Here is a 136,751-nt window from a genome sequence, read left to right as displayed (position 1 = left end):
AGCCTCCCTGTCCCTGTCTCTCTCTCTCTCTTCTCTATCTCTCTCTCTCTCTCTCTCTCTCTGAGGTATCACCAACATTTTACCAAGGTGGTGTGAATGACATCGATGTCCTTCACCGCAACCCTGATAGCGGAAAACAGATGAATGGGAGAGGAGGAGAGATGGGGGAGAGGGGGCATGCAGGCAGAGGAGGAGAGATGGGGGAGAGAGGGGGGAGAGGGGGGGGAGCGGGCATGCTGAGAGGAGCAGAGATGGGGGAGAGATGGGGAGAGGGGGCATGCAGGCAGAGGAGGAGAGATGGGGAGAGATGGGGAGAGGGGGCATGCAGGGAGAGAGAGAGATGGGGGAGAGGGGGCATGCAGGGATAGAGAGAGATGGGGGAGAGGGGGCATGCATGGAGAGAGAGAGAGGGGGGAGAGGGGGCATGCAGGGAGAGAGAGAGAGATGGGGGAGAGGGGGCATGCATGGAGAGAGAGAGAGGGGGAGAGGGGGCATGCAGGGAGAGAGAGAGAGATGGGGGAGAGGGGGCAGGCAGAGGAAGAGAGATGGGGGAGAGAGGGCATGCAGGGAGAGGAGGAGAGATGGGGGAGAGAGGGGGAGAGGGGGCATGCACGGAGAGAGAGAGATGGGGGAGAGAGGGGGGAGAGGGGGCATGCAGGGAGAGAGAGAGAGATGGGGGAGAGGGGGCATGCAGGGAGAGAGAGAGAGAGAGAGAGGGGGGAGAGGGGGAGAGGGGGCATGCACTGAGAGAGAGAGAAGGGGGAGAGGGGGCATGCAGGGAGAGAGAGATGGGGGAGAGGGGGCATGCAGGCAGAGGAGGAGAGATGGGGGAGAGAGGGGGGAGAGGGGGCATGCCGGGAGAGAGAGAGATGGGGGAGAGGGGGCATGCAGGGAGAGAGAGAGAGATGGGGGAGAGGTGGCATGCAGGGAGAGAGAGAGAGAGAGGGGGGAGAGGGGGCATGCAGGGGAGGAGGAGAGATGGGGGAGAGGGGGCATGCAGGGAGAGAGAGATGGGGGAGAGGGGCATGCAGGGAGAGGAGGAGAGATGGGGAGAGGGGGCATGCCGGGAGAGAGAGAGATGGGGTAGAGGGGGCATGCAGGGAGAGAGAGAGAGATGGGGGAGAGGGGGCATGCAGGGAGAGAGGAGAGAGGGGGGAGAGGGGGCATGCAGGGAGAGGAGGAGAGATGGGGGAGAGGGGGCATGCCGGGAGAGAGAGATGGGGGAGAGGGGGCATGCAGGGAGAGGAGGAGAGATGGGGGAGAGAGGGGGGAGAGGGGGCATGCAGGGAGAGGAGGAGAGATGGGGGAGGGGGGGCATGCAGGGAGAGATGGGGAGAGGGGGCATGCCGGAGAGAGAGAGAAGGGGGGGGGACCAGTGGGAGATGGAGTACATGGGGGCGAGAGTAGCTGATTGAAGAGTGGCAGAGAGAGAACGAGAGAGAGGGATGGAGAGAGAGAGGGAGAGTCAAAGTCCTCTCTCAATGTCATCCTGTGTGAGTGGGTGGGAGGATGGGAGAGGTGGGTCTCACTCTCTCTCTCTTATTCACTAGACTCTGAGCCTCCCTGTCCCTGTCCCTGTCTCTCTCTCTCTCTCTCTATCTCTCTCTCTCTCTCTCTCTCTCTGAGGTATCACCAACATTTTACCAAGGTGGTGTGAATGACATCGATGTCCTTCACTGCAACCCTGATAGCGGAAAACAGATGAATGGGAGAGGAGGAGAGATGGGGGAGAGGGGGCATGCAGGCAGAGGAGGAGAGATGGGGGAGAGAGGGGGGAGAGGGGGGAGAGCGGGCATGCTGAGAGAGGAGCAGAGATGGGGGAGAGATGGGGAGAGGGGGCATGCAGGCAGAGGAGGAGAGATGGGGAGAGATGGGGGAGAGGGGGCATGCAGGGAGAGAGAGAGATGGGGGAGAGGGGGCATGCAGGGAGAGAGAGAGATGGGGGAAAGGGGGCATGCATGGAGAGAGAGAGAGGGGGGAGAGTTTGTGGAGCTGTCCCTGCAGCAACTGGTGGACATCATCGAGAGGGATGACCTGAACGTGAAGAACGAGGAGACGTGTTCGAGGCCGTCCTCCGTTGGATCGACCACTCCTGTGAGGAGCGTAAAACACACATCCCTTTGCTGCTGCCCATGGTAACTAATTGTATCACTGTATATCTGTATGTCATGTATGTCATAAATGTCTTGATGAATTGAAAATGGGGGACCCTGATGTAAACAAGACAGAAGTCTTTTTCTGGTCTGCATCATTACAATTGTTTGTATTGAGCCGTGCTGTATTCTACCCATTCTGCTATCTGTTAATACAGTTTTCAATCAATCAATCAATCAATCAATCAATCAATCAATACAGTGGTTCTCAAACATTTGGGTCCAAACTGTTCCCTAGAAACAGAATTCCAGTGAAACCGTCTACAACCGCTGTCTAAGTTGTACCCGCTGTCTGCTTGTCTCTTCCCAGGTTTGCATGGGCTTGATGAGGCCTGACTACTTCCTGAACAAAGTCCAGAACAACCCTGTGGTGAGGGACAGCCACGACTGCAGGCCCCTCATCCTCAGCATCCTGAAACCCCCTGGCTTTGACAGGCTCCCAAACCCCCTGACCCGCCCACGCCTGCCCCAGGAGGTCCTATTGGCCATCAGAGGCTGGAGTCGCGGCAGTATTGCCATGGAGGCTTACGATATCCGAGCCGGTGGATGGATCGACGTGAGCGTAGAGGCCCCCGGGTGTAGAGGTGCCCGGGCCTTTCACGACACCGATTATCTCCACGGTCTGGTCTACTGCATCGGCGGCTGCAACGGCCGCGTAGAGCCTCTCAGCAGTGTGTGCAGGTTCAACCCTGTCACTCGCAGCTGGCTGCAGGTGTCTCCCATGCACTCACGCCGCGGTCACGTCAGCATGGTCGCGTTGGACGGCTGTATCTACGCCATGGGAGGGTACGACGGACGCGTCGACCTGAACACCGCCGAGCGCTACAAGCCTGAAACCAACCAGTGGACACTGATCTCACCCATGCTGGAGCACAGGAGCTTCGCCGGGGCCGCAGCCCTCCACGACAAGGTGGGTGGAACTGAGGGACACAAGGTGGTAGATGAACCCAAGGAACGTTAGATCAGAAATCATAAATGTCTTTATTGCCAAGTAAGCTTGCACAAACAAAAAATGTGTCTGGGTCCTTTGGTGCATCAACATTAACAGACAATTAAAGTAGAATGAAATAAATTGGAATATATAAACTAAATTAGAATATTCTTTCTTATTACAGGTTTACATCTGTGGTGGCTCCAACAGGACGGAGTGTCTGCTCACAGCTGAGTGCTACAGCCCAGACACCGACCAGTGGACTCTGATCACCCCCGTGAGCAGCAGGCATTATGGAGTGGGAGTGGCTTCGTATGGAGGACAAGTCTATGTGGTAGGTGCACACAGAGACAAATGCTTTATACTAGATATTGTTATAGATATGTATCATTTGACTTGCAATGCTGCTGTGACACCCTCATTTCCCTAAGTGGATTCATACAGTGTCTGCCTGCCTGCCTGCCTGAGCCACACACTAAAACATTCCTCTCATGTGTCCTGTCCTCAGGTTGGAGGGTTTGACAGAGGAAACGACCTGCGTAGCGCGGAGGCCTACAGCCCCTTGACTGACTCCTGGCGCGCCCTGCCCACCATGCTCACCCCCCGCAGCCACTTTGGCATCGGGGTGCTGGACGACCTGCTCTTCGTGGTCGGAGGCTCCAATGACTTCACCGCCATCTCCAAGGTGGAGCGCTACGACCAGAGCAGCGACAGGTGGACTGTAGCCGAGGACATGGAGATCCAGCGCAGTGGCCTAAGCTGCTGCATAATGCATGGCCTGCCTAACATGAGCCAGTACGCTGCTCCCCGTGGTGCCCTGCAGTGACCCCTGGAGGAGGAGGAGGAGGAGGAGGAGGAGGAGGAGGAGGAGGAGGAGGAGGAGGAGGAGGAGGAGGAGGAGGAGAGGGAGGAGGAGGCAGCGGGGGGATCCATCTAAGAACCTTAAACATGTATTAGACCAAAATAAATCTTAAGAAATTAATAAATGACAATCAGCTAAAGGTGGTGACGTTTCTTTCTTCTAGTAATTCCGACAATATCTGTTTTTAGTTTGTGTAATTCTCATAATATGAGTACTTACACCCCCAACCCAAGCAAATTGCAGATCACTCTCTCTATGTGGAGGCTACCATCTCTCCTCACTGAGAGATACTGGACACCTGAAAAACACACACACACACAACACTCTCTAACAGACACACATACGTCTGCACACATACACACACACACACACACACACAACACTCTCTAACAGACACACATACGTCTGCACACATACACACACACACAGACACTAAATGCTTGGATGAAATGTCACTGCATTGTGACAACTTGTTATGAGACAACTGCATAATGTGTGCCGTATGCTTGGCAGATTGATGACAGAATAACAAGGTGAGGCGAGGTGCTGCCTGCGTTAATAATGACTGATGTAGGAAGACAAGGATGTGGCATCCAAGGGATAGGATTCCTGCAAAAGGCAGGTTGTCTTCATCACTCAGTGTACATTCAACATCACTCTACTATCAGCGGCATGCCTCTGTCACATAGGGGCCCGCATACAGTCGTGGAGCTAGTCTTCCGTGTGCTGTTGTGACTGTGGAATTGATTGATTGATTGATTGAAAATTGTATTAACAGATTGCAGAATGGGTACAATACAGTACAGCTCAATATACACAATTGTTAAGGGGATGCAGACCAGAGAAAGACTTTTGTCTTGTTTACATCAGGGTCCCCCATTTTCATTTCATCATATAAAAAAAAGCTCCTTATTGTTGCCAAATGAGTGAAGTCCGATCAGATGACCAAACTGAATCCCACATGGCTTGTACTCTGGAGTAATGCGTCTGTGTGGTTGAGCAGTGTGTCTCAACCACGCAATCCTCCTTGGTTTGACGTGTCACCGAGAGATCTTAATTGACCATATTCACACGGCGGGCCATTTTTCTCTTGTGTCATGCTCAGGTTGGGTTTGGAACAGGGCGGAAAGGAACCCAAGCTGAGCGTGACATGAGAGAAAAATGGCCTGCCGCATGGATATGGTCAATAGTATCCTATAGGAGAAAGACGTCCTATCATATGGTTTTTTTTCAAGACAGTGTGAAAGAGAAAACAAAGCTAGCCAGGTTAGAAGGAGGTGCAAATCCAGTGTCTGCAGAATAATGAAAGACCCCCACCACCCCAACAACAGCCTGTTCAAGCTGCTGTGGTCAGGCAAGCGTCTACGCACACACACACACCGAGAACAGAGAGACTACGGCTCAGCTTCTTCCCCCAGGCCATCAGAACACTGAACACTGAACTCTCCACACACAAGTACACATGAGCACACACATACACACACACAACACACATGCTGCAATCGCTCACACACAAACGGTCACTTTAAAACAAAATGGAAAGGACACTTTAAAGGAACGAGAAAAATAAAGGTCACTTTAAGGAAAGAACCGATGTGGTTCTTGTATAGTATAGTTTAGATAGAGTAAAAACTGTATATTGTATAGTAGTGTACATAGGACCCAGTGCCTTAAACCCGTAGCTAACAATCTCAGGAATTTAGCATGTCTATTTTATCGTGCCCTTTTTATGTATATTTTATTACCTGTTTTTCTATTTTATTATTAGTATTATTGCACAATCAAAGCAGGCATGGCCACCCGCATTTCACTGTATGCCCTGGTATGTATGTCATCAATAAAACTCTTGAATCTTGAATCTAGAAAGAGGAGCGTCTTGCCCCAGGGGGCTGCTTAGCCAGGGTAGAAAGAGGAGCGTCTTGCCCCGAGGGGGCTGCTTAGCCAGGGTAGAAAGAGGAGCATCTTGCCCCGAGGGGGCTGCTTAGCCAGGGTAGAAAGAGGAGCGTCTTGCCCAGAGGGGGCTGCGTTTTGTCTCCAGATTGTTACATTTACATTTTTACATTTTGTCATTTAGCTTTTATCCAAAGCAACTTACAAATTTTGTACAACAAGACAGCAGGAAGGGCACAACTCTATCAGCTGAGTAACAATGTTCATCAAAGTGTTGAGTGCTACAGCGTAGGTTAGTATATTAGGACAAGTGCATGACAGTAAGGTTAGTTAGGGTTAGAGTTATTTTGAATTTTTTCAGAAGAAGTGCGTCTTTAGTCGACGGCGAAAGATTGGACGGGTTTCGGCTGTCCTAACTGGGGTGGGCAGTTCGTTCCAACATTGTGGGGCAAGGACCGAGAACAGGCGACTTCTCTTTGATGACCCTCCCGGCCAGGGTTCGAGTTATCACCTGAGAGCTATGGGGGCCCCCTGCATTTTTCTTTTTACTCTTTTCTTCCTGACATTTTGGGCGTTTTCGAAGTCATATTTAGAGGAATATCTCATTAGGATTAGAGTCTAATACTAATGAAAACTAATTAAACTAATTAAATGTCCAAACCCCCCCTCCCACCCCCTCCTAATGTACAGTTTCCTCCCCCTCGTATATATATATTTTCTGTTAGGATCTCTGTTTAACAGTACTGTATATTGTATGTCACAAATGTAACAGTACTGTATATCTGTATGTCATCATGTATGTCATTAATGTCATGATATATATCTGTATATCTGTATGTTGTGTATGTCATAAATGTCATTATGAATTGAAAATGGGGGACCCTGATGTAAACAAGACGAAAGTCTTTCTCTGGTCTGCATCCCCTTAACAATTGTGTGTATTGAGCCGTACTGTATTGTGCCCATTCTGCAATATGTTACAGTTTTCAATCAATCAATCAATCACATCACACAACAGTCTAATCATTAGACTATTGTGTGATGTCATTATTCAGTCTCATTCTTAACCATCAATATTTGTAAATGTTATTACTCACCTCTGATATATAATGCCATATGTACTTATTTGCATTTTGCATCTGATCAAATAATACAACAATTTAATTTGAAAAATTAGACCAAATTTATGAACTTGAATGAACATTTATTTATTTACATTATAAATCAAAAACTAACAAAAAAAATCAAATGGAAAATAAATAGTTGTATGGCACTTAACAGCATCATTTAACTCCATTTACCACCTTGGCAAATAACCAGCTGTATTTAGTTTTCCATAAGGTCCACTGACTCTGTCCCCAGCATTGTGGTGGTTGAGCAGCACAGGAGCAGGGCTAACACTACTTGCACTGTCAACCAGTAGCGCTGCTAGCTGCTGCGCTAACAGCATTAGTCAAAGTCTTTGACTAGTCTTTGGCCTTTTTATAAAGACGAAGCTGTCCAGCCTTGTAAGTTGTACAGCCTTGTGGCGGGTTAAGCATTTTTTTTCGGCTGCACTGTTTACTTTTTACTTGAGTCGCAGTTGCAGGACATGAGGACCATGGGCACTGGGCAGCCTACTGTTGGCTGCTTCTTCTTCACCAAATGGGTTGGAGTAGTGTTAGACACGCTCATGGGCGACACATAGCGACTTGGAGGTGAAACGCAGCCTATTCCACAACATTAATTACTCTGTTATTTTAGACAAATATTATCTATTAACAATTTATTTAGGTAACATAAATAATACTAATTCATAATTGAAATATATATATATATATATATATATATATATATATATATATATATATATATATATATATATATATATATATATATATATATATATATTTTTTTTTTTTTTTATATATAAATTTTTTGAGAGACCCCCACAGGTATTGTTGACTATGGGGGCTCAGACTCTATCTATGGGGGCTGAGCCCCCATTGGCCCCCACATAATTCGAACACTGCTCCCGGCGCTCGGATAGGAGTGGGTCTGTTTACCCATCGCAACAGACACGCAGGGAAATGTCACAGGGGAGGAGGGACGTTGTTTTCATTCCTAATAAGCACATAAAAGCAAACCAAGCACCCAAATACCGTAGCCGTGTACAATGACGCCGGAAACCGCAGCCGTACTACTGTTACATCTTTAAGTGCTGATTCACTGCGCCTCTCTGGCCCTTCACTTCAAGCCACTGAACGATGTATAATGTCCATTATCCCTGGATATGCAAAAAATATTGTTTTAATTATGCTAGGGAACACAGGGAAGATTAGCTGCACTATGGACAAGATTACATGGTAGAAAAAGAAAGCAATACGCTTGGACCAGCACTCACAGATTTTGGTATATTTAATGGCAGCCTGAAACAAACATGTTTCGGAACGATTATGTTCCTTCCTCAGTGTTGATGGCTAGCTAGTTTGTGAGCGCAGTCTATCTTGACTTTTCAAGATTACATGGTAAAACATCAACCGTATGGTCACTCGAGGACAAAGGTCACGTATTGATAGAGGCAGCTCGGAGGAAATGTCACACCATGTCAGCTATTGTTGACAGATCTGAAAACCATAGATCTCCCCCTCTCTCTCTCTCTCTCTCTCTCTCTCTCTCTCTCTCTCTCTCTCTCTCTCTCTCTCTCTCTCCCTCTATCTCTCTATCTCTCTCTTTCGCTCTCTCTCTCCCCCTCTCTCTGTTTCTCTTTCTTTCTCTCTCTCTCTCTTTCTCTCTCTCTCTCTCTCTCTCTCTCTCTCTCTCTCTCTCTCTCTCTCTCTCTCTCTCACTGTGGCCTGGTCATTTTGGTTTACAGTATAGGCCGTGAGCCAGGGCCCCACTTGGGACTAACTTTCATAGTGATTTTTGGGAAGGTATACACCCCTGCTGCTAGAAAATATGCGATAGCAATGCAGCAGTTGCCTCCAAATGTGTGCTATCATATCTTTTATAACACTACCAAGCATATTTTTCAGGCCTCCTGTCCGAAATTACATGCCCCAAATTAATCATGATAGCTCCTGAACCATAAGGCCTATATGCATGTGTCTGGTCTCCTTTGATAGGTAACAAGCTAGGACATATGAATCCAGTGTAAGTAAACCCACATATATTACCATTCCAGAGTAAATGGAGATACAATGAAGGAAAACATCATATTTATATCCTCGCCTGGTACATAATCTTAATTTAAAAGGCAATATGACCATTATTACCAATATCACATGGATAATAATGCAACTGAATGTGTCCTCCTACTCCTTGACTACAAATGTAACTCTGGATCTGATGAAAATACACAAAAAATACAACATTTATAGGGCGGCTAGGTGGTGCAGTGGGCAAGGCGCTCACCACCAATGCAGGAGACGCTGGGTTCGAGCCCAGCTCTCCGCATTGCTATCAGCTTGGCTGGTCGTTCATACTAATACAATTGGCAGTATTAGGGGGTGGGAAGCTGATGGGTGGGGATCGGACGTTGTGGACAGCGACTCCTACAGGTCGGTTGGTGCGCCTGCGCAGCAGAATCAGGAAGCGACGGGGGCGGCGTTGTAAAAATACAACATTTATGATACAATTTTTCAAGATATCCCATTTGATCCATGGACATGACTTTTAAAGGCTGTCTAGATCTATAATTATTATTATTATCTGACTCCACCCACCCATATGAACAAACATTTTATTGGATGTCTATAAGCCAACCACTGTTCCACATCATCTAAAGTGGACTGCATTAGAGCCACACCCCTCTTTCAGCAAGCATGGCTGATCGTGATGCTAGGAGAAAGCGTAAGGAACATTTTAATCAAGTAATCATGTTTACATTTTTAACACAAACCACCTTCTACTTCCTTATGCAGTAAAAACATTGACGGGTAATTCTGAGCTCATCCAAACACTGAACAAGCTTGGGCATGGGGTCTATTACTCCCAACTTGAAGAGAATGACACTGCTCTGTGTCTCCAAAAGCTAGCAACAGCCTCAACTCAAAGAGTTGTACTTCTAGCATCAATCTTGCATGGGACAATATTGATAGACTTGAGGAAACTCTCACTGGAAAGGGCACATCACATAGAGTCAATGGTATAGTTGTACAGGCCAATGTCTATGGACCACAACTACCAAGAGCTGAGCTTCCACACATTGAGAAACTGAAGCAGGACCAAGAACTGGGAGTATATGTAGCAGGTGTGCGTGTGGGCCCACAGCCTCTCCCAACCAGGGACACTGTGTCCAGGAAACCAAGGAAGCTGCTCTTCTTGCCTGCAAGAAGAACCTGGTGTGGGCACTTGCAAGGCAAACAGATACAGAGAATCAGACAATCCCAAGCTGGACTGGTTTTAATATCAGCACCAGGGACCAAGAACCAATCTCACAAGATATAGTTGGGTATCTGCCAACCATCAATTCACCAGCCACACAGTTGACCAGTGTTTGAAATCCTGAATCAATCAGAGATAATCAGAAAGGAACTGCATCTAGAATCAATTGTGGTAGTCATGGATCAAGCACTATATGCGAAAGCCACTGAAATTACCTGGAAGCACAAAGAGCGCTTCTCCAACATTATTTTTAGAATGGGGACATTCCATACCATATGTAATGCCTTAGCCATCCTAGGAAAGCGATTTCGGGATGCTGGTCTAAAGGACATATGCATAGAGGCTGGAATTGTCGCAGAGGGTTCTGTCAATGGAGTCCTTGATGGTAAACACTATAACCGTGCTGTCAGGGTCCACAAGTACATCTATGAAGCACTGATGAGACTCGCATGGGCCGAGTTCAGAGTTCACACTGTGGGTTGAGGACAGCATTCCAGAGAAGAGTGGGATGATCAAATCATTCTTGGACAATGTGAAAGACATGGCCAGTGACTTGAACCAACAGACGGCGAACAATCTGCTGCAAAGTCCACTCTTAGCTGAGCTGATAACCCTGTGGACAGACTTTCTGGAACACCTCAGTCACAACAATGGAGAGCTTTCTGCATTCTGGATGTCATACATTGACATGGTAGATAACGTAATACTTGGCCTTCTGCGTGCCTCTCGTGAGGGGGACTGGGAGTTGCACCGCCATGCTATAAGAAGCATGATCCCATGGTGCTTTGCTTATGATAAGATAAATTATGCCAGGTACCTGTCCCCTTACTTTGCTCAGATGAAAAACCACCCAGAGAAGCATCCTGCTGTGTATGAGGCCTTCAAGACAGGCCAATTCTTGGTGCAGCTGTCAAGTAACAACCCCTTTGGACGGATCCCTGTGGACCAGGCTACTGAAGTCACAGTTAACAGCTGAGCACCGCAGTGCATTCCTGGGACAGTTATGGGAGATGGTGCAAGGTAACAAATCAGAGGTTTGTCATGCGGAGCTACAGCAGCCAATAATCCTGAAAGATGAGGAAGCAGTTTCAGCAGTGGTTAGCCTCATACCGGAATGGGTCAACCCATTTGCAGAGAAGCGGGACCTCATTAGAATCTCTACAGCAAAGACAGCCCCCAAGGAGATTGACTCCAACCTGATGAAGGCATATGAGATTGGTGAGCAATGCTATGCAATCTTCAAGGATGAGAGACTGGAGAAAGACCCACCAGCAAAGAAATTCCATGACCCAATGAAAACCAACAGGCTAAAAACATTCAGTGATATGTGTAAGAAGAGAGAAGTGAAATCAAGTGGGAGGGCAATCATCTTGAAAGCAAACAGGTCTTTGTTTGGACACATCAAAGTGATGGCACAAGGGCGCAGTCTACATATGGAAGATATCCTTTCTCATCCCCTTGGGCGATTTTCCTGGGCCCTGTCCACAGTCCACACCAGGCGGATTGCTGAGAAAGACAAATAAAGCTACTTTGGCCACGACCTTGCAGACAAATTTAGCATTAGCATAGCAACTCCCAGGGAACTCTGCTACAGTGGTTGATGGAATGAACTTGGTCCAAAGAGTGAAAGGTGATCAAGTTACTTTCAGATATGTTGCCACAACAGTTCTGGGTATGGCTCTGAGGGAAGGCAGTCAGAGTAGCAGAATATATGTTGTGTTTGACACATACAAGGAGAACTCTATCAAGAACAGTGAAAGCTCTCTACGGGGTGAAGAGACTGGCCATGAGTTGCAAGGTATCACAGGTACACAGATGGTGAGGCAGTGGAGGAGCTTCCTGACCAAAGTCAGTAACAAAACTAGTCTCATTAGCTGTATAGTCGATGAATGGAGGAAGGCAGAGTACAGAGCAAAGCTATAAGACAAGATTCTGTATGCAACTGTGAATGACAAATGTTACAGAATCTCATCTCAGGACAGTGAGGAGGTGTCAGCTCTTCAATGCCAACAAGAAGCAGATGGTCGCCTACTTCTCCATGCTGCCCATGCCACAAAGAGAGGGATACCCATCTGTAGTTATCTGCTCAGAAGACACAGATGTCTTTATCATGTCTTTAGCGTTCTGTGACAAGATTGAGGCCCCATTGTTCCAGATGTGTGGCAGTAAATCCTGTGCAAGGCTTGTGGACACCAGGAAGGTTGCTGCCACTGTTTGTGTAGAGGTGTGTAGGGCTCTCATCGGGTTGCATGCATATACAGGATGTGACACTGTAAGTGCTTTTGCAGGCAAAGGGAAGACAAGTGCCCTAAAAATTCTGACCAGCAATAGGCAAAATCAGGACACATGCTCAGAGTTGGGTCAGGAATGGGATCTCTCCCCAGAGCTGAGGGACAAACTAGAGGCATTTACATGTCTCCTGTATGCCCCAAAAGCATCAACCACCAAGGTCAATCAGCTCAGATATCACATTTTCTATGCCAAAAAAGGTGAACTTGAAAGTCATCAACTCCCACCATGCAAGGACTGCTTAACAAAACATGCATAGAAAGCCAACTACCAGGCTGGTATATGGAGAAGATGTTTGGAGAAGGACCCACAAGTGCCAATCCCTGTTGGCAGAAGCCTGAAGATGGAGAGTGAAGAGGAAGCTGAACAGTTGGTGGTGGACTGGATGGAAGGCCAGCCAGCACCCGATGCCGTCCTGGATCTACTGGCCTGTAACTGTCCAAAAATGTGTTTACTCCCAAGATGTATGTGTGTTGCAAATGGCCTCAGGCGCACTGACATGTGTAGACTGGCAGACTGTGAGAACCAGGCATCCACCTCAGAGAGTGTGGAAAGTTCTGATGAAGATGTGGAAGATGTAAAACAAAGTATGGTAGGTTTTGTATTATTATTATTATTATTATTATTATTATTATTATTATTATTATTATTATTATTATTATTATTATTATTATTATTATTATTATTATTATTATTATTATTATTATTATTATTATTATTATTATTATTAATTATTATTATTATTATTATATATGTTATTGTTTTTTTACATCTGTACTAGTCTCGGCTCCCAGACCATTGGAGAGCACCGCCAACAGCGCCACGGATAGAGACTTAGAACTGTCTGTATTGAGGGGAGCTTTCCCACCCTCTAACACTGCCAATTGTGTTAGTATGACGACCGGCCAAGCCGGTAGCAACGGCGAGAGCCAGGCTCGATACCAGCATATCCTGCGTTAGTGGTGAGCGCCTTGCCCACTGCGCCACTCAGCCGCCCTGAGTATACCTTTTTAAACGGTATCATAAATGTATTTCTAATGTATTGTCATCACATTTACAGTTACATTTGTAGTCAAGGAGTGGGAGAACACATTCAGTTGCATTATTATCCATGGGATATTGGTTATAATGGTCATAATGCCTTTTAAATTAAGATTATGTACCAGGCGAGGGTAAAAATATGATGTTTTCCTTCATTGTATCTCCATTTACTCTGGAATGGTAATATATGTGGGTTTACTTACACTGGATTCATATGTCCTAGCTTGTTATCTATCAAAGGAGACCAGAAACATGCATATAGGCCTTATGGTTCAGGAGCTATCATGATTCATTTGGGGCATGTAATTTCAGACAGGAGGCCTGAAAAATATGCTTGGTAGTGTTATAAAAGATGTGATAGCACACATTTGGAGGCAACTGCTACATTGCTATCACATCTTTTCTAGCAGTAGGGGTGTGTACCTTCCCAAAAATCACTATGAAAGTTTGTCCCCCAAGATGGTAACGACCAACCCTACTGGCTCACGGCCTAGTAGTATTTAGTGGCAGCATTGGTGTCTGTCAACAGAACACCAGCCTATATCTTCAATGACTGTAAACAGCAGTGAGACAGCTGAAGGTGGGGGTGTCATTAAACTCAAATCAATATGTTAAGCTAGTGAGATGGTTGAGGATACATTTACTAGCAAAAAAAAATTAAAATTAAGTGCAGCTTTTTCAATTGTGTTGCAAATTTGTAAAAATGTAATTTGTTTCAAGGACGTGCTCAAATTCAATATTCAGTGCTTGGCGGGCGGGGGGGGGGGGGGGGGGGGTAAAGTGATTTTGAATGCTATAGTGGATGAACAATCTAATCTCATTTCATGCTCAGTTCCTGCCTCCAATGAGTACATTTTATGCCCAAGTGCGCAATTTTCAAAGCCGTGCTGTGTGTCACGCTGTGTCCTCCCCTCAGATCCTACATGTTAATGGCTGCTTTTTTATATAGCGCTTTTATCCAAAGCGCTTTACAATTTGTTACTCACATTTTACCCATTCACACACACATTCACACACCGACGGCGGAGGCAACCGTGCAAGGTGCCAACCTGCTCATCGGGAGCAATTAGGGGTTAAGTGTCTTGCTCAAGAACACATTGTCACGCTGCCCGGGAGGAGCGGGAATAAAACCAGGAACCTCCGGATTGCCAGACGACTGCTCTACCTCCCGAGCCACTGTCACCCCTCATAGATGTTACTCTGTGTGACAAGCTGTCTCCTCCCCTCAGATCCTACATGTTAGTCTGTGTTACACTCTGTGTCAAATAAAGTGTTCAGTCAATATACATATATACAATATACAATACAGAGTAAAAAGAGTAAAAGTGAGGTACAATGCAGAAATGGGATGAGGTACAAACTTAGGGTAAGGTGCAATGAGGTATGAATTGTAGCGCAAATCTCTTTACTAATAAATATAAAGTGTGTTAAAGTGTCTAAAGTGGGTGTTAAGGTGAGTGTTTATTTAAAGTGAGTGTGTACGTGTGGATGTGTGCTGTGAGTGTAGATGCTGGGTTGTAGTGTCATTGTCATTGAGCATCCTGATGGCCTGGGGATAGAAGCTCCTTCTGAGTCTCTCTGTACTGGCCATGAGACTCCGGTAGCACTTGCCTGACCGCAGCAGTTCAAAGATCCTCCCCTCAGATCCTAGATGCTACTCTCAGCTGGTGTTGAAAGATGTCGTTTTGAGGAAAGACTGAGGACAACAACAAAAAACCTACTGCTTAAATACATTTGACTCTCACTGATATTCTGCATTGAAAGATTCTTTGTATAAATCTTTTCCGTTTGTTTTCTTTTTTTCTTTTCTTTTTATGGATTATCTTTTTTCGTCCTTCTTTTTCCATTTTTCTCCCCTCCCAATGCCAATTCCCAATCCCCTTCCTGGTCGTTGCGCACTCTACCCCCTACCGTCGGTCTGGGAGGGCGGAGACTATCACATGCTTCCTCCGACACATGTGTACCCAGCCCACCGCTTCTTTTCACCTGGCAGTGCGGACTCTCACTGGGAGAGTGTAACATGTGGAAGGTCACACTACCTCTCCCAGATCCTTCCCTCGCTGTGCAGGCGCCCCGACCAAACTGTAGGAGTCGCTGTCCACAACGATCCAGACCCACCCACCGGCTTCCCTCCCGCTGACTCTGCCAATCGAGCCAGTATGACGGCAGGCCAAGCCGGAAGCAACGCTGACAGCTGGATTCGATACCAGTGTCTCTTGCATTGGTGACGAGCGCCTTGTCCGCTGCGCTACCCAGCCGCAGAGCGTTTGTTTTTTTGTTGTTCCCGTTGTTCCCGAAGTTGTTGGGTATCGTTGCTGTCGCGCGAAAACCTCATATATCTCTATAAGGGTCGTCGTTTTCAGGCAAGTGAAGAAGAAAGAAATATATAATTCTCAGATTGACACCCGTGTATATTTCAGGTTCTACTTTGGATTTTGAATTGGTCTCATGGTCCTTGTGATCCTGAACCACGTAACCTTTCAATCCAAATCAAAACGTGGGGGGAAATCACCGAAATCGGAGATACAAGGTTTTCACCCAACAACAGCAGCATTTGAGTGGTATGAGTCAAGACAGCCTCAGAACGCTTGAATGTCAGAGAATGATGTGATTGGCAACGTCTGGTGTCTTTAATTACTTCTTAACCCTCGTGGCGTTGGAGGAACGGCACCCATTTATCATTTCCAAATGTCAGCTGCTTGGAGAAGTTATAGATTTACCTTCCGTTTCATTTATTTAATTTCCATACGCTAAGCTTCTGAACGGAAACACACCTTCACTCAATAGTTTTTTCCTGTGAAAACAAATAAATAAACTCGTTTTTTTTGTGTGTGAAAACAAACAGAGAAGAAGCACAACTCCAATCCAACTGCAATATCAGGCTCAGGCTCAGAGGATGAATAAATAACACAGAGCGGCCGTATTATTTTCACCACAGATCTACGTTTCGGTCCATATGGATCTTTGTCGGGGTACCTATTTGTGACCTTGGAATTATGAGGTTCAATCTGACATTTCTCATAAAAAATGTGTTCTTCATAAAACTGCTCTACAGATTTTTTATCATTTGTATTTAAGTAGGTAGAAAGTGTCGAATTAAAATATGAATATTAGTTTTGCTCTATGGATGTATGAAGGCTTTAAAGCTCAGTATTATCAATATCAAAACTACTCTGAACGTCGATGGAACCTTATAATCCCAACCTCATGTGTTGTTATAACAATACTCCCCTTTAACCCTTGTGTGGTGTTCAGGTCTATGGGACCCGTTTTCAATGTTTAATAAAAAAAAAGATAAATGAAACAATGAATGATTGTTTTTAACCTGAGACAGGTCCACCACCAGACCCGGACAAACACCACACATTTACATTTATCCAAAGCGACTTACAAGTTCTGTACGACAAGTCATCAGGAAGGGTACAACTCTATCAGCTGAGTAACAATGTTCATCAAGTGTTGAGTGTTACAGCGTAGGTTAGTATATTAGGACAAGTGCATGACAATAAGGTTAGTTAGGGTTAGAATATATATATATATATATAATTTTTTATTGTAATTTTTTAATTTGAGATAATGGTTGAAGAAGTGCGTCGATGGCGAAAGATTGGACGGGTTTCGGCTGTCCTAACTGTGGTGGGCAGTTCGTTCCACCATTGTGGGGCAAGGCCTGAGAATAGGTGGCTTCTCCTTGATGACCCTCCCGGCAAAGCAGGAAGAGAATAGGGGTTTAGAGGGATCCACTTGTTCTCGTTCTCACTCTCTCTCACTCTCTCTCTCACACACTCTCACACACACTCACACACACACACACACACACACACACACACACACACACACACACACACACACACACACACACACACACACACACACACACACACACACACACAGGGGTCAAACGTGGCAGGAGACGCTCTCCATCTGCCTGTTTGAAACGGCTGTTGGTCCTGAGCAGAAGATAATCCTGGTGTAAAGATTGTGTTTTGTTAGGCAAAAGAGCAAAAGAGGAAGTGAGTGTTCCATGCAGACAGAGGGGGGGGGGGGGGGTTAGGGATCTGTACCAGCTGCACAGGCCTATCAGCTGACCTTGAGGGAGTGTAGAGGAGAGTGAATTTGCTTTGGCAGGACGGCTACTATAACTACTGTTATCACTGGTAGACAACCCGTCACCTGTGTGTGTGTGTGTGTGTGTGTGTGTGTGTGTGTGTGTGTGTGTGTGTGTGTGTGTGTGTGTGTGTGTGTGTGTGTGTGTGTGTGTGTGTGTGTGTGTGTGTGTGTGTGTGTGTGTGTGTGTGTGTGTGTGTGTGTGTGTGTGTGTGTGTGTGTGTGTGTGCATGCGTGCGTGCGTGCGTGTGTGTATGTGAAGGGGAGGAATAGGTGGGGGCTGTGTGGGTGTGTATTTATGTGTGTGTGGGCGTGCGCGCGTGTGTGTGTGTGAAGGGGGGAGTGGTGGGTGGGGGCTGTGTGTGCATGTGTATGTGCGTGCATGTGTGTGTGTGTTATAAACACAGTGCATACACCCGGGCTGAAGGAGAGAACAAGTGGATCCCTCTAAACCCCTATTCTCTTCCTGCTTTGCTGACATGATGGTTTCTAACTGCTGACTACGATGGAAATTTCAGAGGAAAAAAATTAAAGATAACAGTCTCAGGTTCTGCTTCTAGACGGTTCCACTGGAATCCTGTTGCTAGGGAGAAGTTTGGACCCAAGTGTATTTCCTGTCCGCTATCGTATTAGCGAACATAATGAATTAGCAAACATTGCAACAGGAAATGAACTTGGGTCAATTTTTTGAATGTTCATGTTGTCAAGTTGAAAGCGTCTCTACCTGAGTCTTAGGCTGAACGTGCTCTTCATTCTGGCTAGCTCCTCGTAGAGGGGGTGAGAGGGCTTCTAGCTTTTTCCTCATCCTCCTCTCAGCCACCACCTCTAGGTTATCCAGCTCACCACTCACTACTGAGCTAGCCTTCTTCACCAGCTTGTTCAGCTTGCTGGAGTATGGACACTGTTCAGAGTCTTGTAAATAAAGCTTGATGGAGTTTTACCTTGTGTTTTTGATTTCATAAGACCTCAGTGGACATAATGTTATAGATGTGCAGTTACCATACTGTGCCAGGTGACATTACTTCTCTTATATCTGGCTTCCTGTCCTGAGCGGCTCTGAAACCACAGCTGAGCCAATTGATCTGCGTCGTTGCTTCTCTGCTGGGTGGTCTGTAAACAGGTGCAGCTGGCTTTTCTGTGTGTGTGTGTGTGTGCGTGCGTGCGTGCGTGCGTGCGTGTGTGTGTGTGTGTGTGTGTGTGCGTGCGTAGATGGATGGGATCAGGGAGAGTTACGGAGATCTTGGGCTGAAAGACCCCTTCCACACACACACATGCGGACATACACACACACACACTCACTCACAAACATAACACACAGACAGACAGACAGACAGACAGACAGACAGACACCCCCCACCCACACACATATCCCCAGGCCATCAGGATGCTCAATGACAATGACACTATGTAACTAACAACCCATCATCTACACACACTGCACACAAATCCACACGTACACACTCACTTTAAACAAACACTCACCTTACAACTCACTTTAACACACTTCATATTTATCTATTATTTTTTTTGTATCCACTTTTTCTCCTCCTGTTTTTCTGTGTTTTTCTCCCATCCCAATTTTTGTCGTCATGCCAATTCCCCCCTCCCCTTCCTGGACGTTGCTCGCATGTGCCCCCCACTGGTCGGTCTAGGGAGGGTTGATAGATACTATCGCATGTCCCCTCCGATACATGCGGAGTCAGCCAGCCACTTCTTTTCACCTGCCAGCGCGGACTCTCATTGGTGAGGTGTAACGTGTGGGAGGCTCACACTAGCTACCCTCACCATCTCCCTCCCTCGCTGTGCAGGCGCCCTGACCGACCTGTAGGAGTCGCTGTTTACAACGTCCAGATTACCCCCCACCGGCTTCCCTTCCGCTGACTCTGCCAATTGAGCCAGTATGACGGCCGGCCAAGCCGGAGGCAACACTGACAGCCGGATTCGATACCAGTGTCTCTCGCGTTGGTGACGAGCGCTTAGTCCGCTGCGCCACCCAGCCGCCTAATATTGATCTATTATTAAAGACATTTGCACCACATTCATACCTCATTTGCACCCTACCCCAAGTTTTGTACCTCTGCATTGTACCTCACTGTTACTCATTTTACTCTTACAAGTCACTTGCAACCTTCTTTGGAGCTGCAAAATGACCATCGAGTGGTAAAAGCAGAGGGGGGCACACCTGGGACGCCAGGTGTTGCCGTTGAGCCCTTCGGAGGTGTCGTGGGCCTGTCAACGAAACACCAATGAAGGAGGGTGCCCACCTGAAGACCCCAGTGAAGCTTTTACCACTACCCCATTCAAAAAAGTGCTGATTATCTAAGGGATTGTAATATCTAGTCCTATAAGCTCAACTGTATTGTATATTGTATATATGTATATTGACTTTACTTTTTACTTACTTAATTAATTTGTTTTACTGTATGTAGCACACTCTCAGGGACTCATACAGAAACAAGCATTTCATCATAAAGTATTCTGTATTTTGTTGTGACAAAATAATAAGCAAACTTGAAACTTGAACACAGACCACAAAATACACAACCTCAATGGTCTGAAGGACACAATATAGCAGTTTTTGTTATTTCCAAAAGGATAGCTTGCCTTGGTAAGTGAACTGAATTATTCTATTCTTCCTTTTTTTCTGGTGTCATTTACATGGGGAACAGATGGGGTAAGTATTCCTGGTGTTTTATTCCATTACAAGGTCTCCCCACTTCCATCCTGCACAGCTTGCTAATGGCTAATTACATAAAGCATAATGGTTTATTAATGCTGAATAATAGAGTCATCATAGGGACTTCAACCACTGGGCTTACTGCTAATGCTCTGTTCCCCATAACCTTCTGTTACATAACACACGGAATTACATTGTTGAGGAAATCACTTAGTGGAGCGCTTTGCAATATCCCACCTGTAACACAAAGCCCCACAAAGGCGTGAGATAAGGACCCCCCCCCCCCCCCCCCCCCCCCCCCCCCCAGCTTGAAGGTTATCTGTCTCTGAGCCTTGGCGTTAAGGGAGATTGAATAAAGCTAATCTACACCGGCTCTGCTCTTTCTGTCTTCCACCTACGCACTGTTTCACACAGTCGAGGAGAAAGAGGAGAAAGCGGAGAAAAGGAAGAGAAACAAAAAAGGCAAGGCGGGCTGAACAATCTGCAATCTATTCACTGGTCTGATGAGTGGTTTCTCCGCCTCACAGAACACATGGAGATAGGCCTCCTTGTCAGCTGTCTCTGTTGGGGGGGTCTTCTCTCCATTCACCCTCACCTTACATTCGTTGTTCGGTGTTGACGGTATCAACCTGAACCGTCGCGGCATCACCTACTCAACCCCACCCCACCTACCCAACCTCCTCCAATGTACAGTTTCTTCCCCCTCAAATGTATATACTCTCAAATGTATATGTATATACTCTCTTTTTAGAAACTCTGTCTATTAATCAGAGTTTCCAACGCCAGGGTCTATATGACAGGCGTTGTACTCTTAAACAGTACTGTACATTAGTAGATATTGTATGTAATAAATGTCTAGATGTACTGTCTACCTGTATGTCATGTATGTCATATATGTTATGATGAATTGAAAATGGGGGACCCTGATGTAAACAAGACGAAAGTCTTTCTCTGGTCTGCATTCCCTTAACAATTGAGCCGTACTGTATTGTACCCATTCTGCAATCTGTTAATAACATTTTCAATCAATCAATCAATCAATCAATCAATCAATCAATCAATCAATCACTGGTCATTTAGACATTTTAGATGATCTGCTGTGTGTGGCTACCTCTGGTAGACTGGCTAACAGTGCTCTAGCGCTAGTAGACTGGCTAACAGTGCTCTAGCGCTAGTAGACTGGCTAACAGTGCTCTAGCGCTAGTAGACTGGCTAACTGTGCTCTAGCGCTAGTAGACTGGCTAACAGTGCTCTAGCGCTAGTAGACTGGCTAACAGTGCTCTAGCGCTAGTAGACTGGCTAACTGTGCTGGCTGGCTAACAGTGCTCTAGCGCTAGTAGACTGGCTAACTGTGCTCTAGCGCTAGTAGACTGGCTAACTGTGCTCTAGCGCTAGTAGACTGGCTAACTGTGCTCTGGTTCTGGCAGACTGGCTAACTGTGCTCTAGCGCTAGTAGACTGGCTAACTGTGCTCTACCGCTAGTAGACTGGCTAACTGTGCTCTAGCGCTAGTAGACTGGCTAACTGTGCTCTACTGCTAGTAGACTGGCTAACTGTGCTCTAGCTCTGGCAGACTGGCTAACTGTGCTCTAGCGCTAGTAGACTGGCTAACTGTGCTCTAGCGCTAGTAGACTGGCTAACTGTGCTCTAGCGCTAGTAGACTGGCTAACTGTGCTCTAGCGCTAGTAGACTGGCTAACTGTGCTCTACCGCTAGTAGACTGGCTAACTGTGCTCTAGCTCTGGCAGACTGGCTAACTGTGCTCTAGCTCTGGCAGACTGGCTAACTGTGCTCTAGCTCTGGCAGACTGGCTAACTGTGCTCCGTTTCTGCTGAAATGGCTGAAATGAAAGGAGCTCAGATCAGCCCCTTGTTGGAGAGTTACTGGTAACTATAGGAATGCCCTGGGATTGATATTCTGGTAAACACTGACAATTCAGTAAACATAAAAGTAATAAAGGCACAGCAGCGTTCATGTATGAGAGTCAGGGCCGTGCTGCCCACTAAGCAGACCAGACACTATGCTTAGGGCCCCCTCCATGGTAGGGCCCTCAACCAATCCGGATTTAAAAGATGTTTCAGTATGACATGTTTGTCTCACACGCTCCACAGAGCTGAGCGTGAGAGCGCGGAGTTGGGCCCTGGTCTCCTCTAGTGAACGAGAGTGTTGGTTTACCATGTTGAACTATCGCTCTAGCCTCTGACTCAATAGTATCCATCTGCAGAACGTCAGCCCCAGCACTCTCAGGCCCCACCCACGCTGAATGTGATTTGACCAAAGCAGAGTATACACACAGACAGTGGAGCTGTTTGCAGATAGCGAGCATTTTGACGTGTTCCGTGGTGGCGATGTCTCGCAGACAATACAACTACAAGTATAATTATATAATATATATATTTTAGATCAAAAACGATCTATATCTCAGCACCCCCACTTCCCGCGGACTTACCGCGTCCCTGACTAGCCATCAATATCTTATTATGCCAAATGATTAGGGCCTATTACAAAAAAGTCCAAGTCCAAGTCATCAGTGCTCAAGTCCAAGTCGAGTCACGAGTCCTGAAAATCAGTCCAGGACTCGGGACTCGACAATACTGACAATAAATAAACAAACAAAGACTGTGATCCAATGCGTCTCTCTGCCTGACTTTCAGCACCAAAGACTCTGTCCAAGTCTAAGGGCAACATTTACATCAAGCGCCTCGTGCTATTGAAATAGGATATGCCGCAGGCTCCTTCCCTGTGAGCCGTTAATAATAACGTTACAGAAAGGCTACTTGCCGCTTATTGCCACATGGTGTCGGCGTGTCACCCCCCCCCCCCCCCCCCCCGGGAACATCAAAGAGTTCTCCGGGGGCCTTGTGTCAGGTGGACGCCACGCTAAACCCTGAAGGAAACCAATTCAACATCTATACACTTAACTCCTCACACAGGCTACCACCGTGGGGGAAGGGGAAGATAAGCCAGCGTGAAATTTGAGCCACATCTACACTACACTCTGTGTGTGTGTGTGGGGGGAGAGAGAGAGAATAGCGAGAGGGAGGGAGGGAGGGAGAGAGAGAGCTTGTCTGTCAACGTAACTTCATCGTGAGCCCAGTGCCTGGCCTCAGCTCCCAGGTGATATACACTGCCCATGCATGTCCGTCCATCCGCCCGTCCGTCAATCAATCTATCTGTCCGTCATTCTCATCCATCCATTCATTCACCTGCCCCGGCTGATAGTGACTGGGTGTAGATGTCTCAAAGCCCTACTTGTATTTGTGCACGGTGGTGCTGCGATGAGGTGAACAGGCGGCGACATACCAGACGTATTAATTAGCAGAGCTTATGATTTTATGTGCCTCAGTGTCACATCTCATTGGGGGGGGGGGGGGGGTCCCTCTTGATCTGAGAGAGATGGATAGGAAGAACATGGAGAGAACTGGGATGTACTGATATAAATCGGTATTGGCTGATACGGGATTTCGGTATATCGATCTGATTTTATTTTTACAGACGATTGTAGAATTAGCATTTTTGTGACCTTTATACCGGTGGGGTTTTGATTAATAGAACGTGCCAGACGAACAAGATATACAGACTTTTGTATAAAGAACAAATAGATTTCAGTTCATTTCTTCATTAATTTACAATGGTCGTGCCATCTAGTTCTCACAAGGAGTGTAAGAAACAACACACCCTTGCAACACTCACGATACCCTTTCATTATCTGAAGATAGGCGTGTTTCCAACAATCGGAATCAGGCGATATTGGTAGAAGGAAAGCGGATATCGTATTGAAACGGTGCATCCCTAGAGGGAACCACGTGGCGCTATTACCACGGCATCGCTTAGACCTATCCTGTTACTTCCAGGTCTTTGTGAAGTAGGCAAGAAAATAAACTGGGTTTTTTCCTGTGAAGGAGAAGGACAGTACCACTTTCATAAGCCATAAAGCCAAACCCTCTCTCTCTCTCTACACCGCGGATTCCCGTGTCTCCAGAGAGGAGACAAAGTCGTCCTTTTCATACAACCGTCTCCCCCGGCTTTGTCAGCAGACACACTTCTGGGAATGCAGTTGTGTCCGACCAAAAAAAAAGGGCAACATCCGCATTTTACACCACGCCTGCGTTTTAATTGAGTTAGTCCAATTTAGAGCACGGGGAGATAGCCGAGGACATGTGTGGTTTTGACATTAGGGCAGGCAGTTTCTCTCAGCAGCAGTGAAACTCTATTCTACTCTGCAACGTTTCTACTTTTAGACCAGGAAGAGGGGTGAGGAGTTCAGCGCTTGTAAAAGCATGAAAGGACTGAGGCCGACACAGCGGTCCCCAGCAGGTCATTTCAAACGGGACCTGTTGAACTAGAGGGGGGGGGGGGGGGGTGCGTGGAGGGGAAACAAGAGCACAGGACACGGGTGTTCATTTGAAATGGAATGTATATTTTCAGAGGTATGAAAATAGATCTCACATTGAAATAAGAAATCGAACAGCGTGGTTGTTGTAAGTTAGTGTGATGATGACAACAGGAGGGCAGCATCACACCGGCTCATGAAAGAAAGGGCATGGCTATAACTGTGCTGCTGGTGGTGGTGACGACAACATGAAGGCATGGTGTCACAGGGCCAGGCGATATGAAAAAGAGATTCATATCATAACAATCTGGAATTTCTCCCAATAGCAATATATATATATATATATATTATATCATATATGTTGACATAAGAAAAATCACAATAATTCAATTGCTCTTCGTCGCATTGAACTGCATGATAATGTAAAGTGTGACATCAAACCAAAACTGTTCATTATGATCAGACAGAATGGAGGCCTTGCACAGAAATGTTTGAGTAGCTCTTTCTTCCAGTATGGCTGCATGTAACCATCGGTAACCACTTTCAAAAGAAAATGCCTCATTTCTGTGCAGTGGCAGAGCAGGTAAAACATGATATTACTGTTCTACTGTGACTTGTTTACAAGATCCAGTAATAAGACACCAAATGATTATGTTTTGGGGGATATATTTCTCAAATATCAACACATATAGCAATGGTTATCTCTTCCATTGCCATATACAGAAGAATGGTTGCTATGTTACAGGGAGCCATGTTGGAAGACAGATTAATACAGTACACAAACATTCCATGCAAGGCCTCTATTGTGCGCAGTGATGTCACAATATCATCATTTCATCATGTTGTGATCTCGATATTAGACGTTATACTGAATTAACGCCCAAACCGCCACACCAGTTAGATTGCACCAGCAACTCTTTTTAAAAAGCCCATCTCTATCGGCCGATACCGAGAACTAGATTTTGTCCATTAGTTTGGGGTCACTGGACAAAAAGTATTTGACACATCTTTCCATGTATCGAAGATGCAGAAAATCAAATAGACGTTGCTATGGTTCTCTGGTATCAGATTTTAGTATTGAGAAAATGCACCTTTACCCACATCGTTTCAGTGCATCCCTATATCATACTCGATCTGCAACCCTTTCATGTGGCAACTTGCTTCGTTCTTTTTTAGCTAAGCAGTTGATCGTTGGTCAGGTTAGATGGTCAGATTGCTCCTCATGTATAAAATCAACCTCTTCTCCATAACCACTGAAAAGGGACTATGGGAGCAGTAGGCTACCAAGCATTCTTAACTTTTAAGACTTGCGTAAAGAAAATCAAATGGCATACAAATTCAACTTTGCACCCAAAGAAAACAGTCCATTCCAGTAACCACAATGAAAATTGTGGCTATAAATAATAATAACTCAAGCAACCAAATAAAAAAAATCACATAGGTATTCTTTCATAAGATTTCCACATACAATCTGAGTTCACACCTTATACACAACAGAGAGGGGGGAAATGAATGAGTCTTTGGTTCAATAGAAGAATGAGAACATAAAGATAAGTCAATGTTTTCACAACACGTTTCTCTCAAAGAACCGTAAATTGCAAATCTCCTAAATAAAAGAGACCATATCACAAATATATCACAACATAATGAAGGCTTAATTTCCAACGGAAATTGTTTGTAACATAAACTATGAATCTCCAAGCATATATACTTCCAGATTCCTTCTAGCGACAACCAGTACATTCAACAGTGACATAACATCCTGATAAAAAAGATACATCTAATAAATAAGGGTATATATACCGTCGCACGTTAGAATACACAATTGTTTTCTCACATGCTTTTGTCCATCAGTCTCTTTTGATAAAAGTCTCTATATTGAAAAGGGTTTCGGTTGAATGGTGGGGTGGCTTGCTGGTCTTGGGAACCACTAAGGAAGATGTGTTTTCCTGGAGAATGGTGTTCATTTGAAATGATGGCGGAGATGCAGTCCAGTTCGGCATTAATCCTCCCGCTGAATGTCCAATTAACCTGCGGAAACAATCAATTAGACCGACTATGAGACGGATCATTGGTAACACAAAGGCAGGCACCGGAATTCTCCATGTGTGGACCTCAAAATGACAGGAAGACCAACCAACCAACCAGCGAAGTTATCTCGTAAATCTACTTTACTGCTGTAGGGGGTAGGTACGGACAGCATGGAATTCCAATAGACTGAGCATCGGGTGAGAGATGACTGCCAACATTTCTGAGGGGGCAATGTGGGGAATTCAACTGCCAGCGTTTGATATGTGCGCGCAATAAGTTTGTGTGCCTTGGCCCTTGGCTATGCGTAATTTGAGGCCATTGGACCTTAAAAAGGGGAAACATTTCATGTCGAGCATTAACAGTGCGCTATACTTTGCATTGGGCATTTGGAAACGCAGCTGTTTGCTATATGCTCTAAGTGCATTCGTGTCGTGTTGTTGGAGATTATTTGAGCATGAATGCATGCTGCAAGCATCTGGAATAACAGCAGTGAGTGGTTATCGGGGTACATCTGGAATAACACCAGTGAGTGGTTATCGGGCTGCATCTGGAATAACACCAGTGAGTGGTTATCGGGCTGCATCTGGAATAACACCAGTGAGTGGTTATCGGGCTGCATCTGGAATAACACCAGTGAGTGGTTATCGGGCTGCATCTGGAATAACACCAGTGAGTGGTTATCGGGCTGCATCTGGAATAACACCAGTGAGTGGTTATCGGGCTGCATCTGGAATAAATTATAACACCAGTGAGTGGTTATCGGGCTGCATCTGGAATAAATTATAACACCAGTGAGTGGTTATCGGGCTGCATCTGGAATAAATTATAACACCAGTGAGTGGTTATCGGGCTGCATCTGGAATAAATTATAACACCAGTGAGTGGTTATCGGGCTGCATCTGGAATAACACCAGTGAGTGGTTATCGGGCTGCATCTGGAATAAATTATAACACCAGTGAGTGGTTATCGGGCTGCATCTGGAATAACACCAGTGAGTGGTTATCGGGCTGCATCTGGAATAAATTATAACACCATGAGTGAGTGGTTATCGGGCAGCATCTGGAATAACACCAGTGAGTGGTTATCGGGGTGCATCTGGAATAACACCAGTGAGTGGTTATCGGGGTGCATCTGGAATAACACCAGTGAGTGGTTATCGGGGTGCATCTGGAATAACACCAGTGAGTGGTTATCGGGCTGCATCTGGAATAACACCAGTGAGTGGTTATCGGGCTGCATCTGGAATAACACCAGTGAGTGGTTATCGGGCTGCATCTGGAATAACACCAGTGAGTGGTTATCGGGCTGCACCGTGCGTAAAAGCCGCGTCGGGGTAACAGGAGTACTTCGAGCTTCGTCAAATATCAAACGTTGCCAGGGAATTTGTATCCAACCAATTGTCTCGTTGATGGCCTAAAGAAAGCCGGCGAGAGAGAGAGACCCGTCTCGGATGATCTTACCGCAAGTGGCGAATGTCCACCACAACATTAAGGCGCAGGTCGCGCAGGTCACGCAACGTTTGGCGAGCAGCTCCGAGCCGTCTTGTGTCCGGGGAGCTGCACCACCAGGAGCTGCTGCTTCTGCCGCGTCGACCTCACCGCCAGGATCGCCTGTCGGTTCTTGTACTGCACCATCTGCAAAGTGATCTCGGCGTTCCAGCCCGCGTCCTGTGGACACCTGAAGTCTATCTCCTTGCCCTCGACCATGACAACCGTGAAGTAGATGTATTTCCCTTTCCTCTCGACGCAGTCCACCGTCTTCATGTTGGCGAAGTGCAGCTCCTTGATCTTCCCCGCCGGGTCTCCTATGATGATCCCGCCGGGGTGCTGCTGCTGATGATGATGGTGATGATGATGGTGGTGGTGCGGGTGGTCGTGCTGCTTCGGCGGCAGCAGCAGCACCCCGTCCTCCGCCAGGACGCAGTGCTTCTTCTTCCACAGCTGCAGCAAGCCGTCGCTCCGCTTCTCCAGGAGCCCCTCTTTGAATACCTTGCCCCCGTTTTCCAGCATTTTTGAGAGTCCTCCCAGGAAACGTCAAAAGAGTCTCTTCCCTCTCTCTCTCTCTATCCCCGGCGGTCAGCAGGTGAAACAAGACATCGGGTGCAGCGAGTCACATGTGGAGAGAGAGAGTGAAGTCTTGTTGCAAAGCGTCTGGAGGTTTGTCCGCTGGCAGCGGTCGCTGGAGTGGCTGCTGTTCACATTTTGATTGGGGTTTTCTCAGGCGGTGGACCGCCCCCCCTCCTCCTCTCCCTCTCCTTCCCTCCTCTCTCTCCCTCCTCTTCTCTCCCTCCTCCCTCCGAGTGACATCCAGCAGAAAGAGGACTCGGGTGTCAGGGGGCCTCCCGTGGCATTGTTGGAGCAATGAAGTGAAATGTGCAGTCAGTGTGTGTGGAAGGGCCTTTCAATGTCACGGGGTACTGGCTTTTGAAATGCAATATATCCATTTAGACTTCAGAAGGTATAGGCCAGAGCGATTATTTGGTTGTTAAAATGAAAGAATGTTGTTTACATTTGCTGGGGCCAAATTAATATAGGCTTTACATTTTTTTTTATTATGTATGGGTGAACAGAAACACATTTTGAAATAATATGTGAACAACTCTAGTCTTGTAGGTTTTAAACGTGGAGGGTTCAACTTCTCTTGTGAAGCTACACCAACCCCTCATCTTTGCCTGTAGGTTATCTTATGTAACCTTATTGCAGTAGTTTCCAGCAGTCCAAGAACTAACGGCACATTAACATTAATTCATTTGGTTCAAGCCTCCAATTCCCAATTCAAGGAGACGCTCAATTTAAATCGTGGGTAGGTGTAGGCTGCAGCCTAAGAGGTTTATGGTCGGATTAAGCGGAATACTCAGTTTAAGAAATTGTATTCCTGTCGTCTAGACCAGTCCATAAGGATTTCTGAACATAAACTGTCAAAGCCAGCAACCCGTCAATAATACACAAGACCCAGAAACACACCAGGAATAGGACATTTTATGTAGTTTTTATACCAAATGTCTTTGATGGCTTTATCAATTCCAGGGATGGTCCCATCATGGTCACGTCGTTCATCTATTCCAAAAATCGTTCAAACAATTTTTCTATGGAACAAGTTCCGATATGAAGCTTGGTGATGATCGCAGTAATTCCATGTGCCATGTTCATCTTCTAGTTCCAGTCTTTGGAACCCACTTTTAACGTTACCAAAATGTGCAGAATTATGATCCAGAAAATGAAAGCAATTTATGACACGGCCATTTGAGAGACCAATACGAGTTTAGTTTGTATTGTGAAGTTTCAGTTCAAACCTTAATCCTGAATGTTGAGTCAAGCATAAGTAAATATGACATACAACTGCAGCAGGCACGTTTAACCATTTTATTCATGAATATACAGAACACGTACAGTTATTGAGTACATTAGTATTTTGTAGCATAGCATTTTGCTTTGACAACAGCTGCTCAAGAAAGAGGACCCAAACAGAATCCCGTTGTGTCCCTAGAAATAAAACTGGTTCGATCTCTCCCGACTGCCAGCAAATTGAGAAGTACCCTGGCTCTCCACTAGGGGGCAGCGAGTGGCCGTCACTGGACAAGCTGATGTCCACCACAACCAAGACATGGCTGTCGTACAACTAAAGACATTGGGATGCAGTGAGGAGGGGGGGGGGGGGGGTTAGCTACTTTTGCAACTCTGTCCCCTTACTTGAAAGTATGGTAGTGTCTAGATCCCATACCCCGGGAAGGGTGTTGTTACATGTATTGTTTTAAAATCACAGGTAGCGAGAACGGTAAAGGTATGGGATGGGTTTATAATCAACTTTTTGGGAGGTGAAAATTACTACAAGTTAGGGCTTTGCAGCTCAGCCAACGAGTGACGACTCCCCTCACAACCCAGTGTCCTTCCAAGCGTTGGGATCTAGACGCTACCTGAAAGTATTGCTCTTACATGCTTCAGTGAGGCCTGCTGGGTGGGAGGTGGGCGGGGCTACAGAATAGGGGGGCCAATGGCCACAGAGAAGACTGCCGTTACACTAACCCCCCCCCCCCCCCCCCCCTCTCTCCCTTTCCTTCACAGTGATAAAGAGCGCCGTGTCCGGAAGCTCCCAAGAATTACTCCTTTCCTTCGTGACTTGCAAACTGGCGCTTGTGATCTACCATCTTGCCCACTGGGATGCGATATGGGAGGCTTTATTAAATCTGATGACGTCTCCCTTCGGGCAGAAAGCTTATTTTAACAATGGCCCAATCAAAGACCACGCCTTTCAGCTGTGAAATAACTGGAGCATTCATTAGAAATTAGGAGAAAACCCTAACTTTTTGAAAGATATATATATGTATATATATATGAAAATCTAAGCATTCAAGGTAAAACTTGGAAGGTTGATGACTTCCATTTTAACCCTCACTGCCGCACTACCAAACGGTTAACCATTTCACTGCGAGAATACACAGGTTAACCCTTTCACTGCCACATAACAGCAGGTTAACCCTTTACTATCACACTAGTGACAGTGAAGGGTTAACCTTCTGTAGTGTGGCAGTGAAAGGGTTAATAGACAAAAAGGTCCCTTTTAGGGGACATCCATTAGCATCTCATGATGCCAAAGTGCGTTCCCTCGTCGCCCTCCGCACAGGCAACCGCTTGTAGGAGGGGAGTGGCGGAAAGCTTGGGACGCAAACCAAAATGAAACCATGCACTCAGGGCCCAGTATGAGGCATGATGACACCTCGCTTCACGCATTATAGTCGCAGGAGTTGGAAACAAAAGGAATTTTTATTATTTTCTTGGGGGGGGGGGGTGGGGAGACGATGACCCCTAAAACCACACATCCACTTTAAAATTAGTTTTGGCCTTTTATTCCCCCCCCCGTGCTACATATCTACCCAAGCCTGTTCCTAGCAGAGCTTCTACATTACAGGCCTGCAAGCATGACTCCCGTATTAAGGGTAATGCACGTCAAACAAAGTGCTCGAGATTTGCACAAGGAATAACTGAAGACGGCTAATCGTTCACAAGAAGACTCCACTAGTACAAAGTGCTATAGAAAAGACAACTGCAAGCCTATGAGGATCCTGAATAATATGACAGCGGGCTTGGGACGCCCCCTGCTGGCCGCCCCTCTATTCTAAAAGAATTCTCTGGAATGTTAAAGAGAGTGTTGATGCAGGCCACAGAGAGCCCGGCGTGCTCGAGGGAAAATAAAAAACCTAAACCTCTAATGAACTCGGAACGGCATTAGGCGAGGAGGAGAAATGATCCAGCGGAAACTTTAATTTTAATTCAATTCTCCTCCCAAAATCAACACGTCGTGGTTCCGTTCATTTGACCCAGGGGCCCCCCATCGAGAAGAGGGGCCCTCGAAATAAAAGGGAGGCGTTCACTTCCGACGCCCGCCAGCCTGCACACTGGAATGTAATCAAGAGTGGAAGGTAAGTTACATCCAAATTCAATTGGTGTGGAAGTGGCCTACAACAACTCAGAAGTCCAACCGCAGCAATACTAATTAGGCGTTATGTACACCTTGATGCAACCGTTCAGATCGTTTCTACCCCCCCCCAACCCCTTGGCCCGAACTGAAAAACAGCACATCGCTTTGACAAAATACTCAAGGCCCTGCTTAATGACGACGACGCAAAAAACCATCGCCACAGAAAACCAAAAATACTGACCAACCTGTAACTTTGGTAGCGGGAGTGGAGGGGGGTGATTAATAAAAAGTCTGGCTTTATTCAACATCGCCTCGTTGCATTTCTAAAACCACAGCTGTTGTCTAAGAGCAATACAACAAAAGACTTCACGAAGAACCCAAACTAGTTAGGCGGTGAGGAGACAAGGTCATGCGCTTGAGGGGAGTTTGTTCCTGCATTCTAACTATTGTACAGAGGAGGAGAGAGAAAAAAACAGTTCTAGTAAAATACTATGCATATTGAGCCACGCCTCCCAGTATATTACCATGAGTTTTCGTAACAAAAAATCTGGAACCCCCCCCCCCTTTTTTTTCTTCTCTTCTTCAAATTATTTCTACCAAGAAAAATACAAAACATTATAAGGCCGTAAGTAATTTTTTTTTTTTTTTTTTTTATGTTTTCCTTCTTTTATTCGAGAAGCTGTGACAGTGCAGTTGACCCTCCGGGCCTCCGGGGGGCAGGCTTCACTGCTGCTTGCACTCAGCCGGGGGGTTCGCATCCTTCTGCAAAGAGGACAGAGATATATACTGTAAGGGAAGACTGTGGTTAAACTCGACCACTCGGCACACGGATGTAAACACACCTCAGCCAAACTCAACACCATGGGGGGAATTTCAAGGTAACGGATTACCCAGATTGTCCAAAGAAAATTATTATACAGGATTCTTGATACAAGTTGTGTAAAAAAAAATCAAACTTGGAATATTGGTTCTTGGATGTCTTATAACCATGGTAACCGATAATTCCATCACGAGCGCACACCTGAGAAATGTATTCGATCATCATTTCTACTTTATCTTCGTAATCCTGCTTCTTTGAAATACCCCTTTAGGTCAAACGAAAGCCAAACTTGTTTTCTTGTGCAACAATCAAGGGTGATGTAAAAAAAAAAAAAAAAAAAAAAATTAAAAACAACAACAACAACAACAACAACAAAAAAACAAAGAAATGCATCTCAATAAGCTACCGGAAATACTGTCCCATTGCCAGTATTTCAGATCCATATTGATTTGAGGGACGAGACGATCTCATTTAGACGCCATCAAAAACAGCTATGAATGTGGTGGTGAAAGCAACGGCGACGGATACAGGTCCGGTTGAGCCCTCCCAGCTCCTGCATTATAGATGTCCAGTGGCAACACGGTCTCAGAGAAATGTGAATAAAGTACTAATCGACCACAGGAAAAAAGGTACATAGCGTACGTTACATTAGTCATAAGTCATATATTTATGTCTAAATCAATACACACAACTCCGTCCACTGTGAACAATTTCCATTGATCCGTATAGCAACAGCGCAGATATAACATTTTTCACTGCAAAGCAACCCCTTCTACCTAATCAGAGGTGCTAAAAGAGAATTTCGATGGAATAGACACAAACTCAACGTTGTATTATCAAATGATTTCGTTTGCATGTCCAAGTTAAAAGGCAACAGCGTTTTAGCTGGCATTCTCCTAGCGGCAACGCTCCATGGGGGTTTTCGTCCTCAAAGTCCCTTGGAACGGTGCCATGTAAACTTGCGCGAGCCGGAGACAAACAACGTCTAACCTGACTGCCATAACGCAACGTTCTGAAAAGTGAAAATGAAACGTTATCGTTTTCCTTTAGTGTAACTGCAGCCTTAGTGGTTAGTATAGATGGTCCTCATCGGAGGACTGTTTACAAAGAGAACCATGTAGATTCAACCACTTTTAACCCTTTCAGTGCCACGGACGACATCTCGTTTTATCAGCCCCCCCCCCCCCATTGAGTGCCCACGATGACAAATATCGTTTTATTAGCGATCTGAATTCATATTTCATCAACCGAGTCTCCCATTGGTACACCAGCCCCTACAGGAGCTCAGATTGGAAAAAAGCGCCCCCTATCGTCTATCCCTGTGTAACTGCAGGTCAGTCGCTTAGACTGACCTGGGATCTGTAGATCTGTAGGGGTGGAGCCAACTGGCTCCTTGTGCTGGCGAGCAGTCTGCTCAAGAGGGATCTGATCGCGAGACGGAAATCGGCCTGGAATATATATTTACAGCAGCCAATAATCAATCAATGAGCGTGATCGATATTTGGAATGGCGATCAGGAATTGGAATAAAATTTTTGGAGAACATCTGATATAGGTAAGGAGTCTATGTTACCAGTCTTGGGGTAATCGGAGCTGTATTCACTGAGATAACAGCGTGTCCCCTATGTGTGATGTGGCTGTTTGGCTGTGATCGCTGATGAGGAAATAAGAGAATCGATTTTTCAGCTCGCGTCTATAGCGTGAATACGTACACATATACTATCGATAATCTAGCGTTTATTTGAAAACTATTCATAAATAGGCCGAAAAATGACTGTATTCTAGAATATTCCAGTAAATGTCTTTTATCATGGAATCTTTATATTTTCCTTGAAAACTAGGGCTTTTCAAAATGCTATAAAACGAAAATGAACAGATAAAAAAACAATCAGTTTCGACAATGTTGACTGCAAACGAGTCATTGATAAGCGACGGGCAGATTAGACACATAGCCATAATTTAAAACATAGATTAGGCGTTTTTATCGCTAACATTGAAGTGGATGGTGGCATTCAACGGGGTAAATGGCACTGAAAGTGTTAAAGTGCTTATTCCAAGGAAATTCCTCATGAGCTGCTCTAGCTGCTGCTACACTGGTCAATGAAACATGCTCACAGTAGACAGTCAGCATGTCCACATCCGAGATGCGTTTTTTTACAAAAATCTTTTACACATGCAGCTTTAAAGAACATCTGTAAAAAGAAAATGTAGTAGTTTCCCCCCAAAGGTAAACTTGATGCACAGGAGGAGGAGGGGGGGCAGAATCACGGGACAAATGGAACAATGACATTCACATGGACTGGAGCCAAAACAATAAAACTTAAAACCCACAAAACTCAACTGTTAATTGGTTGACAACACATCCCTTTCCCCACTAGGGGAAATAAATCTATTTATATACTGTATATAGACAGGAAAAGTTGTTTCAGTTAGGTCAAATTTTTTAAATAAAAACAAACCAACATTATGGAAAATTCACTTACAGTCTTCTCCAGAGTCAGACAAGAAGATTGATACCAGTTCCCTCGTTCAGGGATCCTGTGTGTTCAGTAGAAAATCTATCCGGCTGCATGTTAGCCTACCTGGGGAAGCGGATACATAGCGGCTAGCGGCTGTAGGGGAGGAGCTAGCATAAAATTCCACCAAGGCTAGTCGCGCCTCCTACACTTTCATCATTTGCACTAAGGCTAGTATGCAGCCTGATCAGCCTTCTACTAAACACAGAGGAAACTGGTATCCACCTTCTCCTCCGACTCTGGAGAAGACCGTAAGTGAATATTCCATAATGTTGGTGTGATTTATTAAAAAAAAAAATAATAATAATAATAAGTTGGACTAACTTCAACATACAGAAGAGATACATAGGCTAATGCAGAGCTCACTAAACATTAAAATAGAGTTTTAATAAAAAAAACAACAACAACAACCCACTATGTTAGTAAGGGGTCGGGTTCGGGAGGGGAAAAAGTGGAGAGAGGGTGCAGGTGGATGGAGATGGTAAAAGGAAAGGTGGGGCAAACAGGTAAGAGAGGAAATAAAAACAGGCAGAAGAGGTGGTGGTGGTTGCGGTATATATATATATATATAAGCTGACAATTCACAAGCCGTACCTACCAGGATAGGGTTATTTCTATAGACACATCTTAAACCTAGTGAGGAAACATTTAAAAAGTAGCTGACGTAAGGGTGCCGAAGGTGATCGAAGATGAAAACATTGAGTTAAAAACATAAATAAAAAAGCAAAATTAGCAGAATACAGAATGTCAAAAGAATTTTTTTTATTTTTACTTGAGCAAAGAAAAGCAGAAGTCATGCTCGTTAACATTCCCTCACGCATTTGTTAAAAAAAATATTAAAAAAGAAAATAAAAGGATGCAGAGCTACAAGGAATGAGCACAGAAAACCCTGTCCCCACCTGTGAGAATATTTTCATACAATTAAAAGGTGTTTTGTTTCCAGTATTACATGCAGCTTTAGTCTGGTGGTAATGTCAAGCGCTGGCATGCTTCCAGGACATTCCAATGAAGAAGAATATCGAGCGTAATACCCAGATTGTAAATAGTTACCTTTTGAACAAACTCTTCAAAGTCAAATAGCTTTACAGTATAATGCATCTACTAAATTACATTGTACAAGTATCCATTGATTTCAAACTTCTCCATTCAAAAAATAATCATTACAGCTGTGTAATGCTGATAAAAGTTCAAGTTAATTAAATTTAACAGAATTTCACAGCTGAATGTAATGGATACCGTATAAAATTATTAATGGAATTTATCTTTGCAAAACCCAAATACTAAGTCTGGCGGTCAAATAGAGATTGCAACGACAAAATGAACAGAAATTGATGCAAATCAAAAGCAGGTGTAAAATGAGATGCATCTGACCGTATGTATTCTGTATGTTGAAATCTTAAAACAAGTAATCATTAAAAAAAAAAAAAAAAAAAAAAAAAAGTCTCATTTAGAGAGCGTTTGAAAGTGAGCAGGTATCTTACCTTGGGATCATAGTCTGGGTCGTTTTCCTCATCTGCTTCCTCTTCGCCTTCCTGAAGGAACAAGACAGATGTGTTTTAGACAACAGCAACATCAAAACAGAAAACTAAGCCGAAATAGATATAATACTATATATATTATTTTATTATTTATATAAAATAAAATAAATTAAAAACAGAACACATTGTGACAAAAAAAAGGTTTTGCGCTCAGATATTAAAAATATTCAAGGAAAAGAAAATGAATTAAGTAAGTTCATTGCAAAGAGGTGATAGCAGTCATGGCTCCTATATTTACCTCATCATCAGCCTCTTCTCCCTCCTCATCGTACTGGAAAAAACAAACACTGGTTACTGAGGGAAGGAATGAGTTTTGACAGGGTTCCCAGACATTGCAAAATTAAATTCAATGACTTTCAAGTACTTTTCCAAGCACTATTTTTCATTTTAAAAGGGCATTTAAAAGGATACAATTCACTTTTAAATGCCATTATTTTTTGGGGGAAATATTTATGGCTTAAAACCAATTTGACAATTAGTTACACTTTAGATTCAATAAATTTTTTCTTGATTCAGAACTATTTTATCATGGATGAACAAAACATTCAATGTGAATGGTTTGAAGCACCTTATAAAAAAAAATTGGTTGTTTAAGGAATTCAGGACTCGACTTTTTTTGGTAAGAAAATCAAGCACTTAGCACTAAAAGGACCTTATGCGAACCCTGGTTTGAGTCAGTTAAGCTTAACGAAATTAAAACTACATTACCCAGCTCACACCAGACGCCGGCAATGATAGTCCAGCCATTTTCCATGTACTGGTAATTTTTTCTGTGTTTATATCTTACAGGGACGAACAAACCTCAACGCTATTGCCATAAAATACAACGTATATCGTTTCTTTACCTTTCTCTGAACGTCTAGAAAAAAACATGTCGCAATCCGGTGAAAATGGCGGAGCTATGGACATTATACAAAAGTAACTGTACTTACAGTAGATTTTATTCACCGTGTTTGCTGCCCTGTAACGGGCGCCTGGTGGTACTAAATCCAGATTTAACTCTGCCATTGGAAAGAGATTTGGCCCGATCCATAGATGTATGACTTGGCCATAATAAGGTAATTTATAGGCCTGGTATTCTATATTCATATTTCAAATTGCATGTGTCTGGCCAATGTTAGCATGGTTATTCACTGTCAAAGATGGAAAATAAAAAACAATTTATATTCTCCTTTGGTTAATTACAATTTCATTACTCAAGCATAGTAACAGACAATAGTTCCGACACTGAGAATACATTCCCTGAGGTCCATAGATACCAAGAACATGCAAATGGACCTTGTAGAAGTGGAGCAATCTTCCATTTACTTGGGTATGTACATTTAGACGAATTTTCTGAAAATATGGCTAGGGCTTAAAGAGGTTAAATTAACTTTTTACAAATGCAGTAATGGGCAAAAAGAGTTGCGGTTGTGCAAGGAGCTCCGACAGCTTAGCAGACACTCCATTGTCCCTCCTACACTGATATGGTGGTCTATTTAAAGACCTCCCCTTTCACACTGACGTGTTATATGTTGCTACTACTGTACCTGCAAGTAAGGTTTTCACCACCACCCTCCACCTGCTCTGGTTCTACTCTGTATAGTATGCAACTAGTGTTGTATTTTGTAAGTTACATTCCCTGCTGTTCAGTTTCAGTTTGCCATTATGCTTAATCTTCTGTGTAAGTTCTTGTGTGTTATTAACCCCTATTGCAGCAGGGAACACCATACCAAGACCAACTGTATTGCCATTTATATTGTGGATTATAATAAATGGTTAAACTAATGACTTGATTGATTCCTTACAGAAATAACTTCAAGGGTCAAGGGCCTCACCCTAAAATAAAGGAAACATTCCCAAACCCCTCTTTAAATTCCTATGATTAGATTATTTTAGATTAGATTACCTCAGAGAGCACATTGGCAATAAACTGAACGGGTCAAAACACGCCGAGACACTCTACAAGAAGGGCCAGAGCTTCCTCTACTTCCTCAGAAGGCAGAGATCCTTCAATGTCTGTACAAGGATGTTGAGGATGTTCTACGAGTCGGTGGTGGCGGGCGCCGTTCTTGTACGCAGTGGCCTGCTGGGGCAGCGGACGGAGTGGGGGATAATGAACAGGCTGGAGCCTTGCTAAACTCCACGCCATCATGGACAACCCCTGGTCAATAGAAGGAGCACGTTCAGTGCTAGACTCCCCTAGATGCAGCACTGAACGTCACAGGAAGTCCTTCATTCCAACAGCCATCAGACTATATAACGCCTCACTGAGCACAGAGTAACAGTTTAAATTCAACCCTTTGCAGGCCAAAGTCAGAAGAATCAACAGGCTGGCGATTATCAAAAGAAGTCATGGATTATCAAATTTACATACAATACTGCCCAAGAAAGACCCTGGGAAACGGTGCACATGCCCTTGTTTGTTTTGGAAGCGAGAGTTGGGTGTCAAGAGTCCTCCTTTTCACAATCTCCACACTACTATGCAACGCCGCAAACAAAGACGATGTCTGTACTGTAGACATGAGTTTCAGTCAATTTTAAGTGTTGCTACTAAAGTAAATTAGAGTCATCATGCAGGCGCACTGTATTTTTGTAGGCCGCCAACAGGGCCAAAAAAAAGCATGACTAACCGGTTTTCATCCAGTTAATGACAGCAGATAACTGGCTATCAAAATAACCATTATGCACATCGCTAGCACACACCAACATTTGTATTAATTATTTCCTTGTCTGCCTGGCTACCCCACACCCAAGAGTAAAACATTTTTACAAACTGGACAGTACATTAGGCAGTGTCCCCGACTCCAAAAAGGATAGCCAATTTGTAAATCTGAAGACTTCAAACCCTGGCCAAACAGCAAGGAGTGTCTGACAATTCCTCCCAGCACCTAAACTACCTTTTCAGGCTGGAAATCCCTGCGATGACCACAGGGTACAAAATAACTACACGCCCAGCGCCATTGGCTTGTAGATTTATTGTTTAGCTACTAGAATTTAAGGTCTGCCCGCCACCTGGCGGCTAACAAAATACACTGCTTCTACCTCGGCCGGCAGGTAATGGGTCGGCTGTGCTCGGCGTCAATATGATGCCGCGGTGGTGAGTTGAAACTGTGTGTGTGTGTGTGTGTGTGTCACGTGTCCGTTCTAATGTTTACAAACAATGAACCTTTAAATGTAAATGAGATGCGCTCTGCTCACGAGGTCAAGTTTGTAACATGAGACGCACATGAGGGCTTACTTCACCCGTTCTTTAGCCTACAAGAAAACCCTGCAATCGCGTTTTTGATTGTGCTCTGATATTTTACTATTTCGCATTTGATTTGACCAAATATGTGGAGGCATATTCCCTGCAACAGGTTCAAAGATAACTTCACATTTATTGGCAATTCGTTTCCTTATATCGCTTCCTCCAGGGTTCCAACTTGTGTTGACAAAATGCAACCCTGCTCAGCTACGGAGAATCAGCGCTCTCTCTCTAGACTAGAAAGGTGCACTCAGTAGAGCACAGATGTCCGCCAGGGCGGCAGCCACACATAATAATAATAATAATAATAATAGATTGGATTTGTAATGCACTTTTTGTTCACTGGGATCCCAAAGTGCTACACTACATGGTTAAAACAGTTTAAAAAATTGAAATAAAATAGTTATCAGTAAAACAAATAAAATAAAATACAGAATAAAAATAAGATAAAAATAGAACATAGTTAATTAAAAACATAGTATAAACGGACAATTTAAAAACAAAAGCTAAATAAAATTAAAACGCTAACAGTCAAAGGCCTTTTTGAACAGGTAGGTTTTCAGGCCTGCCTTCTCTCTCTCTCTATCTATCTATCTCTCTCTCTCTGTTCAATGATTTAAAGTGGCCAAACGTTACAATATAAATACTAATTGGATTTTTGGCTGGTAAAAAATCTGCCCGGCTGGTAGTTTTTAAAATCTACCAGCCAAATGGCTGGTAAGTCAAAAAGTTAAGTTTGTTCCATGGATGACCAGGCAAAACCCCATTTTACACAATACCACATGTCTGCATCTGGAACGCTCCTGTCCATGACTGGTGGTAAACATGCGCTACTCACATCGTCATCGTCATCCTCGATGGCCTCCCCTGTGAAGTACAGCACGGCCCGGGGGACAATGCGCTCGCGGATGAAGTGTCCGATCTCAAAGTCTGCCGCCAAGACCGCCTCTGCATCCTCATCCTGTACGGTAATACACAGAGGCATCTCAAAATTCTTAGAAATACTCAATTGTTTTTAAATATTTTATAGGGCTTATAATGTCAAACGATAAAAACTAAGTGTGTTAACGTGTTAATCACACAATAAATTGAAGTTATGGGAGGCGGTTGGGGTAAAGGGATTATTTTGCATAAGCAAAAAAAAGTATAATAATTGTATACACATTAAGGTTTTCAAATGAATCACTTTAATATTAATGTTATTAATTAACATGTTAAAATTAACGTGTTAACACTTTGCCCGCCGGGCAGTTTGCCCATCTCATGCCCCTCTCTGCCAGCACTATAACCCTATGGAGTGGCTCACCTTCTTTGCAGGGCTATAACTTTTAAAATCATTCAACATCGATTATCTATCGTTCAGGATGTGGGAATGAATGAATGAATGAATGAATGAATGAATGAAAACTTTATTAACAGATTGCAGAATGGGTACAGTACAGTACAGCTCAATACATACAATTGTTAAGGGGATGCAGACCAGAGAAAGACTTTCGTCTTGTTTACATCAGGGTCCCCCATTTTCAATTCATCGTATGAACGTTATATTTTTTCATTCATACAAAAATACCTTCTAGAATATAAGCGTTTTTAACGTTTTCCGCAGTAATTCCTAGAACGTGATTTATAGGCCTAAACGCATATAGATTATCGATTGGCGTGTCTTCCCTAGACACTCTATATTAAAAAATTCAAATGTATATGATCGATATAGTTATGCTTCATCATGCGTGAAGGAAAGGGGGGGGGGGGGTCGTTTATAATTCCTTGATCGTCACTAACTGCTTTATGTAGTATGGGTTGATTTATTGATCAGATGGTTTGTAAATAAAGAAATGGACAATCGGGCTGAAAATAACGTTAATGTCCTCTTACCGTTCGCCGACGAGACTGGAGGAAAAAGATCCCACTTATTTGACGTCAAACTCCTAGATCCATTTCCGGTTTGTATGGCACAATAAACGCCCAAATCATATCGATTATTGAGTTATGGCAGCGATCCAGTGTTTGTCTGGAGTACCGTAACGAGATGTGACTGCCGGACGGATTTCCCAGATGCACCGATTGCCACTTCCGGTTTGACTTGAATGTAACTCGCCCTATCATCCACCAGGCGGCGGTATTGAGGCGTTGCAATATTGTGCAGGATCCCACTGGATCACCAGAGGCTGGGTGGCTGAATTATGAATGCCATGGCGAAAAAATTAAATATGATCTCAATAACGCTGTACAGCGAGGTCTGGCGGTCAACGCATGGCGGGCAATAACGCTGAACAGCGTTTTGGGCGGTGGATGTGTTAATATGGACAGCCCCAGTATATTCCTAACATATGTATTGTGTTTTATGGCAGGGCAATTTAATTACTTCCATTAAAGTTTCCATCAGCTACCTTCCACTTCACAGTGCTGGTCAAAACAGACACTTTAGGAGTGTACACACCAGATAACTCATCCAAATAAATGCATTAAAAACAGACTTACCAGATCTCCACTCTCTGGAACTGTGAATGAGAAAAATGGGGTAAAATGTATTAAGTAATTTGCACCATATTATCAAAACAAACAATGCAGCCTGATATTACATAATGTGATATACTATAATTAGTGGTGGGACTCGATTACAAATTTGTATCGAATTAATTCGAGACTTTATAGGTAATTAATAGAAATTAAATCGCATTTTAATCGCATATCAATATTTGATGCAAAAAGCAATTTTTCAATTCAAATGGATTTTGGTATACAAGTGAATCAATGAATATACATTATACATACCTTTTGTAAACTCAAGCACTTTCGAGGTAAAAGTAAAACGCAGTACTTTCAAGTACATTCCAAAACAGTTGACAAAAAAAATTTGATTGATCTCAATTTCTCTTATTTTTTCAGTATTCTGTATGAACCAGACTAAGAAAAAAAGTAATTTGCGATTTATTATACTTTATACTTATAGCACATGCATGAGTCTGGTCTCCTTTGAAAGGTAACATTCTTACACAATAAAGAAAAGTCACTTTGAGTGCTAATGAAATAAGAGGAACAGAGGTTTGAACACACTGAAGTAAACGTTTTGTGTACTCACATGGCTTAGTGGTTGCCAGATGCCTGTTTTTAAGTTCCAGCTGAGCTGAGGTAGGAGCTGGAAAACATAACGGTTCCATAGCCTGAAGTTTTATGTAGTACAGGTCCAAAGTTTATAAAAAGATCCCACGGAAAATGTGTATTTCACAAAGGCTTTTGTAACGTGTGTGCCGCAAAAATTCAGCGTGAAAATACAAAATGGCCGTCCACTTCAATTCATTAAGACGTGCGAGTCAAAACACTCTAGCAAGTGCCGCGACGTGCGCGCGAGTGTGTGACGGCCCGCATGAGATACAATGCGTAATTTTAACGTTTAATTCTTTCTGTAGTTAATTCATTGAAATGAACGCGATAAAGTCCCAGCCCTAACTATAATATATTGAACAGGTGGTCAATACATTAATCAGAAGCCATCACTGACCAAACAATGGCTTTCCTTAAACATGCAAAAGAGTAAATACTAGTAGCAAATAAATGCATATAATTAAAACAATGTATTGCGTTTTTCAGATTACTCTTCATACATGCTCGTTGCTACAAGTAAATGTCTCATCTGCCCATTTGTATATGAAAAACTTGCCAACAAGAAAAACTGACAGCAACCCCTGCCCTCTATAGTTCTCGGGTCTCAAACTTTGGCACAAGAAAAGTGAAAGGCAAGGTCCTCCTTACCCTCAGGCGGGGTGAAGAAGTTGAAGAAGGAGTCGTTGGGGATGGTTTTGGTGACCGTCCTGACCGTGCCGCGGCCCTTGTGCTTCTGTTTCTTCTTGATCGTTTTCAACGTGACGTTCTTGCCCTTAGTCCAGTCGATCGTGCAGCTGGTGAGGAGGCAGAAGCAGAAAGAAAGTTATAGTGTATATCATACACAATCCAGTACGGATGTCCGATATTAGCGGACGATATTGGCATTAAAATGTAATATCGGTGTCGGTTTTCAAAATAAATAGGATTTTTTACATTTAATTAAGCTTTATTTACCCAGGTAAGCAAGTAAGAACAAATTATTATTTTATTTATCGTCAGTTGTGTTAATTCAACGACAAAGAGATATGTAATGTTAATTACCTGAAATTATTCAGTTTTTCTGGGGGGGGGGGGGGGGGGGGGGGGGGGGAACCCTGCATATATCGGTATCGGTTGATATCGGAAATAAAAAGTTGGACAATATTGGTATATCGGATATCGGTAAAAAAGCCAATATCGAACATCCCTACAATCCAGTGATCGGCTTACACTAGTCGTGACTGACGCACCGAGTGAATACACAGTGTCCCTTATCCCACCATGTAAAATTCCTACAATTAACTGTCTCGCTTTTCTCTATAAAAACGCTCCTCGTACAAGTATCGCAGAGACATTTCAAAGGTACTCACAGTTGCACGAGGGTTTCGGACAGACGAACGCTAGGGTTTGAAAGCTGGACATTATACAAAAGTAACTGTACTTGCAGTAGATTTCATTCAGACTTTGCTGCCCTGTAACGGGCGCCTGGTGGTACTAAATAGAGATTTACCTCTGCCATTGGAAAGAGGAGATTTGGCCCGATCCATAGATGTATGACATGGTCATAATAAGGTCATTTATTAGGCCTGATATTCTATATTCATATTTCAAATAGCATGTGTCCAGATTAGGGATGTTAACAATTAATCAAAGATAGATTGCTTGCTCGTTAAGAATTTACTCGATCAAACAATGATATGTTACAAAGTTGTCGGTCTCTTATTACATTGTAGCAGTCAGTAGAATGGTGTATTTTCAAAGCATGTTTCAATGAACAGATAGAGGGCGCAATATAGCTACTGTATGACGAGGAAGCCACTCCGTGTCTGGAAAATAAGCGAGGGGTAAAAACATGAGCGACGGCAACGTGCAAAGTTAAGCAGGCTAAGAGGAGCGTTGATTTATATATATATTTATAAAAAAAAAAAAAAAAAAAAAAAAGTGCGCATTTATCGAAAACGGCATGATCGATATGGTTGACTTGACGGCGAAGGATTTCGGCAAATGATAAACCTGCTTGAGCCAGCGTGCCATATCCCACCCTGATGTTCAACCACCTCGCACATCAAGGAGAGCTACACTGAGGACTGCCCACTACTGCGGTGTTGCTAACTAACGTTAGGAGTTTACCGGGTCGACCACCTAACAGTGGTCCCAGTGTATAGGCTAGATAGCTAGACAGTGAGAGCAGCATATCACCAGGGTTATCAAGTGTCGATAGACAGGCAGTGAGAGCAGCATATCACCACCAGGGTTATCAAGTGTAGATAGATGGACAGTGAGAGCAGCATATCACCAGGGTTATCAAGTTTGCTCAAAGGGTTCCCAGTAGGGATGTCCGATATTATCGGCCGATATTGGCATTAAAATGTGATATCGAAAATTATCAGTATCGGTTAAAAAAGATAAAAATATATATATATTTTATTTAACCTTTATTTAGCCAGGAAAGCAAGTAAGAACAAATTCTGATTTGATTTATTGTCAAGTATGCATAATGTTGTGTTAATTCAACGAGATATGTAATGTTAATTACCTGAAATTATTCCGTTTTTTGGGGGGGAAAACCTGCATACATCGGTATCGGTTGATATCGGTATTGGAAATTAAGAGTTGGACAATATCGGTATAGGTAAAAAGGCCAATATCGAACATCCCTAGTTCCCAGTGTCAGAAATATTGTGTCCGTTACTAGGCTTGAGTAAATTGTGATGAAACAGAATATAAATTATGATTTTTCTTTGCATCTTTGACAGTGAATAACACCTTGCTAAAATTGACCAGACAAGAAAAACTCAGGGCTGTACCGAATGTCATTTTTTAACATTCGAAGCTTCTATTGAAGTATTCGAACAAAGCTAATATCCTCAAACTAAATCCTCAATTTGAATAAAGTGATTGCGGTAATCAGAATAAATTTGTATTTTTTTTTATTTTAATTTTTTAATCAACTTTCTTTAATGAATATAACTCATCAGTTTCGTCAACATAAATAATCCAATAAGGGCACGGTTGGTACGAAAGTGATGGTAACGTCTTGATTAGATGGAGCGCCGAGTGCCAAGCGGATGCAGATAGGCTACATAATTTATCATAAAATGTTTTATTTATTTAAAAAATAAAGAATTAGAATGTTGAGTCAACATTATGATCGAAGCTTCGAAGCATTCGGTACAGCCCTTTACTGCCACTGAGCCCGTTCAGTACCTTGTTGAGGTCACGTCACAAAAAACTCTAAGGAAATGAATAAAGGGAAGATGATTAAACAGAATGTTTCGTAGATACAGTACTGAATTCTGCCATCGGGACACATGAAATTAGAAATATTATTATAGAAAATAGAATAGCAGGCCTATAAATGACCTTATTATAGCAATGTTGCACATCTATGGATCGGGCCAAATCTACTCGTTCCAATGACTGAGTTCAATTTGGATTTAGTATCACCAGGCGTCCAGGAAGAACAGAATGAAATCTACTGTAAATACAGCTTTAAAGGGGCTATGTACTGCTATTCCTAGCACTATTAGGGCAACTTTACACAATTCCTGTTAGTCTATTGAAGACATCTGTAAGGTTTTTTTCAAAAAAATGCATTGTTTTATATTTCTAATCAAGTACTCAAAACCATCATTTTCCAGCTTCAAGATTTCAGGCTGTTATGGCCTGGCTCCGCCCATAAGCACTTTGAGTGACAGTCAGCCCACACAGTCTGCTACTGGTAGATCAGGGTCCCCCATTTTCAATTCATCATATGACACACACGACATACAGATAGACAGTACTGCTACATCTATACATTTATGACATACCAGATTTTCAAATACAGTACCGTTTGTGATACTAAAAAAATCCAGAAAAAGAGTGTATATACATTTGACAGAAACTGTGCATTGGAGGAGGTTGGGTAGGTGGGGTGGGGCTGTACAGTGGAGGTGGGGGGGGGGGGGTTGGATAGGGGACACTGTACATTGGAATACTGACATACATTTGACATAGAAACTGTACATTGGAGGAGGTTGGGTAGGTGGGGTGGGGCTGTACATTGGAGGTGGGGGGGGGGGTTGGGTACATTGGAATACTGACAAAGCCATGCTTGGACTGAGAGAGATAGAGAGAGATAGGGGGGGTGGGAGAGAGAGAGAGAGAGAAAACCGACACCTCTGCACACACTGGAGAGTAGGAGGGGGGGAGGGAGGGAGAGGGAGAGGGAGAGAGAGAGAGAGAGAGAGAGAGAGAGAGAGACAGAGAGACAGAGAGAGAGAGAGAGGACCTACGTCACATGCACACACCCCTCATAAATCAACTTCACAATTACATTCGAGTAATGAAACCTTAACTAGCCTCATGTAGCGCTACTGTGAGTGAACTTGCAAATCCCTCCCCTTTCTCCTCTCTTCCAATGTCCTGTCTCCTGCTGTGCCACGTGTCCTTCCCCCCTCCTTGGCCCTCCCCCAACCCCTCCCTGTGCGCGCAAGGGCGGCGGCCCGCCCCCCCCCATCAATCTATGGCCGGCCGCCGCCCTTGCGCGCACAGGGAGGGGTTGGGGGAGGGCCAAGGAGGGGGGAAGGACACGTGGCACAGCAGGAGACAGGACATTGGAAGAGAGGAGAAAGGGGAGGGATTTGCAAGTTCACTCACAGTAGCGCTACATGAGGCTAGTTAAGGTTTCATTACTCGAATGTAATTGTGAAGTTGATTTATGAGGGGTGTGTGCATGTGACGTAGGTTCTCTCTCTCTCTCTCTGTCTCTCTGTCTCTCTCTCTCTCTGAATGTGTGTGTGTGTGTGTGATTAGTGGTTTTGGATCATTGCCTTCCATCTATATAAGGCTCATGCAGATGGGTACATTGCACCACTACTGAATACAGTCTATGGTTAGTTTATGTAAGATGGCAGATGTCTTCTAATATGACCTCTTTGACATGCTGATGTGGCCTTATTAAATGAATGTTATTTTGAATAGGATAGACGAATACCTTTGCGTTAATGATTCTTCATTGAAGGACTGACATATTTATGCAGCCCATTACGGTGTGTGATGTTACATTATTATGTTGCCATCTTGGGTCCTGTAATCTGATATGGCCCTCTTTGACATGCTGACATGTCTTATTAAATGACTCTTATTGTGAATAAGATACAGACAAATACCTTTGCGTTTAATTATTCTTTATTGAAGGACAATGACATATTTATGCATCCCATTACATTGTGTGATGTTACATTAATATGTTGCCATCTTGGGTCCTGTGATTTGATCCCTACTATTAGCCTAGTATCCTAGTGCCTAGTAGCAAAGTAGCCAGTAGCCTAGTAGCCTATTAGCCTACTATTAGCCTAGTATCCTAGTAGCAAAGTAGCCAGTAGCCTAGTAGCCTCTTAGCCTGCTATTAGCCTAGCGTCATAGTAGCAAAGTAGCCTAGTAGCCTATTAGCCTACTATTAGCCTAGTATCCTAGTGCCTAGTAGCAAAGTAGCCTAGTAGCATAGTAGCCTCTTAGCCTACTATTAGCCTAGTATCCTAGTAGCAAAGTAGCCTCTTAGCCTGCTATTAGCCTAGTAGCAAAGTAGCCAGTAGCCTAGTAGCAAAGTAGCCAGTAGCCTAGTGTCTTAGTAGCAAAGTAGCCAGTAGCCTAGTCTTGTGTGAGGTGTTTTCTTAATCTTCCAGAGTATCGACACTTTTACTGTACAGCTGACCATTTGCTTCATCCCAGACATACCATCGATACCTAGAGTGGGGAGGACCCTAAAGAAGACCTGTACTGTGTGTACTCTGTACTGTGTGTATACTCTGCACTGTGTGTATTGTGTACTCTGTGTATACTCTGTACTTTGTGTATACTCTGCACTGTGTATACTCTGTACTGTGTGTATTGTGTACTCTGTACAACTCTGTACTGTGTATATTCGCAACAAGACAAGGTTTAGAGAGGCCTTCTAGAGGACGAGAGATGATGGAGGATGACTGAGCAGGTGTAGAAAGGCCTTCTAGAGCAGTGGTTCTCAACTGGTCTAGCCTCGGGACCCAACATTTTCCTTAGTCATTAAGTCGCGACCCAAAATTTTGAACCACTATGATTTATGTGAAAAAAAATATTTGCAGTAATACGCAATCTTTCAAAACATGAAATAAACACAAAAAAGTGCAACAAAAGTGCAACTATTGCTAAAAACCCAATGAAATAAAAGAATAATAAATAATATATGCTTCTTAGCAGATTTCTTAGCTTAACATAACAGACCTAAATTTGGGGGAACTAATGGGATAACTGAGTTTGCAACAAAAGTGCAACTAGGGCTAAAACCCAATGAAATAAAATAATAATAAATAATATGCTTCTTAGCAGATTTCTTAGCTTATCATAACAGACCTAAGTTTGGGGGAACTAATGGTAAATGGCTGCTTTTTTATATAGCGCTTTTATCCAAAGCGCTTTACAATTTGTTACTCACATTTTACCCATTCACACACCGATGGCGGAGGCAACCATGCAAGGTGCCAACCTGCTCATCGGGAGCAATTAGGGGTTAAGTGTCTTGCTCAAGGACACATCGACACGCTGCCTGGGAGGAGCAGGAATCGAACCGGGAACCTCCGGATTGCCAGACGACTGCTCTACCTCCTGAGCCACTGTCGCCCCTAATGGGATAACTGGGGTTGCAACAAAAGTGCAACTAGGGCTAAAAACCCAATGAAATTAAATAATAATAATAAATAATTATGCTTCTTAGCAGACTTCTTAGCTTAACATAACAGACCTAAGTTTGGGGGAACTAATGGGATAACTGGGATTGCAATAAAAGTGCAACTAGGGCTAAAAACCCAATGAAATAAAATAATAATAAATAATATGCTTCTTAGCAGATTTCTTAGCTTAACATAAAAGACCTACGTTTGGGGGAACTAATGGGATAACTGGGGTTGCAACAAAAGTGCAACTAAGGGCTAAAAACACAATGAAATAATAATAATATATCCTTCTTAGCAGACTTCTTAGCTTAACATGCAGGGAACTAATGGGATAACTGGGGATGATGTTTGCTCCTGACAAGAGTCTCAAAGTCTGGGGTGATGGTAGACAATTGCAACTCTGAGGTCATGCTCAATGTCCAATCTGTTCCCCCGCTGTCTTCAGCTGGACCAGAGCTGAGAAGCCACTTTCACAAAGATAGGTAGTAAAAAAAAAAAAAAAAAAAAAAAAAAATCACATCCGCGACCCACTCAAAATGGCCCCGCGACCCACCAGTTGAGAAACACTGTTCTAGAGGACCAGAGCTTATGTGAGTGAGTGAGTGAGTGAGTGAGTGAGTGAGTGAGTGAGTGAGTGAGTGAGTGAGTGAGTGAGTGAGAGGTATCTGTAAAGCATTCCCGGTAACTGGAGAAAGGTATTCCCGGGCCGTAACCTATGGGTAACCGAGAATACCTTTAGGTACCAGGAATACCATGCCTAGGTATTCTTGGTTACCTAAATAGGTATTCCCGTAACCTGATAGGTATTCACGGTAACTTTAGATATTGATATGTATTCCGGTGACTTGTGAAAAGGAGAGGTTACCAGGAATACTATTACCATATAGGTATTCACGGTAACTTATATGTATTCCGGTAATTAACTAATTGAAGCTAACACATCATGGAAGCCCAGGCCGTTAGCTACAAGCTATAAGCTAACAACACATCATGGAGGACAGGCCGTTAGCTACAAGCTACAAGCTAACAACACAACATGGAGGCCCAGGCCGTTAGCTACAAGCTAACACATTAATTAAATGTATTAATATTATCAGGGGTAGGCTAGCATATATAATAGAATGGTGGCATGGTGGTGTAGACTGACTAGGGGCATGGTGGTGGTGTAGACTGACTAGGAGCATGGTGGTGGTGTAGACTGACTAGGGGCATGGTGGTGGTGTAGACTGACTAAGAGCATGGTGGTGTAGACTGACTAGGGGCATGGTGGTGTAGACTGACTAGGGGCATGGTGGTGGTGTAGACTGACTAGGAGCATGGTGGTGGTGTAGACTGACTAGGAGCATGGTGGTGGTGTAGACTGACTAGGATCATGGTGGTGGTGTAGACTGACTAGGAGCATGGTGGTGGTGTAGACTGACTAGGGGCATGGTGGTGTAGACTGACTAGGGGCATGGTGGTGTAGACTGACTAGGGGCATGGTGGTGTAGACTGACTAGGGGCATGGCGGTGTAGACTGACTAGGGGCATGGCGGTGTAGACTGACTAGGGGCATGGTGGTGTAGACTGACTAGGGACAGGGTAGTGTAGACTGACTAGGGGCATGGTAGTGTAGACTGACTAGGGGCATGGTGGTGTAGACTGACTAGGGGCATGGTGGTGTAGACTGACTAGGGGCATGGTGGTGTAGACTGACTAGGGGCATGGTGGTGGTGTAGACTGACTAGGGGCATGGTGGTGGTGTAGACTGACTAGGGGCATGGTGGTGGTGTAGACTGACTAGGGGCATGGTGGTGGTGTAGACTGACTAGGGGCATGGTGGTGGTGTAGACTGACTAGGGGCATGGTGGTGGTGTAGACTGACTAGGGGCATGGTGGTGGTGTAGACTGACTAGGGGCATGGTGGTGGTGTAGACTGACTAGGGGCATGGTGGTGGTGTAGACTAACTAGGGGCAGGTTGGTGTAGACTGACTAGGGGCATGGTGGTGTAGACTGACTAGGGGCAGGTTGGTGTAGACTGACTAGGGGCATGGTGGTGGTGTAGACTGACTAGGGGCATGGTGGTGGTGTAGACTGACTAGGGGCATGGTGGTGGTGTAGACTAACTAGGGGTGGGACGATACATCGATCCAGATCGATACATCGATGTAATTATCAACAATCGAATCGGATCGATGCAATGTAATAAGATCGATTCATATCGATACTCTTATTTTGAAAATCCTGTGGCGAGTCTCATATCCGCCCAAGAACAACAGCAGTAGCTCCGTGTGTGTAGATGTTACAGCATAGCATTCTCCCTTTCTGTGTGTGTGTGTGCGCGCGTCTTTGGAAAGACCAGATGAGGTCAGAGGAGTTTGATGTTTAAATGTTATTTAAACATAAACAATATAATACATAATAAATGTAGGCCTATACATGATCATGCAACATCAACTAATTGTTGTAGGAACGGTTTGGGAGAGGGAGGTTGTGAGTTTTGAGTTCCAAAAAATGTAGCTTAAAGTTTAAAGCTCAATATATTAAAACGTGGCACTTTACAGTGAACAGGAGGTCTATTTGTATTAAAAACAATAGATTGATTTTCCTTTAAATGTCTGGAAGAGCTCAAAAATACAAATGTCAAATGATATTTTGATTACCTTTTTTTTGTTGATCTAAATGTTACTGATTGTGTTAAATGGGCATATGATATCATCTCATATCGATCGCAGGCACCTGAATCTAATCGTATCGTATCGTGAGAGACTGTGATATCGGCAAATATCGTATCGTTGTCAAAAGAATCGATATCGTATCGTATCATGATGAAACTGGTGATTGCCACCCCTAAGACTAACTAGGGGCAGGTTGGTGTAGACTGACTAGGGGCATGGTGGTGTAGACTGACTAGGGGCAGGTTGGTGTAGACTGACTAGGGCCATGGTGGTGGTGTAGACTGGACTAGGGGCATGGTGGTGGTGTAGACTGACTAGGGGCATGGTGGTGGTGTAGACTGACTAGGGGCATGGTGGTGGTGTAGACTGACTAGGGGCATGGTGGTGGTGTAGACTGACTAGGGGCATGGTGGTGGTGTAGACTGACTAGGGGCATGGTGGTGGTGTAGACTGACTAGGGGCATGGTGGGGTAGACTGACTAGGGGCATAGTGGTGTAGACTGACTAGGGGCATGGTGGTGGTGTAGACTGACTAGGGGCATGGTGGTGGTGTAGACTGACTAGGGGCATGGTGGTGGTGTAGACTGACTAGGGGCATGGTGGTGGTGTAGACTGACTAGGGGCATGGTGGTGGTGTAAACTGACTAGGGGCAGGTTGGTGTAGACTGACTAGGGGCATGGTGGTGTAGACTGACTAGGGGCATGGTGGTGTAGACTGACTAGGGGCATGGTGGTGGTGTACTGACTAGGGGCATGGTGGTGTAGACTGACTAGGAGCATGGTGGTGGTGTATACTGACTAGGAGCATGGTGGTGGTGTATACTGACTAGGAGCATGGTGGTGGTGTAGACTGACTAGGGGCATGGTGGTGGTGTAGACTGACTAGGGGCAGGGTGGTGTAGACTGACTAGGGGCAGGGTGGTGTAGACTGACTAGGGGCATGGTGGTGTAGACTGACTAGGGGCATGGTGGTGTAGACTGACTAGGGGCATGGTGGTGGTGTAGACTGACTAGGGGCATGGTGGTGGTGTAGACTGACTAGGGGCATGGTGGTGGTGTAGACTGACTAGGGGCATGGTGGTGGTGTAGACTGACTAGGGGCATGGTGGTGTAGACTGACTAGGAGCATGGTGGTGGTGTAGACTGACTAGGGGCATGGTGGTGGTGTAGACTGACTAGGGGCAGGTTGGTGTAGACTGACTAGGGGCAGGGTGGTGTAGACTGACTAGGGGCAGGGTGGTGTAGACTGACTAGGGGCATGGTGGTGTAGACTGACTAGGGGCATGGTGGTGGTGTAGACTGACTAGGGGCATGGTGGTGGTGTAGACTGACTAGGGGCATGGTGGTGGTGTAGACTGACTAGGGGCATGGTGGTGGTGTAGACTGACTAGGGGCATGGTGGTGGTGTAAACTGACTAGGGGCAGGTTGGTGTAGACTGACTAGGGGCATGGTGGTGTAGACTGACTAGGGGCATGGTGGTGGTGTAGACTGACTAGGGGCATGGTGGTGTAGACTGACTAGGAGCATGGTGGTGTAGACTGACTAGGAGCATGGTGGTGGTGTAGACTGACTAGGGGCATGGTGGTGGTGTAGACTGACTAGGGGCATGGTGGTGGTGTAGACTGACTAGGGGCAGGGTGGTGTAGACTGACTAGGGGCATGGTGGTGTAGACTGACTAGGGGCATGGTGGTGTAGACTGACTAGGGGCATGGTGGTGTAGACTGACTAGGGGCATGGTGGTGTAGACTGACTAGGGGCATGGTGGTGGTGTAGACTGACTAGGGGCATGGTGGTGGTGTAGACTGACTAGGGGCATGGTGGTGGTGTAGACTGACTAGGGGCATGGTGGTGGTGTAGACTGACTAGGGGCATGGTGGTGTAGACTGACTAGGAGCATGGTGGTGGTGTAGACTGACTAGGGGCATGGTGGTGGTGTAGACTGACTAGGGGCATGGTGGTGTAGACTGACTAGGGGCAGGGTGGTGTAGACTGACTAGGGGCAGGGTGGTGTAGACTGACTAGGGGCATGGTGGTGTAGACTGACTAGGGGCATGGTGGTGTAGACTGACTAGGGGCATGGTGGTGGTGTAGACTGACTAGGGGCATGGTGGTGGTGTAGACTGACTAGGGGCATGGTGGTGGTGTAGACTGACTAGGGGCATGGTGGTGGTGTAGACTGACTAGGGGCAGGTTGGTGTAGACCGACTAGGGGCATGGTGGTGGTGTAGACTGACTAGGGGCATGGTGGTGGTGTAGACTGACTAGGGGCATGGTGGTGAACCCTAACTCAGGTGACCAGGAATACCTGTTTTTTCCAAAATTCAGTTCAAATGCCATCTTGGAATAACAAAACAACGATTGTGTGCAGACAATTGAAAATGTTGGGTTCCTTTCCACTGTATTTTTTGCACTTGTTTGTTAAGTTACTGGGAATACCCTTTCCTTGTTTTTGCTCATTTTAACAGACAAAACACAACACATTCTAGTAATTCTGGTTTACACCTAACCCTTATTATTGCTGTTATGATTTCCAAAAATAAAATCTCACCAATCTTTAGTAAAATAGGAGATTTAAGTGTTTATCTGGAATTGTGAGGATAGGTATTCGCGGTAAACTGGGATCAATATGTGAAACGTAATTATCTCCTAAAATAATTGGCCACAAAAGACGAAACTCATTTTGGTTGTTCATTGGGGTGCCAAGATCATGCCCAAAACATATCATGCATCTGCCATGAAAATTAAGCCTTTTATGTTTGTTATCAATTGAAGGCCATGAACTATGTTGACTCATATCCCATACCCGGATTTTTCCTTCAGATTCAGCTAAATTTGAATTCTCTTGAGATAACTCGGGGAGAACTATGGTATTATGTTACATGATGATGATATCCCTACAAAACAACCAAAACATTTTAATTCTCTCTTAAATTGGAGGAGATCGTGAATTGGTATTCCCGGTAACTTAGGTCAACTTTAGAGGTCCGCCATCCCTCATTACATGATGTTTTTTTTTTAAAGGTGAATTATTTGGCATCTATAACAATCATTCTTGACATGAGGAGAGAGAGAGGAGAGAGGAGAGAGAGAAACCCGACACCTGTGCCGCGCAGTCTCTCCCTCCCTCCCCCCCCCCCGCCCCAAGTGCCCCCTCTCTCTCCATCTCTCTCTCCCTCCAGAGCGCACGGGCCCCACTCCGCCTCGCAGCATTGAGGAAGTGGCTTCTTCCACTCTCCATCTCTCTCTCCCTCCAGAGCGCACAGGCCCCACTCCGCCTCGCAGCATTGAGGAAGTGGCTTCTTCCACTCGCTGTCTAGTCTAGGTAGAATGGGGGCGGGCATTAGCTCCAACCACAGAGCCAATCGCATCACTGTGCGCTACCCAGAGCCCGAATGACGTGACTCAGGCCTTCAAATCAAAATGGCCTGATTTACTGGAGGAGGAAAGGGGCTGGGCTGAATCTGAGCAATCCGCCAATATGGTATTTAGACACTAAAACACATTGATACGAACTCCTATTACTATAATACAATGCTAGAGACTGAAAAATGACATTTATAGTACATAGCCCCTTTAACCGTCGGTAGTGTGATAGTAAAGGGTTAACCTTCTGTAGTGTGGCAGTGAAAGGGTAGGGTTAACCTTCTGTAGTGTGGCAGTGAAAGGGTTAAATAAATAACTTATTTGGAACTTAACCTTGTGTTTGCAATTTTATTGAAATTATGTTTTTAAGTTGCAAAAAATAAACTTTATTGCACATTATTTTTATTTTTGTCTTCCTGACAAGAGCACAGCCCCATCTTGTCTGAAAATCATGGGGAAAGTCCTAGACTTGCAGCTTTTAATTTGAGGGCGTTTACATCCACATCAGGTGAACCGTGTACTAAGGGATTGTTGAAACCGGGAAAGACATTTGTGTGTATATGCAGGCTATATAATGCATTATTAGCATGTGTTTTAAGGACTCCTGGTTCTCAAAGTGTGGTCCCCCGGGGCCCTTGACTCCTGGTTCTTAAAGTGCGGTCCGCCGGGGCCCTTGAGGACTCCTGGTTCTCAAAGTGGGGTCCCCCGGGGCCCTTGAGGACTCCTGGTTCTCAAAGTGGGGTCCCCCGGGGCCCTTGAGGACTCCTGGTTCTCAAAGTGGGGTCCCCCGGGGCCCTTGAGGACTACTGGTTCTCAAAGTGGGGTCCCCCGGGGCCCTTGAGGACTCCTGGTTCTCAAAGTGGGGTCCCCCGGGGCCCTTGAGGACTCCACAGGGTGCCATGAAAATGGGGAATTTTAAATTCAAACCACTAATTTCTTCACTAGAAATTTGCACAATAAAAGGAACATACACAAATCACATTTGTAGTTTCATTCTCTCCTCCAGTCATCTCCACACCTACAGCCAATTACGTAATTCTCAACATGTCTTCGAGGACCAATGTCAGAGAGACTTGTCAACTAACTACATTGCTCTTGACTTTTTGTTCATAATTTCTTTTTCATTCTGATTATTCTGTTTGACAAAGCTTGATATGATTTATTTAGAGGAATGTAATGAATACATGTTCAAAAATAAACGTTTCATTCATTCATTCTTACCCCGTGCAGCCCATGATCTCCGGCCCGTCGAAAGAGAAGGGGTCCGTCTCGTCCGGCTCCGACCTCATCTTGTAGGTTTTCGTCAACACTGTGTTTGTGAAGAAGTCGTTGGGCTCAAAGTAGAAATCTAATGAGAAGCTCTGGAACAAGACAGGGAGACATCACGTTAGGGTTTCCAACACCCTGATGAAAAGCAAAGGCTTCACACATCTACTCTTACAAACCGATGACCTGCACCCGTTTGGGTGTGTGCGTTCATTTAATTTCTACTAAGGTTTCCACAATAAAACCGTGTCAGACTGTCAGAGGGTACAGGTTGTGGTAGCATGCCACAATCACATGGATATGGGAACGACTTTTGTGGGAGAAATACAAGAAAACGCATGTAAATGAAAAATAGCTGATGTGAAGTGTGAACTAAAGATTAGTCAAATGTGTCATCATTATACAGCACAAATACAGTACAACGAAAAGAGATTTGTCATCTGACCAGAGTGCAAATGTAACAGTAAAGTGGAATAGCAAGGTAAATAAACTGGATATAAAATAAAAAAATTAGTACTACCGAGTAATGGTGCTAATCAGATGTATGTACACAGTGATAAAGACACTATGGTAGCAAGTCATACTGGACAGTGGTATAACTCGTAGGAGTAGGTAAGGGATATGTACAGATATGTAAAAAAGGATTAGACAGATGTGGATAAATATAAATGTATGTATATGATATACAGCATTATTGTACATGCATCATACAGAGTTATATGGGTTATATGCAGGTGTATGTGACCGCCGGTGTCAGAAATGTTCTTTTTTTATAAAAAGATTTGCCTAGCACTCTTTATTTTGTTATATTTACCTAACTCTGTAGTATTATTTCGTTATTGTCATTCATATTATTGTCCGATTTTGGTTGTTATTCTTTTGTTTTTCCCCGGACATTGCCTACTGACTTCCGCCACTGACTGGACACTACTCCATATAAGGAAACCGCCAACAGGGCGTGCAGGTAGAGACGCCAGGGGCGCTACAGACGAGGCGACCGGAGGGCGTCTGCAGATACACGTCGTACTCCTGATCTACGCAGCGACCGGGCTAAACCAGGCGCGTGTGCAAGTATTGCATTGGCGGCATACTGTCCATTACCAACACCTGCTAGAGCTGTCGCCACTATAGGCTGCTAAAAACGGAAAGACTGGCTTCCTCTAAGATTTCAGGTCCGAGGAGGACGGACGTCCAGCGCTCTCCGACTTGGAAACCGACGGCGTCTTTCCTACACCACACACGTCACTCAGTCTAGACTGCTGGTTTTGCACCACGCTTATTTGCACATTTTGTAGCCTCAAATATTGTAAAGGTTATTGGTTTAGTTAGTTGGCGCCATAGGTTTTTGTATTGTACTTTTGTATTTTTGTAGTATTGTATTTTTGTAGTATTGTAATTTAGCATTTTTGTATTAGATTCTTATAAATATCAATTTTTTTTATAATAAATTATATATTTCTATATCTATGAACGGTTTCAGTGTCAGTCTCTCTCCTGCCATGTAAAGGTTGTTTTGCACTCACCTGGTATAGATAACGAACCTACCGGTATGCGTTTTAATTTTAAAACAGTATCACCCCGGGGACTTTAACCATGAAAACAAAAGTGCAATCTGTAAATAATTGCTCTTTATTTGGTTTTACAGTAATCATGCACTAGTCTGCACTTTATACTGTGTAAACCAATTAAACTATTGCTGTCATTCTTAACACATTGACTGCCGTTCGCGTAGATCTACGTTTCTGTCACCCGACGGTTGAGTGCGGGAAACGTAGATCTGTCACGGTATTTCTTTTATTATCTATTGCCATTCATAATTCAGCGGGGCACCTTGTGCATACTGTTCTTAGTGTATCTGAGCTGGCAGACGGTATTATACCGCCCTCTAACACCTTCGGCCAGTAATGCACCCCGTTAGAAACGGGTTGGTTTCTTTTCTCTACAGAGCTGCGGCATGGGGGCGGGTCCTAAACACTCCGGCAAAACACACACTTGTAGGGATGCTTTAGACTACTGACCCCGCCCGCCCGTTGAAGAGCAATGTCCAACAACGTCGGAGGCACGATCGCTGTGGATAACTGGAATGGCAATGAGATTGTTGGATTCTTTTTTTTCATTACTTCAGAGACCAGGTAAGGACAATATATGAAAGCTTGCGTTGATCTGATATTTATTTCTACTGCGATTGAAGCCATCTGTGTTATAGCTGTTTGGCTGTTTTCCGTTGGGTTGCAGGGGCGCGCCGGTCTAAATCACATTGCATGTGTGCACGACGAAGGATAATAGTGATGATCTAGCGTTGATTTCAGGAAGATCCGATAATCAGGCGAAAAATTACAACATGTTTATTGAATTACACAAAAACGCTGTTTTCGTGTCTTTTCCCTGGAATTGCTCAGAAGCGGCCGGACTATGTTCATATTCAAAACGGTATAAAACGGAAATGTACGGATGAAAAAATTATCTGTTTTTTGCACGTTGACCAGAAGCAGCTCAATGAGACTCGACAGCGTTATTAGACCCATAGCTATACTATAAAATATAGGTTTAGGTCTACAAAGTACAACTACGTTTATATGGGGTTAATGGACGGCACAGAAGTGGTCACTTCCCGGAAGGGGCGTGGCATTGAGTGCCGACGACGAGATTAGTCATGTTAACTCGCCATGCGTTGAGTGCCAATGACGAGTTCTCGTCTTTTTCTCGTTTTTGCTTTTATTAGCAATATCCATTCATTTTTCATCCATCCAGCCTGACGTCATCATTGTGAATGGGTCTGAGCTCGAAAAGGGCAAATACCGTCTCCCGGATGGTAATGCACATCATTGGATTGGATTGGGTGGGCATGTGCATCAGAAAAAAAACTCCGGTCCCGGGGTTTCCCTTCTCGGGCAAGCAGTAGCCGTTACCACCTTCACTGGCGAGGCTCGGAGCAGCGTCCATTATGTGTTTTGGTGCTATAACGTTGGATCAATAAACGCGATCAATATTTGGAATGGCGATCAGGAATTGGATTAATCTTTTTGCAGAACATCTGATGTGAAGTAAGGACTGTATTTTACCAGTATTGGGTTAATCAGAGGTTTTTTTCTCAGCCATCTTGTGTGTGTGTGTGTGTGTGTGTGTGTGTGTGTGTGTGTGTGTGTGTGTGTGTGTGTGTGTGTGTGTGTGTGTGTGTGTGAGAGACGTTAGCGCTGACCAGGTCATGGATAATAGATTTTTCAGCCCGCTTCTCTAGCGTGCATAAGTACACATATACTATCGATAATCTAGCGTTTATTTGAAAACGATTCATAAATCAGCCGAAAAATTTCGCGTTTTGTGTATTCACTAAAGAGCTATTATCGCGAATTTCTCTGGAATTACTAGAACTCTCCAAAACTATACTCTTATTCAAAATGGTATAAAACGGAAATGGACCAATGAAAAAACTATCCGTTTCGTACATGTTGACTGCAAGCAAGTCATTGATAAACGAGGGGTGTTTTAGACCCATAGCCATAATTTAAGATATAGTTTAAGCCTTCGCAAATTTCCCCAACCTCCCATCGACTCCAGTGCTGGCACTCTAGCCCATATATGGTAAAAGGGGCGTGGCACTCAATGTGTTAAGAGTAAGTGCTCTGGCAAGTTCTATGTGACTGAATTGGCCACCATCACATATAGAATTCTTCAGCTTCAACTCACCATAGGCTGGCCTGGATCTGAGAATTTAACTTTGATATCTTGTAAAAGTTTAAGGATGGGTTCATCGTGTTCCTGCAAAGAAATGGGAATGATTTTCAATATTACCCACAATACCACTGGAGGAATCACTTTTTCCAACATTGATTTATTCGTCTTCACTTTCATGTTAAGGTCATCCGTTAAGTATACACTTTTCAACAGCTAAAGAACATGCATAACACATATCTAGGGTAATTATATGGGTGTTTCTTTCCAAAATAAGAAAAAAAATAAACTATTCTTGCAAATCGATTAGGCCAATGGACAATATACTGTTTCTCTCAAGACCCCCCCAAAACCAATGTTTGGTTTTATAAGATGCAATTACCTGTATGTTTAAACCAAGATCACTAAAAAAAAAAAACAGGTCTGGCAAGGCCTTGGACCAGAAGGTGGCGGCAAAGCGCTATTTATTCCCTCCAAAAGGAGCAGTAAATGTGTTTTCAGTGACCTAGTTTCCCTGCAGCTTATTGTCTGGGCTGCTGCTGCTGCTTCTCTTACGGCTGGCTGGCCTCACCTGCAGCATGTCACTGAGCAGGTCCACGTTCTTGAAAACAGTTAACCAGAACTCTGGGATTCCTTTGGGGTCCTCCTTCTCCTCATCTTTCTTCTCCTTCTCCTTCTCCTCCTCCACCTTGGCCTTCTCCTTCATCTCGTCCTAAAAGAAAAGCACAAGAGGGACGACACGAGTCCTCGTCCTTAGAAACTACAATCTTGCGCCATTTTTCCTAGTTCACGGCACCGGCTGGGCGATTATGGGGAAAATACCAAAACCACAATAGCATAAGTGTAAGGGATGTTTTTCCATACAATAACTGCTCACATATAAAAGATTATGTTCACGGCATGATAATGTGAAGGATATGAATAGTAAACAGAGATATCGTCATTTTCAAATTATATATTCACTCAAAACATTTCAGATCTCATTTAGTGAGAAACCGCAGTTTTACGTGCTTGTTTGTGTAGTACACAAGATAACAATATCACAACATCACAGTATGTTCCCTCTGAAGGGCTATGAATGACCACGTTGAATTATTCCCACGGCACGCATTGGGCTTAATACCAGAGCGGAGAAGAACTACCTCCATTAAATGTTTAATTCACCATTACAGCGATGTTGCAATACTCTGAAAAGGAAAAAGCAGATACCATCTGTTTGCATGCAGATCACGTCCGTTTGCGTGCAGTAATGTGCGCCTGTGTGGTTAAGAGTAGGTTAATCTCTGGTGAGAGTCCCAGGGTGCGTTTTAACAAGCACGCCAATATTCAAATTATTTGGGATTAGGGATGGCCGATATTATCGGCCGATATTGGCATAAAAATTTGATATCGGAAAATATCGGTATTCAAAATATATATACCGGTATATATATTTTTTTTTTACATTTATTTAACCTTTATTTACCCAGGCAAGCAAGTAAGAACAAATTATTATTTTATTTATTGTCAAAGTATGCATAATGTTGCGTTAATTACACAACAAGAGATATGTAATGTTAATTACCTGAAATTATTCAGTTTTTGGGGGGGGGGGGGGGGGGGGGGGGGGGCCTGCATATATCGGTATTGGTTGATATCGGTATCGGAAATTAAGAGTTGGACAATATCGGTAATATTCGGTATAGGTAAAAAAGCCAATATCGAGCATCCCTATTTGGGATCCTCGAGCATTTGGTCAACGAGTCGGCCATACAGCTCTGCCCCAAAGCCTTAAAGGATAACTCCACTTTTTTTTTAAATTAGCTTATTTAACATCTTCCCTGGAGTTAGACAAGAAGATGCATACCTTTTTTGTCTCTGTGCGTGCATTTTAGCTTTGGGAATAGACGCTCCGTTAGCATAGCTTAGCTTCATCACTGGAAGTGGGGGAGGACAGTAGCCTTACAGTGCCTTACAGTGTATTGCAAGGTCTGACATTGACCAAACTTGATATGCATGACCTTGGTGGGCTCTAGGTCAACTCCTGAAAAGGGGGTCAATGTCAGACTTTGCAATCAAAAGTTAGGGGGCTAATAACCCTTGCCATAATTTCAGTGCGCCCCTAACTTTTGATTGCAAGGTCTGACATTGACCCCCTTTTCAGGAGTTGACCTAGAGCCCACCAAGGTCATGCATATCAAGTTTGGTCAATGTCAGACCTTGCAATACACTGTAAGGCACTGTAAGGCTACTGTCCTCCCCCACTTCCAGTGATGAAGCTAAGCTATGCTAACGGAGCGTCTATTCCCAAAGCTAAAATGCACGCACAGAGACAAAAAAGGTATGCATCTTCTTGTCTAACTCCAGGGAAGATGTTAAATAAGCTAATTTAAAAAAAAAGTGGAGTTATCCTTTAACTTGAACACCAAATACGAACAAGCTCGACCAAAGCAGTTTGAAAGGAAATGCGGTAATAACTTTGTAATTGGGTACACGGAGCGTCACAAAATGACCCCAATATCAAGCTCGTCTGAACATTTACGAGTTACGGCAGTGATGCAGTTATCGGAAAAGTATACAGACCATCTTTTCTGTGTTTAAGGAAACCACACTTTTATGGCTCCGTTAATCATTTCCATGGATACAGTGAATAAACAAGGCTACACGGACACCGTGAAATTAAATGATTGAACTTTTCCAACTAATTGATTGAATTTATTTGAAAATTCATAAAAGATACAAGTAAAAATATATATTTTTTTTACAAAGCCCCAAAATATATATATATAATGTAATAATAATAATAATACGAGTATAGACTTAATAATATGATTGCAAGATGGCACCGGACTGTTCAGCTGCCTCTCCGTGGGCTCCGTCAAGACCTCGACTCTTTCAAATAACAATAACGTTATAAAAAAGGACTCACGCAATGTTTACTAATAGTTGATGGGGAAATAGATTTGGGTCAAAAACTGTTAGTTTACATCCTCTTTGGGCAGAGATTTTCAACAGTGGAACATCGTCCAACTTTCTGCGTAGGCGCATGCCGCACAAGTTCAGTTTCCGCAGTATTAGTACTCTCAATACCCCTATTTCTCATGTAATACGACGTTGGTGATGGGAACATGAAAATGCTTATGAAACACCTTAGAGAGCAGATGATTGGAGTGAGGTGAACAAGAGTTAGATAAAAACATGTATTATATATAATACAAATGATTGGAGTGAGGTGAACAAGAGTCTCATTAGATAAGTTATATATTTTTATTGTGGATGTTATTTTCCATTGGAGACATAAATTGCAGTTAAAAAAAGGTAATAAATTGCGATATTACAATATTGTGACTAGTATAGTGATAATCGTGGGGCCTCTGGTGATTCCCACCCCTATGGGTCCTTGATATAGGGGTGGGCCGCCACAGATAAGTCTATTTACTGGGGGGGAACAGGGGGGGGGGGAGGCATGCAGGCGTAGGAGTCACCTGTACCTTCTTACTTACTGTGAGCTCTTCTTCCTCATCCGCCTTCCATTCGCACTCCTCGTCTGTTGGCTCGTAGGCTGCTTTGACAATGTCGCTCCTCTGGGGACGGACGAACAAGTTGAGATTTGTACCCACATTTACCAGACTCCCTCGTATTAGCCTACGTGATCTCAAATGCATTCAATCTGGATCTCTTTCTAAAGAGTTTATACACAATGACTCCCGTGACTTTATACACTTTACATATATATATATTTATTCAAATGATAAATCCTGCACTGCACTGTCTTTGTCCTGTGTCTGTTGTTATTATGTGAAAAGAAAATGTATGGAAAAATGCATAGTCTAACGCTGAGACAATTACCAATGTGGTTACACATATGGCTTAATAAAGGAATCTGAATCTGTGAGCATATTCACTATACTCATGTCACGGTCACGCCTGCCATCGTATGGAGCAAACGTTCACAATCTCCTTCATAATAAACTAAAATAAAAATAAAACAGCATTGCGAAAGTTTATTGTACAACGTTAAGTCATTGAAGGGAAAACGGAGCAGGAAGCGAAGATCTCATTACAGATTGAACCCTCTCCTCCCCGTTATACCACCAGGCAAAGGGGAGAGGGTAAAACCGCTGGGCAACAAGAGCAAAGAAAACAACTAATCTGTGTAAACCAAGATAAAAGAAATAATGAGCCGACCTGCCAAGACCACGCATTATTTCCCAGGAGTTTGGCTGGCGGCGGATGCGGGACGCTGTGTGCATGCGTGTGTCCCCCAGCCCCACCTTTCCCACTTAAAGTGTCCCCCTCCCCCTTCCATCCTAGATATTCAGGGCTCCAATTGGATCCATGGACCGGCCTCCGTCTGATTTTTATTTATTAAAATATTTTTTTAATCAGAGACTCTCCTGCTAAATCTTGAGTGAGCTTCAAAGCGCAGACGGGAGGGAGGCTGAAGCCAGCGAGGCTGTTTGCGCCGGATAAGCGGCAGCAGCAGACTTATGGAAATCTCTGCATACAGATGACTTCAGATGCTGAGGGGGGAAACCACATCAACCTCAGTGTTACAGGATTGGTTCACTCTGAGACGCCGTTTATTTTTTTAGCTGACCACGTATTAGCGCGGCTATTCGACTATTCAAATGACGTAGGTATTGGGGCAAAAATGTGGCAACGAAATTGCAGACGCTTTTATTTTGAAGACAAAAATTGTAATAAACACATCCCGTCTAAGCGAAGAAAGAAGATCTAAAGGGGTTCTAAGGAGTATGTTAGTTTGCTTGCCAACGTTAGCCTGGCAGCTATTGGAGCTATATGGCGAGTATTTTCAGATTAAGAGCCACAACTTCACCTTGCAATCTAATAATGAATGAGGTTAGGATATCTGAATATTGATATGCCTTCAAAGTCACAGCCTATACAGAGTCCTCATTCGAGTATTAATTAGGCAGTGCCTCGTATACTACTACGATATAATACTGAGCTAACAAACCCAGCCACAGACAGCGTATCACATTAACATGGCTGGAGGGTTAAGACTTCCAATCACTTGTGAATAGCTTTACAATCGCTGGGGAATAGAGATGGGCAAAATTGCTTATTTGATAAGTCACTGGGAACTATTCGAATACTAATCAAAGATAGTTTCAGGAACAAAAGCATTCATTCCAAAAGTTACATCACACACTTGAAATGTGTGAGCTTAGTGAAACGACTGGCAAACGTACAAACTTTGCTACAATGTAACAACTTGCGTGTCTTTCTTCATCTTTCTTTTCTGTTCTCCCAGCTGTTAAGACCGTTACACTACCTGGCTAGATAGCGCAGCGGTCTAACAGTAAGTAAGAGTCCCCTCTCAATACACTACACAGTGTAGGCGCCGGTAGAAACAAGTTAAAATATATTTTTTTGAGAGAAACCAATACGTGCATAAACCATTCAATCGTTTTATAATCGATTTGAAATTCGATGGCCCTCCCCTACTGTGCAATACGCGATTTGGGATGGAAGTGACGCCCAAAACGATGTACAGTTCTACAGCAACAGCGGAGAAAGTCAGTGAATAGTCAGAATCAGAAGGAACAACTTCAGGGGACGTACTTTGTCTAACAGCGGCTGGTAGAGAGCGGCGTACTTTCTCTCCAGTTCGTGCACTTCCTCGTAGAACTTGGCCTCGATGTGGGCGCATTTCACTTGGAGGTTCTTTAGGGCGTTGACGCGTCTCTTTACCACCTTCGGTAAGCTGGGGGACAACAGAAGAGGGGGGGGGGGGGGGGGGAATACATGACATCACTGCTGCAAAAAGGTAGACTCATGAGACGATGTGCCTCAATGGGCCAGTGATGGATAGAAGAGGAAGGACAATGGAAACATTTATACAAGACAAAACAAAACTGGACTGACCGGTAGGCCAAGTCACAGCTGCACATTCATGTAAGGGTATACACAACTAAATTCTGTTACATCATTCTATAATGAAAACTAAATTCAGTCGGGTGAGAAAATAGAAAAAAAACATCCCGTCTAAGTGAGTTGTTTTTTTATGGTGGGTTGCAATAATGCTAGCAGCATCCGTTTCCTTGTGTCAAGAATGTCACAGCTGTAGCGATGACTTAAGGCCGATTTATGCTAGGGCCTTATACAACACTTGACACTCGACAGCCATTGACATAAAAGAAGGCGTGGAACGATGTTAATCATTTATGCTTTGGCAAAGGTTTCGGTTGTCTCTATGGTAACAGAAAATGCAACGCTCCCGACTGAGTTCACCTGCTCTGCCAATCGTTCCCCTGTCCCCTCCATGTACTGTATAAAAACATGTGGCCTAGCATAAACCAGCATTTGGAGTGAACATTCATCTACGGGTATATACACAAAACCAAGAATTCTGTGACCACATCATTCTGCAATGAAAACCAAAATGCAGTCGGTGATTACTATGTAACGCTAGAAGCAGCATCCGGTTCAACAACAACACCACCACCACCACTAACCCAATTACCGTTGCCAGGAGCTCAGGGAATCATAATGCAACGTAGGGCTGGGCGATATGGCCAAAAACGTTAGCGTGATAAAATAATAAAATAATTTTCATATAACTCGATATCGATAATTATCGTCGATATACATTTCTGTCAAGTTTAATTAACTTCTTATGGCCGGCACCGACGGGCTATTCATAGACTCACTTGTTTTGCTGCGATAGAACCAACGAAGAGTCGAAGACGTCATTACAAGACGAGTTGGAGCCGTCGCGTGTCAAGCCAACCCTTTGAGAAGCGTTGTGGTCCCGGCTTGAATCTCCATGAATGTGTCCATGTCCATATAAATCCATTTTGTTATATCCAACAGTCTGAATGAATGTTTCTCGTTATTATGCCGCGTGATTTCAAACCACCAAAACAACTGAATGTCTCGAGTTGATGTCATCAGTCCGCGCACATTCTTCTACGCAGTAATCACGGCCCAGTGCATAGATTATTATATTCCACCAGGGGACAACCTACCGCCACTGGATCATATGCATGTTGTTTGGTCCAAGCTTGGAAAATCGATATATCGAAACATTGCGACCACGTTTCATGTTTATTTCGAGGAAATAATTTATCGCGATGATTATCGCCCAGCCCTAATGCAACGATCACACAACTACACACCACAATGTCAACATTGTGCAACTCATACCTCATTGCACGTTACCCTAAGTTGTACCTCATCCCATTTCTGCATTGTACTGTATATTGTAACTCAGTTACAAAAATTGTTCTACTCTGTATTGTATATATGTATATTGAACACTTTTGTTTACGTACTTTTGACTTTCTATTTTATACTTATCTATTTTTATCTAGCACACTCTCGGGAGCAAAACAGAAAAAACCTTTCATATAAAATAGGGCTGTACAGTGCGAGATATATGTTGCACGTGCTACAGCAACATAGATCTGTGCGATGAATGGATTTACTTCAGTAGCACTGGTGCGATAGGCATTCGGTTCATATAGATACTCTTATTTTGAAAATCCTGTGGCGGGTCTCATTTCCGCCACAAGCGCAGCTCCAGTCATAATATCTATGGCTCCGGCAGCTAACAATGTTCGGTTCCTATCGATTATTTATCGATTTATTTATTTATTATCGATTATTATTATCTTTATTTTGAAAATCCCGTGGCAACTCGGCGAGTCATATCCGCCCAGTCCGTGCTAATGTCTGCTGGCATTAAAGCAGAGCAGGGCTACAGAGCAGTGTGCCTATTTTGAAGTCAGGAGTATATTATAGTAAACTGAGGATTACTGAGGATGGACAGATAATGTTGATATTCAAATATAAAAAAATAATAATAAATGAATTCATGATCATCATGCAACATAAAACAATTGTAGAAACGGTTTGGGAGAGGAAGGGGTTTTAGGTTGAGTGTTGTGAGTTGTGAGTTCCAAAAAAATTTACTTGAAGTTTAAAGCTCAATATATCAAAACGTGGAACTTTACAGTGAACAAGAGGTCTATTTGTATTAAAAACAATAGATTGTTTTTTCATTTAAATGTCTGGAAGAGCTAAATAAATGTTTCTCAAATTATATTTTCGTTACCTTTTTTGAGTTACTAGTTAATAGTTAAATGTTACCGATTGTGTTAAATGGGCTTATGATATCGTCTCATATCGATTGCAGGCACCTGCATCGTATCGTGGCAGATATCGGCAAATATTGTATCGTTGTCCAAAGAATCGATATTGTATCGTGATGAAACTGGTGATTCCCACCCCTAGTAGTCCATACATCCAACACCAAATCCCATAATTCCTTACACGCAACATGTCTGGCTGTGTGACGTCAACTTGTCAGCATGAAAATTACAAACATGGCACTGCAACTAAATAACAAATACAATAGGCACATTTGTGACTTACAAATATAACACGTTTTATACTTGTGCTACAAGATTTTGGCCTGTGCTACAAAACTATCAACCTGTGTAGCACCAGTGCTATGTGCAAAAAAAGTTTACGTACAGCCCTTCTGTATTTTTGTACGACAACTAATAAAGAAACTTGAACTTTGGTGAGGTGGTGTACTGCATGTATGACTGGGTGACACAGCCTGCCTGCCAGCAGTAAAGGGAAGTAGGCACACTTTCCATGCAGAAGTAACAGGGGCTCTGCGGTGCATCCAGTGTCACTGCCTCGGCTGGAATGCACTCTTCAGGGCACAGCGTCTCACTCTCACTGTACGCGTTCCTATCTGATGCAAGGGCTTTGATCAAAGTCTCACAATTGAAGCCGTTGTGTAATTACGGCCAAAAGCCCCTTCGGCTGCAATGATGGAGTAGGGCTGGGCGATAAAACAACAACGATAATTATAATATAATTAATATATTTTAATAATCGATAAAAATTATTTCAACGTTTTTTAAAGATACATTTTTTTTTTTATTGTGTGTGACCTGCAACAGGGCGGCTTTAAAACCAGAGACAGTGGACAAACTTGTCTTTCTTGCAACTTTGGCTTTGCTTGCCAAATGACAATACTGACCAAATTGATTTATTTTTCTCTTGTCTATTTATTTAGTTTGCCTTGTAATTTAAAATACAGTTTGAAACCGTCTGTACACAGTAGGCTATGTGTGCTAGCAGAGCTAGTCTCCAGTCGCGAGTCACGGTGCACGGTGGTTTGTCCACAAAAAAAGGAGCCCGTTATCATCACTGACATTTTGGTAGGCAAACAAAAGGCAATAGTAATCAAACAGGTCATTGTGATTGAATTTAGAACCAAAACAATGAGCCGTGCTTACGTTTTTGTGCCATATTTAATAGGACATACCTGGCACATCGAAAGTGCTATGAATTGTGATTCGGTGAGCAATATTTCTGGTTCTGGGTCAATTACCATGTTTTGGACCTGCCTATTAAAAACCCCACCCTCTTTTCTTGATTCTCCAAAATCGCAACGGGAGTGATTGGAGGATCGAGTGCATGCAGTCGGTTTAACAACAATCCTCAAATAAGTGTGACACACTGATCGGGGGACGGTGGGAGCAGTGCTTTGACAAGGTATTCCTAACCCGTTAGTGTTGCCGCCATCAACACGCCACCTCCATTACTTGGGGAGGTGAGAAAGCCAGCAATGATTCATCAAGCCAGAAAACAGCCTCCTCCTCAGAGCAACATCCTCCATTGATCAAGTTAATCTGTTGAGAGCTTTTGAGCCAAGCAATATGCCGTGCTGTAGCACATGCCCTTGGGGGGGGATTGCCGTAACTCACGTTTGCCATGCAAGTCGTGCGCGCTTTAAATTGATAGAAGCTGTGCCAGGAACAGGTTTTTATTGAGATTTGCTTCATTGAAATCTTGCATCGTTTGCCTCAAGATTTATTGGCCTAGTCTTGGGGTGTCCTTCCTTGTGTGGGTGAGACAGGGAATTCCTCTCGTGTCTCCCCTACTACAGTCTCCCTCTCAGCCTTCCTACAGTCTCAATAAAGAACAGTCTCTCCTGTGTCTCCCCCACTAGTCTCCCTCTCAGCCTTCCTATTGTCTCAATAAAGAACCTTCTCTCCTGTGTCTCCCCCACTAGTCTCCCTCTCAGCCTTTTATTTTGGCTCGACTCAGAAAAGTAGCCTCACCTCTCCATGTAGCCTGACGGTGACCCCACCAGACCGTCCAGCCTCTCCTGCAGCGCGGCCAGGATCTGTGGGTTCTGCATCATCTGTACTGTGAGCTGACGAGCTGTGGACACACACACATACAAGTTAGCTACATTTTCACACAGGTACACCAATGTCAAGCAAAACTGTGCCAAATGTATCCGAACAAACACTAGCTGGAAGATTACTAGGGGACAACAGTGGTTCAGGAGGTAGAAGCCTAGAAGGTTCGTGGTTCAATCCCTGCTCCTCCCGGCAGCGTGTCGAAGTGTCCTTGAGCAAGACACTTAAACCCCCCCCCCCCCCCCCCCCAACTGCTCCTGAAGAGCAGGTTGACACCGTGCATGTTTGCCTTTGCCATTCGTGTTGAGTGAATAGGTGAACGTGTGGCCTAAGTAAAGCATGTTTGGATAAAAGCTGCTATATAAATGCAGTCCCATTTAACCAACGCAACATATACATCAACCTACATATTTGACAGGCATCCCATTACATTACAGTATCCAGTATTCTATTACAGCATCGTCCATAGTATTCTATTATATCATTGACTGTCGTCGTCATCATGACAAGAGAACTTGGCAAACGGGATTGACTCGTTAAATGACAATCGTGGTCAATAAGCTGCGGTTATGGCATTGATTGAGCCACATTGGATGGAAGGAAGGGAACATCATGTGAATACTATTAATATAGAGTTCCATGGGTTATGTCACAGTTTGAGTCCCGTGACTCATGTTCTACACATCATCTCTTATTCAGTGTCGTTTTTGAAATAACAGAATAGTTGGCAGCCTGCGTGCAGTACTCATTAGATGAAACATTTACAAGGCACTACCATCAACAACGCCAGCAATGCAAGTCATATACAGGTAAACACATCAATGATACGCTTGTCGCTTAGGATTGTGGTTTACTGTCGATTTTAAAGCATTTTAAGCCAAGTCTGACTGATGTGTAGATAGTTGCAGGCATCGTTCAAATGTATGAATGTGTAGATTATAAAACGAGTCCTAGGACTGGCTGGGACCCACAGGAAGAAGAAGAAGAAGAAGAAGAAGAAGAAGAAGAAGAAGAAGAAGAAGAAGAAGAAGAAGAAGAAGAAGAAGAAGAAGAAGAAGAAGAAGAAGAAGAAGAAAAAACTCAGTCAGGAGGCATCAAGACACATTCCCATCATCTCTCAAAGCGCTGGGAGATCAGAGGAGATGAGTGAGGAAGTCCCGTGTCTCTAGTGACGGATCCTTGGCTTAGAGCTTAGCTCGACCAACACTCGGCGTCGAGTCAGAAAACACACGTGCGCTGGTCTCCACGGCGAAGCGGCTCAGAGCCTAGAGCCATATGAAATCCGCGTTCACGGAATCGCGGACGGAATCGCGGAATTGACCAATAAAAATGGAATCAACTGCAAAACGTGGAATATTGCAGAATTTGGCCTAATCTGGACTGAAATTCCGTTTTTGGGTGGAACGCTTGGTGCACACGCGACCGGGGAGGCGGACGCTAGAGCGGGTTACACACAACACAGGCAGTCTCCCAAGCGTCTCGCTGCTTCGGTGTTTACATCGTCAAGAAGCTAATAAATTCCCCAATAAGCCCTCAATTCAGAGCAGAGCAGTATCCTAATGACTTTTATGCCTCCGGCGATAAGGTGTTTTGCTAATTCTGTCAACGTTCCGTGGACTGGAGCCACAAAAACACTTGCGACACTATTGTGATTAAATAGCTATAACGTTAGGACATGATCGCTTCTAGCTAAATCTAGTGCACCCATCCATTTGTTTAATGCAAACGAGTCATTATACACTGCCCTTTATAATCGAAATAAACTTAAATAGCTATGAAACGTTTTACAGTACATAGGACTATAGATGGAAATTATAGCTTCTTGCTAAATCTGGTGCAATCCATTTGTTTAATGCAAACGATTGTCATTATACACTGTCCTTTATAAACGAAATAAACTAAACTAAAGGTGCCTAAATTATGCATTACTATATTTCATCACAATAAAATAGATATAGCTAGGCTACTGACATTGTGATAATGTCAGTAGTAGCTAGCTGTATCTATTGTTTACACTTGAAATGTGTATTTTTATTTTGTCACAATATTATTTTGAAAAGTATTGTGTAAAATGTAACTGTATTTCTGAGTTGCAGCACTTAAAAACATTAAATGGACTGTTATGTCATATTCAATTGTAGACATTTATTCATTCCCACTTATTAGACACTATTTCTGATGGTAAAATGAGCATAAAAAGCTAAATACAGAATTCTGAAATATTAAAACGGAAAAAACGGAATTTGGGAAAAAATAAAATGGAATTTGGAAAATAATAAAACGGATTTCATATGGCTCTATCAGAGCCTCCTTCCAGAGACAAAAGAAGCCACCCAACTCCTCATCCAATCAACAGTCATCTCCCGCCTCGACTACTGCAACGCACTGCTAGCTGGCCTCCCGGCCACTGCCACCAAGCCTCTTCAACTCATTCAAAACGCAGCGGCCCGCCTGATCTCAAACCTACCGAAGTCGGCCCATGTCACCCCACTTCTTAGGGACCTGCACTGGCTCCCCATTGCTGCACACGTATCCGCTTCAAGGCCCTCGACCTAGCATACCGTGTGGCAAAGGGAACCGCTCCCGCCTACCTCCGAACTACACAGCCTCAAGACCCGTACACTCTGCATCTTCTGGCCACCTCAGACCTACTCCTATCCGAGCTCCGGGAGGGTCATCAAAGAGAAGCCGCCTATTCTCAGTCCTTGCCCCACAATGGTGGCATGAACTACCCACCCCAGTTAGGACAGCCGAATCCCGTCCAATCTTTCGCCGTCGACTAAAGACGCACTTTTTCAACCATTATCTGAAATAATAATAATAATAAAAATTAAAAATAAACATCTAACCCTAACTAACCTTACTGTCATGCACATGTCCGAATAAACTAACCTACACTGTAACATGCAACACTTTGATGAACATTGTTACTCAGCTGATAAGAGTTGTACCCTTCCCGATGACCTGTCGTACAGAACTTGTAAGTCGCTTTGGATAAAAGCGTCAGCTAAATGACTAAATGTAAATGTCCCCCACTTTCAACAGAGCGCTGCGGGTGAAAACCTTGCATCTCCAATTTGGGTAAAATGCCCATGTTTTTATTTGAATTGAAGGTTCACATGGTTATAATCACAACGTCCTGGGTTTGAATGTGGCCTAAGACCTTCGTTGCATGTCATCCCCCGCTCTCTAACCCCAGATGTCCTGCCCCTCACTGTCCTATAAAGCAAACGAAGCCCTAAAATAAAACAGGAAATTGGGGTAAAGATAAAGGTAGTTTCTTATAAATTTTCCTGAAAAGTTAACCCTTTTGGGGATACAAGGCGTTGACCCGACACAGCAATATGGAAACACTTCCTACTGCCGCCTACAGAGCCCCCACCTCCACGAGAACAACAACAAGCATCTGCAACAACAGAGAAGACGGGGCGGAAGAGAGAGCGAGGTCGCTGCATAATTTACATCGTCGAGCCAAGCAGCCACGCTCTTGCCGTGGGGTTTCAAAACGCCCAGTGTGCTTGTGAAATCTCTTCTGTTACAGATTTATGAGACCATCACCGACTCCGCCCGCCCCCCCCCCCCCCCCCCCCCCCGGCTGAGTGACAGCTCAGAGTGGCAGTGGCAAATGACTGGGCGCGCCTGATCAGCCCCAACAAGAGGCTAGCTGCTTCAGACGGCTATTCAGACAGCCTATAAATACACAAGAGGGGCAAACAAACCACAAATCTAATTCCATCCACAATGGGCGGCAAGTAGGCTAATGCCAGAGAAATTATCTAATGAATCATTTATTGAACATCAAAGGAGGACAGATAAACACCATCTTTATGTGCCTAAAAAAAAAAGCAGTGGATTCATGTCATCCAGCTCAACTGCATTTCAAATCTATGCTGGGCGAATGCAAAAAAAATCATCCAAAGTCCACCTCATAACTTGGGTCTAAATAGTAGGGCTGACCCCAAACACGTCTATGGTTCAATCGTTGCCACGGTAATCGATGCCTAAATCACCATTTCGAATGCTTAGTTTTTGACATGTGCCCACGTTAGAAATAGCTTGAAGAAATAATAATCCAGCATTAATTTCATTTTGAGAATCAGTTCTTCTCAGTCAAGGATATCATAAGAATTTTCACAAAACCCATCAACCACATGGCTCATTTACACACCGCATTGAAACCTTTCCATGGAAAGAATGATGCTTGGATTATTCAGTGACAAATACAACTGAAGCTTCAAATCCCTGCTGAATAACGAGCCGAGATGTCCAGATCAACAGATGACTACTGCCACAGAGCAGAAGCTTCACCTTTGTTGTTGACGTCTTCTCCAGTTTCCTCCTCCTCCACCTCCTCCATGTCCTCCATATCTGGGTCCAACTCCGCTTGGTCTTTGCTGCTCAGGGGGTGGGGGGGAGAGAGAGAGAGAGAGAGAGAGGGAAGAAGGGAAGGCAGAGATAAGTGTCAACCAAAACATGGACAGACATGGAAAATGTGTGGCTCTGTACACCACCACAATGGACTTGACATTAAACAATCAAGATGTACTGCAACTGCAGACTTTGTAGGAATTAGTTTCTACATGTACACCCCACATCTTAACACATTCGGGGCCAGACCCGAAATATCTCGGGTTAACTCTCAATGCGCTGGGCACCAAACCTGAGAAATCTCTGGTTTTAATCGTTATTTATTTTATTAGCTATATCCATTCATTTTTCATCCATCCAGCCTGATGTTATCATTGGGAATGGGTCTGAGCTCGCAAAGGGCAAATACCGCCGCCTACCCCTCCTGGCTGGTATTGCACATCATTGGAATCCCTCTGGCTGGGGCTGTGCATCGATCTAAGAAGTCCGGTACAGGTTTTCCTTCTCGGGCAAGAGTAACGTTTATCACACATGACTGGACTGGGGACACTCGGAGCAGCGTGGATTGTGTTTGACATAACGTTGGATCAATAAACGCGATCAATATTTGGAATGGCGATCAGGAATTGGATTACTAATCTTTTTGCATTACATCAGATGTGAGGTAAGGACTCTATGTTACCAATCTTGGGTTGATCAGATGTTTCTTTCACCGCCATCGGAGTGTGTGTGTGTGTGCGGTTCGCGCCGACCAAAGTACGGAGAAGCGATTTTTCAGACCCTGCTTCTGTTCGTGCATGATGACACATATCAATAATCTAGCATTAATTTGAAAACGATTCATAAATCAAGCGACAAATGGCACGATTTCTAAGGAAATACATTGAAGCTCAATTTGCTAGAGTTTATTGAGATTAGACAGAACGCTCTAGAAATATATTCATATTCACCACGGTATAAAACATTGGATAAAGCACTGGCGCTTGACGGGCCATCAGCGCCCTCTGCTGTTGGCCGACAATGAGTTAAAGGGGACAAAAAGTAATTGGACAAACTAACATAAATGTCACTTTTAATACTTGGGTTCCTTTGCAGTCATCGACAGCCTGAAGTGTGGAACCCATAATGGACACCACCAGACACTGGGTTTTAGGGGTGGACGGTATAAACGGTATACGGTATAAACGGTATGAATTTGCTCTACGGTATGGATTTTGACTATACCGTCTAAACCGGTAGTGCAGCTCTAAAATACCAATGACGTCATGTAACCACAGCGCGACTATTTCACTCGCATTTGCCCCTAAAAATAGATAGAATTAGTCATAGATAATAGATATGTGCGAACTGGAAAAAGTTATTTAGGAGGCTTCGCGCAGTGGGCGTGCCAGCCCCTACCGCACGCATGTAAACACGGATCTAGTAGTCTAGTGGGACGGGACACGGGAGCTCAGCTGTCGGCGGCGTCTCCCTGAGCTAACGTTAGCTTAGCTACCGTTACAAAATGACCCAGTCAACTATTCACTTTTAGTTTAATACATGATGAGGCATTGTCTAACCGAACGGTATCTAGTCGGCCAGCTACCGATAGCTCCTGACATCAACAAACGCTCCACAAAGTCTAGTAGAGAGAGACGTGTGTGTGCTACCTGTTAGCCGTTAGCTCACGTTAACGCGAGTTAGTTCACCGTTCAAAACGAAATGTCCCATTGAACTAAATAATTCACTGAGGCGTTGTATTAACGTTATATATCCGGCTTAGCCGGATAGCTCCTGATATCAATGTCTTATAACACTGATTCGATGCGTATTCGAGCTGAGGGCTTGCTAACGTTATTCCAATATAATAGGGTCCAGGTGCAGCGCCGGAGAATCCTGGCCGTAGCTCTGCTCGAGGCTACTCGAGTATAGGTCCAGCTGCAGCTCCGGAGAATCCTGGCCATAGCTGGAGGCTACTAGAGTACACACAGACAGTGGAGCTTGTTGCGTGGTGGCGATGTCTCGCAGATAATACAAGTACAAGTCTAATTATATAATATATATATTTTATAAAAAATAAAAAATAAATTATATAAAATATTTTTTTTTATCAAAAACGATGATACCGTGATATATACTGTTACCGTCTATGCTTCAAATTATACCGTGATATAAATTTTAGACCATACCGTCCACCCCTACTGGGTTTCGTCCCTGGTGATGCTCTGCCAGGCCTCTACTGCAACACGGTCTTAGTTCCTGCTTGTTCTTGGGGCATTTTCCCTTCAGTTTTGTCTTCAGCAAGTGAAATGAATGCTTGGTTTCAGGTCAGGTGATCGACTTGGCCATTGCATAACATTCCACTTCTTTGCCTTAACAGTTTGAGTGCCAGCCATTAACACATCCACCGCCGGAAACGCTTTAAAACGTTATTGCCCGCCATGCTTATACCGCCAGACCACGCTGTACAGCGATATTGAGATCAATATTTCATTTTTTCGCCATGGCATTCATAATTCATATATACACCTCCAGCGCTGCAGCTGGACCCTACAGCTAAAAAAAACGACGTCTCAATACCGCCGCCTGGTGGATGGTCGGGCGAGTTACACTGGTAAACAGGATATGGGGGCTGTGTGTCAATTTAATTCGTCCGGCCGTCAGATATTGTTGCATGACTCCCGACAGACAATGTACATATCGATCGCTTTATAAACTTAATAATCTATATGATTTCGGCGTTTATTGCGACATACAAACCGGAAATGGACCTAGGCGATCGACGTCCTATACCTGGGATCTTTCACCGCCAGTCTCATTGACGCACGGTAAGAGGACGCTAACGCTATTTTCAGCCCAATTGTTTATTCTTTTCACTGCAAACCGATCTGATCAATATATCACCCATACTACATAAAGCATTTACTGACTATCATATACAGTTGCATTTTTTAATATAGCGTGTATCGGGAATAAACGGCAGTTGATAATCTATATATGAGTTTATGCCTATAACTCACGTTCTATGAATTACTGCAGAAAACGATAAAAACACATTCTAGAAGGTATTTTTGGAAGAATCTATGAATGAAAAAGTATAACGTTCCTACATCCTGAACGATAGATAATCGATGTTGAATGGGCCATAGTAATGTCAATTTAGCAATACAATTTAAAAAGTTATAGCCCTGCCAAGAAGGTGAACATCTCCATAGGCTTAGAGTGGTGGCAGTGAGGCTACATTGATGGATATAACCGTGGCAGGGAATGTGTTAACATGGTTAAATGCCAGCACCCACTTCAATGATAGCGTTGTGATCGCATAATCTCTGTTTTAAATTATGGCTATGTGTCTAATCTGCCCGTCGCTTATCAATGACTTGTTTGCAAGTCAACATTGTCTAAACGGATTTCTTTTTCTTTTTTTTTAATGGGTTCATTTTCGTTTTATAGCATTTTGAAAAGCCCTCGTTTTTCAGGAAAATATATAGATTCCGTGATAAAAGGAATTTACTGGAATATTCTAGCATACACAAAAACGTTGTCATTTTTCGGCCTATTTATGAATAGTTTTCAAATAAACGCTAGATTATCGATAGTATATGTGTACTTATGCACGCTATAGAGGCGGGCTGTGATTCTTCCTGTTGTGGAAGAAAGTTCAGAATGTTTCCTTTCAAAGGAGACAATACTCATGCATGTGCTATAAGTATAAAGTAAAATAAATCGCAAATTACTTTGGATATGCAATAGTCAGGCGTGTTATGCAAAACTAGCCCATATTTGCCCGACCCATGAGTGGTTAACAAAAAGCACAGTATTTAACAGGCTATAACAAGAAGCCAAGTCATCAACTGAACAAGCTTCCATCCCTCCCGTCACTCTGGGAAGAGAGATGGGTGGTGTTACAGTGTGTGTATTAGGCTTGGGCGGTATACGAGGGGGGAAAAGATCAAAAAAAAAAAAAAATGGTAGCCAGTTCGCCTGCAGCACCGTAGTTAGGGATGGGAATCGAAAACCATCCTAATTGTCCGATGCCTGGAAACGTGTGCCTCCCGTGACTTTCGATTCCCTTATCGCTGCCAGGTTTTCCCGACCGTTGCGCATTTCAAAACAATAACGTTAGCGTTAGCATGTAGCCTAGCCATGGCAGACTATTTGATTCTTTAACACTTTGAGTGCCACGCCGGGTTTTCCTTTTTACCCCCTTGATGCCACGGTCCACTTCAATGTTAACGTTAATATCGCCTAATCTATGTTTTAAATTATGGCTATGTGTCTAATCTGCCCGTCGCTTATCAAAGACTACTTTTCCAGTCAGTGCTGTCAAGGCAGATTGGTTTTTTATCGCTTCATTTCCGTTTCAGAGCATTTAGAAAAGCACCCGTTTTGAGATAAAAAACTGTTCATTCTGGACCATTCTATGATAATAGTCTTTTACTGGAATATTCCAGAACGTTGATATTCGTCTGCCTATTTATGAATCGTTTTCAAATAAACGCTAGATGATCAATATTATACGTGCACGCAAGCACATTCGGGCCGCGCACGGATAATCGCCGTGTTCATTTCCTCTCGGACTTTTACAGTGAAACCGAAAGAGCCCATTTCACAAAACAGCCTATATCTTCATCAAAATTAGTCTGATTATCCTAACACTGATAACATAGATTCCTTACCCGACATCAGATGGTATCCAACTGGTACATTCCAATTCCTGATCACCATTCGAAAAAATCGATAAGTGTATGGATCCAACGTGATACAGTAGTACACATGATTCCGCGGGGCTGAGAGGCTCCAGAATGAACTGTGGTAACCCCGGCTGGATCAGTGGACTGGAAAATATGGAGTACCGGATTTTTTTCACCATCCATTTTCATTGAGTCCATTCCAAAATCCCTTATGTCATCTGGGAGACGATAGGGGGCGCTTTTTTCCACATATGATCGCCGGCGGCGCTCGGGTAGGCTTGCGTGATGCAATATGATTTCAGATCGCTAAAAAAAAATAAATAAAAAAAATCGGAGAAATCTCGTGAGTGGCTTTCAACATAACTATCGGAAACCCGAGATATCGTGTGTGGCAGTGAAAGTGTTAAGGGCTCGAAATTGCCTGGGTTTTGGTCATATGCTCCCGAAATGCTCCCGCTGTTTGGCTACTTCTATGTTCTAGTCATTGATTTAGTTCAGGGTAATCTAAGATTAGCCGCGGAGCTAACACTAGCTAACTTGAGCTAACGCTAGTTAATCAAGCTCAGAGAGAGATAAACAGCTGACAGCGGATAGTACAGGTTAGGGGTGGACGGTATGGTCTAAAATTTATATCACGGTATAATTTGAAGCATAGACGGTAACGGTATATATCACGGTATCATCGTTTTTGATAAAAAAAATTTTTTTTAATTTTATATAATTTTTTTTTTTTTATAAAATATATATATTATATAATTAGACTTGTACTGGTATTATCTGCGAGACATCGCCACCACGCAACAAGCTCCACTGTCTGTGTACTACGGCCAGGATTCTCCGGAGCTGCACCTGGACCTATACTCTAGTAGCCTCGAGCAGAGCTACGGCCAGGATTCTCCGGCGCTGCACCTGGACCCTATTGTATTGGTATTATAACGTTAGCAAGCCCTCAGCTCGAATACGCATCGAATCAGTGTTATAAGACATTGATATCATGAGCTATCTGTAGCTACTGCATATATAACGTTAATACAACGCCTCAGTGAATTATTTAGTTCAATGGGACATTTCGTTTTGAACGGTGAACTAATTTGCGTTAACGTGAGCTAACAGGTAGCATACACGTCTCTAGTACTAGACTTTGTGGAGCGTTTGTTGATGTCAGGAGCTATCGGTAGCTGGCCGACTAGATACCGTTCGGTTAGACAATGCCCCATCATGTATTAAACTAAAAGTGAATAGTTGACTGGGTCATTTAGTAACGGTAGCTAAGCTAACGTTAGCTCAGGGAGACGCCGACAGCTCCCGTGTCCCGTCCCACTAGACTACTAGACCCGTGTTTACATGCGTGCGGTAGGGGCTGGCACGCCCACTGCGCGAAGCCTCCTAAATAACTTTTTCCAGTTCGCACATATCTATTATCTATGACTAATTCTATCTATTTTTAGGGGCAAATGCGAGTGAAATAGTCGCGCTGTGGTTACATGACGTCATTGCTATTTTAGAGCTGCACTACCGGTTACACGGTATACTCAAAATCCATACCGTAGAGCAAATTCATACCGTTTATACCGTATACCGTTTATACCGTCCACCCCTAGTACAGGTACAAATACAATAAAAAAGCGGGTGGGGGCTGTTGTGTAAACCTTGTACTCTTTAGTTCACATATAATAAGAGACAGATTATTTGCTTGCTCCACCAGTGCACAACACACCAACTCTCGTTACCACGACGCTGTACGGTATTTTCACAGCACTGTCTCAACATTACCGTAAAACGTGAACACCGTTGTGATCCACTCGCTCCACTAGTGAGGACTGGTCTCGCCCTCTGCTGGCACGTGTGTGCACTACACTCAAAACTCTGTTTCACTGTAATAGAAACTGAAGCGCATCTGTGATTTTGACGGTATTGATTTTCAATACCGTCGGGATTTCTAAATACCCTGGTATACCGTAATACCGTCATACCGCCCAAGCCTAGTGTGTATGTGTACGCGTGTCAACCATTCGCTGGCAGAGGGCCTTTGTTCCCTGTGAAGAGTGACACCCTGGAGATGCCACTCCTGTTGGGACGAATGTCAAGGTCCATCCATCAAACAGACAGAGCGCTATCTGAATTGGCCGACAGGCTCCTGTGCGTCCGTCTATCTTGGTAGGAGGCAAGGCAGGCGCCGACCCAAGCCCAGGCGTTGGGGCCGGGCGATGGGCCCAAAATATCATATCGCAATATTTGTCTTACTTTTAACAGTATGTGACAGTGTGGTTTTCCTGTACAAATTACAATGTGATGACATCCATTTTATGTCTGTATCTTGTAATACAAGTCATGGTCCCATTTAAAATAAAAAGTCAAATTTTCTTTTTTAATACTGCTGCAAGGAATCTTTTTTTTAACTTAGAAATATACAGTATGTATTAGGGCTGTCTTAAATACTTTGAAGCTTCGTTCGATGGCACAAGCTTAGAACATTAAAAAAAAATCTAAGTAAAAAAAAAAAACAATTTTTGTGTGTGCGTGTGCGTGTGTGCATGGGGCCATTGGGTGGGGCCGGGGGACAAATACACTGGAGGAAAGTAACCCAGCTCAGCACTGCCCAAATGATATCATCACTATTGCCTGTTTGAAGGATATCATCCTAAAACACATACCAGGGCTCCAGACTAACTTTTTTCACCACCGTCCCAGAACCGTCCCGAAATACAATTTTAACCGTCCCAAAGTGAATGTAACCGTCCCAAAAATCAACTGTTGTTTCTTTACTTTGGTTGTCGTCTATAGTTGTTATTGCCATAAGAAACACCATTCAGAGAAGGGGAGAATAAATTGATTTAGTCAAAAGGCTCCCAGGTGGAAAGATTACACAAGAATAATTATGATTAAAAATATATATAAAAAAAAGTGTTTAACAAGGTGCTAGTATAGGGATATTTGGTCACGGTGCTGTTATAGTCAACCAATTGGAGCCATGTTGATTATTCCTTCCTTAGGAAAATATATTTAAATGTATTTGTATTTTATTTCGTTTTAGTTTTTTTTGTTATTACAAATGTGTGTTTATGGTTGAAAATGTTCGAGATAAATAAAGATCAAATCAAATCTAACTGAATAAGTTATCCCTCTTCTAACAAGAAAGAAAAACGTAGTTTAGCTTTAAACTATATACCGTAATTCCTCTAATAGTAACCGGTATTCAAATACAAGCCGGGTCTCTATTAATGGCCGGGTGCGCTCTTGAGCTAAGCAATTATAAGCCGACCTCCTAATACAAGCCGGGTTACTAATATACTGAGCTGCATACTGAGCTAGTTACTTGATTTCACTTTGAAAACGTTGAAATGACCAGTGACCACCTGTAATTGCACCGTTTACTATTTCATACAGTACTTGGTTTCAATAAATGAACCCAGTACATTTTACTGGGTTCAAACTGACACAAAATGTTGATTTATTCATTATGATCTGTTTGAAAATTAGAAATATAGGCCTCTCTCTTATACATGCCTCCTCCTAATACAAGCCTGGTAACCGCTACAGTTGAAACAAATACAAGCCGGGGTTACTATTAGAGGAATTACGGTAATGTCATTGCGTCCAGAGATTCCATCTTTGATAACTAAAGTAATGACACTTGACTAGTAATGAAACATATCCCTTAGATCGTGCTGTCCTCCTGGTCGATATTGATAACTGCTGCTAAATTCCAGCGGGCCCTCTTCACTGAATATGGATTCATTGTGTAGCTGAAGTGAAGTTTGCCTATAGCCTGTCGTCTATTTCTCCGTGTTCGTTTCGATAAATGTAACGTTATGCCAATTAACTCGCAATGGTAGTAACATTACGCGTTAGTATAGAATCGAATAGAAATCCTTTAATAATCCAGAGGGAAATTCGGCACTACAGAGCAGACTATGTATGCTTACATTGAACAACAATAAACATTTAGGTCAATAGGACTAAAATAGATAATATAATAATATAAAAAATAAGAATAAAATAGTGTGAACTATGGATTAATCAGTGGTCTGATACGTTAGTCAGTAACGTTAACTAGCAATTAGGGGTGGACGGTATGGTCTAAAATTTATATCACGGTATAATTTGAAGCATATTTTTGCCTGATAGGCAGGCTATATAAAGAATGACATCCTCAAGGCATGTAGATTTATAATATTTTAACTTAAAACTAGGCTACTTTTGCGTATCCAGTCATTATATCCCAAATAAAATAAGTCCCAAGTCGAGACTCCGTGCTGCTCCCAACGAATCCCAATAGTATGCAACTGCAGAGCCGCAGAGCAGGGGCGCTTTCACGTCCGGTCACAGGCCCGCTCAACAGCGCCCCCCACCCAACGGCTGAATTGCCAATGGCTGAATTGGAGTATTGCACTGTGCAGGCACAGCTGTCCAGCTCTGCGGCTCTGCAGCTGCATGCTTCTCGCAAAATCCAGCATCCAGCTCCCGCTGCCCAGCCGTCGTTATCAGAACACTACACACATATCATAATGTTCACAGCAAACTGTAGTTGATCACCAGGTATGTTTTATTAACGTAGAATAATTCATATATATATATATGCGCACACTGACAAGTCGGCTAATTGACATTTCCTGTGAAAAAAATTAAATCCTCTCCGTCCCGTTTGCGTCCCAAAAAAGATTTCTGTTTGTCCCAAATCAATATTTGATAGTCCCCGGGACGACGGGACATCGTTAGTCTCGAGCCCTGACATATACACCTACATGCCTTGTAGAATTACACACATAAGAAAGAAAGATACTGGGATGAATAAACAAAATAGGAAATAAAATGTAGAAATGCATGCAATACATAAATAAATATGAATCTCCATATATGAAATAGAACATTTAGATAAGGTGCTACTGAGATGTTTGTGAGTTTTTTTGTGGAAGTAGCCCTTCTTAAAAATGCATGAACATTCACTGATAATTGGTCTGTAGTGGAGTCTACAAGGTCTACATTGCCGGACCATGTAGAATCCGGACCTTGTAGACTGACATAATTCTGTGCATAGTTTAGTCCAGTGGTTCTCAACTGGTCTAGCCTCGGGACCCAACATTTTCCTTAGTCATTAAGTCGCGACCCAACATTTTGAACCACTATGATTTATGTAAAAAAAAATATATATATTTGCAGTAATATGCAATCTTTCAAAACATGAAATAAACACAAAAAGGTGCAACAAAGTGCAACTATTGCTAAAAACCCAATGAAATAAAATAATAATATAAGCTTCTTAGCAGATTTCTTAGCTTAACATAACAGACCTAAGTTTGGGGGAACTAATGGGATAACTGGGGTTGCAACAAAAGTGCAACTAAGGGTTAAAAATAGAGTTGTTCCGATACCGATACGAGTATCGGAAAAGCCGCCGATACTGGCTAAAATGCTGGTATCGGTATCGGCGAGTACCCTCTAATGCTGCGCTCCGATACCATATGACGTAATTTATCAACAACACTGGTCTGTTGAGTAAGCATTATAAAACAAACGTGTGCTTAATCGATTAAAGTGTCAATGCCATTTGTCATTTTAACAGCAGATACTTTCTTAAATGTCATCGTCCCGACAGAGCGGTGTTGACGGAGAGCTCATGGGTTCGCTTGGTGGCTGGTGTTATTACTATTAGCATTGAACAGCTAACCGAAAGCTAGCTTTAACATTACCTTGGCTAAAGTTGGGGCTATTCATATAATCCAGCAATAATGGCTGCAGACCTGCAAGCAAAGTACAGCAAGTTGGCAAAGGAGTATTCCAAGTTAAATCACAATGTCACCAGTAACGTTACAGTCTTCTATGGTCTTCCCATATACCGGTAGCTCATGCTAGCTAACGGTAACGTTGTCATTGCACAATTGCACGTCGCGTACACAATTAATGACATGTTGCGGACAGCCATATCGGCGACAATGTTTAGCTTTTAGTGCCAAATGATAAGAGTCTGAGGCGGAGTCTCAAAAGAGAATGTTGAATATTTATTGTGCAAAAATCACAACAGATCCGACTGCTACTGAACGGAGCCTTGTAGACAGACTGAGTAGGGTATATCTGCAGAGCCAGTGGGTAGCGAGTGCAGCAACGTATAATGTCCGTGTGGATCATTGGAGTAGGGTATATCTGCAGTGCTGAAGCCCCATACTCATTGATTAATGATACTAATACAAATCTATACAATCACCTGTTGTTGAATAAATACCATTACTTTCTAGTTATGACTAAAAAACAGTATATATAAAACAGTATTTGTTAAAAAAAAAAAAAAATTATATTTATAAAAAATTTATATAATATCGTTTTTTTTTTTTTTTATGTATGCACTGGTATCGGATAAATATCGGTATCGGCCGATACCCAAAGCTTAGGTATCGGAATCGGATCGGAAAGGAAAAAATGGTATCGGAACATCTCTAGTTAAAAACACAATGAAATAAAATAATAATAATAATAAATAATATATCCTTCTTAGCAGACTTCTTAGCTTAACATCCCAGGGAACTAATGGGATAACTGGGGATGTTGTTTGCTGCTGACAAGAGTCTCAAAGTCTGGGGTGATGGTAGACAAAGCAACTCTCAACTCTGAGGTCATGCTCAATGTCCAATCTGTTCCTCCGCTTTGTCTTCAGCTGGACCAGAACTGAGAAGCCACTTTCACAAAGATAGGTAGTGAAAAAAAAAAAAATTTAAAAAAAAATCTTTTTACACACACATCCACTTTTGGGTCGCGACCCGCCAGTTGAGAAACACTGGTCTAGAGTGATATTAGACGCATCCCAATGGCCGCCAATGTGTTAAAAGACATCCTACTGTCTCATCCCAGACATCTCTTCCTCCTGAGCTGTGGTTGGTTTACCAGGCTGCTTTGAATGCCATGCCTGGTGGGGAAGGTATACTGTCCCTCCTTCCCCTCTGTCTCTCTCCAATCTGTGTCTCCTCCTTCACTCCCTCCGCTCTCTTACTCTGCCTTTCTCTCTCGCAGTCTCTCTCCATCCCCCTCCTCTTTTTCTCCTTCGCTGTCTCCTCTCCCCTCTGTCTCCATTCCCTGTCTCTTTGTCTCCCTCCCTCCTGTCTCTCTGTTCTTCCTCTTTCTCTCCCTCACTGCCCTCTCCTCTGTCTCTCTCTCCCCCTTCTGTCTCCTCTTGTCTTGCTCTCCTCTCTTCTCTCCCTCCATCCTATGTCTCATTATTTCCTTTCTCCCTGAAGCTGGGAGGTATACTGTCATAGATCCATGCAAAGGTATGGATTTTTACTATACAGTTGTCCATGATGTACAAATATTTTAAAATAAAGAAATAAAAAATTCAATATACATACTAGGGCTGACCTTCAAAGTTTTTTTTGGCAATCGAAGCTTCGGGGCCGAGCTTCAATTTTAATTCGAAGCTTCGAAAATTTTTATTTATTTTAAATTTTATTTATCTTATGTTGTGGGACTTGTACAGCACTTTGGTAAACGTTGTTGTTTTTAAATGTGCTCTATAAATAAAGTGGATTGGATTAATGAATTAAGTAGCCCCTTTCGTGACTGTGACGCAGCCAACAAGGTTTCACTCAGCTGTGTGATTTAATTCAAGGTGGATCGCTGTTCGTCGTTTGAACAACTTCAGATTTCATGGGAACTACCAATCCCCCAAATCAAGAATGTTTAAGATGAATGAATGAAGTAATATTTTGATTATTTGAAATATGGCCTGCGTTTCTCAACTGGTGGGCCGCGACCCAAAAGTGGGTCGCGGGGCCATCTTGAGTGGGTCGCGGATGCATGTTAAAAAAAAAAAAAGGATTTTTTTTTTTTTTTTTTATACTTTTTTTTTTCCACTACCTATCTTTGTGAAAGTGGCCTCCTCAGCTCTGGTCCAGCTGAATAAAATTAGAGGAACAGATTGGACATTGAGCATGACCTCAGAGTTGCTTTGTCTACCATCGCCCAAGACTTTAAGACTTGTCAGGAGCAAACAACATCCCCAGTTATCCCATTAGTTCCCTGGGATGTTAAGCTAAGAAGTCTGCTAAGAAGGATATATTATTTATTATTATTATTATTATTATTATTATTATTATTATTATTATTATTATTATTATTATTATTATTATTATTATTATTATTATTTTATTTCATTGTGTTTTTAGCCCTAGTTGTACTTTTGTTGCAACCCCAGTTGTCCCATTAGTTCCCCCAAACTTACTGTAGGTCTGTTATGTTAAGCTAAGAAGTCTGCTAAGCATAATTATTTATTATTATAATTTTATTTCATTGTGTTTTTAGCCCTAGTTGTACTTTTGTTGCAACCCCAGTTGTCCTATTAGTTCCCCCAAACTTACTGTAGGTCTGTTATGTTAAGCTAAGAAGTCTGCTAAGAACCATAATTATTTATTATTATTATTATTTTATTTCATTGGGTTTTTAGCCCTAGTTGCACTTTTGTTGCAACCCCAGTTATCCCATTAGTTCCCCCAAACTTAGGTGTGTTATGTTAAGCTAAGAAATCTACTAAGCATAATTATTTATCATTATTTGATTTCATTGGGTTTTTAGCAATAGTTGCACTTTTGTTGAACTTTTTTGTGTTTATTTCATGTTTTGAAAGATTGCGTATTACTGCATTTTTTTTTTACATAAATCATAGTGGTTCAAAATTTTGGGTCGCGACTTAATGACTAAGGAAAATGTTCGGTCCCGAGGCTAGACCAGTTGAGAACCACTGGTTTAGAGACTATGTAAATCTGTTAAGATTCTAAGCACTGTTTGCATGCATTTCTCTCTGCAAACCAGCACTTTAAAAACCTGGGTTGAAAAACATCCCAACATGCATCAGAGGAGGTCCTTCGGTGGCTCGGCAGACACGTCACACGGCCTGCCGCTACAAGCACATCATAAGTCAACACATGCAGCAAACTGTTCCCTGCTAATGCAGTAAAAAAGGCAAACCACCTTGTCAGTCATCTCTCGAGCCACTGGGACCAACAGAAAGGGAGGAGAGCGAGCGCGAGAGAGAGCGACGCAGCCGAGTGAGTAGGTAATGACCGGGCGCAGGACCGTTGGGCACTTCACACTACAGAAGGTTAACCTTTTACTATTGCACTACAGATAGTAAAGGGTTAACCTTCTGTAGTGTGGTAGTGAAAGGGTTAACCCTTTGTCATGTGGCAGTGAAAGGGTTAACCTTCTGTAGTGTGGCAGTGAAAGGGTTAAGCAATATGTAGATTTTTTTTTGTGTGTGTAGCAAACCAAGGTGTACTTACTTGTCAATGTCTGCCATGTTAGCCGATGTGGAGTGATGCTGTAGAGAGAGAGGAGAGAAGACGTCGTTAGTTCAGAGAGACGACGCGGAGAGACTGGAGCAGGTGCGAGAGCCGTTCCGGTGAACGAACTCTGACGAGGGCAGCATTGCCGTTGAAAATAGGGATGTTCCGATGGGAGCTGGTCACGGCATATTTTAAATTGATGATGGCTACAGGGCTCTACGCTAACCTTTTTCCCAAGGAGCACATGTGCTCCTAAATGAAAAAATTTAGGAGCACACAAAAAGATTTAGGAGCACATTGAAAATATTTCAAGTAACATTTTTAATTTTCTTTTAATAAATGTATATTTGTACTGTGCGTGCATGTGCAAACGGGACACACATTTGTGCAATAGCACATACCACCAAAGTCACTGGCCCACTGTGTGCATGTGTGTGTATCTGCGTGTGCAAATGGGAATGGGACACAGACATTTGAACAATTAATTAAGTGATTAATGCCTACTGTGGCAAAGTTGTAGCCAACAACTAGGCCTAATAAGAAAGGCAGTGACATTAGAGCTGCCGCGGTATTGATTATTTCCTTACCGCACAAATTTGCAAAATATTTCCTACCGCCGCGGTTATTACCGCATGCACACAAAAAATAAAAAATAAAAAGTTTGAATGCATTTTTTTTTTTAGTAGTAGTCTACTCTTTATAGCATATAGCCTGCCTCTAGTCTAAATGTCTATTTTTAGAGGATGACTTTGCAGCATGAATATTGTTTGGGATTCGGCAAGCACGCATTAGTTATTGAAAGTGAAACACGGATTCGAAGTTTCCACTCTGGTCGTGCGCCGTTCACTCGGTGTCGCGGGCAGGGGTGGTTACCCCTAACCCCCCCGACCCTTTCTTATTATTATTACTATAAAGTTACTACTTTATAATAAAGGCATTCGTTTTGTGGCATTAACATTATATAGTTATACGTTCAATAACATCAGCGTATTTACCGGACAATAGCAAGGCAAGCAATACTCTATTCATATCTCAGTTCCTTTCTTTGCTCAGAGCGTGCTGAGTTGTCCCATTCTGCGGTCTGTTAATAAAGTTTTCAATCAGACAAGTGTATAGAACGAAGGGCTTTTATTATAACATTCGTTGCAGACAGTAAAATCATTATGTCTCGTTTAGTACTCCTTAGGAGCGATGTAGTCCACTCCGGCGGAGAGTTAAAGCTAATGTTATTAGCCGTGTTGTGATGATCTGACATTCAGGAAGTAAAAACCTAATACGCGCTTGCCGATTGGTGGTAACACACTGCATGACGCTACAACGTGTGACGCGTCTCTCTTCTGACCAATCAGTGGTCTGCAATGTTTCACGTGACTTTTCTGGTACCCAATAGGGTCGCTTGGAACCTCGATAGATGAGTAGGGTATATCTGCAGAGCCGCAAGCCCAACGAGAGGAGGGTAATTTATTATTATTATAAAAAACAGCGGTGACGCGGTATTCAGCCTACTCTGCGGTGGCCGTGATGTAACAGCGATACCGCGGTAATGCGGTAATCGCGGCAGCTCTAAGTGACATTGAACAAAAAGGAGACACTGGCATTACCACCAGGGCCATCAGTAGAGGGGGGAGCTAGTGTTGCTCTTCTAGAAAAATAATCCTTTCAGGGTTGCCTATTGAAATACTGTACACCTCCAGTACAGAAACATTGTTTATGAGTTTGCGTGTCAGGTAGACCATTGATTGACAGTAGATTCTGCCAATTACGTCACACCGCTTGCACTCCGGCCGTCCGGCGCTGCAGCTGGACCCTATTGCCCACCTCTGCTGTTGATAACGCTAGCCAAGTTAGCTGTACACACATACACAGTGGGCCAGTTACTTTGGTGTAGGGGTGTAACAATGCATCGCAATGCATCGATCCTAAGGGGAAAATTCAACTGCATCGATTTGAAAATGTTAGAATCGATTATCGCAATTTTAATGTTATTCTCATGTCAGTTACAGCCAACACAACGACATACGCTACTGCATCAACGTTATGATTAACAAAGCAAGGCATTCGTTTTGTTGCATTAACGTTATATTACTATTGCTATCGATACATCTAGGTGTTGTCAAATCTATTGCTATTGGTAAGACTAGAATATTACATTAACTTAATGTTACTTGTGTCTCGGAAAACGCTGGCATATCGCAATGGCGGACTTTCAGGAAGTAAAAGAGAAAATGAGAGCTTCCGATTGGTCATTTCCTTTTTTTTCTTTCTTGAAACCAGTCACGTCACTCTACTGTGATTGGACGGTTGGCTTGAGTGCAATGTGGGACTTGTAGTTTTTGAACGATTATAGCGGAGAAAAAAGCACGATTGAGGCTGTAATCTTCACTTGCACGCCGTGCGAGTAATCTTCACTTGCACGCCGTGCGAGTAATTGATTTTTCCGTTTCGCACACACATATTTCTAGGGGCATATGTAAGCAATATGGTCGCACTGTAGAGCCCTAGGCTATATGAAGCCTGATGGAAGTTCTGATCCTTTTCTGTTAAAAAAAAAGGAATGAAAACCATAAATGGGAAGCTGTAATGTAGGCCATTTCTTTCTTTAAGCAGAACTGTTCAATTACTGAGCATATTAGGGATGCACCGAAAATTATCGGCCGAAAATGGTTAAAAAGGCTCTTTCGTTTTAGCACCGAAAATATATCACCGAATGTCAAAGAACAGGGTTACGTAACGTTCGTAACCTAAAGTGTTGTTGTGATGACGTAATCAAAACATGCAACGTGCAACGTGAGCAGCTAGGCTGCTCTTCCTGCATTCTGCAGCCTGTGATAACTAACTCCTCTTGGGAGTCACGCCGTTTCTATTTAAACTCTGCGAGCAATGCATCCAATAAATGCATCTTTAATAGGGATGTCCGATATTATCGGCCGACCGATATTATCGGCCGATATCGGCAGTAAAATGTGATATCGGAAAATATCGGTATCGGTTTAAAAAAAATTAAAAACAATAACAATATTGCATACAGTGAAATTATTAGTTACCTGAAATTATTCCGTTTTTTTGGGGGGGGAAACCCTGCATATATCGGTATCGGTTGATATCGGTTGATATCGGTATCGGAAATTAAGAGTTGGACAATATCGGAATATCGGTATCGGTAAAAAAGCCAATATCGAGCATCCCTAATCTTTAACATGCTTGATATCCTCGCCATTACTATATGCCCGTCGCGGTTAAAACCTTTTGAACTAACGTTAGCGTTAAGCTAGCTAACAATGCTTCCATTCCTCTTTGACCCGTCTCTCGTAAGCTACGTCATCCCCGCTAAGAGTCACGGGAGATGTAGTAATACAACAGTCGTGTGTGTGTCTTTATGCAGATCGTTATGCAGATTTAAAGCACCTTGGCTTTGTTCTAAATGCACTTTGTTGTAGTTATCCTACAGAGAAAAGAAAATGCACTTGACTTTAATGCACATTTTGTTGTATGCAAAGAGAAAATGTTTAAATTGTACAATCTTTCAGCAGTCAGTCTGGAATTAATGTATGCATTCAAAAGTGCTGAATAAATGTTTTATGGGCCCATAATAGTGATTATTAATATTATTTTAAGTTAAGTTTTGCCATAATCATGTATTTTGCCATAATCAGGTAGCTAAAAAATATTATATATATATTTATATTAATCATTTTCGGCCAACATTTTTCCATTCGGTGCATCCCTAGAGCATATCTTACCTGCATTTGACTAACTTTAATATACTTGAAGGCAAGTGTGCACTGTGCTGCTATATCATCAAGAAAAATACAAATATTGGATCAGGACTCGGTATCGGCAGATAATCATTCAAATGACTGATCAGGAGTAGACAAAACCTGATGGGGACATCACTAGTTGAAATGTTGGGGTTTTGTAATGTCTTAATAAACTGTTGCCAACACATTTACAAGCGATGAGCCCATACCGATGGAAGATACTTTACATCATTAATAAGTCATTATGTAATAATTATAGCTCTATGCATGATGCTCGACTGAATCAGTGACGGCGTATATACAGGTTTAGCCCAAAGATTCCTTAATCTACCCCTGTTATACTACTCCCATATAGGGGGGGGGGGAGAGAAGCTGTGATAGCACTGCCAAAGGTGAAATACATGAAAACTCAGATAAAAAGGAGATATACATTTATGTCAACATGCAAGTTCACTGACTAGCTAGCTACTGTAGAGCTACTGTTTCAGTACATCAGAGGAGCACACAGCCGACCAAAATGTTTCATCACTCATCAACAACAACAACAACTACGAACATATTCTGCTACAGGCAACACTAAAACTACAAACATATTCTGCCACAGGCAAGACTAAAACTACAAACATATTCTGCCACAGGCAACACTAAAACTACAAACATATTCTGCCACAGGCAACACTAAGGTAGAGCCATATGAAATCCGTTTTATTTTTTTCCAAATTCCATTATATTTTTTTCCAAATTCCGTTTTTTTTTTTTTTTTTTTTTTTTTTTTTTTAACGGAAACGGCGTTTTTACGGGGTGAAACCGTAAAAAAGTGAGACCACCTTCCAGGGTGGAATTCCTAGAAACGATAAACCTTTGCGCCATCATCTAAACTGTCAAACCGCATAAAATGATGACGAAAGGGTTGTCAAGGCTCTCGTCGCGCGTACTGCTTACATCACAGGCATGCGCCAGTAGCCTAGAAGTGTAAACAAAGCATGTCTGATTCTATCCATGGCGATCACCTGAAGGCTACATTGGCAGTACTTTTAAATACACACGAATCTGTCCCGCGGCTATCACAACTATTAGTACTGGACCCACTGTCTGTGAGTGACTCTGCTTTGGTCCAATCACATTCCCCACCCACAGTCTGCGAATCAGAGGCAGAGTAGGGCGGGTCTTCACAGCACGTCATGTAGGCCTGCCGCGATAAGCAATAAATCGATTAATTGCCGCGATAATTAAAATTAATGCAATGATTTTGACGGGCGCGATTAATTGCTATTTGCGCGTTTGTTTTAATGAGGCGGAACCAGTAACCCTCGTCAGTCACTCCGTGTGGGGGGCCGCTGGCCTTACTACAGAGCACAGCACGGGAGCTCCGTGGGGCACTAGCAACGCTACATTTCTCAATAGTGTTGCTCCTTTTAACCAAATAGCGTTCTTTGTAGTGTAACGTTAGCTATTTTTAGACCCAAGTAGTTACTCGCTACTGCCCGGAGAAACTGGACTGCTAAATAAAGATTAAAGATCTAGTGTTGATGCTCATTCAATGCCAACAACATTAGCTAAATAGCTAACAAACGAAATACAACGTAGCTACAACACAGAATAACGTTAATACAATTACATGCATCATTGTTTACAATGAACGGGTGGGACTAGTCAAAGGACTGGACACGGGGACAAGTTAAACATGAATAAATTTATTATAACAGGTAATCGAGTTGCGCTCCCGTGCCTACGCACCACAGGTAGGGATGGGAATTGATAGGATTTTATCGATACGATTCCATTATCGATTCTGCTTATCGATTCGATTCTTTATCGATTCCCTTATCGATACCTGATCAATTTATAATTTAAATAAATAAATTGGAAATGCAACAGAACTACATTTAGTCATTTAGCTGACGCTTTTATCCAAAGCGACTTACAAGTTCTGTACGACAAGCCATCAGGAAGGGCACAACTCTATCAGCTGAGCAACAATGTTCATCAAAGTGTTGAGTGCTACAGTGTAGGTTAGTTTATTAGGACAAGTGCATGACAGTACGGTTAGTTAGGGTTAGATATATTTTTTTTTATTCAGATAATGGTTGAAGAAGTGCGTCTTTAGTCGACGGCGAAAGATTGGACGTGATTCGGCTGTCCTAACTGGGGTGGGTAGTTCATTCCACCATTGTGGGGCAAGGACTGAGAATAGGCGACTTCTCTTTGATGACCCTCCCGGAGCTCGGATAGGAGTAGGTCTGAGGCGGCCAGAAGATGCAGAGCGTCGGGGTCTAAGCTGGTTAGAATAACAACATGCAACTTGACATTTCTGATTGTCATTTATTGTTGAGCCCCCATGTCAGAAAAATACAAAAACTGTAAAAAATAAAACATTAACTATAGCCTACACTTAAATAAAATAATGTATTTGAGATTCTCTTAAAATGTATTTATTTTTTTATTCTTAAACGAATTTAATCTATTGAATAACAGGTTGTTATTCCTCTGACTTCTGTCTCTCACTCACACTCTCTCTCACACACACACACACACGCACACACACACGCAGAGAGAGAGAGAGAGCTCCCTCCCCGGGCCCCTGTCCTTTAAAGTATTGGCTTGTGTTGCTACACGGACACATTTGTATGTTGCACCATGGTACTTCCTGTCTGACGGACTCAGAGTAGACTAGTAGAGACTTAGTAAACAAACAATCCGGCTCTTATTATATGTGAACTAAAGAGTACAAGGTTTACACAACAGTCCCCACCCGCTGTTTTATTGTATTTGTACCTGTACTATCCGCTGTCAGCTGTTTATCTCTCTTTGTGAGCTTGATTAAATAGCGTTAGCTCACGTTAGCTAGCGATAGCTCCGCGGCTAATTTTAGCTCACCCTAAACTAAATCAATGACTGTTCTAAAGCATTCAAGTAGTTTTCACTGCACATAGAAGTAGCCAAACAGCGGGAGCATTTCGGGAGCATATTACCAAAACCCAGGCAATTTCGAGCCCTTAAGGAATCAAATAGAGTCTGCCATGGCTACATGCTAACGTAACGTTATTGCGCAACTGTAGGCAGCGATAAGGGAATCGAAAGTCACAGGAGCCACACGGTTCCAGGCATCGGCCAACGGGAACCGGTTTTCGATTCCCATCCCTAACCACAGGGCTATTCTATTCTATACGGCTTTGACGCTTCCTCCTCATCGTTGATTGCCTGTAGTAGCTGCATCTAACGTTAGTAGCTAACGTTAAAACTAACCTAAAGTTAGTTGCTCACCAACAATCTCAACATTTGTTTTATCATTAGCTCAAAAACACAGAAAGCGAACCGCGTGAGACAAGTTGGCCGCTCATAGATGCTGCTAGGATAATAACAACAATACTTCCGCTCCGGTCGGTGGGCTTCAAAATAAAAGTCTAAAACACCGGAAAAGACGGAGCGGTGGGCTTCAAAATAAAAGTTTTGGGAAATAAATTTCTCAAAAAAAAACTCTAACCGGTCGCAATAATATCGCTTATCGCGATATTTTCGGGGGCAATTAATCGCCCAGCAAAATGTGTTATCGTGGCAGGCCTAACGTCATGTAACATATGCGCCAATCGTGTGACAGCGAGGCTCCGTCGTCTCGAGTCGTTACAGTCGTCTGCACGCAGAATTCCATCCCAAAACACTAGTCTAAACGCAAAATTAAAAGTAAGACGACTTTTGCGGTTTCTGTTCAGACTCTCTCCGTCTAAACGTAGCCTAAAACTACAAACATATTCTGCCACGGGCAACACTAAAACTACAAACATATTCTTCCACAGGCAACACTAAAACTACAAACATATTCTGCCACAGGCAAGACTAAAACTACAAACATATTCTGCCACAGGCAAGACTAAAACTACAAACATATTCTGCCACAGGCAAGACTAATACTACAAACATGAACATATTCTGCCACAGGCAACACTAGGACTACAAACATGAAAACATAACAGAAACTATCTGCTGCCAATGTACAGTAATGTAAAGCCCAAGAGAGAGAGACAAGCCAATCGACAGTGACCTTATATACTTTATTGTGAAGATATGTACAGAGCCAAACATGTCCACTACATAAAGCTGGAGATTCAGCATTGGGCATGACTCATACCACCTCCCTAGTCCTACTGACAAAGAGGCTCCCCTCTACGCAGCCTGCCTCCTCCTGGAGCTTTCCCCTGGGGGAGATGGATGACCAGCGAGGGACAGGAGAGATGCACGTAGACAGACAACCAGAACCATAAGACAGCAAAGGCAACAGATCATGACCTGGAACAGACACTGGTGTCAAAACTCGCAAATCGCTATGGTGGCTGTAACTCAAACCCAAAAGACTTGTGGTAGCAGCTTATGGATCGAGGGGAATTCTGCTTGTCAAATGAAACCGAACGCCAGGTCTGCTGTTTGACTTCGGGGGTATGTAATGTTATGAGAGTGGATGCAAAACCAAGGAGGATGAAAACAGTGCTCAGAAATGGTGCAGTGGTTAGGATTAAGGCTGAACAATTTATCAAATTCATATTGCCACATAGGAAAGGATGCAATATCTATAGTCAAAGGATTTTTTATACACATAATAAAGAGGGAAAGTAGGCGGCTGGGTGGCGCAGTGGACATTGCGCTAGTCACCAACGCAAGAGACACCGGGTTCGAATCCGCCTGTCGGCGTTGCCTCCGGCTTGGGCCGGCCGCCATACTAACTCAATTGGCAGAGTTAGCGGGTGGAAGTCGATGGGTGGTAATTTGGACGTTGTGGACAGCGACTCCTACAGGTCGGTTGGGGGACGCCTGCACAGCAGAGACAGGAAATGGCGGGGGTAGTGTGAGCCTCCCACACGTTACACCTCGCCAATGAGTCCGCGCTGGCAGGTGAAAAGATGTACAGGCTGCCTCCTCATGCATCGGAGGGGACACGTGATGTAAGGCTTCCATCCTCCCTACAACCGGCCAGTGGGGGGCATATGCGAGCAACGTTCAAGACAGGGGAGAATTGGCACAGCGAAATTGGGATGGGAGAAATAGAAAAAAGGAGAAAAAGTGGATAAAAAAAATAAAGAGTGAAAGTGAGATTGATAATAGTCATGCACTTAAACACTAGGCCTAGGCTATTGTTGATTGGTCATCAGTGAAACTCATAGAAATCAAGGCATTCCCACAATATGCTTTTAATCTAGGCCTACATAAAAAGAGGGAATGTAGGTTCTAAACTTTTCTAAGACTTTACCTTAAAATGATATTGCAAGTTAGGCCTATATCTCTATACTAGGGTGGCAGGACGGCCTAGGGGTGGAGAGGTTAACTAGTACCAACAGCTGGGTGTATTACACCTATAGTGCCCACCTTATCTACCCAAGTGAGACTGCACCAAGAGTGCTGCACTGAAACTGAACCAGAGGCGCTGCACTCAGGGAGCGAAATTAACTTTTTGACTCACCGGCCAGTGGCGGGTAGATGGGAAGAATCTACCCGCCAAGCATATTTCTTACCTGCCAACTTTTTTTTGATAAAAAAAATATTATTATTTTATATAAAAAAAAATCTTTTTAATAAAATATATATATTATATAATCATACTTGTGATTGTGTTATCTGCAAGACATCGCCACCTCGCTGTCTGCAAACAGCTCCACTGTCTGTGTGTATACTCGAGTGGCCTCCAGCTCCAGCAAGGTTTCTCCGGCGCTGCAGCTGGACCCTAAACGCTACATTCAGCATGCAAAAGGATTCTCCTGCGCTGCACCTGGACCCTAGTCAGCAGCGATGTAAGCCAGGGACACGAATACGCATGTTGTTGTAGGACATTGATGTCAGGAGCTTTCTGTAGCTACTGCTGGATGGCGTTGGGACAACGCCTCAGTGAACTATTTAGTTTACTGCGACATTTCGTAGTGACTAGTGAGCTACCTAGCCAACAGAGGTATTATGCACTGGACTATTGCTGGAGCATTTGTTTATGTCGGGAGCTATCCGTAGCTAGCCGGCTGGATAACGTTACACAATGCCTCATGTATTAAACTAAGTGAATAGTTGACTGGGTCATTTTGTAACGGTAGCTAACGTTATCTCACGGAGGTCCCTCTGACTAGACCAGGGGTGGCCAACCAGTCAGAGACTAAGAGCCACAAAAAAATGACTGTGGTACCACAAAGAGCCACACCATATACCAGCGTTTCTCAACCTTTTTTTTCAGTCACGGCAGCCTTCATGTGTTTATAGGTCTCACCCTCTGGCCTCTGAAGTTGCTAATGTCTTTTTTATTTGGGCCTCACAGGGTTAAAAGTACCCTGTGAGACCCACGGTTGCAAAATTACAAAATCACTTTTAGCCATTTAAAAAAATAATGTTTATTTAAAAAATGTTAAAGGGGAACTATTTTACTATTTCTTTCACTATTTGGGCACTTTTACACAATTCCTGTGAGTCTATGGAACACCTAGGTTTTTTTTTTTTTAAATGCATTGTTTTGTATTTCTAATCAAGTACTAAAAACCGCATTTTTCTACCTCAAGATCTTAAGCCGTTTTGAGGCTGGGCTCCAACCACTGTGTGGCCTGGTGCCAACTGCCACATCAACTGCCACATTATTATGCAGCTGAGAAATCTCTGACATCACAGATATGCACATTTTCAGATGACTCAGTTCAGTGAGGGTGAATATTGTGAGAGGAGAATTGGAAGAATTCGCCAATATGAGAATTAGAGACATATCCTATTAATATAAGTCCACATAGCTAAGAAACAATGGTAAACACTGAAAAAAGCCATTTATAAGATAGTTCCCCTTTAAGCACATGTATAGTCAATTGGTCCTGTTGTTCAGCCTCACAATGCTATTTGATAGTAAATGTGTTTATATGTCCCACCCTCTGGCCTCTGAAGTTGCTAATTTCTTTTTAATTTGGGCCTCACAGGGTTAACCTCTTAAGCCCGAGATATACAGTAAAAGTGTATATTTTCAGCATTATGTTTGTTTACCAATTATTTTAACTGTTATTAGTGAAATATAAGATTATAGAAATCTCAGGGCATCGAGTCGGAAACCGGCGCATATTGACAGGAGGAAGTGGCACAGCCAAAAGTGAGTGTAGTTTAATTTCTCTTATTTTTTGGGATTATCTCCCACAAACCTGAACGTTATTGCCATAAAACAGAACGCAGTTAGTAGGGGTGGGAATCACCAGTTTCATCATGATACGATATGATATCGATTCTTTGGACAACGATACGATATTTGCCGATATCACAAAGTCTCTCACGATACAATACGATACGATTAGATTCAGGTGCCTGCGATCGATATGAGATGATATCATATGCCCATTTAACACAATCGGTAACATTTAGATCAACAAAAAAAAGGTAATGAAAATATCATTTGACATTTGTATTTTTGAGCTCTTCCAGACATTTAAAGGAAAATCAATCTATTGTTTTTAATACAAATAGACCTCCTGTTCACTGTAAAGTGCCACGTTTTTATATATTGAGCTTTAAACTTTAAGCTACATTTTTTGGAACTCAAAACTCACAACCTCCCTCTCCCAAACCGTTCCTACAACAATTTGTTGATGTTGCATGATCATGTATAGGCCTACATTTATTATGTATTATATTGTTTATGTTTAAATAACATTTAAACATCAAACTCCTCTGACCTCATCTTGTCTTTCCAAAGACGCGCGCGCACACACACACACACACAGAAAGGGAGAATGCTATGCTGTAACATCTACACACACGGAGCTACTGCTGTTGTTCTTGGGCAGATATGAGACTCGCCACAGGATTTTCAAAATAAGAGTATCGATATGAATCGATCTTATTACATCGCATCGATCCGATTCGATTGTTGATAATTACATCGATGTATCGATCTGGATCGATGTATCGTCCCACCCCTAGCAGTTAGTTTCTCTACCTTTCTGTGAACGTCTTGCAAAAAACGGTGTTGCAATATGATGAAGAATGGTGGAGAAATTTACATTATAAAAAAGATGGCAGAATTCAGTACTGTATCTACAAAACCTTCTGTTTAATCATCTTCCCTTTATTCATTTGCTTAGATTTTTCAGGTCTGGTCAATTTTAGCATGGTGTTATTTACAGTCAAAGATAATTTTTTTTTTAAATAGAATTGATATTCTCCTTTGGTTCATTACAATTTACTCAAGCCTAGTAACAGACACACTATTTCTGACACTGATCCATATATGTCCCTAGATTCAGATACCAAGAACATGCAAATGGACCATTTAAAAAAAAAATGTAAATGTTTATTCTACGTCCTTATGGAATGAGTGACATAAAAAAAAAAGTAAAAAAAAAAAAAAAAAATGTAATTTTTTTTAATTTTTTTTATGGATGGAAGAGCCGCACATTGACGGGCAAAGAGCCGCATGCGGCTCGCGAGCCGCGGGTTGGCCACCCCTGGACTAGACTAATGTCACGGTGACTGTCTGAGGCAATAGCCTCTGTTTACATGCAGGCATACAGAAACAGGTGGGAGTATAGGAGCAGCAGCAGCAGTGCGCGGTGCGCTGCATGTCTGTGCTGAGACAGCGAGTGAGAACTCTGCTAAAGAATTGGATCACGATTTTCGGTTTTCACATGACTATTTGATTGCCCGCCACACGGCGGTCAGACCTCTCAGTGGGAGGCGCCAAACGTAAACTGAACCAGAGGCGCTGCACTGAAACTGAACCAGAGGCGCTGCACTGAAACTGAACCAGAGGCGCTGCACTGAAACTGAACCAGAGGCGCTGCACTGCAGTTGAAAGCAACTAGGAGGGATATCCTAAAAAACGAAATTTCAAATCGACTTACTACAAAATCTGCTAAAATAGTGGCAGTATATTTTGTTCATATTGTAAAAAGTGTCCCCCTTCTGGCCTGAGAACGAAATCCCACCAGAGGTTCTAACTAACTTTAATAAAAATGTATCTACAGTACAGATGTACCGATGGGCAGTCCAACTGTAAAAGGCTTCAACACGTTTAGCCTACTTGTTTTGGACAGGAAAATTACCATGCATCGAAAACAATGTTGACACAATAAACCATAGTTGCAGAAAAGCAATGTTGTTGACACAATAAACCATAGTTGCAGAGCAAGTTAGTCCCTTGATTAAACAGACGAGGGGGGGGGGGGTGCTTTGGAGAAGTTATTCTATTGATCTGTTGATGCATGGGGTCATTTCTTTGTATCGTATTATAGATTTAGGCCCAGTAAGAAATATTACTCCGACCCAGATAAATTACATAACTAGCAGTTTCCTGATGCAAATGCATAGGTTGTCGTCTTGACAATCTGGCCAACACACAGACCTATATCCCAAATGACATTTCCCCCTAGTCGCTACTCTTGTATTTTCCCCATGTTACCAAATTATTAGCAGCCGAAAAATGCGATAACATTTATTAAAAAAAAATGTAAACCAATATAATACATTTAAAAACTAATTTAAATACATTTGTGACTTAATATCTGGGTTTTTGAGTAGGGCTGGGTTATCGCCACCAATTTCCCATCAATTCCATATTGATTAGGTTAGGGCAAAAGTATCTCGTGTTTTATTATAAATTCAATGCCAATTTTGCTTGAATATAATTAAAGATTAGAGGACTAACGCTGTAAGTTGTACAGCTCCATCGGGTGCATTATTACAAATATGTTTACATTAACTCATTGGACGCCAGACCAGATGATAGTCGGGTTAACTCGCCATCGCTTGAGCGCCAATCATGAGTATAGTCGGGTTTTAATCGTTATTTCTTTTATTAGCGATAACCATTCATTTTCATCCATCCATGGGAATGGGTCTGAGCTCGCAAAAGGGCAAATACCGCCCCCTACGCCTTACGGCTGGTATTGCACTCCACTGGGAATGGTATAGTTTTTTTTCTGGGACGATCCAAGCCGTGCGGGCGTGGTTTAAATAATCAGGCGAGGTAACCTGTTTCAACGATAGATTTGCGAAGCTGCCCCCCCCCCCCCCCCATATGCAATGCTGTTGAACGTGGCACCTCCGCGCCCATTACTTCAAATGGCGATAAGATAATTAGATTATTTCTTTTGCATTACATCAGATACAAGGTAAGAACATTATATATAAATTTAGTCGTTGATCTGATATGTATTTCTACCCGATCGACGCTGTATCTGTGTGTATGTGTGGCTGTTTTCCGTTGGGTGGGAGGGGGGGGGGGGGAGCGGCTCGCCGGTCTAAACGGCATTGCATGCGTGCACGAGGAAGGATAATAATTATGATCTAGCGTAGGGCTGGGCGATATAACGATAACGATAAATATCGCGATATATTTTAATAATCGATATCGAATATCAAAATCTAAAAAAAAAAATCGAAAAATCGTTTTTTTTTTTTTTTTTTTTTTTTTTTTGTGACCTGCAACAGGGCAGTTTTAAAACCAGAGACAGTGGACAGACTTGTCTTTCTTGCCTGCAACTTAAAGTAATGGCTTTGCTTGTCCAAATGACAATACTGACCAAATTAAGATTTATTTTTCTCTTGTCCATTTATTTTGTTTGCTTTCTAATTTAAAATACAGTTTGAAACCGTCTGTACCAGGGTTCGAAATTAACGGGGGCTTGGGGCATAATGCCCTTGAAAATGGAGAAAATGCCCTCGAAACTCAGTTAAGGGGGGCACTTAATGCCCCCGACAGTTTACTAATTATATATATATATATTTATCCGGTAATGGATCGTCTGTGTAGCGTACGGTTCAGATGACGCGCAAATAAAAAAAATCATTTGGCGGAGCCCGGGGAGCCGGTGTTCTGCACTGACTGCAGGCAGCAGCAGCCCGTTGCTAGTCAGTTTGTGTAAAAATGGCACGCACAATATAAATCAATCTTCATTATGACTTTAAAAACATAGCCATTAACATTACATAGGCCTACACACATCTTGCCATATCGTTAGCAGTTTGTAAACACAACGCACGTTTTAACTATTGTAGCCCGACGCAGCCCGCAAGCTACTACTGTACAGTCAATGAAATGTTACCGTAGCTACTAGCTAGCATAGGAGGAAATGGGAGTCGGAGAGGCGCGGTGTTTAAAGACAATGATAGGCGTTTATTCAACATCCAAGAAGGCTAACATACAACTGTGTTTTACTAACTCCTGCTTGTTGATGTCCTAACGTGACCGGAGCTGATGGTGCCACACGCTAAAATGTCCGTGGGGACCCGGCGCCAACCCATAGATAGTTCCAACTCACCGAATTACGTAATCGATTGATTGATTGATTGATTGATTGAAAAGTTTATTAACAGATTGCAGAATGGGTACAGTACAGCTCAATACATACAATTGTTAAGGGGATGCAGACCAGAGAAAGACTTTCGTCTTGTTTACATCAGGGTCCCCCATTTTCAATTCATCATAACATAATGACATACATGACATACAGATAGACAGTACTGCTACATCTATACATTTATGACATATCAGATTTGCAAATACAGTACTGTTTGTGATACAAAAGTGTCCAGAAAAAGAGTGTATATACATTTGGCGTAGAAACTGTACATTGGATCCACCACAGTTGCACTCAATATTTAAATAATGTTAGTCTAAATAAATGTAGACAGAAACATAATAATTTCAAGCAGAAAACGAATCTTTCCATTAAGAACTGACAATCAGGGAATTTAAACATGGTTGACATTGTTTTTGTGTGTTTATATTAATTAAAGAAAGGAAAGTCTAGTGCTGGCTGAGCATATTGTTTGTTTGCACTAAGTTAATTAATACTTTGACAAATGTAGCCTATATTTTTCAGTCAGTTCGGTCTTTGTGTGCCAAACATTATTTAAGGCTGTAAACACTGTGAACCTTTTATTTTATTTTTAATAAATGAGAAGCATGTTTAGATTTGAGTGTAATAAAAATTTACGTATATCGAACTGAAAACCGTGACCCCAAAATCGTGATACGAACCAAACCGTCCATTTTGTGAACCGTCCCACCCCTACCGTTTATCATAAAAATTCAGTGCCCCCGAAATACAAAAAAAAGCCCCCGAAAATCAATTAAGGGGGGCAAAAAAAGCCCTTGAAAAAAAATGTTAATTTCTAACCCTGGTCTGTACACAGTAGGCTATGTGTGCTAGCAGAGCTAGACTCCAGTCACGAGTCACGGTGCGGTGGTTTGTCCACCAACAAAGCGCCAAAAGATCAAAAATAAACTAGCAGAGCCAGAACTGTTCAACTCCCCTGGAGCCACAGCCAGCAGAGAAGCCGGTTTACTTTAGCTTTTAAACCAGCTGCAGCCTGAGAACTGGAGTGTGAGGGGATGTAACACTAAAGATGGTGGCAATGACAAAGAATTGCTGCAAAATAAACATACATCTGTTGTTAAAAAAAAAAAAAAAAAATTGTAATACTTATAACAATTCGATAATTATCGATATCGAGAAATATGATAACATTATCATATCGTTATCACGATATGATTTTTTTCCATATCGCCCAGCCCTAATCTAGCGTTGATTTCAGGAAGATTCGATAATCAGCTAAAAAATTACGTGTTTTGTGTATTCCACTAAAGGGCTATTATCGTGTCTTTCTCTGGAATTACTAAAAATCACCAAAACTACTCTTATTCAAAACGGTATAAAACGGAAATGTACAGATGAAAAAACTAGGGATGCACCGAATGGGAAATTCTTGGCCGAAACCGATACCGAAAATAGGAAACAGTTGGCCGAAAACCGAATGCCGAAAGGCCGAAGATGATTAATATAAATATATATATATATGTTTTTTTTTAGCTACCTGATTATGGCAAAAGACATGATTATGGCTAAACTTAACTTAAATAATATTAATAATCACTATTATGGGCCCATAAAACATTTATTCAGCACTTTTGAATGCATACATTAATTCCAGACTGTTAAGACTAAAAGACTACAACGATTGATGACGACTTCCTGTCCTCGCATTCCATTTCCGGTTTTCCGGTTAACGTTACATTTTCAACAACAGATTGCTGCTAATTAAACACTTAATTTAAACGGAGTAACGTTAACGTTATGTCGAGTTCATACGTGTAGTTAGGGCTGGGCGATATGACGATATTATATAAATATCGGGTACAGTTCATTAACGATACACTTTTTAAACGTATCGTGGATATCGTGATGTTTTGCCCAAGAGGATTGTGTTGCGTCAATCTGGTCCACACGTTGAAACTTTTGAACAGCGCCGCCCCACACACACACTACTGCATCAAAGTTACTACTTATGATAACAAAGGCATTCGTTTTGTGGCATTAACGTTATATAGTTAGACGTTCAATAACATCAGCGTATTTACATAGCAACGTCCGAGGTCGACCTAGATATAGCAAGCATTAGTCGTTCATATCTCAGCCCGTGCTGACTCAGTTGTGCCCATTCTGCGGTCTGTTAATAAAGTTTTCAATCAGACAGTATGGAAAGGCTTTTATTATAACATCCGTTGCAGTAAAATCATTATGCCTCCAGTCGTTTAGTCATCCTGCGGAGCTAAAAGCTAAACGTCGGCCGCAGGGAGCTACCGCTACCATTGTTGTTGTCATTGAGCTCTCCAATGGCGGAAGTAAAAAATTAATACGCGCTTGCCGATTGGTGCTAAGAACAGCAGGGCGGGTGCAAGCGGTGTGACGTAATTGGCAGACTCGACTGTCAATCAAAATGATTCTGTTTGCCGTCTGAATGAATGAAAACGTTATTAACAGATTGCAGCATGGGTACAATACAGTACAGCTCAATACAACAACAGTGGACTGGAGGATGCAGACCAGGGCCCTGTTTCTTGTACGTGGTTCAACTAAGTCGATCAAGATGTCATTATCCAGCTTCAGTTAACCCGATGTTTGAAGCCGGGATTTTCCTGTTTCACAAAGGTGGATTCAGTCTCGTTAACTCAAGCCAGACTTGCGACTCAGGCTAAATGCGCGCGGCCGTTTTAGGTGAAAAGCCAGCACGTATCGATGGCAGAGATCCTGATTCTCAACGGCATTGATTGATTAATTGATTTAAGACTTTATGACAGATTGCAATACGGCTCAATCGCCTCGCCGACAAGTTAAATGCGTTATCTATAGGCTAATTCTAAGTCCCTCATTACCTCAATCAATCAGATTATATTTCTTTAAACTTGCCTGCTGGATTGAATAATCAAATGAGATCTTGCTAGCGAAAATAATTAGTTAACTGTTATACAGAATTACGATACGGCTCTCTTACCCATTGATTGATGTATAGTCAATCTTTAACTTATCTCCAATGTGGTCTAACGGGTTGTTCTTTTGACTTTCACACGGACGACCGGGGTTCAAGACCCTAGTCGTCTCCTTCTTTTTGCAATATAGGAATAATTCAATTTGGTGCACGTTGAGAGCTATATAAAGAATGACATCCTCAATGCATGTAGATTTATAATATTTTAACTTAAAACCAGGCTACTTTGGCGTATAATCATTAATATTATATTCAAAAAAATCATATTGGAAACACCGGGATTTGAACCCCGGTCGCTGGGTTGGCAGGCTTGAGCACTACCGCTGGGCCACTGGGCCAGATGGGATAAATTCATTGTTTATACATTAATGAACGAGAGACCCGTGTTTAGAATATCCTTTGTTTTGAATGAAGTTTATCTCTTTATCCTCATTCATTAATGTGACGTCAACGGCTCATTCAATTTCTCAAATCCGTCAAACAGCGCATCTCATCAGACATCTTAATCCCAGTTACAATTAAAATAACCACATAATGTGTACATCGCACGAGCGAGCGCCACCGTCGCCACGGTATATATAACGTGCATTATTTAGGACAAAGTGAATTTAGTATCAGCATTTTGGGTCTATTTTACATTTCAAAAGCCCCCTCTGGAAGAATGGAGCACAAAAACGTAATTCAGAATGGTATAATGCAGATCGTAGACTGTGGGAATAGTTTCAGGAAACGGGCTGTCACTTCTTTGCGGGGCGTGGCGATGGTTCAGGCTAACTTGAACTTGAACTCTGCTTTCGACCAGGCTCAAACTTTTGGATATGTTGTCATGGTGATTTGGAAAATCCACGTACATGAAACCGGAAAGTCCGGCTAACCCAGTTATCCAGTTAAAGTTATCCGGCTAACTCAGTTATCCAGGTACAAGAAACAGGGCCCAGAGAAAGACTTTCGTCTTGTTTACATCAGGGTCCCCCATTTTCAATTCATCATATTTCATATCTAAATCATATAATATCTCATTGCTAAATATATGCAATATATAATCTAATAATCCAATAATCTAAATCCAATATATAATATAAAAATGCTAAATGCATGGGTATTTTATTTTGTCTTTAATGTTAGCTTGCAAACTCAAATACTGTCTTGGTAAGCCTCATAATGAATTGTTTGGGGAAAAAAAGAAAAACATCGTGATGCGTATCGTGTATCACCGAAAGGTCAGAAAATATCGTGATATCATATTTAGGCCATATTGCCCAGCCCTACGTGTAGTGTAGTATGAACTCGTCATAACGTTAACATTACTCAGTGTCCACTGTTGCTGCCACCGTTGCGTCGCAGATGGATGGTACACTGTTAGCTCCGTAGCTAATCCACTCCTAGACTACTGATTAGGGATGCCCCGATCGATCGGCCATCGATCGTTATCGGCCGATAATCAGTATAAATATGCGATCGGGGAATTCCGATAATGAGTCATATTCGCCGATCGCGGAAACTGATCAAGTGGATATCTCACTCGCTTGTCTCAGACGCACAGGACCTGCAAACTGCTCCTCCTCCCTAGCCCCGCCCGTACCAGTGTAGAGTTTGTAAACACGCTGAGTCTAGATAGTGCATTCGACCTGAGCTAACGTTAGCTACCTAGCTATCGTTACTGTTTTATTTTCGCCGATCGTCAAAACAGATCTCACTCGCTGAGTTCTGTCTCAGACACCGGGAGCTGCACACAGTGCTGCGCGTCTGCTCCTCCTCCAGCTCCTCCCGCACGCATGTAAACACGGGTCTAGTCTAGTCTAGTGGGACGGGACCTCCATGAGCTAACGTTAGCTACCGCTACAAAATGACCCAGTCAACTATTCACTTTTAGTTTAATACATGATGAGGCATTGTCTAACTGAACGGTATCTAGCCGGCTAGCTACTGATAGCTCCTGATATCAACAAATGCTCCAGCAATAGTCTAGTTATCTAGTACTAGTGTATGATACCTCTGTTAGCTCACGTTAGCTTAGCTCACTGTTCAAAACGAAATGTCCCATTCAACTAAATAGTTCACTGAGGCGTTGTCTTAACGTTATATTTCCGGCTAGCAGTAGCTACAGACAGCTCCTGATATCAATGTCTTATAACACTCATTCGATGCATATTCGAAGCCCGGCTTGCGTCGCAGTCATTAACGGGGATAGCTGAGGGAGTAGGGTATATCTGCAGAGCCTAGGGTAAATCTGCAGAGCCGAATGTGATTTGATCAAAGCAGAGTATGTACACACAGACAGTGGAGATAGCGAGCATTTTGACTTGTTGCGTGGTGGCGATGTCTCGCAGATAATACAAGTACAAGTCTAATTATATAATATATATATTTTATAAAAAAAAAAAAAAAAAACTTTATATAAAATAATTTTTAATTTCTTTTTAATCAAAAACGATCGGTATCGGATCGGTATCGGCCGATATGGCTCACGACGATCAGTGATCGGTATCGGTGGCAAAAAACGTGATCGGGGCATCCCTACTACTGATAGCAGTACCGTTAACGTCGGAGCTGATCAATACTCCGGTTTTTTCTAATTTAGTTTAGAACCGGGTTTCGGGGGGCATCCCTACTCCCAAGAGGAGTTAGTTATCACAGGCTGTAGAATGCAGGAAGAGCTGCCAAGCTGCTCACGTTACATGTTGCGCATGCTACCGGTATGTCTGTAGTCGCGTTTTGATGACGTCATCACAACAACACGTTATTCGACTTTCGGTCATATATTTTCTGTGCTAAAACCCTTTCGGCCGAAAGCCGAAAGAGCCTTTTTAACCATTTTCGGCCGATAATTTTCGGTAGCCCAATTTTCCTAGAAAAAACAATCAGTTTTATACATGTTGACTGCAAGCAACTCACTGATAGACGTGTATTAGACCCATAGCCATAATTTAAGATATATTTTAAGCACTAGGGCTGCAACGATTAGTCGACATAATCGACGACGTCGATTATAAAAAATGGTTGACGAGAAATTGTTGCGTCGATTAGTCATTAAAAAAAAAAAAAAAAAAACTTTTTTTTTGCACTACCCATCTTTGTGAGAGTGGCTTCTCAGGGTTCCAGACAACATCATAACATGATGATCCCATAGCACATTTTGGACATTGAAAACATTGTTCCCCTGCAGGAGATGATGATCAGACTAGACACACAATACATTACACACGCACTCCTCTCACTCACACACAGCGATCAGAGTAAGACACACATACACTCCTCTCACTCACACACAGCGATCAGAGTAAGACACACACACATACACACTCCTCTCACTCACACACAGCGATCAGAGTAAGACACACATTCACACTCCTCTCTCTCACACAGCGATCAGAGTAAGACACACACACATTCACACTCCTCTCACTCACACACAGAGATCAGAGTAAGACACACACACATACACATACACAAATTACACAGTACACACCTCTCACTCACACAGCGATCAGAGTAAGACACACACAAATTACACAGTACACACACTCCTCTCACTCACACAGCGATCAGAGTAAGACACACACACATACACACACACACGGACTCCTCTCACACACAGCAAACAAAAGTTATTTAAAGTACACTTCCACTTTAATTTGTATTATTTAATTTATTTATCTTGTTATGAGTGATTGCTGTATTGTTCTTCAAATACATTTTCATTTAAAGTGGCTTAAAGATCCAAATTCAAATGTTTCATGAGTCATTATTTTAATTTGCTATGGGATCATCATGTTATGATGTTGTTGTTTGGTCCTGACAAGAGTCTCAAAGTCTGGGGTGATGGTAGACAAGCAACTCTGAGGTCATGCTCAATGTCCAATCTGTTCCTCTGCTCTGTCTTCAGCTTAATTAATATTAATTAATATATTTAATTATATATAAAAAAAAAAAAAAAAAAAAAAAACATCCTTTTTATTTTTTTTTGTTGTTGTTTACATTGGTTTTCGATTAGTCGACTAATCGAAAAAATAATCGGCAGATTAGTCGACTACCAAATTAGTCATTAGTTGCAGCCCTATTAAGCACTCGCAAATCTCCCACTCCTCCCATTGATTAAAGCGGTGGCCATCTAGACTAGGGCTTGGCGATAAAACGATAACGATAAATATCGCGATAAATTATTTCCTCGAAATAAACATGAAACGTGGTCGCAAAGTTTCGATATATCGATTTTCCAAGTTTGGCTCCGCTCAGCCTCGGCTCAGCACACTCACTAACAACAACCAACGTTACGTGATGACGTGCTTACGCACCACAGCTCCAGATGTGCTACTGTTTTGGTTTAGGACTCAAGGCTGGCTAGGATAATTAGCTTGCACTGCGCTATTTTATATATTTACGTGCCGAGTATGTGTGTGGCGTGAATTCTGATGCCACGGTCATAGTAGTGTGTGGTATACGGTGGACGTCGTTGCAATGTATTGGGGCGGAACAGAGTATTTTAGGGATATTTAGTACATTTGGAAACATGGCTGGCTAGGATAATTAGCTTGCACGGCACAATTGTATAGTTTGGCTGGCTAGGATAATTAGCTTGCACGGCGCTATTTTATATATTTATGTGCCGAGTATGTATGTGGCGTGAATTCTGATGCCACGGTTATAGTAGTGTGTGGTATACGGTGGACGTCGTTGCAATGTATTGGGGCGGAACAGAGTATTTTAGGGATATTTAGTACATTGTCATGGGATACACTGCTCGCTCTGGCTAACTGCTAACGTGCGCGGACTGACGACGACATCAACTCGAGACATTCGCAGCAGAAAAACAAGTCTATTAATAGCCCGTCCATCGGCGCCGGGCATAATAAGTTAATTAAACTTGACAGACATATCGATGATAATTATCGATATCGAGTTATATGAAAATAATTTTATAATTTGAATCGCGATAACGTTTTTGGCCATATCGCCCAGCCCTAATCTAGACCTATATCGGGCATATAGCTCCGGCGCTGAATGAGTTAAGAATTGACCACAAAGCAGTTACATTAACGTACCTTTTATTTAACATGACCAACACACTAAGGCAGTCAACATAATACAGCATATATACACACACACATTTAGAGACTAGGGGTGGAACGGTATGCATTCGAACTAGAGTTATTCCGATACCAGTATCGGAAATGCCGCCGATGCTGCCTAAAATGCTGGTATCGGTATCGGCGACTACCATCTAATTCTGCGCTCCGATACCATATGACGGAATTTATCAACAACACTGCGGTCTGCTGAGTGAGCATTATAAAACAAACGTGTTTTTAACCGACTGTGAATTAAAGTGTCAATGCCATTTGTCATTTTACCAGCAGATACTTTCTTAAAATGCCATCGTCCCGACACAGCGCTGTTGACGGGGAGCTCTGATGGGTTCGCTTGGTGGTGTTATTAGCATTTAACAGCTAACCGAAAGCTAGCGTTAACTAACGTTAACGTTTTAGCTTTAACGTTACCTTGGCTAAAGTTGGGGCTATCCATAATCCAGCAATAATAGCTGCAGACCTGCAAGCAAAGTACAGCAAGTTGGCAAAGGAGTATTCCAAGTTAAATCACATTTTCACCAGTAACGTTACAGTCTTTCCATCTACCGGTAGCTCATGCTAGCTAACCTAGCTCACGTTAACGTCGTCACTGATCGACCACCTCGCGTACACAATTAATGACATGTTGCGGACAGCCATATCGGTGACAATGTTTAGCTTTTAGTGCCAAATGATAAGAGTCTGAGGCGGAGTCTCAAAAGAGAATGTTGAATATTTATTGTGCAAAAATCCCAACAGAGCCTCTGCTACTTAAACTGAGCCTTGTGGAAGCAAGTGCAGCAACGAATAATGTCTGTGTGGAACTAATGTGCCAACAACCTTTCCGTGGGTGAACTCATTGAGATAGTTTTCAATTACTGATACTAATACTAATCTATACAATCACCTGTTGTTGAATAAATACCATTACTTTATAGTTATTACTAAAAAACATAATAAAAAATGTATATATAAAACAGTAGCTGTATAAAAAATAATAAAAAATAAAGTTTTATAATTTATATAATATATATATATATTTTTTAATGTATGCACTGGTATCGGCCGATACCGGAATCGGATCGGGAAGGAAAAAATGGTATCGGAACATCTCTAATTCGAACCGTACACCGTTCGGTACGACCTCCACGGTTCGGGGCATGTGGGTATTGTTCGGTTCAGGGGATGCAAAAAAAAAGTTCATAGAAAGTGCGTGGAAATGGCAAGCGCAATATAAATCAATCTTCATTACGACATTAAAACATTTGGCATTAACATTACATAGGCCCTACATCTCGCCATAACGTTAGCACGGTTTGTGACGCTACAAGTACAACAAACGCACGTCTGTAGCTCGCCAGCTCCAATACAGCCAGTGAAATCATTATCAGACATCAATGAAATGTTACCGTAGCTAGCAGAGGATAAAATGAGAGTCTGAGGCGGGGTGTCGAAAGCAAATGACGTTTATTCAACATCCAAGAAGGCTAACATTGTGTTTACTAACTCCAACCGGGACTATTGCCGCTTTCCCACTGCATGGTATCAACTCGATTCGAATCCTCAACTTCCACTGTAGGTAGAGTCGAGAACGAAGGTACCACACAAAGTTGTCCGTGCGGACTCCCAACCCATAGACAGTTCCGTGTGTGAATTACATTAATCCACCACCGTTTCACAATTACTGTGTTGCACTCAATATTTAAATAATGTTAGTCTAAATAAATGTAAACGGACAATGTACGTATTTTAAAAATAGAATGAACAGAGTAGTGTTGTTTTGAAACAGTAGGCCTACAGTGTGTGTGTGTGTTAGTTTGATTTATGCTGCATTTTATATTGATGGCCTTCTAATTTGTTTGTTTATTTATTTTAAATAACTGACACTTTTCCTTTTGATAAGAAATCCAGCCATATTCCTTTCATTGTATTTCAAATACTGCACTTTAATTTCAAGCGGAAAACGAATCTTTCCATTAACACTTTGAGTGCCAACGAGACGAGAGATCTAATTTTTGATCGTCCATTCATATTTCATCAATCAACTTGACTCTGTCTGAGCTCCATTGGGAAAATACCGCCCCCTATCATCTCTCCGTGGGGTACTGGACCCCTTTGGATTGTATTGAATGAAACGCATGAAAAAAAAATCCTGCTTCCACATTTGACTTCTCAGGCATGCAACTCGAGCCGATCGGATTCATTGTGGACCATCAGAACAGCGTGGACTCTGTTTCGACCACCCAGCGTTGGATCAATAAACACGATCGATATTTGGAATGGCGATCAGGAATTGGAATAATCTTTTTGGAGAACATCTAATCTCAACGTTTTGGGTGTATTCCAGTATATTCCAGTAAAGGGCGATTATCACAGAATCTTCTGAAATGTTCTGGAACTTTCATAAAACAAGCGTTTTTCAAAATGGTATAAAACGAAAATGAACCGATTAAAAAACAATCCGTTTCGACAATGTTGACTGCAAACAAGTCATTGATAAGCGACGGCCATATTATACACATAGCCATAATTTAAGATATAGTTTATGCGTTCGCAAATATGAGAGCTCCATCATTGAAGTGGGTGGTGGCACGCAACAGGTTCCGGGGCACCGGACCCGTGGCACGGAAAGTGTTAAGAACTGACAATCAGGAAATTTAAACATTGTTGACATTGTTTTTTTGTGTTTATTTTAAAGAAAGGAAAGTCTAGTGCTGGTTGAGCATATGCATACTTTATGTTGATGGTCTTTGTCTATAATGTGGCCACAAAAATAGAAAGGTTTAATTATTTTGTTTGTTTGCACTAGGCCTGCCACGATAACACATTTTGCTGGGCGATTAATTGCCCCCGAAAATATCGCGATAAGCGATATTATTGCGACCGGTTAGAGAATTTTTTTTTTGAAATTTATTTCCCCAAACTTTTATTTTGAAGCCCACCGCTCCGTCTTTTCCGGTGTTTAGACTTTTATTTTGAAGCCCACCGACCGGACCGGAAGTATTTTGTGATTATCCTAAGCAGAAACTATGAGCCGACAACTTGGGCTAATGATATGATGTTTTTGAGCTAATGATAAAACAAATTGTTGGTGAACAACCAACTTTAGGTTAGTTTTAACGTTAGCTACTAACGTTAGATGCAGCTACTACAGGCAATCAACGATGAGGAGGAAGCGTCAAAGCAGTATATAATATAATAGCTGTGGTGCGTAAGCACTGCAGCACGACTCGAAACTACCGGAGTGTTATAATAAATTAATTCATGTTTAACTTGTCCCCGTGTCCAGTCCTTTGACTAGCCCCACCCGTTAATTGTAAACAATGATGCATGTAATTGTATTAACGTTATTCTGTGTTGTACTTGTAGCTATGCTATACGTTGTATTTCGTTTGTAGCTAATGTTGTTAGCATTGAATGAGCATCAACGAACGCTAGATCTTTAATCTTTATTTAGCAGTCCAGTTTCTCCGGGCAGTAGCGAGTAACTACTTGGGTCTAAAAATAGCTAACGTTACACTACAAATAATGCTACTTGGTTAAAAGGAGCAACACTATTGAGAAATGTCTATGTGGCGTTGCCCCACGGAGCTCCCGTGCTGTACTCTAGTAACGTCAGCGGCCCGCCTCCCAACACGGACAGTGACTGAGGGGCACTGGTTCCGCCTCATTAAAACAAACGCGCAAATAGCAATTAATCGCGCCCGTCAAAATCATTGCATTCATTTTAATTATCGCAGCAATTAATCGATTTATTGCTTATCGCGGCAGGCCTAGTTTGCACTAAGTTAATACTTTGACAAATGTAGCCTATATTTTTCAGTCAGTTCAGTCTTTGTGTGCCAAACATTATTTAAAGGAAACCGCTGTAAAAAAAAAAAAATTTTCAAATAAATGAGAATCATGTTTACATTTTTGGAGTGTTACATTTTTTTAAAACATATCAAACCGATCCGAAAACCGTGAGCACAAAACCGTGATACGAACCGAACCGTGTATTTTGTGAACCGTTCCACCCCTATTAGAGACCGATCTGGGATTTTATGTATCGATATCCAATTATTCAGATGAAGATAGATTCAAATAGATTTTTCGAACCTAGGTCTACGTTTCATGAATTATTCCTTAGGTATGTTGTTGACATCTGGAATGGAGAGGCCCCCACTTTGACTATCAATGGAGCTGTGTCAAATGTCATTGTGGAAGTTCCTGAAATACCTGGGAACTCACGGGTCAAATGTCCTCTCATACACTCCTCTTAATGGCCATTTCCACACCAAGAAGTCATCCGACACGCCATAAACACAAGTGGGATATGGGATAAATTGACATCCATCTAGTACCACTGAATTCATAACGACTTTACCCTTTAGACGGAGCGTGAAAGTCTGTCAAGTGAAGGCAAATGGTCTGACAAGATACTAACAATCGCAACAGCCTGAATACCAAAGTTGTCACACACCATGATGATACACACCTTATCAACAGCTATAACAGAAGGGCATTACCATTGAATAGTACACTCGAGTCACCCGAAGTCCAATCACACCACAATCAAAACCACCTGCACAAACGTATGAGGCTACAGCAACCTACCAGGTTAATTTATTTTATCTCAATGGCAACGGTTCCGTTCAATATTATACACCGTCACTCACACTAGAGCAACACCGCTGGCACACAAAGAGAATGCACCTTTGGGGACGAGCCTTTCACTAATCCTTGCCAACGACCACGTGTTGCATCATGCACAAGTGTAGCAAACCATCACTGGCTGACAAAGGATGGTGCCTGTTCAATACGAGTGGTGCCCCCAAGCTGTAAATCCAACAGTGTGTGGCATTTGGCCGGCAGGCTGCCTAACCTGTTGAGCCTATAGAGAGCGTCTAGAGACTCTAGATAACTAACGGGGATATAATCACGATTGCTCTATAACAAGTAAAGTGACAAGTCTTTTAGCTAGCAGGCTATTTTAGCCGGCCCGTCCATTTAAGCATAATATACGATGCTGGCGAGGATGGCTAGTTAGTTAGCTTCTTTAGCTAAGCTAGCTTGTACGCACTTCTTTGACAGAACAAGTTAGCTACCTTAGCTTAACTATGCACTTTGACAGAACAAGTTAGCTACATTAGCTTAACTATGCACTTTTGACAGAGCAAGTTAGCTACATTAGATGAACTATGCACTTTTGACAGCAAGTTAGCTACATTAGCTTAACTATGCACTTTGACAGAACAAGTTAGCTACATTAGATGCACTATGCACTTTTTGACTATGCTACATTACATACATTATAACTTGACAGAGCAAGTTATCTACCTACTTTGACAGAGCAAGTTAACGGTTATCTTAAACTATGCACGTTGACAGAGCAAGTTAGCTAACAGTAGTGTGAGGGGAAAGCTTCGTATAATGATGAGCAACTCGAGGCTGGCAAAAAACGTTGCTGCATGATGCATCGCTATAATAAAATGTTTTACCGCCACAGGGTGGTCAGCGTGTGTGTGGACTTGAATTGAAAATAGTAACGGTCCAACGGAAGATGTAGATGTTGTTGGCTACTACTTAGCGCTCTAGTCACTGTGCAGCCATCCTCCAACAAGCCTCTGGATGAAGCAGCTCGCTCGCGGCGGTGATGCTGACCAGACACGCGCCACATCTCCCCCTCTACACCCTCACGAGCCTCACTCACTCAACACAAGAATAACGTCAAGTAATATAATCAAAACACACAAAGACACGTTGCCACAACCAAATAAAAACAAACGACAACTATTATCTTGTTATCGCCCTGTCATTTCTCCTTTCACCGTAACGTGTCCGGCCCGTTGCACAGTGTTCATGTGTGAAATGCTCTGCACTACATCATGGTGGAGCGGCGGTTTGTGTCTCAATGGCTGCTGCCGCCGTCTAGCACTAGCAGTCGCTCCCGTTTTATTTCTCTATAAATGTACATTGCTGTTGGTCGTTTCCACAAAACAAGCCACATATCCAGTCCGAAGAGAGGTGGGGAATTCGGGTTATTATGGTCAGAAAAGACCCCGGTTAATATGAAGTAATTCTCTTCTTACCGTCTCGTCTCTTGCTGCTGGCGGCTTGACACGTCGAGGCGGTGCTGCGCAGTGAAGCAGGTCCCGTGGAGGAAAAAAACACTCCGCGCGCTGATGGCGGTAAAAAGGGGAGAGAGATCCCGCCGCTCGCGCTCATATACACATCCAGCGTCATCACGTAACACCGGTAGTCACCGAGACAACGCTGCTGCCTCGTGGTGGGACCAGTAGGGTCCAGCTGCAGCGCCGGTGAATCATCTCACTGGGCAAGCCTGTGGCCAATAGGGTCCAGCTGCAGCCCCGGAGATTGTTCCAGATTGGGCAACTTCTGCCCGCTCCCACGACATTTCTCCCGCTGACAGGACAATGCGCTGATTGGCGGAAAGTACGGAAGTATCTCGAAGTACGTCTACGTCCGTTAGCGAACGTGTTAATTGAACGTCAAAATCAAAAGCAAGTACGTCTGCGCTGACGTGCGGTTCTTGAGTGATTGATTGAAGAGTTCCTTGTTCCATGAGGGGGGGGCTTGTATTGATCAGGTTAGTAGATATTGTACCGATCAGGTATTACAGATCATATCTGCATGAAATAAACTAAAATGTTAAAACCCATTTAGACTGTTTCTCATTCCTGTATGTTGTTTTGTACAGTGTCCCCCACCCACCCACCCCTCCTACCCGACCCCCCCCCCCCCCCAACCACCTCCAATGTACAGTCCCCCCCCCCCCACCTACCCAACCTCCTCCAATGTACAGTTTCTACGTCAAATGTATATACTCTCTTTTCTCGACTCTTTTTGTATCACAAACAATACTGTATTTGCAAATCTGGTATGTCATAAATGTATAGATGTAGCAGTACTGTCTATCTGTATGTCGTGTATGTCATATGTTATGATGAATTGAAAATGGGGGACCCTGATGTAAACAAGACGAAAGTCTTTCTCTGGTCTGCATACCCTTAACAATTGTGTGTATTGAGCCGTACTGTATTGTACCCATTCTGCAATCTGTTAATACAATTTTCATCCAATCAATCACTTGTGCAGTTCCTACATTGTATAGGAAATTAAATTAAGAAAATAAACATTTAAACAACTGTGTCTTTATTGTATTATTACTGTATTGTATTGTATGGGCGGGAAAGGAGGAAATAAATCATCATCAACTGAAAATAAACAAACATGTCAAACAAAAAAAGGTTACAACTGACACTTATTATTAATATACAAATGTTTTAAAAGAACCATTTCAACCCCCATTTACTTTACCAAACCAATCAATAATATGTAGAAATTATAAAGAAAGAATAATGATTAGAAATAATTCTACAGAATACAAATGTTAATATGAACATGATGTGGTGTAGGAGCAACATAATGCTATTCCTTCAACACCTCGTTCACCACTGAACAAACAGGTTACTGGTGCATATCAAACACATAATGCTATTCCTTCAACACCTCATTCACCACAACTACAGTATTATTATATGGTCCAAAATGGTCTCCCTTCCTTCTTCATTTGCTTGTTGATCCTCCTCGCTAACGTAGAGAAACGTCAGACGTACTTCGAGATATGTCAGACGTACTTCGAGATACGTCAGACGTACTTCGAGATACTTCCGTACTTTCCGCCAATCAGCGCATTGTCCTGTCAGCGGGAGAAATGTCGTGGGAGCGGGCGGAAGTTGCCCAATCTGGAACAATCTCCGGGGCTGCAGCTGGAGGCTACTCCCTGTGGCAGCCACACGAACCTACTTTCTAGAGAAGCAGCACCTGCAGCTGGACCCTACTCCATGGGAGGGGCAGAGGAGCGGGGGTCCAGGGGGAAAGTGATGAAGTAAGAGGGACATCATCTTTCCTCCTCATTCTCCTGAGCTCAGGTTATTATTATTATTATTATTATTATTATTATTATTATTATTATTATTATTATTATTATTATTATTATAGAAAGTTGTGAAGTCATACAAGGTGCATGTTTTCCAATGTACAGTTTCTACATCAAATGTATATACTCTCTTTTTTAGACTATTTTTATATCACAAACAGTACTGTATTTGCAAATCTGGTATGTCATAGATGTAGCAGTACTGTCTGTATGTCATGTATGTCATAGTTATGATGAATTGAAAATGGGGGACCCTGATGTAAACAAGACAAAAGTCTTTCTCTGGTCTGCATCCCCATATGTATTGAGCTGTACTGTACTGTACCCATTCTGCAATATGTTAATAAAGTTTTCAATCAATCAATCAGCCACTGCCAGGCTGTGTGAAACGACCTAGGGGCCTAGTAGAGATGCCTTATTTTCTCCCCACCGTATGTATATCCTAATGTACAGTCTCATCCCCATCATATGTATATAATCTCTGTTAGGATCTATGGGTAACAGTACTGTATATTTGCATATCATACCTGTATGTCCCTATGCCATAAATGTCATGATGTCATGTATGTTGTGTATGTCATAAATGTCACTATGAATTGAAAATGGGGGACCCTGATGTAAACAAGACGAAAGTCTTTCTCTGGTCTGCATCCCCTTAACAATTGTGTGTATTGAGCCGTACTGTATTGTACCCATTCTGCAATCTGTTAAATAAAGTTTTCATTCATTCATTCATTCTCGTGAGCTCAGGTTATTATTATTATTATAGCAAGTTGTGAAGTCATACAACAAGGTGCATGTTTGCATTCCAGTCAGGCTGTGTGAAACGACCTAGGGGCCTATAGTAGAGAGGCTCACTGTCCTGGAAGTAGGCTATTTAAGTACTAACCCCCATGTCTATCAGTGTCGTTCCTTATGCTACAGCCAGTGAAACCTGTGTTAGTGAACGGTTGAACCCACATTACATTACACGCTATGCCACCTGTCGATACACTACAGGTGTGTGGGGGGGGGGGGGGGTAACATCAACCCAAGGGACACTAACAAACTGAACAAGTTGGTGAAGAAGACTAGCTCTGTAGTGAGAGTCTTAACTGGTCAAATTACAAGTGGTGGCAGAGAGGAGGATGAGAAAGAAGCTGGACGTTATCCTGGAGAACCCCTCCCACCCCCTCTGTAAGGAGCTAGCCTAGGAGCACGTTGAGCGACAGACCTCGGCCAGTCCTTCGTGCCAGTAGCCATCAGGCTGCACAACGAGAGGCACGGACTGCTGCCAATTGCTGGAGAACTAATGGCAGGAGAACTTGAGAACTGTTAGAAATGTCTGACTCTGGGCACCCAAGTGGCGACCCATGTAACACACTGCGTTGCGAAGCGGCCGACCCGGGTTCGATTCCCGGACCCGGCGTCCTTTGCCGAATGTCTTCCCCCCGCTCTGTCTCCCGTTCTTCCTCTCTCTCTCCCTCTACCGGACTGCCCGGTAGTACAAACAAATAAAAATCTACCAAAAACATAATAAATAATAATAAAATGTCTGACTCTTAACCATTAAACCCTGCACGGACTCTAGCGTAGTGTGTTTTATGACTGATAGCAGGGTATAGACCTGTTCGCTGTATACATCAGACTCAGTGTGTGCATGCATCAAGGGGGCAAAAGGACCGTGATTCTGGTCAGAACAACAGGGCAGACTACAACATTATTTGCATTTGTTAGCCATGCTAGCGATCTAAACAATCAATCCATGCCAAAGCTAGATATGTAAAAGGTGAACGACTCACACCCATGCTGATTTGGCAAAATGACATCCAGCCGTTTTAGTTTGAAACCACTTTTAGTCAGGGGAGTGTCATGGCTTCTCCATAGAGCCCTGTCATACTTTTACTTGCGGTATACAGCAAGTAAGCAAGGTGTTTGTATACAGCGAACAGGTCTCATATGCACCTTTTTATCTACTGTTTACTATTATTCATATTTTATATTCATATTTAACATTTGTATTACCTATATTTATTGTGTTTCTATTACCTTGCCCATACCTATACCTCCCCTCCCCCCTCCCCCATGCTGCTATGACGCCTGAATTTCCCCAAGGGGATCAATAAAGGAACGTCTTATCTTATCTTTTACATTAATCTGGTCAGGAAATCTTCAGTTAGGACGGGCCTACAACACCAAGAGCGTTGTAAATATATTTTTGCCAGACCCCACACTAGTCTGGCCGGACAACACTGGCCGGACAACACTCTACAGGAAGGGACAGAATCAGAGTAGGCTGTTCTTCCTGAGGAGACTCAGGTCGTTCGACATGTGCAACCGACTGCTGCTATCTTTCTACCAGTCGGTTGTAGCCAGCGTCCTCTTTTTTGCTGTGGTGTGCTGGGGGGACAACATCAACTCGAGGGACTCCAGCAAACTGAACAAGCTGGTGAAGAAGGCTAGCTCAGTAGTGGGTGGTGAGCTGGATAACCTAGAGGTGGTGGCTGAGAGGAGGATGAGGAAAAAGCTAGAAGCCATCCTGGAGAACCCCTCTCACCCCCTCTACGAGGAGCTAGGCAGAATGAAGAGCACGTTCAGCCTAAGACTCACCCCACAGTGTATATAGGACTGTGAAGCTATGCATCCCCCACCCTGTACCCCCATGCTGCTTTGACACCCGAATTTCCCCAAGGGGATCAATAAAGGATAATCTCTCTCTTATCTTATAACTAAGGATTACAGTGTGTGAGAGTCATCAACTGGCTGAGTAGTCACTGTGAACTCTGCATAGCTGCTCTCTGAGCAATATTAGGCAAATAGCCCTAAGATCATAACTCATATGTATGAACCAATGCTTCACACAAGAGCTTTCCCTGCTCCACATGGGTGTCGCATCACAAACTCTGCCTGGCCAATAACACAGGAAGATGCGGTAGCCTAAACCCAATAACAGATTAATTAGAGGATGATGTGAGCGGGTGACCTTTTGACTAGGAAGTAAGGACTTCCACTGCCAAAAATAACACATGGGTTAGGTCAAAGTTTGTTTTCTGAATGTTCTTTTTTTTCTGATTTGTGTAGACTTGAAACTTGACTTGACCAATAGGCTAGCACATTGACAGAGAACCATCCTGCCACTCAACTCATTAGTGTAACACAATACAGGTGTGTAAGCTATACCGTTGACCATGACCTTGATGAAGACCTACATGGGTCGCAACACGTTGGCCATTTTAAATACATCCTGCTGTGTAAAATAAAGGCATTAAAAAAATGTACAAACCCTACAAAATGTGCCTTTGGTTGTTTTGAAGGAGACTTGCATTTAACATTTTTGACCAAGACCATATTCTACCAATGCAATGAGTCCTTCACCAGATGGAAGATAGTTAGTTACCTGGTAGAGAAGTTAGTGAGTGTTAAGATATGATAAGATAAGATAAGATATTCCTTTATTGATCCCCTTGGGGAAATTCAGGTGTCATAGCAGCATGGGGGGGGGGGGGGGGGGGGGTACAGGGCAGGGTAATGGAAGAAAGACATAAATATAGGCATTCGAATTAAATCTGAATATAAAAATATGAGAAAAATAAACAGTGTAAATAAAGGTGCAGATAAAGGTCTGTATGCCCTATCAGTTATAATATATGTTACAATAAAATAAATATAGGCAATAGATACAAAAATATATATATAATAATAATAATAATAATAATAATAATAATAATAATAATAATAATAATAATAATAATAATAATAATAATAATAATAATAATAATAATAATAATAATAATAATAATAATAATAATAATAATAATAATAATAATAATAATAATAATAATAATAATAATAATAATAATAATAATAATAATAATAATAATAATAATAATAATAATAATAATAATAATAATAATAATAATAATAATAATAATAATAATAATAATAATAATAATAATACATTTGAATCGGAATATATACAGATTGCAGTTACTCACAGCCTACTACATTGTAACAGCTTGGCTGCCAAGTGATGCTTCATCTCCTGATGAGCCGAATGATAGAGTCTTGAGACATCCTGTCTATTTATAGTCCCCCCCCCACACCAGTCACAGCTATATTCACTTGACAAATCTACCTGTGATAGTAATGACAAACATATTTAATTCATCACTATGAAGGATGCTTAAATGTGCCCGGCACTATTACCAGATATACGCAAAGAACTGTGGCAATATTTGGATCTAATACAGCCATGGCTATCCCAACTTATTCCAACCTCTTCTTCAGCCTCTGTGAAAAGCAGTCCATTCACTGTATAATGTGAGCAACCTATTCCATTATATAATAGGAGATACAGTGCTCGTCGTCATCATCATCAAACCTTTATTTAGAAACTCGTAGACCATTGAGGTTGTCCTAATTTACAATGATGACGAGTAACAAAGATAGTAACGAAGATAAAAAGCAATCTGCTAAAAACAGATATGATCATCATGGTTTTGAACTGTGCATAGGTTGGAAGAGTATTGGTCTTTTAAAGTGTGTTGAAGGATGTTCCATGATTCAGGAGCATCAACGCAAAAGGCAGCACTTCCCAGCTCAGGACAAGCTTGAGGAACCTAACACTTTCAGTGCCTTTGATTAACGTTGATTTACCCCGTTGAATGCCACCATCCACTTCAATGTTAGCGTTAAAAACGTCTAATCTATGTTTTAAATTATGGCTATGTGTCTAATCTGCCCGTCGCTTATCAATGACTCATTTGCAGTCAACATTGTCGAAACGGATTGTTTTTTTATCGGTTCATTTTCGTTTTATAGCATTTTGAAAAGCCCTCGTTTTCAACGTTGCCATTTTTCAGCCTATTTATGAATAGTTTTCAAATAAACGCTAGATTATCGATAGTATATGTGTACGTATGCACGCTATAGACGCAAGCTGAAAAATCGATTCTCTTATTTCCTCATCAGCGATCACAGCCAAACAGCCACATCACACATAGGGGACACGCTGTTATCTCAGCGAAAACAGATCTGATTACCCCAAGACTGGTAACATAGACTCCTTACCTTAGATCAGATGTTCTCGAAAAAGATTATTCCAATTCCTGATCGCCATTCCAAATATCGATCGCGTTGATTGATTGATTATTGGCTGCTGTGAATATTATTGGCTGCTTTCCGTCCCGCGATCATTCCATGTTCATCAGACTGCTCGCCAGCACAAGGAGCCAGTTGGCTCCCCCCACACAGATCTACAGATCCCAGGTCAGTCTGTATACCCCGCATTTAACTGTATACCTGTATGCCGTGACAAATAAAACTCTTGTATCTCTTGTATCTTGTCTAAGCGACTGACCTGCAGTTACACAGGGATAGACGATAGGGGGCGCTTTTTTCCAATCTGAGCTCCTGCAGGGGCTGGTGTACCAACGGGAGACTCGGTTGATGAAATATGAATTCAGATCGCTAATAAAAAAATAAAGCGATATTTGTCGTTGTGGGCACTCAATGGGGGGGGGGGGGTGATAAAACGAGATATGTCGTCCGTGGCACTGAAAGGGTTAAGCTCAAGCCAGTCAGATAGGGTCCAATCTAGTAACATTGTGGTGTAGTTTACCAATAAGGGCTTTGTAAATAAACAAATATCATTACTTATGCTATATTTCAAATGCTGACAAAAATCAAGCGCGCCTGGACCAATTTATATTTTCATGCATATATATATATATATATATATATATATATATATATATATATATATATATATATATATATATATATATATATATATATATATATATATATATATATATATATATATATATATATATATGCATGCATATGTGTCTGAATATACCTGCATATAACCCTTCTATATACTTACTTACTTACACACCTGCATATAACCCATAGCTCTGTATGATAGCATGTACAATAATGCTGTATATACCATATTTATATATTTATTGTCACCACATATATAGCCTATCTAGCCACACTTGCCTGTACTTACCTGCACATAGTCCTTTCACATAACTGTAGATACTATATCTATATTATCTGTACATATCCCACTCTTACTAGTTACGCTGCTGGTCAGTATGACTACTACCATACTGTCTTGTACATATTATACTACAACTCTGTACATACATCTGATTAGCATACTACACTCAGCAGTAGTACTAATTTGTATATTTAGTTTAATCACCTGTACATATAGGCCTACTTGTATATTGCTGTTGCACTTTACTGTTACATTTGCACTCTGATTGGATGCCAAACTTATTTTCATTGTACTGTACTTGTGCTGTATAATGATAATACATTTGAATCTAATCTAATCTAATACAAATTTGGGAGAATACTTGAATCAAACAAATGATAACGTAAAATTCAAGGTTCCATCACCATCACACACCATCTATTCTATGTGGAACTAAAATGAAGGCTGGTCTTGGTGACCTTTCTAAGCTCAGTAATGAGGGGGGTGGCGTCATAAAAAACACAATGGTCTTTATTATTTAACACTTTGGTTTGGTTTGGTTCCCATTTCGCCCCAATATTGCTTAAATTGTGTTCTGTCTGTGTGATACAGTCTGGAGCTCATGGTTCATCTCAGCAGGACAAACTCTCCCTTACAAAAGAGGATCATGGTAGTTTGATAGCAATTTCAGTTTTACCATGGTACCAGCCATTGTATAATAATTGACCATGGTACCAGCATGTTTCTTCCCCTTCAGATTTATATATTTTGTATGATGTTCTCTCTTTCTTACACAGTACCGTATATTTGTATGTCATAAATGTCTTGATGAATTGAAAATGGAGGACCCTTATGTAAACAAGACAAACGTCTTTTTCTGGTCTTCATCCTCTTAGCAGTTGTTTTGAGCTGTACTGTATTGTACCCATTCTGCAATCTGTTAATAAAGTTTTCAATCAATCAATCAATTCTATAATAATTTACCATGGTACTGCCATGGAAAAGGTCATGTATTGCCATGGTGCCCCTTTTGCATTTAAATAACACCATGGCATAATCTAATTTAAACCAGGATACCGATGGTATTTCAATCATTTTGGTCACCAAACAATTATGGAAATATCATGATAAATCTTTTGGGGAAATACCATGATGTGCTTTTGTCTCAGATCTGGGAGTAGTATATTCTGTTATGTCTCTTGGCTCATATTTCCCGTTTCTACATTCCCTTGCTGAAATAAACATCATGTCCCACAAATTATATCTAGTATACGGTAAATTAGTTAAGCAGATGTACAGTGCAGGACTCTGCTTCTTCTTAGAGATGGTAAAAGCGAAGGGAGGCGCGACTGGAGCCGTGTTTTTAGACCTGAAAAAGGCCTTTGATACCATCAGCCATGATGTGCTCATCACTAAGCTATCTAGGTTTAATTTTTCTTCTCACGCCTTAAAATGGATGAGATGTTATCTTGAGGGTAGGACACAATGTGTCAAAATAAATGGTGATCTATCTCCCCCCCCTGGAATACGATGTGGGTGTGCCACAGGGTTCAATCCTGGGCCCCCTCCTGTTGAGCCTGTACATAAATGACCTGCCTTCTGTCTGCTCTGGCTCCCTAGTCCAGATGTACGTGGACGACACAGTCATTTACTGTATGTGCATGCCAAAAACAAAGCAGAAGCGGCAAGAGTACCACTTAACACCCATGCAAAAAAAGATACAACCCTCCCAGGTGAGATACCTATGGTAAAACATTTTAGATGCTTGGGTGTGGAAATATTTCCCACCATAAGACAAACAGTGAAACACAATTACACAAAAATACAGAACAAAATCAAAGACGACCTGGACAGGTGGGCAAAACTTAAAAACTCAGTACAGACAAGGGTATCAATAGTTAAGATGGATGTACTACCTAGAATCAACTTCATCAGTTCAATGCTACCGTTACCCCCTCCAGAGGGTTACTGGAAAAGATTACACTCCTCCACATACAAATTTATTTGGAATAACAAACCACCACGTATAAAAAGATCCACCGCACAGAGAAATAAAGCAGACGGTGGCATGGCAGTTCCAGATTTTTTCCAATATTTTAAGGCGTACACATTAAGACCATTGACAATATGGTTTGATCCCCAAGCATTAGTGTCCTGGAGAAAATTGGAAGAAAACATAGTAGCCCCACATAGACTGAAGGACATAGCACACACTAAATTACCAATCAAGCACTGTGAGCGAAAATTTGGCCCCATAATTACCCATGCGATCCGGATATGGCGTGAAACACAAAAAAAATATCCTAACCCACAAAAATGGCACAATCACACTCCCTTATTCAATAACAATGCACTCTTAATTGAAAAACGTCCTATAAGATTCCCTACATGGGAAGAACAAGGCATACACTCATTAGGGGATGTTTTTAACAAACAGGGTTTTTGTAGTTATGGAGAAATATGCACAAAATTTAATCTCACCGAGTCCACATGGCTTTTTTACATACAGTTACAGCTATGTTTGAAGTCTCACGGTGTTCCATTAGACATACCAGTTGAACACCACAGATACCACAAATTCTTCTATGAAAGAGAGACATCGAGAGGTTTTGTATCAGGTTTTTATCATCAATTACTAACGTCCTCGTATGAAACCCTCCAACTAGACTCTGTCTGGAGGAGGGATATACCAGACCTGGAAAGTGACATTGATTGGCAAGGAGCATGGGCAAATGTCCGTCTTACATCAAGGAACCCGGACCATCAACAAATCAATCTTAACTATATTCACAGGACATACTTGACTCCTATAAGACTGAACAGAATGGGTCTCAAACAAGACTCAAAATGCTCCCAATGTACAAATGGAGACGAAGGAACATTTATGCACATGTATTGGGACTGCCCACCAGTTAAGGCATTCTGGAAAGATGTGACCCATCAATTATCAAAACTCGTATCTTGGAATATACCAGTACAGCCCTCTGTATTACTATTGAATGATGTTTTTGAGTTTGCAGTAAATCCACAGCTAAAGAGATTGGTTTTATCGGGTATCACAGTAGCTAAAAAACTGATCGCATCACGCTGGTTTCAACCGGAAAAAATGTGCCGGAAGGTTTGGTTTCTTACATATCTCGATGTGATTTATCAAGAAATATCTACAGCAAGAATTCTGGGACTCAACGAATCCAAAATGTCAATGTGGTTAGAAGTGGTGGAGAGAATAAAAGCTAGCTTATAATGGTAGTGTCTGGTTAGGAGTGAGGGATAATGGAGGTACTATCCAAGGAGGGGTCCGGGAGGGGGGGGGTTCGAGCGGGAGCATATGTGTGTAGGGTTTTAGATAATAGGTATTAGGAGTATATCCTGTATAAGACATTGGTACAATTGGTAATTTCGTTGGATATACACTGTATACGGTAAAATATTACTATATACTTTTTTTGTTTTCTGTTTCTGTACTTGCATGTCATTTTAGCCACCTTAATTGTTTCATTATGCATTGTGTGTTGAGTACTGACTTTTAACAATTTTGTTTTGCAATAATAAAAAAAATAAAAAAGCGGCAAGAGTACTTAAAACCATGATGCAGGTAGTTCAATGGCTCACTGACTGTTGCCTCCACTTGAATGCAGAGAAGACCATCTTCGAAAAAAGTCTAATACACCTGATCCAGATGTTTTTGCTGCTGGAGAGAAGCTCCAAGTGGTGACCGAATGCAAATATCTTGGAATCATCCTAGATTGCAACCTCACATTTAAAACAGGTCAAAAAAGTCACACGAACAGTCAAATTCAGTCTATCCAACTTCCAATACATCAGAAACTGTCTGAACATTGAAGCAGCAACACTGTACTTCAATGCCATCATCATGTCACACCGTACATACTGTATTACCAGCTGGACCCAGGCCTGCAAAACAATTCTAGCACCCATTCAATCTGTGTACAAACAGGCTCTGACGGTTCTGGACCAGAAGTCTATCCGTCTCCACCACTGCAATATCCTGGACAAGTACCCACTTGAGCTGGGACAACATCATTAAGATAACCGATGCCAGTCTGGTCTTTAAAATCATCCATGGTCTAGCCCCACCTCCATGGTCTAGCCCCACCTCCATGGTCTAGGTCTAGCCCCACCTTCATGGTCTAGCCCCACCTCTATGGTCTAGGTCTAGCCCCACCTCCATGGTCTAGGTCTAGCCCCACCTCCATGGTCTAGCCCCACCTCCATGGTCTAGCCCCACCTCCATGGTCTAGGTCTAGCCCCACCTCCATGGTCTAGCCCCACCTCCAGCCCCACCTCCATGGTCTAGCCCCACCTCCACTTTCTGATTTTTTCACTCTGAGCAGCAGGTTCACCAGAACTGTTGTACCGGGTGGCGTGTATGCCTTCTACGACGGAACTGCGTTTCCGCGTTCGAGTTTTGTGCTCTGATTGGCCAGGTCATGTGACATGTGCGCCAATCGTGGGACAGCAAGTTCTGCGCCTATTTCCGGGTCTAACAGCCTGCAAACTACCTGGCGTTCTATCGCCATGCTCTAAGACAAACTCTAACCTTAACCAACTTCGAACGAGCGCCTAAGCTTAACCAGTGTAGAAACGTGCGGTCCCACGATTGGGCGTACATGTCACATGACCAGAAATGACCTGGCCAATCAGAGACGTGGAAACGCAGTTCTGTTGTAGAAGGCACGCAGGCTGCGTGAATATTAAAGGCAACCAACTTGTGTTCAGCTTTTCGTTCAGCGTTTCTCTGATTGGCCACACGGCCACGTGACAGCCCTAGCACACGCCCTTATCCGCGCTGAGAGACGCGGCAGAGAGTGACCGCGGCCGCGCATGCTCTGAGAGGCGCTCGAGAGGTGCTCGTTGGTTAATGCCTCATTGTGTTTGCGTTGTTGGTTAATGCCCGTTGTTGTTGGTTAATGCCATATCGCTATCGCCGCATCACTTAACGCCATAACTAACTGCCTAACTAACTGCCTAACTAACTGCCTAACTAACTGCCTAACTAACTAACTAACTAACTAACTAACTAACTAACTAACTAACTAACTAACTATTTCGCGATGGACACACATTTCTCACTCACCATTGTATTTGATATGAAAATAATTGTAAGTGAATTCTACACATCTGACAACGCCATCTGACAATATCATAATGATGTGTTTTCTATATTATATCCACAATCATTCATCTAAAAAATTGTATGGGCGTAAATACATGTTAAAATATTCAAAATCGTCACAGCAGTATAGTTTATTTATACTTCAGAAGTGATGTACAGTGACGAGTGAATCTGTTAGTTGGTTGTTAAAAACGCGAAATAACATAATAACATTACAGCGTACAGTTTCTAGTTCAGTCAGCAGCCTCCACTGATGTTATGACGTTACGAAATAACATTATACATTATGCTCCGCGCTTCAATTATACATTATGCTCCGCGCTTCATTCATTCATTTCATAATCAGTCAGCAGCCTGCGTCCGCCACTGATGTTATGACGTTACAAACGCCGCGAAATAACATTATACATTATGCTCCGTGCTTCATTCATTCATTCATTCATTTCATAATCAGTCAGCAGCCTGCGTCCTCCACTGATGCAGCCTCCACTGATGGATTTCATTTGGGACCGCTGCCGCTTCCTCCACTGATGGATTTCATTTGGGACCGCTGCCGCGTTCGCGGCAAAAGGGGGCGGGGGGTCGTGGCCAATCAGAGAAAAGCTGAACACAAGTTGGTTGCCTTTAATATTCACGCATTCAGGCTACCGGGTGATTTGGCTGTTCCACTAAGGAAAAGCACATTTAGCCAATCAGCCCTCTCCGTGAGAGCTGCTAATCCACAATATTGAAACACACAGATCATTCAAACACAATCTCAAAACAATAACTACACATGTGAACACAACAGCACTTCAGAACCCTAACCCTGTCTGCCTGCTTGCCTGTACATGTATGATTGTATGTACCTAATATGTCATATTATTGTTTGTACATTGTCTGTACATGTCTGCTGTACAGTACATATTTTGCATGATGTGTTTTTAACCTGTTCTTAATGAACTGTATGCCATATATTATGGTTTATTTTTTAGCTGCTTTTTAACACCAGGCCCAGGGACAACAGTTGATAATTAGCTTTGGCTAACACTGTCTCACACATTTACTTTGATGTTCATTAATTAATGTGTGCTGTCCCTGTTCAAATAAAGTTTAAACTGAAACTGAAACTGGTCGCTAAATTGTCAGTCCCAGAGAAGAAAAGAGAATAATAATTGTATACGTACATATACTTTCCCAAGGGGTTCATTTGCCTTTCAAAATACAAGGAGGATTATTTTCTAGTGGGGCCACGTTGTCTTCCTTTGCAGCCTACATGAATCAAACCAATAATGTTATAACTAATAAAAGGGAAAGAATCTCTGACCGCCTGTCCTTCGATTTTCTCGAGAACCGTTCATCCGATTGACTCCACACTTGGTGGGTGTGTTGCTGAGGACCCAAGGCAGCCAGCCAGAGTGTATAGGGTGTGAAGGTGATCGGATGAGCGGTTCTCGAGAAAAGCTGCAAGCAGCAGCCATACCGGGGGTGTGGGGGGGGGGGGGGGGGTCAGTGTGCCAAACACTGTGTCCAAAAGATTGCCAGTGCTTGATTTAAGGTTGAAAGCATTTGTTGTATATGAAAGGTTTGGGGTTGATAGTGGTGGTGGTGGTAAGGGGGGGGGGTTATGTGACACATTCACTGTTGACTGACTCTCCTCTTATCTGGACTGTTGCAAGGTCCAAGAGAGATCAGTTCTGATAACTGCATTTGTCAATTTTAACCTTGGGAAAATATAATAAATTGTATAATTGAAATTGAATAAATAAATAATAAAATTGAATCGAAATAATAAAATTTTATTCTCTGTAGAACATGTCTTCCTTCCCAACTCCCATCAAAAACATCATTGAAAAAACATGCAGTTTTATTTAACCTTTATTTGACTGTGAGGGCGGCGTGCATGTCCTACAAAACCAATCATAATACTGTCGACAAAAACAACAAATGTCTCGTTAATTAGGCAGGTCTCGTAAACGTTATCCTGAATGTCATAGTCCTCCCCGCAAGCATAGTATTTCAGACTCGGCCATTACAAGCTGGGATCCGCTGTAACGCGGCGTGCATGCTATCAAGTTTTTATAAGTGTAATAAATAGTCCAGCTTTGTTTGCAACACGGAGACAGTGTCACAGTGACCTGGATGTGCGAAGGCGGAGAAGAAACACAAACCAGATGGTGTGAACGGACACGTTTAGTTTGAGAATGGAGAGGTTCACCAGAACGGTGTGTATTTCTAACACGGAAGGAGCCCCTTGGTGAGCGTCAGGCCTGCAGGTCTCTGTACTGTGAGGAGAACAAGTGGCCGCATCGGAAAGCCTTTAAAGGTGACATGTACTATAAATGTCATTTTTCAGTCTCTAGCATTGTATTATAGTAATAGGAGTTCGTATCAATGTGTTTTAGTGTCTAAATACCATATTGGCGGATTGCTCTGATTCAGCTCAGCCCCTTTCCTCCTCCAGTAAATCAGGCCATTTTGATTTGAACGGCTGAGTCACGTCATTCGGACGCTGGGTAGCAGACAGTGATGTTATTGGCTCTGTGGTTGTAGCTAATGCCCGCCCACATTCTACCTAGACTGACTGTACACAGCGAGTGGAAACCACTTCCTCATACTCTGCATGGGGAGAGAGAGAGAGAGAGAGCGATAGAGAGCACTTGGGGGGGGGGGGACACCTGCCGCGCGCCACACACCCGCAAACGGGAGATTGAAAGAAAGAAAAAGAAAAACCCACAAGCTGCCGCGCGGACTCTCATCACCGAGAGGGAGAGAAAGGAAGAGAGAGGGAGGGAGGGAGAGAGGGGGCCTTGTCAATAACGGCCTGTCTTTTTTTCTCTCTCTCTCTCTCTCTCTCTCTCTCTCTCTCTCTCTCTCTCTCTCTCTCTCTCTCTCTCTCTCTCTCTCTCTCTCTCTCTCTCTCTCACCCCCCCTCCCTCTCTCTCTCTCTCTCTCTCTCTCTCTCTCTCCCACCCCCTCCCTCCCTCTCTCTCTCTCTCTCTCTCTCTCTCTCTCTCTCTCTCTGTCTACCAGTGCAGACTGTGTGGACTGACTGTCACTCAAAGTGCTTATGGGCGGAGCCAGGCCATAACAGCCTGAAATCTTGAGGCTGAAAAATGATGGTTTTGAGTACTTGATTAGAAATATAAAACAATGCATTTATTGGAAAGAAACCTTACAAATGTCTTCAATAGACTAACAGGAATTGTGTAAAGTTGCCCAAATAGTGCTAGGAATAGCAGTACATAGCCTCTTTAATATTATTCCTGATTCTGTAACTGACTTGTAGAAAGTGATCTGCGTCTTTTAGAGGACATCCCTATTTAAGCATCGTCTGACATGATATCTGTTATGTCTCGGGGTATTGAACCCAATATGCAGATACGGAGCAATGATAGACAGGTCTTGTTCAAACCCAGTTTGAGTATATTTAATAATAATAGAATGGATTGGTCAGGTATTCAGGCAAGGGTCGATACACGGGGGGAGCACTCGTACAGTCCAGCGGCATGCACGGACAGGAGAGTCAGACAGGCAGGGGTCGATACACGGGTACGGAGTAGTCAGCCAGACAGGGGTCAAAACAGGTACAGGGTATAGTCAGCCAGGCAGAGATCAAAACGGGTGCAGGTCCTCATACGTTCCGGGAAAAGGCAAGGAGAGTTGTCAGGCAGGCAGGGATCAGAGCACGTCTTGTCGAGAGCCATGAACAGGGTGAAGAGCCAGTTAGGACTGCAGGGAAGGATGAGAACAAGGGCTAGACACGGTCGAAGAACAATGAACTAGAGAACAATACGAGAGAGCAGAATAACACGACTTGATTGATTGATTGATTGAACATTTTATTAACAGATTGCAGAATGGGTACAATACAGTACGGCTCAATACACACAATTGTTAAGGGGATGCAGACCAGAGAAAGACTTTCGTCTTGTTTACATCAGGGTCCCCCATTTTCAATTCATCTTAACATACATGACATACAGATAGACAGTACTGCTACATCTATACATTTATGACATACCAGATTTACAAATACAGTACTGTTTGTGATACAAAAAGAGTCTAAAAAAGAGAGTATATACATTTGACGAAGAAACTGTACATTGGAGGTTGGTAGGGGGGGGGTAGGTTCGGTAGGTGGGGTGGGGTTGGGGGGGGAACTGTACATTGGAGGGGGTTGGGTTAGGACATTTAAGGGGCCAGTTTTGAATTGCAGTCTCCCGTAGGTGCTCTTTGAGAGTGGTTTTCAACTCTGGGACTAACTGGGAAATACGAAGTTACGATCTGGCAGCCTCATGACATCTGGGGCGGGATTTATATCACTGACGTCAATCAATTGCTCCGCTGACTCTAAACCTGACTTAATGAGAGAGGGAGAGAGAGAGAGAGAGAGAGAGAGAGAGAGAGAGAGAGAGAGAGAGAGAGAGAGAGAGAGAGAGAGAGAGAGAGAGAGAGAGAGAAAAGGAGTAGCCATAGCCGTGACAATATCGACTAGTACAGGTCATGTTTTCACCGATAACTTAGAGAGACCTAGCACTATGCTGATTTTGCTTGAATAGTTTATTGATATAAATTAATAACACATACAATTTAACAGGTATACATATCAGCCCGCCATTTACCAATAGGAATAAATAATAAATAATGAGTTTCATAGGCCTTGTGCTATTCAGGTTTGCCCAGTTGTGTAATCGGTCTATGAAACACATTATAACCTTTAGTTTGATATGATGCATGCTTTGCAACCGTGTAATCCTGCAATCCTCAGAACATATGAAGACACATATGATTACACATCTGATTATACTATGAGCTTCTCGTTTTTTGAAAAGGAAGGTGTATCATGATTTTTGAAGGCTAAAACACTTTCCCCACTGGATAGGATGGGAGCCCGGTGAGAGGATGTAGCACAGTGTTAGGTTTGTCAATACTAAAGCCATTGGTGAAATATGGCCTGTACTTAGTCAACATCACGCCAGACAATGTTTAAGGCCTAGGTAAAAAAATTAACCCGTCCTTTATTGTAACTGAGGGGTACAATTCCCTGACTGTATTAAAGAGTATGATATATTAAACCACCATGGGGGGGGGGGGGGGGTCGGCTGCTGATGGAGGCGCAGTGTTCAGGGTAACAGAGCATGAGGTGAGGCGGACCTTTAAAAAAGTGAATATCAGGAAGGCAGCAGGTCCGGACGGCATCCCCGGCCGCGTCCTAAAAG

The 136,751-nt window shown here is 42.7% G+C and overlaps 2 protein-coding genes across 5 annotated transcripts; both read right to left on the bottom strand.

Annotated features, from left to right (window-relative positions):
- Positions 1-24,791: 24,791 nt before the first annotated feature.
- Positions 24,792-28,798, bottom strand: phlda1 (pleckstrin homology-like domain, family A, member 1). The gene is made up of 2 exons (XM_084330441.1): positions 28,139-28,798; positions 24,792-26,677 (listed from the first exon to the last, which is right to left on the bottom strand). Exon 1 carries the CDS (start codon positions 28,685-28,687, stop codon positions 28,187-28,189), a length of 501 nt encoding a protein of 166 aa, XP_084186567.1. The 5' UTR covers positions 28,688-28,798; the 3' UTR covers positions 24,792-26,677; positions 28,139-28,186.
- Positions 28,799-30,026: 1,228 nt separating this feature from the next.
- Positions 30,027-118,687, bottom strand: nap1l1 (nucleosome assembly protein 1-like 1). Of its 4 annotated transcripts, none has more exons than XM_084330437.1 (16): positions 118,575-118,687; positions 89,412-89,449; positions 75,413-75,498; positions 71,021-71,123; positions 66,498-66,639; positions 64,400-64,492; positions 61,501-61,641; positions 60,945-61,016; positions 57,213-57,352; positions 43,946-44,091; positions 43,275-43,331; positions 42,674-42,693; positions 41,031-41,153; positions 37,205-37,237; positions 36,910-36,960; positions 30,027-32,855 (listed from the first exon to the last, which is right to left on the bottom strand). In XM_084330437.1, exons 2-16 carry the CDS (start codon positions 89,426-89,428, stop codon positions 32,817-32,819), a joined length of 1,263 nt encoding a protein of 420 aa, XP_084186563.1. In that variant the 5' UTR covers positions 89,429-89,449; positions 118,575-118,687; the 3' UTR covers positions 30,027-32,816. The 4 variants fall into 4 exon arrangements, with proteins under 4 accessions (XP_084186563.1, XP_084186564.1, XP_084186565.1 ...); XM_084330438.1 differs by having other exon boundaries at positions 64,412-64,492; XM_084330439.1 differs by lacking the exon at positions 43,275-43,331 and having other exon boundaries at positions 118,575-118,686.
- Between the last annotated feature and the right edge of the window lie 18,064 nt (positions 118,688-136,751).

This window comes from Notolepis coatsorum (assembly GCF_963971535.1).
Source record: "Notolepis coatsorum genome assembly, chromosome: 15".
In the NCBI taxonomy this organism is placed as follows: Eukaryota; Metazoa; Chordata; class Actinopteri; order Aulopiformes; family Paralepididae; genus Notolepis; species Notolepis coatsorum.
Note: the sequence above shows the minus strand (reverse complement) of the source record. Positions and strands in the feature narration are given on the sequence as shown.

Bases quoted from the DNA above. Each gene is read 5' to 3' on its own strand.
- nap1l1 (XM_084330437.1), bottom strand. The intron at 64,493-66,497 runs GTACGTCCCCTG...GTCCGTCCCCAG, and splicing joins ACCAGCCGCTGTTAGACAAA to AGGAGCGACATTGTCAAAGC. The intron at 61,017-61,500 runs GTGAGGCCAGCC...ATTTCTTTGCAG, and splicing joins TGCTCAGTGACATGCTGCAG to GAACACGATGAACCCATCCT.
- phlda1 (XM_084330441.1), bottom strand. From the start codon at position 28,687: ATGCTGGAAAACGGGGGCAAGGTATTCAAAGAGGGGCTCCTGGAGAAG.